Here is a 144,179-nt window from a genome sequence, read left to right on the forward strand (position 1 = left end):
GATTCTTTTCAACATTAGGCAGTATTTATGCTAGGTAATATTTCCAGCTATGAAATATGACATTTTCTTCCACCTCTCCTTTCTTATCCTGTCAGATATTTATGTGCCATATTTTAATTTTATATTGTCAAGGTTTTTAACATTTACATTCAACTTGTTATTGTAATCCCACTGCTGTTCAAGCTAAGGCCCATATTTAAATTGAGCCTACCTTTTCTGACAATTCTTAGAAAGAATTTTATCATCAAGGAAGTTTCTTTTTTTTTCTTTTGTAATCCAGGAAGGTTCATGAGTCCTTGCATGCTTATCATTCTGTGGCATTTATACAAAACCAACATCTTGGCTAGGTATAGAATTGTTCCAACATATGTATGTGTGTGTGTTTGTGTGTGTGTGTGTGTGTGTGTGTGTGTGTGTGTATATATATATATATATTTTTTTTTTTTTTTTAATCTCAGAACTCCGTGATGACAATGAGAAAACTCTGAGACTAGATCACGTTTTAAGTTAAACTGCTCTTTCTGTTTGTATGTCTACTGGGTTGATCTCCCACCCTTACACCCTGGAAATTTTTGTCTTCCTTTATTTGTGGAGATTTTTTTCTGTTTTATCTTTGAATATATTTCCATTTCTAAGTGTTCTGTACCTCAGATATACTATTTGATACTTTGATCTCCTCTAGCTTCCATATCTATCAGCTCTCTAATTATATTTTCTTTTGTGACATCCTCAAGCTTAAATATGTCACTGACATGAGATTTTTCGGTTTTGAAATGCTATTAGTACTATACATTCTATTTTTTGCCGCCGTTTTAAATGTAGTTTCTATTTATGCAATAGTGTATTTTTTCCTTAACCTTCTTCCTGAGCTTTGTCAGTACCCCTTCTATCTCCTAATATTGTCCTGCTATCTCTTTTAATTACTTTTATCTCAATTTTTTTTCAAAATATTTCCTTGTCTCTCTAATTCCTTGAGGTATAAAGAGTATTTGGCTAGAATTTTCTTCTATTTCCTAGGAAGTTTATGTTTTTCTAAAATGTACCTTTATCTGCCCTTTAATATAAATTAGGTATCTTTCATCTCTTTGTTTTTGTAGCATTTGTGCCAAGTTTCTATTTTGATCCCTTCTGCTTATCATTCAGAACAGTATGGGAATGGGCAGTTGTTTGACCTGCATTAACTGGCTTGTCATTTCTGCACTTTTTTTCACCAGATCTGCTCTGTCCTCTGTCGTGGGGAGATCTTTCTGCAGCAGATCACTCAGCTAAGTCTATGTGACTTGCAGGGAAGCACCTCATCAGGAAGGCCTTTTATCTGATGATTTAGTGTTTCTCTTTGGTCAGCAGTACATGCCCAGCAATCATGTTCATTTTTCTCAGGATCCTTCACACGCTTACTCCTTATTGTTCCAACTAAAAAAAAATAATTACATGGATCTATCAGGACTCTTACTTACTTTGAGAGGAATCTATACTCTGCTTAAGGCTCAGAGAGATGAATACTGGCTTTCAATATGTTCCTTCTATTTGATCCAAGTCCTACTATACTTGATGGATGATTACAATTCATAGACTGTAATTGGGAATTTTAGTCATTTCCAAGTTTTAATACAAGTAAGATATTATATTTCCAAATTTAAGTTTTTGTGTTCATTAGGTTTCTGGCAAGGGGTAGCAGTAGGAATTAGAATAAACATGTCTTTACCCCAGCATATTTTCAGGAAATCCTCTTTCCCTTTTAAACAGTTTGACAGCAGTCTGTTTTAGGGAATTTATTCTCACACATGTCAATCACAAAGCTTTTACTGAATTAAATTCAAAAAATAATAGTATAAGCTACATTGATGTTTACTATCTATATTATATATCTATATTCCTGGTTGTGAGGATGTTCTAAATGTTTCCAACACTTAAAAAATTAACTTTTTTTGGTATAAAAGTAATGCTGACATTTTAGAAACATACATATATTGTAAAAAATAGAATTTAAACCACCTATAATTTCACTACCCTATAACCAGTATATTTAATTCATTATAAGATGGACATTTTCTCACATTGTAACTTTTCTGAAATGGCATTTGCCTTACAACTGGTGGCATATTATAATTTCATTAGCAGTTTATTTTATATCTTACTGGTATATGAAATAATGCTGAATAATATTGCTGATGCCATCTTAGATTTGATGAAATTTATTTTCTTCCAGTTATATGTATTATTTCAAATCAAAATTGGGATCATATTTATGTAAGTTTGTGGCCAACTTTAAATGAAATGAAACAATTTGAGCTCCTTGTAGGATCAAATAAAGCAGTATCATAATCCTTTAAAAATATTACATAATTTCATAACTGTGTGATCTAAACAACTACATAATTTAAAATAAAGAGGAGAATGGCATCTGTTTCAAAATCCAAAGGTCACTTAACTTCTCTAAGTCTCAGTTTTACTTATCTATAAAATGAACCTACTAATAATACCTACCACCTAGAGAAGCCCGTGCTTCTTCAATGAAGTGTTTACTTCAATGGGGCACATGTTAAATACTCAATAAATGTGAATCGTCGGGCTTCCCTGGTGGCGCAGTGGTTGAAAGTCTGCCTGCTAATGCAGGGGACACGGGTTCGAGCCCTGGTCTGGGAAGATCCCACATGCTGTGGAGTAACTAGGCCCTTGAGCCACAACTACTGAGCCTGCTCATCCGGAGCCTGTGCTCTGCAGCAAGAGAGGCCGTGATAGTGAGAGGCCCATGCACCGTGATGAAGAGTGACCCCCGCTTGCCACAACTAGAGAAAGCCCTCGCACAGAAATGAAGACCCAACACAGCAAAAATAAATAAATTAATTAATTAATGTGAATCATCTGCATTTGTGTTACTAGTATCATTAGTGATAATCCTTCAGAGAATGGAACCTTTGCACTTAGCCTCAATAGAATGATTCCATTCTATTAACTTGACTTGCTTACTTCATGCCAGATACTAACTAGGCACTGGAAATACAACCCCAACTCTTATACAGGACCCTCTATGGACCAATTTACTTTCAGAATCTCATTCATTTCTTTTGGTTAAATAGATCAGTTTCCTCTGAGCATTCACTGCTGTTCACTGACCGCAGGCCAAATCTGTTTCATGCACATTATACTCACATATAATACTTGCCATGCTCCTCACACACCCTTTGTGCCCTATTTCTGCAACTCTCTTACAATTCCTTCTTCATCTGTAGTGCTCCTCCCCTTTCCTATCTCCAGAGGCCCAAATCTCTCCTAACCCAAAGAATATTTAGAATTAAGGAAGAGCCTCCTTATCATTTGATTTCTGTTCAAATGAAAAAAGAGGCACAAGAACTAGAAAACAAACTAGTTCACCCAAGATATTGGGCAATGCCATTCGCGTGCAACTCTGCTTGCATGCTCCCCGAATCCAGCCACTCTGATGTCATTGCTACTTCTTCCATACGCCCTAGAGCATTATTTGCAATATTTCTTATCATATTCTGCATCATAGTATTTGTGTGCATGTCCTCTTTGGCCTAGATTGTGAGGTCCTTGAGGGTAGAAATGGTATGTTATTCATCCTTGTCCCTATAGCATCTGGCACATGGCACATGCTTAAATAAGTGGCTTTTGAATTGAATTACTTCAGTCACCTGACTCATAAGACCATTATCAGGGTTACTTATCCCTTGAAGTAAATCACTCCATCCACTTATTTGAAAAAACAATTAACATCTGACATTTTCATATATATATATGTGTGTGTATGAATAATATGTTTTCTAAGACTTTCAACAAAAATAGCCACCTCTTTGTGCTCTTTTCCAGGTCTCATCCTCAGAGGCAAACCCTTGCAACTCCTTTAGCTGTTCTTCTCTTCCTCATGTTTCTAAAGCATGTATGCAGGGCTCTTGCCTATCTTTTCCATGTTATTAAGTGGAAGATGAGCACTGATCTTTTTACATGTCTTCCCTTTCCCGCACACATATTTTGCCCCTCTCCAAAATTCCAATATAGTTCACCTTAATTTCTCCTCGGGCTCTTTACCCTCTTGTTCCAATCTGGACTGTCATTCTTGACAGTTTCACAGTTGCCATCCTGGGGAATCTCACTTGATCACTATTTTGACTATTCCTTTTAGTCCTCTCCTGTGTTGGTTTCCATGTTTCCAGGATCTCAACTATTTGTATTTTTGGTTTGTTCTTTACCTTGGTGCATCATATCTTCAGCAGTTTTCCAAGAAACTCCCTACAAAAAATAATACTTACTTTGGGAAGGAAAGTGATTACAAGTTTGACTTAGAATAGAATCCTAGGTTAGATATGACTATCCCTTAGAAATTTGAAGGCATCACATGCCTTAAGAGATTCTGATAGATTATGTGAGAGGTGAAAGATTGCTTGTCTGTGGATTGTAGGATACAAAGTCAGGTAAGATAACTGGAGAGATAACACTATAGGGGAGTGGTGAGGGGACAGGGCTGAACTAAAAGCCAGGCAGATTTTCCATAGCATCATTGATTCAAATATGAAAGAACATGGTAGGAAAGCCTGCTGAGAGCAAAGGGATTGGAAGTAGAGACTGTTACATGGAGCCAGAAAACATGTCCTGGGGCAAAGAAAAATACAAACTATTTCCAGCCACTTTCGACTTGGTGCCAGCAGCAGGCTGAGAGGGAACCTCTTCAGGGGCTGACCAAAATCTTGACACCTGGACCCTCTCCCACCCCAATTTCATTTTCTTAGATGAGATTAGCTCAGCTCTCGTGAATTCATATATGACCCTGAAACATAAAATGCATTCACACCAGGGAGCAAAGCTACTCATGTTTCCTTACAATTGAGGATCTTTCCAGTCCAGCAACTAAGGCCAAGAACAAAATGGCTCAAGTGCCGTTTCAAATCATGCTGCTGAAGAGGGCCCTTTAGTTCTATATCATTAGGCAGCTGCTGACTCTGAAATGGGAAGGTTAGGGATGTTGGCCAGGCCAGCAGGAACCTCACTGGCTACTGAGAAGCTTGAACAGCAACCAAATGCAGAATTCTATGAGGATACAAAATTCCATTTGAATCAATACCAATAAATGATGCACAGTGATACCTATCTTCCATTATGTACTTGCCCTGTGCCACTGGAAATCTCTTCAGCCTTGGTATTAATGCACTACTTGGTCTTTTGTGGTAGTTGTGAACCTTCAGGATCATTCCCTAAATGGTACCTTAATGTGCCTTTTCCGTTCATGGTGCAACAAAGTTTTCTACTCATAGATACCAGATAATATTAACAGGTGGAGCCCATCACTGATTGCTTCTAAGTAAAGTATGCTTAGATCTCTTGCCCCTTCCAAAACAGACGGGGTACATATCTGCTCCAAGAAAGGAAAACTCTTGTCACATGCAAATCCCTCACTTAAAGCTTTTTGCTTAGAAATAATACTTATCTGATCTTTGGATATTTGTGATGCTAAAAAAGCACTGGAGAAAGAAATCTCAAATAAGGTAAAGGAAAATCTGGAGGAGGGTTATAAAAGGGATGAGAACACTCTCCTGCCACCCAACTCCCCCATTGCTGAAAAGCTTACAGGGTTTTCCTTCAGGGCTTGATTCACAAAGTGTGGTCCACTTGACAGCATTAGCAGATCACCAGGGATCTTACTAGAAATTCAGGATCTCAAGCCCCATCCCTCCTCAAACAAAATCTTCATGTTTAACAAGATCCCTAAGTGATTTGTATAAATATTAAAACTTGAGAAGCACTGCATTGCATCATAAGAGGAGGCATAGGTTGTCAATAAGTTTCATTACTGGTGTTGCTTTTGATCATTGGAATGAGGCGGTATCTGCTAGGTTTTTCCACTATAAAATTATTTATTTTCCCTTTGTAATTAATAAGCATTTTATACTGAGATACTTTGAAACTACACAAACATCTTATTTCTCTTCATATTTTGCCCCTTAACTTTAACATCCATTGATGATACTTGGCTGCAACAATTATTACTATGGTACTAACCAAATGGTGACTTTTAAACTTTTATTCTTGAACGGTTTTAGAATACACATATACCCCAACCCTAGTTTCCCTATTACTAACAGCTTATAGTAATATATTTTTGTAATTAATGAGTCAATATTGATCCATTGTTATCAACTTAAGTGCATAGTTTATTCATATTTTCTCAGTTCTACCTACCATCCTTTCTTATTCCAGAATCCCATCCAGGATACCAGATTACGTTTAGTTACCATACCTCCTTAGACTCCCCTTGCTTTGACAGTTTCTCAGACATTTATTTCCACTATGACTTCCTAATTTATTAATTGGAATTCAACTTAAAGAACTGTCCTTTCTCCACCACTTATTTAATTGTTTATGTTTGTATGGGCTCATGGATATTATTTTAGTCTACATATTTTAAGCCATTGCCATTATTATCTTTCTTTACACAAACTGTCTCAAATGTGTTTGGAATTCCTTCAGGTTGACTCCTTGAGATGAAACCATCCGTTTTTGAGCACTTCTTAATTTCTGGCATCAAAAGATGTTTCAGGCTCATCATGTACTTTCCTGACCCCAGCCCTAAGTCAGACATTGCTCTGAGGGGTATGGATCCTCTAATTGGTGAGTGGTGTTAGAAACCAAGATCTGGGGGATAGGTGTTCTTTTTGCTACTGGGGTGTCATTACCTCTAGGCTCTCTCAGTGGCAGAGGTAGAAAATATATGAATGTATTCCAAACCATACATACATATATACCTATATCTATTTCTATGTAGATTAAAAATCTTGAGTTTACACTCAAATATAACTGAGTTTATAATCAGATATCTCTGATTCCACTCCAATAGCACAGGGTTCTCTTTAGCCTTCCCTTTTTTACTTATTTGCAAGTTCTTTCTCTGGCAAAAAACTTGGATTTCATTATCATATCATTGTATTCACTTACTTATTCAATCCTAGAATACAAATAAAGAAGTTGCAGAATTGCTAATCCATATCTCTGTAAACAACAAATTTCCTAACTAAAGCACAAGAATTGTATGTAATTCTTTCTAATCTTCAGCCTTACAGTATCCAGTTGAAATAGTGCTTTCCAAGGTTACTTAGCTTTTTTCTTCCCCATCCTCTTTATTGTGGTTATGTGGTTCATTTGTAATGCAGTTAGATTCACTTATCATTGCTTATATTCCTTCTTGAGTTCTAGGGTATGAGAGTGTTTTGACTACTGAAGATTCCCACCTTCAACAAATGGCTAAAATTCGAGCAGGTAATATTCCCGCATTCCTTGATATTATAGAGTATTTGACAGGGAGTGAGGAATATTTAAACCTCTTTGATCAGCATATGATTATTAATATTTTAAAATTCCTATCTCAATACAATCCAAAGAAGCAAGTATGATCTAGTCCAGAAAAGAAAGGCATTCCTAAGTTAGGCTTCCTCTAAAACAATGGTGTGCCTCTCTCAGTAATTTAATGGAATTTCTAATCTGAATGTGTTCATCCAAATAAAACTTGGGGATGAAGAGAGGAGGAAGTGACAAGTCAATAAGCCATCAATGAGAAAACATATTAGACACATTGAAATAAGACTGCAGAGTCAAAAGGAGTGTTAGAAAGTTCACAAGGCAGCCAAGGCACAAATAAGTAAAAAATAATTTATAAGAGTAAAATATACATCCTTTGGTCTGGATATCTAAAAGTCACTGTAACAGTCTGCATTATTTTAGTGGACCCAAGGCAGAGTTGCAGGGTCCTAAGCCTTATCAAAATATTAATAGAGAGTTATCTCCCTTTCCCCTCAAAGGAAGTTGAAAACCTTCTTGAATTTGGGGCCCAAAAGATAATGAGCCGAGCCTGAATGTTACCCTTTTGAGTCTTTTCCAATGTCTCTTTGGATGAGAGGCACCCTGGGGAGTGCCTCTTTTCTGTGTTCTTTCCTACTTGTCTCTAAATTCCAATAAATCTCTCCCCTACAGGTAAAAATTATGGTACATGATCTCTCTCACGTTCCTTACCCCAGTGTACTCAATGGTTAACAGCATTCCAAAATTTTAGTGGCTTAACAGAAGATATTTTTTATCTCACTCACATCGTCCTCAATGGTTGTGTAGCTCCATTAGGTGGCTTTTCTTTGAGTGATGACTCAGGTGCTTTCCATCTCATGCATCACCTCTCTCTGTCCTTGGAGGCTTCTCTACTCAGGGACTAAAGGGGAAAAGCAAACGGAATATTACAGAAGAGGGATTAATGGACCAGATCCAGAAGTGGTACATATCACTTCTGCCCATATTCCACTGACAGAACCCAGTCACACAGGAATGCCCAACTGTAGAGAGGATGGGAAACAAGTGCAGCTGAGTGCCCATAGGAGAGGAACAATGTTTTGATAAACAACCAGACTGTTTCTATTGTAGGTAGTAAACGCCCATCTAATTGATTGCTATCTTTGCTTAAACTCATTTGATTTACTATTTTATCACTTACAACCAAAGGTACAGACTAAGACTGGTCTTAGGTATAGTAATATAAGTTTGGACAAGGTTAAGTCCTAAATTCCCCAGGTGATCACTCAGGTAATTACAGTATAGATTTCATTATTCATTTTTGTTGTAAAAAAATAAGAAAAAAGACTCAGACTATAAAGTAAGACATGAAAGAGGTGGTAAACATACTTTCAAAAAGGTCATAATGTCCAGCAGAATGTTAAGAAACTGTCATTTTGTTAAGAGTTAAACTTTTTCTCTAAGCACTGGCATGCAGTGTTGTCTTATGGAGTGACTGATTTCTTTAACACTTTCTAGCAAGGTCTAAACTTAGGCGTTCAGAGACTTTATAAACTCTTCCAAGTTATTCTCCAGAAGTATCCTCATAGACCAATGGTTCTTAGGTTTGGTCATGCAACAAAATAAAATGGATATCCAGGTCAAACCCCAGAAATCATCAATCACTGATCTAGATTAGGGCCTATATATCTGTGTTTATTTAATGTTACAGGTGATTCTGGTTCACAGCTAATTTGGAGATCCACTGCCATAGGGTGTAGAAATAGAAGTGACTCTTAGTAACATCTGTATATTTCCTATAGTTTCCCAAGTTAAATTTGAAATTTAAATAATTACAATATTGGTTTATAAGAACCATATAGAAGATACCCCAAAATATCTATAAAGATAATTTCCATAAGATAGATGGTAGGCACTATTAATTTAGAGATGTCCCTGGCTGTCCTGGGCTGTGCAGGCTTTGTAGGACAAGCTTATTTGACCTGGAGGCTGGTAAATATGTAGAATTTGATGTGAAAAGGGCAGGAGAGACCATTCCAGACAGATGGAAGCAGCAAGAAAAAGTCATGGTTGGGAAAGCACCAGGCAGAATCAAGAGATAATAAGCAGGTCCAGTGTGGCTGGAGCAGAAACAATGAAGGAAAAATAAAAAGGCAGCATAACTGAATGTTAAGCTGTGCCCTGTGAGCTCAAAGTGCTATGGAAATTCCAAAAAGAGAGTCATTTGGTTAGAACGGCCAAGAAGACTTCATGAAGAAAGTAGAACTTGAGCTGGGTCATGAAGGACAAGTAGGATTCTGCTAACAGACAGAAAAGGGAGAAAAATTATTTTTATTTTGATGTTTCTGTAACCCAGCAGACAAAATGAAGTACTACATGACTGACTATCTTATTCTTCATGTAGATGTACTAGGGTCTTATGTATACAGTTTAACACGATTGTAAATGTTTATTAGTTGTTTATCTGTTTAAATGTCTGTATATCACATAGGGCTTGAGTCCATTTTTAGGAAATTAATGTCATAATATTTTTAAAACTAATATTAGGAAAAAACACAAATAAAAACAGGAATTAAAGAAAGGGAGGGGTTGAATACAAATATATAAACATATAATCAAATATATATGCTATATGAATATATAAGCAAATATATATAATATATATCATATTTTGGCATATATATATATATATATATATATATATATATATATACACACACATATCTATATGTCAGCCAAAATTTTCTCAGAACTTCCTGGAAATTAAAGCAAAAACAGAGACATGATCCATTACACGATTCTCAATATCCATGAAAATATCCAAAAGTTATACTAATATTTCATGGGGAGGAAAATTTAGCCTCCACCCAGCAGTAGGGGAAATAAATCAACTGCATTTTAAATATTGAACAACGTTCAATGAAGTTTTTTTTTTTTTTTTTTTTTTTGCTGTACGCGGGCCTCTCACTGTTGTGGCCTCTCCCGTTGCGGAGCACAGGCTCCGGACGCACAGGCTCAGCGGCCATGGCTCACGGGCCCAGCCGCTCCGCGGCATATGGGATCCTCCCAGACCGGGGCACGAACCCGTATCCCCTGCATCGGCAGGCGGACTCTCAACCACTGCGCCACCAGGGAGGCCCTCAATGAAGTTTTATATGTGGTCTTTAGTGGAGCCAGAGAAGATAAGCAAATCTCAGAAGCTGCCCAGTGGGTAGAACCATTACAGCCTCCCTGGTGAACTTCATGACACATGCATTGCTCACCCACGAAGAGCCAAAGCAAACGTGATTGTCATAAGATTTTCCTTACTGCAGGCCCTAAAACTCTGGAGGAACCAGGATCATCAGAAAGGAATGTTTCTGATGTGCCTATACAAAGTTGGTTCAGCTGCTTTGATTTAATTAACAACCAGTCAATTCAATCAATGAACTATTTGATTCCTTGGAAAACATTCCATCAAAATTAAAAAGTAATACGTAAACATTCCATCAAAAGTAATATGTAAATGAAAGAGCCCACTAATATAGATTTCTATCTACTCAGATGGATATGTAGACTATGTGAACCATGCAAAGACATAGTTTTTTTTTTTCTTTTTTGAAGTACAGTTCTGCGTATTCCTGGGAAGTGGCTAATTATCTGATGATAATAACTTGTGTATGCATAATGTTTTCAGAACTTATTCACAAGTATAACCATCTTGTGAGGCTGTGTTTTTACCTATGAAACAGGAGGTTCAATAACATGACCAAAGTCTAACAACTAGTTATTAATAGGAGGAAGTATGGTGTTATATGAAGAACTGTGGAGTCAGGTAAACAAGGCTTTGTTGTCCAAATCTTGCATGTAGTTGGGTGGTTTGATATCATCTTCCTAGTTCCAAATTCTTGACTCTACACTTCAACTTTGGCCTCCAACTTTGACTTCTCCAGGTTTAGTGTTCATTTTCATTCTCCTTTGAAATTTGGTACTTGGCTCTATTCTTACTCTTTTTGACTGAGACAAGTCCCCTGGTCTCAGCATCTTTTGGTCCTGAGTGAGAACCCTTGTCTGGCTCCAGTAATAAAGAACAAAGTCCTTAGGTTGGCCCTTGGCTGGACCAGCCCCAACTATCCCCAAAGCATCTTTACACAACACAGGCAACTCCCACAGGCAGTAAGGACTAAAACAGGACTGATAGCAAATGGTACGGAAGGCTTAGACAGCAGAGGATTAAGCTCCATCTATGTAATATACGTTGATACATACCAAAACCAACACAGGTCCCCAACTCTGGGGTAACAATGTGTTTACATGGGTTTCAACTGAGATTCTATGAGTATAATGTATCATCAGCAAGTATAAATGCAAAATCCTCTCCACTTCTGTTTACTTTCTCAAATTATTAACAAACAAATTATTTTCCACCAGAGGGAGGTACATATTTAAAATTATGTTATCAATTGCACTGTATAAATAGAACCATGTGGAATTCAGTCTCTTATTCCAGGACTGCAGTCCTATCTCCGCCCCCTACCCTCATCCATTGACAAGATCAGATTTAGGGTATCTTTAATTCAAGTGCTATCAATGAATAAATAGACTGAGTGATGCTGGATGGTAGCAGAGACAATTAAAACAAAGTTACTTGGTGTCCTATTTATCTGTCATATTGGCTGATTTATAAGCTTCCCACAAGAAGTAATTTAATGGCTCTTTAATAGAAGAAGGCTTGAGAAAATACCAGCATATGGTATTGTGGGTAATGACCCAGGCTATAATGATTTAAGAAATGACTTGTCTTATCTATTTACCTGTACTCAAAAGGCTGAACTTGCATATATGCACACACATGCACACACATTGTCTTCTGATGGACTAGGCTGCCTAAAAGCCTTTTAGTAGAGAGAATGTAAACACAATTACATAATTAAAATATATAAGACTCAAGAAAGGAGCAAAACTGGAGAAAACAACAACAACAATAATAACTGATGCTGCAGATGATACAATCCAAACAGAAACTACTTAGTACTTCCATTCTAACTTGCCATGGCTTTCCATTAAAAGATATATGGCATCTTCCTAGAGTACATGCCTTTTAACCACTCCCAGCAAGTTTCAAAGAGATCCTGAGTTATCTACTGCCAAAAAAGGATGAATAGAAATGGCTTATTTCTTCCAAAGAGCCCTTTGGCATCCATACACAACAGAGCCAACTCTCACACACAGTGAGGACTAGCCCAGGACTCATACCAAATGGTATCTCTTCTACTGATTAATTTCTCGTGGTCCCTATTGTCTCAATTACAGATCCTGCAGCTACAGCCATATCCAAAGTAGCTCCCTCTGAACTTATAGGAGTAAAAGTATATTTGGAAACTTTCCTTAGAGAAAATAACCAGGTCCAGTGCAGTGGTATCCTATCTACTGGTTCATTTTAAGCATTGGTAATATAGGAGGGCCAGAAGCTTGGCTGTAAGCCAGGGGGTCAGTCAGGAGCAGGACGCTGGGACATAAGAGGAAAGTCTACAGTGACTGGCTCCCTTGGCCGTTCTGGACAATGGGGTCCAAGAACGTCAAGGACCTGTTCTCTCTTATCCCTTGGCCAGAGCTGATTTAGTTTTGAGCACTGCTTACGACTGGTCTTTATGGGTAGAAATGGCAGCATATTATTTCAGGGAAATTGAACTTGCCCTTGCCCCCTGCTCCTGGTGCTGCAGACAGTACTACTTGCCTCTGGCCATGATGAGACGATCCGTGAGGTCATTTCTGGGCAAGGTTTCCATGGAACAGAGACAGAGTCCATTGGGGTTAATACGTGAGAGAAATGTCAGGGCCCTGTTTCCTAAGAGAGCTGGAAAAGACATTATTAGGTGCTGAGAAGAATAGCCTGTGGGCTTTTAAAATCAAATCAAAAAGGGAAGGCAAAATGAGAGTTTTCCCAGGAAAACTTGACTTGGACATACTTTCTGCGGGTGGAGTAGCAGACACCATCCCTGACCTTGCTGACCAGTTTTGGATGAAATTAGGAAGCAAACAAAGCTAGTCATCAGGCCCCTGCTGAGCACCCTCAGCCTCTATACTCCCCTGGTCTCCTCTGTGACTCATTCTAGGTTTGCCCTCCCTGCGGGCATCCCAACCTGCAAAAATTAACAAGCTGGTTTTCTAAGCTGTCCAGTATAGTAGCAGTGAGCCACATGTGTCTATAGAGCATTTGAAATGTAGTTAGCCTGAATTGAAGTATGCTATAAAGTATAAAACACAAAACAGATTTCAAAGATTTAATACAGAAAAAGAATGTAAAATATCACCCTGGTGTTTTTATATTGATTACATGTTGAAATGAAAATGTTTTGGATATATTAGGTTAAATAAAATATATTAATAAAATAAAACTTTCCCTTTGCTCTTTTTTAAAATGTGGTTATTATAAATTTTAAGGTTACATTTGTGGCTTTCATTTGTGGCTTACGTTTTATTTCTTTTGGAGCACACTGTTCTCTATCCTCAGGGCTTTTCTTTCTAATATGATAAATTTACCGTTGACAATGACAAGAGTGAGCTTTCTCAAATAACATGTTTGATTTTAACAGGAGGTAGTAGAGACAGGTATGTGAGGGAACAGTTAATTCCCTTGTCCTGGAATGTACTTCCATCTTCTTTATCCTGGCAAACTCTTATTCATCCATCAGAATCTAGATCAAATGTCTCTGCCACCAGGAAGCTTCCTCTAACTCTCCCAGGCAGAGATAGTCCCTTGTGTACTGTCTCAGCACTCCATGCAAATCTCTACCAGAGCACTCTAAATCACTACAATGTACCTTAATTGAAATGTCTTCCCTTCTAAGCCGTGAACTCCTTCAAAGTAAGGACGGAGTCTTATTAGTTTTAATAGTAATAATAATTCTGTAAGAGTCATTCTAAAAGTGTTTCCTGATACCTTAATTTATTCACTTATAAATTTATTCATTCATCCTGAAATCAAGCCTTCTGAGCCATTCAACCAGCAGCAGGGGTCTGCCCACATCCCTTGTCCTTCAAATAGCCCATAATTATGGACCTTGTAGTGAGTCTTCCCCTCATGAATTGCCATCCTAGTTACTTGCAATGAATTCACTTAGAAATAGCTATCTCAGTGATGATTGAACAGAGTTTTAACCATGTCCCTTGACTGCCTATGTAAGTGTCCTGGGTTTATCTCCTTGTACATGTTTTATGTAATCCAGTCCAGGCCAGTTTTATGCCCCGCTCTTGCACTGTTCCCTACTCTCTTTCTTTCTAGCGCTGTTGTTCTCAGTGTTCTATTGTAAACTATCTTGTTACCTCACCCCTGTGAATAGTCTCCTGCTTCCAAATGCAATGTTTATTATGTTGCTTGGGTGTTGACTCTCCTCAAAGCCAGTGGAATATGGGATTCATTAGGAAGATGATGGAACTATGCTCCAAAGATTTAATGATTTAGCAAGGATTCTATCCTTTCCTCTTTTCTGACAACTGCCAATCTGAGGGCTGGCAAAGTCACCTTTCTAACACATCCAAACCAGGCTGTCAGTTTGGCCCTGCCTGTGGCTTTGTTAGGCCTCGTCACATAGAGAGATGTCCTGTGTGTAGTAAAAGGAGTCAGGACTTTGTTTAACTGGTTGGAAGTGTTTCCCACCTGCATAAACACCCCATGGAATATCCAGGAGTAGGCCTTGCTCCTGCAGCCAGCTGCCCTCTTTCTAATGGTTGGGGTGTGAGCCCCCTATACCACTTGGCTTTTGAAAAAGCAGGCCAGCCTTTGTAAAGGGCGGCCTCAAAAGAGGAGGCAGCCTCACAGTTCTTGTGAAAGAGACATAGTCAAAATTCTATTTTTAATTATCATTGAGATAGTGACAACAAACAAGATTGCCAAGTGATGGTAATCATTTGTTAGTGAAAACAAATCAAAGGTCACTTTGAAAGTGTTAAACTTTGGGTCTTGAGAAGGTCGTGACAAGACATTTAAAGGAAAGAGGAAATCTAACGGAGGCATACCTCTTCATGTTTAAATATGAGATTACACAATTGTGGACATTTAGTTCTCAGTTTCCTTGCCTAGTTTCTACTTTTCAGGTCCATTGGGATAGTTTAGAGATAAAAATTTGGTCTGCCTGGAACACTCCCAGCCCTCCCACTTTGACTGAATAACATCTACCGCTGCTTCCCTTCTCGGCTTGGACGCCACTCCTACTGCAAAGTCTTTTCTGATCTCCCAGGATGGAGAGAGAAGTTCACCACTGTGTGCCCAGTGCTCAGCACAGTGTACAATCCAGGTAGGTACTCAAGAAATGTTTGTTTGTTGAGTGAAGAAATGAATGCTAGCAGGGGTGTAGGTAAAAAAAAAAAATGCAGACTTACAGATCAAGTTCTACCTCTGCCATTTATCCAAGAAGTTAACTTTTCTGAGATTTGTGTGCTCATCAGTAAAAAATACAGATATAATAGTATCTACTTCATAGAGCTTTCTGAGAACAAGTAAGCCTATGTGGTAAAAGCATTTTGTAAAATGAAATGCCTTATAAAACTTGAAGCTATAACTCCCTTGTTCCTTTTACCTACATATTTGCTGTGAGGGTTTTATGCAACATTTTGGAATGTGAGCCAAAATTATTTGGGTTGCAGGTTGGAGACAGCCTGTCAACCATATTCTCCGCTAAGTGTAATTCCACAGTGGACTGCATAAAATCCATGGCTGATATGCAGAGATTCTCTTCTGGGCAATCCAGGCAGTACAGCCCAGGTGTCCCTAGAAATCAGAGCAATGGAAGAGGAGGCACTGGATAAGAGAGATGGTTTCATGCCTTTCATAACCTGTGACTGTCCACAGTGAGGATCAACTGAGTTTTGAGACCAGAGGTCAGTGAGATAGCTCAGGCATACTGTTCACCTGTCTAATGTTATAATAGCTTTGACAAATGATTGGGTTGAGAATGAAGCTAAATTTATTATCTTGCCTTCCCTGGGAGCAGTTTCTTGCAAAGTCAGGAACATTCTTTGAGTAATGTATGATCAGTAGGGTAAAAGAAATGTATACAGAAACTTTGCTCACTGGCCTCTTAATTCAGTATAGCATCTAGAATAAACTAAGAAGGGGAGACTAACTTCTCATGCCCCAGCAAACTTATACGAGAGATAAATGGTCAACATGACCAAATCCAGTAGAGCCAACCATCGAATCTCAAGAATAAAGGGTTAAGTTCTCCCAGGTATAGTTGACATAACAGTCCTTGTGATATTTGTTACAAGGAATAGACACCTAGCTAGCTTATACATGAGAAATTTTACAGGTAGCTGAGAGATGAGAAAGAGCAGGGCCACACAAGTATAATAACTGGAACTGGGAAGTCCAGGAATGGGGCACCTCATTTGTTTCTCTTGGACATCATGGGCATCTGCCTTTTGGCCTCTCTCTGTCTCCTCTTTATCTTGATTGGCCTCCTTTGGTTGCATATGGTCCAACATAACATCTTAGGAAATCCACCATCACTAATTTTTAACACCTAGGAACATTGGCTCAGGTGCCTCTCCTTTGATCCTGTCAGGTATGACCATTAAATTCAGGGCTACGTGATAAAAGAAGGCAGTAGGGCTCAGTGTAAAGGAAGAGTTTTAAAAAAGGGGGATGAAGACAGAGATGCAAGTCATTTAAGTGGCTAAATCTACTCTTCAAGAGCAGTTTGGGGCTTATGAATGGTGCCAAGGATGCATGGATTAAGGAAGAAAATGAGGGAAATGGTCTTTATTTAAGAACCAGGCCAATAAAGCATAAAACCAGGGTAGACCAAAGTGTGATACATCTCCTCCCTTTTCTTGTGTTTTCCCTCAATAGGAAATAGTGATTTCAGCCTTCTGTGAGTCATAAAGGGAAAAGAAAACTCTTCAAGGGGGTGTCTGTGATTTAGAAAAAAATGCCTTATAAAAAATCTGTGCCTGATTTTCCCCTTACCAGCCAGTACACTCAGCATATTAGCACCAGTAACCAAAATATTAATATATTCCTAGATTGTAAATGTCTTTCAGTTGCCTTGTGCTTGCCTTGTGCCAGTTAGATTGTGTAAGTCACTGCAAAAGTACAAATGAATAACCCATACCATGGCCCACTCGCCTTCTTTTCCACATCTGCCTCCATCTTTCACCACAAAGAGCCTTAGCCACATGGAGTGAACACCCACCTCAATCCACATTCCTCCTCCAAAACAATTATTCCTTGGCAACTTTGGGGTCAAGAGAAAAAGAACAACAGTGTAGTTCACTCTTGGGAGGACAGACTGGGGAAGAGGACTGAGTAAGCGCTGAGCACTGCCTTCAGCATCTCAGGTTCCCAGAGCAGTACAGAAGTGAGGAGAGGTCTAGTGTAGGGAGCGCACCTTATTTGAGAGGTTGACCCTATAAAGTGCTGAGCCAAGGTCAGAGACCTTAGTTGCCACGGTCCAAGAGCAGTGCTGGCTGGCCAAGAATGTCAGAAATCACCTAGGCATGCTTTGACCCAGGTGAAGTCTTTGACATTGAGTCTAGAATTATGCCTCTAAACTCAAAGCAGGGAAGGAAGCAGGAGCTCCTATGGGTCATTAGCCACAGGGAGCTGAGAGTGTCTGGATTTCTTTTTTTCTTTTTTTTTTTTTGCGGTACGCAGGCCTCTCACTGTTGTGGCCTCTCCCGTTGCGGAGCACAGGCTCTGGACGCACAGGCTCAGCGGCCATGGCTCACGGGCCCAGCTGCTCCGCGGCATGTGGGATCTTCCCGGACCGGGGCACGAACCCGTGTCCCCTGCATCGGCAGGCGGACTCTCAACCACTGCGCCACCAGGGAAGCCCCGAGTGTCTGGATTTCTGCTCATGTGCTGTCAAGGAAGGGAAGGATCGTTCAATGAGACCATCACAGCTCCAAAAGAGTATTTTAGGTGGAGTGCAGCCATTATTCCATAAAATCTCAAAGATATGATGTCTCTTCAACAACAGAGATTTAACATATTTGAAATCAAATTCAACACTCTTTTTCCTCTTCCTTCTTCCCTTCACTATCCTATCCCTGCTAAGAGCAGCATTGTTCTCCCAATAACTTTGACTCTATATCTCTTCAGTTTCTCTCTTTCCTGAACTCTCTAACAATGAATGCTGTCATCAAGTCCCCTTGACCTTCCTCTCTATTAGATCAAATGTCTCTCCTCTTTCCTATCCCTGCTTCAGAGATGTAGTTCTGGCCCTTATTACTTCCTGTCTAGACCATAACAATAAATTCCGGTCATTTTTCCACTTGAATCCAATCTAAACAATAAGAAGATTTCTGTCTTAATCTTCTCAAAATACAAATCTGTTCACATTAATTCCCTTCTTAAAAAGCTTCAGTGGCTCCCCATTGGCCAAGAACTTTTCCAAACCCCTTAACCTGGTATCCAAGTCCTCCAAACACAGCTCCAGCCAAGCTCTTGACAGCATTTGTTTGCTTTTTTGTTACTATAAAAATAATCCCAGGTAATTGCAGAAAATCTATGCAAAAAATATGAAAAATGATATAAATTTGAATCCTAATTTCACCATTCAAATGTATTTTGGTCTATCTACAGATGTCCTTATTTACAAAAGTGAAAACATTTTTTCTTTTTCATTTGATAGAATACCAGTAGCATTTTTTTATACTTGAAAATAATTTTTAATTGTTAAAATACCATATGCTGCACTGGCTCAAAAATAGAAATTCTTACGTATCATCTGTAGCAGCTTGCATACTACCTTTCACAAAGCAGATGATCAATATATACTAGATGCATTAAAATTATATCAAATTAAGCTTAAATGAGGTGCTTAGATCTTGTATTCTGAGTAGGGATTTAAAATGATAATTTATGATATAGATATTGGGTCAAAGAGAGGAAACAGTGACAGATTGCATAAAGGGTATGAAGGTGCAGTAATCATTTCTAGCATTTTCAAGGTTTACAGGCTAAAAACTAGGAATAATGTTGATTTGTTAAAATAAGAAAGTAGCAATGTTTGATGGGAAAAGCAGTTTGTCGAATAAGATAACTTCCACATTGAACACCTTGAGCTGTAACAGCTGATAAAATACTCAAGTTGCTACTTCATATTTAAAAATGCCTAAAGGAAATAGAAAGCAGATGCGAGTTTCGGTCTAAAGATATAGATTTGGGATTCACTGTCATTAGCATAGAATTTATGATAATAATGATTAAAATGGATAACATTCCATAGAAATGAATAGCATCAAGTTCTGCTTTCAGCAATAGGATCAGCTACATACTCCAGAAAAACCTTCTACTACAAACCCTGAGAAATTCTGGATAAAATAAAACAAACAGACTTTAAGCCATAGATGAGCAACAGAAGAGTAAGAGAAATTCGCAGGTTTAAAAAAAGAAGCCTAAAAGCCTGAAACTGAGTGTAAGCAAGTGTTAAAGTCACAGATTGCCTATGGGCATCTCCTGACAGCAGAAATCTAGATGGCCAAGACCAAGAAAGGTGAGAAGACTTCAGTCTGGGTCACAGTAATAAGTCAAATCTGAGACTTCTACAGAAAGTTGGGTTACTTGAAGGGATATTCACTCAATAAAAATGTGCACCCACTGGGAAAGAGAGCAACAGAGGAACCAGTTTGCCTTAGGTCTCGGTAGAAAGGAAAAATGAGTCTCCATTGGAAATTCATAATGACAAGCCTGCCCTCACATGGGGTAGGGACTTGAACACATGTTACCTTTGTATTCTAGTAAACTGCAAGCAAAATTAAAATTTATAAGGGCTTCTAGGTTATTAGTGGCCCAGGACACCTGACAGAAGGAAACACAAATCCTGTCTAGAAAAACAATTCCCTTAACCTAGATTCCTCAGAAACACCATAAATTTATATCAGCAAAAAGGAAGAATATAAAGTAAAATTATCAAAAACACAAGTAAACAATGCACTAACAACAAGTCAGAGAAAAACAGCCCATGGTCTTCAAATGTTGGAATAATCAGGTACAAATTATCTTAAAATATGCTTTAAAAGTTTTGAGGGTAAAGAGAGAATTAAAAATAAGAATATAGAACATGGTACTTTCAAGAAATACCAAGGAACATTTGGAAAAGGACTCAAAAGAACTTTCATACATTAGTAACATGAATTTTGAACTTCAAAACTCAGTGGATTGGTTAAACAACAGATTAGACACAATTGTAGAGAGAACTGAAGAACTCATAAGACAGATCTGAAAAATTCAAAAGAAAGAAAAAATGCAGCACCTTTGAAAGTTAAAAAAAGTTTAAAAGCCTTGGAGAATAGAATAAGAACACACATACACCTATTTGGAATTAACAGAGGAAAAAATAAAGAAATGAGGGAGAATTGATATTCAAAGAATTGATGGCTTTGAATTTTTTTGACTCCCTGAAAGACATGCATCTTCAATTCAGGAAGCACAATAATACTAATAAGAGTAAATACCAGGAAATTTCCATTTTAGTACATGATAGTAAAATTTCAAAACCCTATCGTCAAAGAGAAAATCTAAAATGTAGCCAGAGGAAGGGAAAAGTGCATAAAAATTGGTAACAGACTGTTCACAGACTCTTGGCAGCAATACTGGAAACACCAGTAGAATAATATCTCCAAAAGGTTATGTATAATTATATCCCTGCCTGAAGAACAAGAGTGAAAAAGGATATTTTTTAATAAAAAGAAAATAAAGATAAAAAGTCTACTACTAATGCACCATCACTAAAAAGTTTTAAAGAATGAACTTTAGGAGAAAAGAAACTCATTTCATGAGGTAGACCTGATAGTCAAGAAGGATTGGCAAGCAAATGAATTGGTAAATATGCAAGTAAATATAAATGAATATCTGTGTATTAAATGATAGTAATTTGAAATAAATAGAACTAAAATATTGCACCAAAATAACATTTCAGAATATGTGTGAGACATTTATTGAGAAAATTACAAAATTTCTTTGAAAAACAGTAAAGAATACCTAAACCAATGGAAAGATATATCATGTTCATGTATAGAAAGATGCAATACCACATAAATGTCAATTATCCCCAAAAATAATTAGAAATGTAACAAACTTTTAATTGAAGTGCTTGCTAAAAATGTTCTTTCTTGGAACTTGGAAAATTGATTCTAAAATTTATATCAAAGAGCAAAGTGCCAAAAATAACCAAGATGCTCCTCAGAAAGACAAGTATGTATGAGGAAAGTAGGGGAAGGAATTTATAATAACAAAGCCTTTTATGAAACTATAGTATTAGTTTTGAATCATATGAAATGGACATTTTTATAGGGCAAAAACTAATATTGCTAACTTCTCATAGTTCAATATAATAATAAAAAAGATATAATAAAGTATTGGTTTAGAGAACAATAAATAGATGAGGAAAATTCAGAATACAGAACTTTGGAATGGGCCCATGCATATCTGGAAACTTGTCAGAACTGGCATTATAGACCACTGGAAGAAAAAATATATAAAGATGCTGTAATAATTAATTATCTGTTAGGAAAGTAAAGTCAAATTAGATTTCTTACCTAATATCATAGACAAAATTAGCTCCAGGTAGATAATCACATACTTATGAAAAGCAAATATTTAAAATGCTAGAAGAAAACATAGGAGAATGTCTTTACAAATATATTTTCTCCTTCTTCTACCGTAAAAAAATTTTCAGATGGGCACATGGTGTCCAAAATAAAGATATTTTCTAACCTTCTTTGCAGGTAGGGTCATCTTGTGACAAAAGTTCTGGCCAATGGGATATAAGTGGAAATGTCCATAAAACAGTTTCTAAGAATCTCCTTAAAAGATAGCTGATACACCCATATTTACCCCCCTTTTTTTCTCTTCCTTTTTGCCCTTCTACCTGGGATATGGGTATATGAGAACAATAAGGCATCATGAGGGTGGAGCAGAAAGCTAGAAGAAGACTAGATCTCTCAGGACTTCATGGAACAGAGCTTCCTTACCTTCTGCAGATTGCCTACCTCAGGATTTTTGCATGAGAGAGAAAAATAAGCTTCTGTTTTGTTTAAGTCATTATTATTTTAGGTCTCTGCTCCTAACGCACAGGCAGACCTAATGCTAACTAGTGCAATTTTCAATGACATGTCCTCTCTCCTTATTTCAGAAAGTCTACAAGAGAAAAACAGGATAGGAATAATCCTATAGGAACATCCACTTTTAATAGACTAAATGGGAAGAGAGAAGAATAAAAAAGAGAGAAGCTGTAAGAGTTAGAAGGGCCACATGCTGTGAAATACAGAGAGTGAGGATGGAAAAAAAATTACCTGTGGACTTGTCTAGATTAGAAGGAGGTCACTGGTGACTTTAGAGGACTCCAAAGAATGTTTCCCAAAGAATGACTAAGAAGTCAGTGAAGCAACACAACACTCAAGGGATTATTGACACTTGCACGTTACTTGGAGGCCTTCCAGCTCCACACAAAACCAGCATACAAACACGTTTGGTGTTTCTGGGCTACAGGTGTAACTAGATGTACCTGAATCATCAAGAAACAGAAATAGCCCTTACCCTGGATAATTTCTTAATGTCTTTTCCATAATTATGACACACCCAGTAGGAACATGCCTGGTCTACTCTATCTGGTCACAATTGAATTGATAATTCAATAGGGATCCAACCTACCTCTCGTCTTCACTAAACGAAGGGATTCTTTTTTCTCTGTTGTTTAGAAGGTAACCATTTTATGCCATGGGATGAACTACATAGATTACTACCAATAATGTATTATAGATATCCATAGAAGTGTCAACCTGTAACAGAAAATGACAAATATTCTGAAGGTGCAACTAAAATGTGGGCCTGATAACACTCACCATCTGTATGGAAGCCCTGAGCACCAGAACAATGGAAGAAGTGCATGCAGGCCAGAACTTAGAACTTAACAAAATATGAGTAGGCACTTCCCGGTTATACCCAAGGGAGATGCTTTTCAGAAATGTGCACAAACTGAGAATACATAGGCCAAAAGAAATTTTTCCATAAGAAATAGTAGTAAAGAATAAATTTAGGGGATTTCAGTCATTACAACATATAGCCTCTACTTATACATTCTTCAAGTATAATAGGGAGCACACTTAAATGGGTAGAGTAAGTAGTGGAATTGACCAAAAAAAAAAAATTGTGTTGGGTTTGATGAAGGAAAGTGTAGCCATTACAAAAGCAAGGGAGGTTTGTCTCTATAGGGTGATGACTGTTGGAAATGGGGGATTATAGTCCCCTAGTACCATCAGAGGGTGGAAATTCCTAAACTTTCCCTTAGGATTTTCTTCACTTTAAAGAAATTTTCCTATGCCAGACATTTACAATGCACCCCTCCCAGTAGAATTTGGTAGAGCATCTAAACCTCAAACAATTAAGGTAGCAAGGGCAACCTATAAGGTATAGATAAATAGAAACACAAAAAGCAATGAAAACTTGGTGGCTGAAGTAGGAACACCTGATGAATAAACATCCTGCAGCATTTATTGAGGAGGCCACCTCCTACAGGAGTGGCCTATGAGGACACCTAGGCCTGTGGTCTGTACACATGTTAATAAATTGCCTAAACTGCCTCACATGTGTTGTCTAAAATATATGAATCAAGATTTTTTGCCTCAATTACCTAGACTAAATCAACAACACAATCCACTCCATCCCATCCCATATCCATAATCATGGCAGTAGGCTAAAGTTCTTATTTTTTTTGGAAGGAGAGGAGAAATAAGAAGGGGACAGCAAAGCCAGGAGAGGAAACAACTCCCTTTTCTAACTTTTTTTTGTCCGCGCTGCGTGACATGCGGGATCCTAGTTCCCCGACCAGGGAGGGAACCCCAGCCCCCTGCAGTGGAAGCGTGGAGTCCCAACCACTGGAACGCCAGGGACATCCCCAAACTCCCTTTTATGAAGCAGGACTGGGAATGGGTGGGTTCCTTGATCCCTAGCATTCTTTCAGTCCACTCTCCCTGGTTTGGGCCAGTTTAAGTGGCTACCATTTATCAAGAGGTACCTGAAACCTCTGCCACTACTCTAGAAGACCTAGGCAACTGCAAGACCCAGAATTGTCCCCCCCCCCCGGATATTTAAGCTACATTGTACAAGTGTCAGTTTGGGCTCCAAGGAGATCAGGGCTCTAGCCAGTCTTGGTTCCTGAAGGTAGAACCATGAATTCCCAAAGTCTAGATGTGCAGACTCACCCAGGACAGCTCATTAATTTCATAATAACAGACCCTGCATTTTCCTGATTAAGTTTTCAATTTTTTTCACTAGTGTATGTTGGGAATTTATTCTACTCTAGCAGATCTTCCTCTCATCTCTTGCATAAATCTAGGCCACATCTTGACCAAGATGACTAAACCACAGTGAATCCTCACCGCTGTGAAAACTGGGAAAGAAAACTGGGAAAGGATTGTGAATGCCTCTGCAAAATGCCCCAATGCAACACATTATTATACTAAGGAATTTTATTACAAATTTTCCTGGAATATATTTCAGGGCTCAATGCTGGCTGGAAGACGCCCTTATTTTTAAAACACCCTTTTCTATGTTTCTTTTTCTCCAGTTCCTTCTACAAGTCCTTCTAGATGGAGTTAAATGGCAAAACTTCAAGGTTTTACAGTTCAGTGTATTTGAAGATTATACATTAGATACTATGATGTTTAGATTTTTCATTTACCAGCCAGACTATAAACACTTACAGTATGGGAAACCATATTTTATACCATTTGTATATATACCCACCGAAGGTAGGTTTTGATGTTTTGATGACTAGAGTTTCATTTATGACAACAGGTGCCCAAACATTCATTGGTGATTTTATTGTTGGTTATTAACTGTCTGCTCACCCAAAAGAGGAAGAAATACAAAACGTATCTCCTATCCTCAGTTCTCTCAATTTTTATGAATTGGATTGAATTCTCCCCTCTAAAAATGATCGACGTATTTTAGTGTCTTTATGACTGCTTTGGCCTTCTTAGTCCCAACTAATAGACACTCTGTAAATACATACTGACTGATTAAATGGGAGACATTCATCTTCTTCTCCATCTAAATCTTGCCCATCCTCCTAGGTCAATTCAAGTCCTTTTAAACTCCACAAAGTCTCCCCTGATAGCTCTACCCTTTCTCTGAACTTGTTTTTAACGTTGTACATATCCGATCACTTATTGAGGTGCCCCTCATTTTTAGGGAAGTTAAAAATAGTAGCCATTGAATTAATTTCTGATACCTTGCATATTCTCAGCATTTCTTGCTGTCCTTCTGGTAGCAGACACTACTCCCTTGACAACAGAGTGAGCATGTAACACAAGCTGGTCCAGCTCAAGTCTTTCCCTCGAGATAGGTTCAAACTCTACCTGAGCCACCTGATAGTTAGAATAAGTGAGGAGCTTCCCCCAGCCAGGTTACCCAGCATAAGGAGAAGCTGGCCTGAAAGAAAAAGCTGACACCCAAAAAAGAGAAGAGACAAAAGACCTAGCAAGCACTGAAGATTTCTAAGTCACTGGATTTTGCTGTCCCTGAGGTAAGTTTCATCCCAACTATTTGCAAGGTTTGGTTATATCAGCCAATATATTCACTTTTTTTGTAGACTAACATCAGTTTGTCACTTGCAGGTTTTTTTTTTTGTTTTTTTGCGGTACTTGGGCCTCTCACTGTTGTGGCCTCTCCCGTTGTGGAGCACAGGCTCTGGACGCGCAGGCTCAGCGGCCATGGCTCACGGGCCCAGCTGCTCCGCGGCATGTGGGATCCTCCCAGACCAGGGCACGAACCCGTGTCCCCTGCATCGGCAGACGGACTCCCAACCACTGCACCACCAAGGAAGCCCTTGTCACTTGCAGTTTTGACAAATCCATGACAGGTGCCTTGAGGGAGTCACATCTTTGTGAGTTTAGTTTTACTGCTTTTGTACATCCCATTGCACCTAGCACAAGGTGCACCCTGCAAGGAATAGAAACTCAGTCAATAGTTGTCAAAGTAATGATTCTTTAAATTTCCATTAAAATTCTGGAATATTACATGACACTACAAATATTAATTAAATTACTATGTGTAGGAAATCATGAGCAAAAGTCTCAGATACTAATACTTTGATTAAGTCACCTGTTTTGGGGAACAAAATGCACATATTTAACCATGTTGCAAATATATTCCTTGTCATTAACAGGCCACTGCCTTCACAAACCATTCTTATCCTTTATATCTTTGCATAGTGGAAAGTGCTTGATATAAATGTTTTCAGATGTTGATTTTTTTTATCACACACTATTGTACTACCAATCATGTAACAAATTATACACACACACATATATATACACACAAACACACACATATATATACAAACACACACACACATACATACATACATACAGTGTGTGTTATATGTACTGCTTTAACCAACTTCCTGGAAAGTTTATTTATTGCACTTAGAAAACTTGGGATATAAGTGTAACAAAGTAAAAGTTTGCTCCACAGTCTCTTTAACAGCCCCCTTTCCATTAATTCTGTGTGCAACTTGTTCATGAATATGGAAAGTATCTGAAGATTTTCTTTTAACTTGTCTTGATTTCCTTGAAGACTCTGGCGCACAGCATGAGATTAAAATAACCTGGCATTGCTGGTGATTTTGCCCACAAATACCAAGGAATAAATATTAGAATGATGGATTCCCTTTCCCTTGTCAACCATGAACATGTTCCAGCCAGGGGCAAGGTCTAGAGAGTAAGTTAAAAATAAACAAACAGAACCAAAAAGTAACTTTATTCTTTTTATTCAAAGTTTATTAAAATACAAGAACAAATTTAAAAGCACATGTACCACTCAGCACCAATATAATAACTGATTTCTACTGATAATCTCCAAAGCATTTCTGTTTCTGCAGCTAAGAAGCAGAAATATACACACACACATTCTCACCACATTTACCCAGTACTCATAGCATCATGCCCCGAATATTCTCCTTGCTAGGGAGGCAAAGATGGGCAGAGGTAAACGAATGTGACTATATCCAACCACTAACTGAGTCGATGACTCTTTCGTCAGTAGTTATCATTTGCACACTAGTAACCTCTGCACATCCCAGTCTGCCTGTTTGGGCGCCCGATTACTTGGGCTGGTGATAGAGTCTGGTGATAATGTGACGCAAATTTAAACAAAACTGGCCAACGTTCCCTACCCAATATCTTTTCATTGCTTTGGTTATAAAGTACTGGATACGTATGTCTTCACATCTTCCAATCTTAACACACACAAAAACCGCACCGACCAGTGACGTGGTCTGGAGAAGTCTTGAAAGAATTTTATTTCTTTGCCACTCCCTTCTGTGGGCTTCTTTATGTGTTCACCTATTTGCTTTTTTGGGGGAAAAGGGGAGTTTTGTGCCAAAACAGTGACTTCATTAAACATCTCCTGGGTCTTCAAAGTCTCTGCAGCAAATACTAAATGAACTCCCTGGAGTTCTAGTGCAGCTGCCCAACATGGGCAGAGAGCCCCAACTTGCATGAGCAGTATTGTTTGGAGATCTGTACACATTTGCTTTCTATTGGTTCAGACTCACCTTGGAACAGAACTGGATCTTAAGTCTGGGACCTTGCTTCTAGTGCTATCCAGAACATAAGGCATTAGGAAGTGGCCCAATGTTTTGCTAAAGTCACTCAATGACACTCATCAGCCCTCCTCCAAAGGTAAGAAGTTTCTTTTCAAATCTTCCAGGATCAGTAGACCAAGCCCTCAGGGCCTACTTCTTCCCAGTTAGCAACTTCCTGAATCTCCAAGTCCCTGTCCCCCTTCTTTCATAGGGGACCTCAGGACACTACCAAGACAGTGTGGGTCACCAAGCAGAGGTTGGTAACTATGCCCCATCTGGACTTACACAGGAAGACTGGGTTTAGCTTCTATTATTAAGATAAAGGAAGAAGTACAGAGGAGGTTGTAATATAACTGAAAACATTTTAGCTCTGATTTTTGGCAGTATCATTTTTTAAAAAAACTCCTGGAATTAAAAAACTTATTGTTAATCTCCACTGCTCAGAGACATAACATTGGGTATATTCTGAAAAGCTCTAAATGCTGGTAAAGGTTTGTATTAATTCTCCAGTGGGACAGAAGTTAGTGTCTACATTTTCCGTTTTGCAATGGCCATGTGATTCTAATTAAGCTTATCTTCCAACTATCAGTAAGAAATTAGGCAGAATAAATGTCCATGTTTATCCTCTTATGATTTACAGAACGGGAAGTCCTGCACATCAGTGCGTTCTTCTTGCTGCGGACATAGCCCATAGTGCATGCTGAGGGTACCTTGTATCCAGCTGGGAGTTTTCCAAAAGGCGTAGACATTGCCTTTAACCTACCTCTCTGGTATTTTATGCATCAAGGCAGCACCCATGCATGACCTCACCATATTTCATAATTTTTATTCAAGAGCCCAAAAAGTGAAATACACTCAGGCAAAATGAAAGACAGCAGGCCTTTCTCCTCTCCTTGATCACAGAATCAGCATTTCCTGGTTAATGGTAGGAGAACTTAACTAAATCAACAGACCATTTCAAAGTTGATGTTACCAAAAATCAGGGGTACATTCTATAAACAAGGTGAAGACAAAGGACCAGAGATCGAAAGTCATATGAGTTAAATGACTGTAACTTTAGCTATACAAAGCAAGAACAGCATGACTAACCTGCTTCTAAAGAGGTCAGTTACATTTTCATATCTGTATCAAACACTTCTACCCCACCGTGCAGACAGTTCAGTCATGCCCATTCAAGAAAGTCATCCTTCATTCCACTAACGTTTTCTCTAAGCAATAAAATAAAGTAAGTTTTGAATAGTTCCAAGACATAAGTCTTTCAAACACTAAATGTCTGAGTAAATCCAGATGCTACAATAATACCTAAAATTGCTTGGAAACTATTTCTATAATGGACAAGCTAATCCAGTTTAAAAGACTAAACTGGTAGCTCCATGTAAACATAGCCTATGGGATGGGGGGCAAATGTTTAAGTATTAAAAAGAAGAAATCATATATATATATATATATATATATATATATATATATATATATGTTTATATATATATAAGCTTATAATGTATAAGTTTATATATATATATATATATATATATATATATATATATATATATATATAACTTATAAATTTTGCCTTGTGAGAATAGGAAATACAATTCTTCAAAGAAACATACCTTATCAAAGATAGGATAGGTAGGGTGGGTATTGACAATCTAATAATTTCTCTGAACATACCAGCTAAACATTGATTCTCCTCTATCTCAAATAATGAATTCTTGTTAAGTTCATAAAAGATACACCACAGGAAATCATAAAAGTTCATGATGAGATAAATAAGTTACATAATTATAGGCTTATCCTAACTCTGAGAACACCAAGCCATTCTACATATTGTAGGATTCCTGAGCTTTGTCAATTTACTTTCTCTTCTGGCCCCCGAAAGCCTTTCTTCCAGTAACTCTTCTATGTTCCATTGAACATATCTTTGTCCCTGATAGTCAGCCTATGCCTCTGTATGTTTACTTCCGCTGCTTCACTTCTCCATTGCCCTATCCTCAGGGAGAAGAACTGCACACACACAACCTTCTCTTTCTTTAAAAATATATCACAGCTGGGTAGTTTTCCCATCATCCTTTTCCCCAGACAACTAGCACTGCCTGCCTTAGTCAAATCTCATCCCCCCACCAGCATCTCTAACATCCTGTTCCCTTATTGTACATGTAGAACAAAGGGGAATTTTAAGGACAACAGTGTGAGTGGGCTGCCACCAATTCTTCGTTTTTCTTCTCCTGGGTACCACATAAATCTCAACACCATTTTGAAGATAAAAATCAATGGGGTCCACCGATAAGCCTTGAGTTACAGAGTTTAACTATTGAGGACTCAGAAATAATCTATTCTCAATGTGATTTTCCAGAAATTCATTAGATAATGTCACATTTTCAAAATTTGTTTCTTTGTGGGCACATTTTGTAGAATTTAGAACAGTGGGAAACTTAAATGTTGCAGTTAAAAATAATCAGTTAAAATGGTGCTTTAGTATCTAAACAATAAACTATGTAGTGATATGACTATTACATTGCTCCATTTAAAAAAAATAGACTTTTGGTTCTTATACACTCAGTTCCCACTTTTTTCTCATTTCAGGCAACTAGTTCAGGAAGATATTTTCAATTTTAGATATCTTTTTCTATTAGTTTTATTTTATGGTTCAATTATTAATGGAATGGTCATAGGAACCTTTGATTGTACATATAAATATAGCCATATACTGTGATTTTATAACATCCTCAAATTTACAATAAAAAAATTAAGATACAAAATTGGTTGGTCTATTCTTTTGGAGGTTAGGATATTAGTTATTACTTATATTAGTTATGAGTAAAACTATAGTATCTTCATTTTAAAGAGAAATATGGTATATATTAAAATAGCATTATAAAAATGTACTGTAGAGGCCTTAGACTACTATACCTCAGCTAAGAGGAACAAAGGAAAACCCAAGTCCAAATTCAAATATTAATGGAAATTCCACCTTACCAAATTCCATGGTACTGAGAATTGCCTTATAGCAAAGCCTCCAAAATCATTGATGGGAATTGTCTCAAACTTTCTCTTCTTCCATTTTGCTCCTGAAGAAACCTTGTTTGTTTTCACCTATCATTCATTATAGTTCACCTACTTTGGGATAAAAACAGTGCTGCAGCTGAATGGCCAGGGAACCAACATCCCACAGCAGCTGAGAATGTGTATATATAAAATATATACTGCTGAGCTCAGCATTCAGAGAGCACTGCCATAGAGACTGAGACCAAGAAGGAGTGGGACCAGAGCAAAATCGTAGGGATGGAGAAGGATAGACCAGCACCACTGGACCCACTGGTTTTACCTTTCATCAGCATCATGGGGTATAATTCACCTACTGAAAATATACACACCACAAACATGTTTCAAAAAGTAATACAAATATTAAAGCATCTCTTCCCTCTCAATCTCTCCTTCTCCTCAATCTAGGAGTATATGATAAATACATTGATTTCATACATATATTCTTGATGTTATTTTAGTGGAGTTTCTTCTTTTTCTAGCTTTGTGTATGTTTCCATGTTTCTGTGACTAACAAATTAGTCCCACTCTCTACAGTTGCAAGGTGAAGCACTGTGAAGTCTCCTAATCTTTCTGCCACCTCCTTTTCCTAGCTTGTCAATTCGATTTTCTTCTAGCACTTTCCCCACCTGCCTAGGAAGTAACCATCAGATATCAGATGATCATTCAAACCCTCCAGGTAGGGACCATTCTTGGTATCTGCAAATATAGCTGCGAGTTCTGGGATATTTATACTGGCATAGAGCACCACATGGCTAGAAACTAGAATATCAGAGACTACTCTGACATGTTAAACACCAAGGTCCTAACCACATGGCCTGGGCTTGAAGATTCATTATAAGTAAACATTTGGGAATTATCCAGTTGGGCTCTATCCATGCTGAAGAAAGCCTAAGCAATACCCCGTATACTAACAAGGATGGTAGAGTTATTCAGGTAAGTCTTTTCTTCAGGTCCCAAGGCATGCATCAGAGGTATCACTTCTTTTTCAGGGCAGAAAGGAACACATGCTGAAACAAGGTTTCTTCCTCTCCATCTTGGGATCTTTTCATTCAGGGCTTTTCACCAGGAAGAGAAGTAATGGGGCTACTATTTAGCCAAAAGCCATTTAAGTGGTGAAAGTAGTATCGAGATGTTAGAGGTTTATGTTCTTCTGACATGTAAATTCCTGTCTTTCAGTGAGACAATAGGACTCAGTTGAAATAGTGGATTCAGTTCTTAGTTTCCTTGTCTTTACATAATTTAAAAAGAAAAATCTCTATTACAATCATACCTTTAACCAGCTAATCTAGCTTTCATCTCTTGCTGAAATTCTTCTCCAGCCAACGCCGGACTTCTTGAAGGTTGTAGTAGAAGGGGCCCTTTCCTCCCAGATAAGCAATTTTCTGTCTCTGCACAATACACACACGTTCAAAGGCTACCCCATAAGCGACATTGGCATTATTGTCCATGCGGTCAGCCACAACTTGGCACTGGGGTGGCAAGGAGAAACGCTCCATTAGCTGGTGGGCCGCTGCACATCGGTCTTCCTGGTTCCGGTGCTTCTTCACCTCAAAAGACAAAGAAGAATCCCCAGGCACCGCCCAACCATCTGAAGGATGAGCCTCATCAATGTAGACCAACAGGAAGTCAGCCACTGATGAGAACTCTTCCACCAGTTTGCTGAAGGCTGGCAGCTGGTTAGTAAAAGGAGGTCAAGTGGCTGAGCCGAAGTTGACCACCAGTGGGCGCTCAGGGCTGGCAAAGTCAAGAAGGTGGCACTCAGCTCCATCAACTGTTTTCTCATGGGCACCATTTCCACTGCTGTCATCTCCTTCAGGATTGGAGACATGCACCACACTGGAGTTGGGAGCATCTTCACCCAGTTTCACCTGGTGGTGAAAAAAAGAAAGAGGGAGAGAATACCACATTGAACACATTGTCACTTTAATTCACTCTGTGTAGAAACAACTGGCTCTAATACAATGTGGTATTTCCTTCAGAGGATATGGTAAACATATATTGATTTGAGTAAAGAGCCATTGTGGCAGGTAATATAATGAATGGCCCTAAAGAGAATAAAAGTCTTTTTCATTCTGTATAGTCACTAAAGGTAATTATTTTCATGATTGAAGGTGCTGCAGTTAACTCTCTTCATAATTAAGTTGAGACTGGTATTCTTTACTATCCTTATTTTGTGTCAGTGCTTAGCACACAATATACAACAAATGATTAATTGCCTTCATTTTTGTGGGGTTTTTTTTTTGTTTTTTGGCCGCGCCCTGCAGCATGCGGGATCTTAGTTCCCCAACCAGGGATCGAACTCATGCCCCCTGCAATGGAAGCGCGGAGGCTTAACCACTGGACCACCGGGGAAGTCCTTGCCTTCATTTTAAAAGTAAAAAGTGAATGGTCCACTTTAAAATAAATTATCAGAATTGTGGAACATAGCACCTCTTTCTGTATTCTCACTTCTGAATTCTAAAGTACTCAGAAAAGACCTTTATCTTCTTGCCTGATACTAAGTCATTTAAGCTCAACCAATGGACAAGGGTACCAGTGGGCTCTATTCCTGCCCAGAACTAGAAAACCGGGGGTCCACCATTTATAAGAAGAGCTACTCCCACTTAATTTCTTCAGTACTTCAGCTTTCCCATCTGTAAAATGGTGATAACAACGCCTATTTTCCTCATGCGGTTATAGGAGGATGACATAGGAAAAGAGCTTTGTACACTAGAAATCATCGTGGGTGTGTAGTTTGCCATTATAGATGCCGCCCAAAAATGTGAAACAGAATACTATTTTCCTGACCAATTCTATGTTTTAAAAAATATATATTGTTAGAAGTGATTTGAGCTCTCCTCAAAGACTTCCCAAAGACTTCTATGGCTACTGCATACTTTGGGGTTCTTTTGACTAGAACCTCGCCATTTCCATTAAACAAACAAATGAGTGAACAAAAACATAAAATTTTACTTTCTGCAGAATTCTACTTTTAATTTCTCATATTACATGTGTTTTTTGTTTGTTTCACTTTTTTAATCTAAGAAGTCACAAACCATTTACTTTTCTACCACACATTTTATTATCAAGTTCCTCTGAATTATAAAATACTGGCAGAAGAGGTATAGAGGAAAATTGTTCCAGGTACCCTCTTTGCATGTAGTTTAAACTGTTGAACACAGACTGAAAGTTTGCTGGTCTTTGAATCTGTAAACTGATAATAAAAAGCAGGCAACATAAAAGAGCCAATTACTTCAGTTTGAATTAATACAATTGGATCTTCCCCTAGAATGGTTTAATCAAAGCCAGTAACATTGGGGACAACTTACAACATTATAGTTGATTTTTATACACTATCCTTAATATTATAAAACACTTCCAACTGGATCGATTTTTTCCCCTCATATAAATGCCACCACATATAACATTACTGTTAATTGAAGTCACTTAGAAGTGAATTGCTAAAAACTCAACAATCCAAACTGATAAAAAAAAAAAAAAAGCACTCAAGGGCTTTTATTCAGAAGCTTCTATCTGATGTTAATGCAGAACTCATTTTAACTGCAGAGGAAGAAGTAAAGAAGCCCTTTCTCTCCCTTGTGAAAAATCCTAGCAGGGCAGGTTTGAAACAAGTACTGTTAGTTTTCTAAAAGAAATCCTAGAATAACAAATTTCTTTCTTAGAAAAGGAAGCTGTTGGTGTGGTTTAAATAAGTACATTTGTTTTCAGTCACTATCAGGAAGAAAGTTATTTTATTTCTATTTTCTTGGTTAATTTGCAAGTGACACTAGGTGAAGAAACCGAATAAGCCACTTTTAGCTGGACTGTTTTATATGAGCTACACTTGTCTCTGAGGTTTTAAAATATACTTAAAATTTAAAGATATATACATTTTAAAGGTATTATAAACTTTTTAATCTATGGGTTCTTTTTGTACTTCTTTGTAGATTTAGGTAATAGGTAGCGTCACCATCACCTTCTCATTAGATCTTTCCCAGGTAAAATAGCAATAATGATTCTAGGACGGCTGCTTTTAACAATATCGTTGTGCCGTGTTTCGCAACACACTGTGATATAAAGATCTGAACGCATTCAGATCAGTCTGAATCCATTAGCAGTTGTAGCAACTCTCATTAAGTGAGCAACCCATACACAGGAGAAAAATCATCTCTGGATTACAGACTTGGAGGTTCTTGGTAGGTAAGAACATCCACCTTCATTTTTTGGAGTCATTTTTAAGAACTCTGAGCAACTGTGCAGCCTTGTTAAATGGGCCTCTGTCGCCCCTGACTCTCACCCAAGCTGAACTGTTGATCCTTGCATTATTCCTGATTATTCAACTGAGTAATCTAATCTGACTTCAGCCACAGGTGACACTCTTGTTACCTGTAATTAATTTTCTTGGAAAGGTAAAGCACCTTCTCCTTCTTCTTAGTGACAATGTATCATTCAGCCACATAATTCTTTTCAAAATACAAACAGACTAGTTCAACTTAGAAAACTTAGAACAAGTACAACCTCTTAACTTTAAAATCAAAAGTGAGGAAAGTTACCAAATACATAATGCTCTTTGGTATTTGGGGGAGGGGGTGGTGGGAGGTGTTGGTATTTTGTTAAGCTGGGGGAAAATTTATACATACACTTAAAAATTTTTTATTACATAAATTATTGTTATTATTAATTGTTGTTATAATCCTAGGTAGAGGTCAGTGAAGAATTTTATGCTTAATAATAACCTTAACCTGCACTGAACACAATCACATTTGGGTGATGGATGAGCTAACTGAGGCAGCTTATTTAGAAGAGTGAATCCTGTATCCCACTGTAGAGTACCGTCACGATCAACACCTAATGCTGTTGATCTGTTCTTGCTTATCTCAGCTGGTCAGTGCGTAAAATGAAAGTAACCAATCCTCTTCATTTTGTTGAGCAGCCGTAGGACTTGATTGCAGATTAGAATGTCATAAACAGAGTTATCCTTTTAATGAGCGTGACTAGGTAAGAGAAAATGCACAGGTAAGAACAGTGCTATTAATAAAACTACAAGGGAAAAACACACACCCATTTTTGGGAAGTCCAGATGTGAGTAGACCAGTAGTCTGCTTTTATAAGTGTCATAGACTAATCATAAAATTTGTCCATCTTTGTTAAAAACCACTGATAGAGGACAATTTAGCAACGATAAAGAAAAAATACTTTAACAATTAAAAAAGTGAAAGTCTGTCTTAAACTGAAAAAAAAATCTTTTAGAAGGACGTTATTGTTCATTTCTCGTCTTCCTATTTGGTCACCATGAAAATTAAATACGTACTGTGACCAAAGTTACAAACGGAGAGTTTCTTGGTTTGCTTGGCTTTTCACCCCGTTGAGATGGAATGGGAGAATCCCCATTGTCTTCAATGATGGAAGATCTTTGCTTTCCTCAGGAGCAAATCATTCCTTGACAAAAAGCCAGAATGATGAAGAAAATAAAGTTGGTCCCATAATAACATTTCGGCTGCAGGAAAGAAGCTCGACAAAAACAGGTTATCCCCGGTACTCCCCAACTTTGTTTTAATTTCCCACAGTGGCACAGAAAGTCTCCTGGCCACAAGTTACCTATCATCTTAATTTCTCCTTCTTAGAGGGTTTGTGTTTGGTTTTTGTCCTTAATGAGACATATTTGCCAAAGAGGCATTCAAAAGGCATTTTTTACTCTTGCGGAAGAGTAATTAGGTCGGTACCTCTTTCCCTGCCAGCATTAGCCGCTCTAAAGAGAACCCTGCCCAGTATTTAATGCCCAAACACAAGCATCATTTCCACTAATTGGTCTTGAAGTTCCGATGTTCCCAAAGGGTCTCTTTATTTTGCAAGGATCAGAAAGGACATACGTAAAATGTAATATCGTCATCACTGACTTTTCTCTCTCTCATCTGCACTATTACCGTTGTCCTTTCTTATGTTTTTATAATCAACATGAACTCAACACCAACAAGGGAGGAAAATAAAGGGTTTGTATTTTTACAACAGAAGACATCTCTGGGCCAAGCTCAAATGTTGTGATAGCCATATTTATAAATATGAACAAGAATGTAAATATAGGGCATGTATTTGATTCCCTTGATGATGGGATTCCTTTTGCTGACAGTTTTCAGTGCATGGGGAAAAGGATAATGCTGCTTTAGCATGTGGACTGTGAAATGCAGGGCAAGGGGAAAAAAAAAGAAAGAACCATTCATCAAGTAGAAGCTGGAAATAGAGCATATACTACTAACCTTGTTTTTTTTTCTTTTCCGCAGCCTGAGAAAGGCTTCTGGACAAAATATCACCTAATCTCATGATAGAAAGCAAAGCAGATGATAAAAATGGGGGCAGGTATGTGGCAGAATTATTTTTACACATCCTTTTTGCTGTCCAAAGCCCTGGAATGGCGTTATTAACCATCAGGAAATTTCAAATTCTTTGACATAATGACCAGCCTCCATCAATGTCCTTACAAATGTGGCCAAACAATTATTAAGCAGCATTTTAACCATTTATATTCAAATTGGCCAAATAAATCAGTGTTGAAGGATAAGCTACCTACTCTTTCCTCTGAGTTCAATTCCCTGTTAGCTATTCTCTTGTTGATTTGTAACTTGAAAAATATAGCTCTAAGCTCTATCATTTCCCAGTGTTTTATCCAAGTGATGGACAAGCTCTGGCTGTAGCCTTCTTTGTGTTCTTTTGGGAATGTTTCTTTCTTAAAAGAGCCATTTTCCATTGTAGAAAGGAGTGTCAAAAGGCTGAGGTGAATGAAGAGGAGGAGGAGAATGTTAAAGAGACCCTTTCAAAACCAAAATTATATGTTCAAATGAATACGTTTTCTGTGCCACAGCAATATTGACCATGTAGAAGCTAAACTGCTTGTCAGCATCTATACTGTGTGTTTACTTTTACACTTCATTTAGGTGGGAGCCAGGCTCCCAGACAGAGTAGTTTGTTTACTGGTTGTATTTTTGAGTCTTTGAGCACCAGCACAAGGATGCAGTGTTAGGTGCAATGACACTGACTAGGGAAAACTTAAATAATAAACATCTGTTATACACCTCAATCTCTCACAAAATTCAGTAGATTTTCTTTTTCATCCAAATCTTGCATGGACCTTCCTCTAACCAAACCCAAATTGTCTTTAAAGGCTTCCCTATAAAGTTAATTTTAAATCCCATTCAACATTTTAATGAAGAAGTGTTTTTTGTTTTATTTTGTTCTAATTTGTTTTCATTTCTTTGTTGCCTCTCATAGGAGCCAAACACAGGCACAGCACTTTTACTGCACTTTCTCTAAACAGCTTCCCAAGTATCTGCCATTCAACAAGCGGGAGAATTAGAAATGACATGCCTCATTGTATGGCGTGTGCACCCTCCTCACTCTGGAAAACTCCGCTTCTGGGGGTGGTAGCCTCGAAATAATGCAAGTCAGGATTGTGAAGCACTGTGATGCCGTCTCAAACAGAGACTCCTCCAGTGTGTCTCTAGACAGGGCTACACCCAAAGGCAGTGGCACAGCTGACAGTAGCATTTGGGGAAGTGATTTAATCTGTTTCACAGATTCTGAGTGGCCCTCAAGTGCCACCACAGCCACGAACGCCCTTGCTACACTTGGAGACAGAAGGAGATCTAAACTCAGTGCAAGCTGTGTTCACCATGCTTCCATCCATCACACACCCAGTCCAGCCTTATCTCTGGATATATGGGTTCTTGTGTTGCTTCTTCTCCTGGCAGCTATTATATAAGTCATAAAAGCAAACATAATAATGTCAGTCATGAACTTGGTCACTAATCAAATCAGCAGACAGAAACAATACAGGAGAAGAATACACAAACCATGTGCAAAAAGGAAAACAAATCACTCATCCTTCTCAGCCTCTTAGAGTAGGGATAACGAAATATTGCGACACAATGAAACACTATACATTGGTGAAAAAATAAACAAATGATCAAGTTTATTAGAGGCATTTGTTTCCTTTTCCCTTTTTATTTCAACAAGCTGCTTAATAGGAGAAACGACCTCACTTAGTATTTGTGGGTAACATCACAACCCCCATATTTTATGTGAGAATATACATACATACAGGTAAAATTCTCCAAAGCAGTGACTTTTCTTTTATAGGCAGAAGTCACTTGTCTTTGAAAAAAGTAAGAGTTTAATATGCTGAGACCAAATAACTGACATTGCCATGTTATCTCCTAAGACCTATGAAATACAGGTATAGATGAGGGAACTTCCTAATTCATAACATGCCTGACATACTTGTGTGTGCACACCCCACCCTCCTCCAAATTCTCTACCCCCAGAACAAAATGTGAACATTTCACATTCAGCGTATACATTTGTGGAAATGAAATGATCATCTCAATATTTCCTTCCCACATCTCCCATTCACCCCATGTACATAATATAAAGTGAGTTTTTACTGTTAGAACCTTGAGCATCGTTTTGAACTATTACAAAGAAATTTTCACTTACTAAGAAGAGCTCTTACTATTTTCCTGTCTTTAGGACAACAAATGCCAACCTTCTGCAGGTTGCTCTCAATAACAAAGACATGTACTGTAGGAAAACTTCCCTAATCCACCATGAGTATTTTCTTCTTGAACACTTATTTGATTTTCCATGGAAGGATCCTACTCTGGATCTCTTGCTACTAGAAATTACTTATTTTCCATTCCTGGTGCATAGATTTTTTTTTAAATTTTTATTTTAAATTGGAGTATAGTTGATTAACAATATTGTGCTAGTTTCAGGTGTACAGCAAAATGATTCCGTTACACAAATACGTGTATCTATCCTTTTTCAAATTCTTTTCCCATTTAGGTTATTACAGAGTGTTGAGCAGAGTTCCCTGTGCTGTCCTGTAGGTCCTTGTTGGTTATCTGTTTTAAATATAGCAGTGTGTACATGTCAATCCCAAACTCCCAATCTAACACTTCCCGCCCACCCTACTCCCCTGGTAAGCATAAGTTCCTTCTCTAGACTTATTTTTCTAGTATTTATTTATGGAGGACTCATTCTCCTTCCCCCTCTTATTCTGAGTTTTCCGGCTCTGTTTCTGAGGTACTGCCTGCCTACAGTACACCACTTCACTAGCTCCCATATTCCTCTCAAACTCCTTTCCTGGCATCTCGGACAAGGTCTCTCAATACTGTTAGGGAAAACCAAGAATGTCTGCTTTGATACTAGCTTTTGCCAGATGAGTCAATTCTTCCTAAGCCCAGGGACATTCAGGAGTCCCACGGGCACAGCGGGAGAGAGCAAACTGACAAAGGACCAGTGCCCTTTCCTCTTTGCCCCTTAAGAAGATCTGAGCTGAGGATGCTCCACCATCTCCAAACAGCATGCTTCACTTAGAAACAAAGATCACTCTGGTTTTGAAAGGGCAGCCCCTGGGACGCAGCTTCTGCAGCTAAGTGAGGTGACTGCTCCAGTGTTCCAGGCACGAGTTATAAGAGCTTTGAGATTGCCATGAACTGTAGATTTATCTGCTCTTTCTAAGACAACTTACTTAACTTTTGAGAAACAAAGCAAATGTGGTTTCTCTAACAAAGTCTGGATTTTTGACAGTTCTCAGATCTTTCTTCTTCAAACAGGTATCTAGTAACTCCAGACTCAGTGCCTAATAACTGCTTCAAAAGTTCTAATCCAAATCAAGGTAGAGGATGATGGTGCACACAGGCTTGCTCTCATTAACTCTTACTTCTACCAGAAACGAAGCAGTCACTGTGCTAAATGATACCTGCTGTTATTACTTTGTTAAATCTTGCCAGCTCCCTGAGAGTTTGGGTGGTGTTTTCTTTTTTTCTTGCTTTTTAATGCCTACCCATTGAACTGTCTTTCCTAATGCACCTCACATAGCCTTTCATCAAGCAAAAAATGCCAGTTCATGACAAGAGCAGAATAAAGGCAGCGGTCTGCCCTCCCCCAACACTTCCTGACTTTTCTCAAAGTTATTCTACAGACACCAATACCTTCCACTCCAAAGTCACAGCAAGCCATTAACGACCCTCCTTAGGAAGACTCCTTCCTCAGGTCACACAGAGTCACTGTGACTTAATACCTGTCATCCCCAGATCTACTGTGTGTGACAGGTGTAGAGAGTAGACACAGGAGCGCCCTTGAGCATAACCGCTAGGCCCCCAAATAGGGCTGCGCCGTTCTCACCCCAGTGCTCCTGCTGGCCCCCGGCGCCCCACATCCCAGCCCCTACCCCAGCCGCCCTGCGGAGAAGCCCCTCTCGGCGCAGCTCACCTGTTTGTAGGCATCGAGAAGGAAGCTCTTCCAGATGCAGCGCATCCCCTCTGAGGTCAGCATGCGCCTCCACTCCCCGCGAGTGGACTTGGAGCGGCTCAGCAACAGCACCACGTGCTTGAGGAGAACGACCGAGTCATAGAGCGCCAGGAAGAGGCAGTTGGAGAAAAAAACTGGCAGAATCTGCAGTGTGATCAGCAAGTCTACGCTGAGGATGCCCATCTTCTCTGCCTCCTGGGTCAGTTGCCTTGTGCGCTCTGGTTCCCCTTCACCCTCTTATTTAAAAGGGGGGTGGTGATTGAGGGGGTGGGGGAGGGGAGGGGGGAGGGTGGGGGTGGGGGGAGAGGGAGAAAAATTAAATTAAAAGGAAGCCCAAGTTGTCTCCTTTTTCAAAGAAGCAGAAATGGCAAGACCAAGTCCAGTCTCTCCAGCCCAGCAGCTGGAGTGTGCCCATCAATTCATTCAATTCGGAGCTGCTGCTTTTTTTTTTTTTTTTTCAGGATTTAAGATGTTAAAAAAAAAAAAAAAACTGGCGTACCCGTCCCTAATCCAGTTACCCCTCTCAGAGTCGGTTAAAGACAGGCAGTTCTACTTTCATTTCCAAGCACCTATGAGACTGTGGCAGAGATTGCAAAATTTTCTTTAGCTTTTCATTGTCTCTATGTTCAGAAACGTAGCCTGTTTCTTTCTAGAAGTGCCAGAGTTTTTAAAATGTGCTTTAAGGGTAGTTTTTTCCCTTCTTTACTCCGTTTACACACACTTTCTGTTCTCCTTCTCCCAGCCTGTCTCACTCTCTCCCTTCCTCAGGAGCGACTGACTTCTCTCTTTTTCCTCACTCCCTCTGGCTTTTCCTTCGTACTATCTGTCTGTGGTGCAAAGTGCCTCTCTCTGCAGCCCAGTGAGTCTCCCTGAAGCCTTTTATACATTCCCTGGCTAATTGCTGCAATAGAGAAATGAAAGCCTAATCTTGGTAAAGATCTTGACGTCATTGAGAAAGAGGGCTTTACTTTGGCCAGGACTGCAGTGAATAGAAAAGCAAAACTCGGCAACTTTTTTTTTTTTTTTTTTTTTTTTTAGGAGGTGGGGTGGGGGGCAGACGGACAGTGGAATTTTGCTTTGTGATTTAAAGAGAGAGAAAAATATTAATACCTTTGAGGGTTTTCAGGCAATGCTCCCAAACTTTAGGGAAAGTTACTTAATACAATGTGTAGATTGACAGGGAAACTCTCTCTCCTCTGATTATTATTATTGTTATTATTTATTTATAAGGGGTTTGGGAAAGAAAGGATCCTGCAAGGCAAGTAGAAAATAGGAAGATTAATCATAGATGGTCTCTGTTCTATTTCTTGGAAGATGTGAATGCTTACCTTCCATCTTTACGCCTATATACTATGACTGTCTCCCTTCAGATCTGTGACCTCAGCTCTTTAAATATTTTTGAGTCATAACCTTATTTAAGAAAATCCAAAGTGAATTGTGAGGTGGAAAACTTTTAAACTCTTTGAGTACCACCACAGCACTTTTCTAAAGCTTCTTGTTGAAAATTAGTACAAGTTTTCTTTTTAGTTTTACTGAAGCTTCCAATGCAAAAAAAAAAAAAAAAGAAAATCTTCTAGACATGAAAGTAGCTGGGTGCCCAGACCTTCTTTTAGTGCCATTTTGCCTATATGGAGATTAAATAAAATTTTTATTAAGTGGCATTAAGCAGAAATATATTCTTTATAAGAGAACTCTTTAATTTCTGCAATTGCCCTGCTTCTGTTAACCTAGCTCCTAAGAGACGTGACACTTCAAGGAACCTTCTTTTTGCTTGAAAAAAAAAATTAATTAAATTTGTAGGTGGTTAAGAGCAGACTTTGAATTGGCTCAAGAGTCACACTGACCATTGCTCAGTGGCTTGCCTCTCCCACTAGTCTCCAAAACTGACAGGTCCTTAGGCAGACAATGCTTTGGCAGAATGCCATGACCCCCATCTCATTCTAGTTTTCCTTCCTCACTTACCTAACAGATCACCTCTAGGAATTATGTTTTCTTGGAAGAAGGAGTGGTGAGTACAGACATTGAGGTGGAGATATAGAATGTAAATTGAAAATGAATTAGCCGACTTCTTCATGTTCACGGAGCTCCCATTAAGCATGAGTTAAGCAGTGGGTGCAAATACATGGACAGTACATTTCTATGTTTTGTCCCTGTGGTTAAAACCTGCAAGATCAGAGAACTAATTTAAAAGCCTAGAGTAGGGGTCATTAATTGGTGGGCCCATGGGCCAAATTCTGCATGCATATGCATTTTATTTGCTTGGCACAGTGCTTTCTGCCTTTAATAAAATAATTGAGTGAGAGTGCCTTTCGGTTCCGAGAGACCAGAGTTTCCTGTCTGCTTTGTTCGTTGCTATCTCTCAGCAGTTAGAACCATGCCTGGCACGTAGTGAGTGCAAGGAAGGTGTCCTGAATGGATAAATGGGCCAGGCATGCATTGCTCCACACTAGGGGCGCCATTCACATACCATATGTTGTGACCATGACTGGGGTACCCCAGAATTGTGTGCATCCTGGTGGACTTGGGTGGGGCCCTCCCCATTGACACAACCCTCACCATTCCCTATTGTCCTAAAAACCTGATTCCTTCATTTTTATCATCAGTTTAGCCCATGACAAGTTTTGGATTTGCATCCCACGGACTAAATTTTTAGAGAAGACTTCAAAGCCTAGAAAAATGAACATAAGCCACATAGAAAAATATTTTTCCTATGACTAGCATACATTGTTAGCAAAGGATATTATTTGTATACGTAATATATATTTACTCCATTCATTCTCACAATCTTCTCCTTGTGGGAAAAAAAAAGGGACAAAAAAGGGAGGTGGCAACATGGTATTTTAACTGGTATAGATGGGAAAGCTACGGTGCCAGACAGAGTGCCAGCCAACAATGACAGAAGAAGGTGTGGACTCAGGAAATGACACTTCCACTCACCGCCCAAGCCTTAAAATCTCACCCCTTCTCAGACATTCATTTTGCCCTGTTTGAATTAAACCAGTGCTCCTTTAAGGTAGAGATTTCTTGGCAGCTATAAACCAATTCTCCCTCACTTGTCACTTGCTTTCAATGAGAGGCGTATGTTTGGAAATGGCAAGACAAGGAGGAGGATTGGTAGAGAATCAGAAAAAAATGCCTTCTTTTTAAATGCAAAGTTCAAGGCACGTGCAGACTACAAATGGTTATAAATCAAAATTTTTTTCTTTTTACAAAGTCAGAAGTGTTTGAGAGGGTTTTTTTTTTCAAAAAAAAAAGAAGAACAAATTGGCAGATAGCCAATCTGATTGTGACATTTCTCAGATTTCTTCTGTCATTTTCTTTAAATGAATGAATAAATAAATCACAAAACCGAGAGCCTTTCTTTTACTTGTTAGACAGTCTGTCCAATCTAGAAATTACATTTCTCCAAAGCTATTTCTCTTTTTATACATGGTTCACAACTGCTTGTTCACAACTGCTTGTTCTAATTAATAATATTTAGCACTTTGATCTTCAAGTAATTTTATATCAATTAAGTAACAAAAACAACCCATAAAGTGACAGAGTATGATTTGTCCCATCATGTAAATGAGAGAAAGTAGATCATCAAGGTTGTAAAGTCAGAGCTGGTGTTGGGATATTTTCCCCAACTCTAAACCTCGATGCTTTTCCTATATGACTATTTTATTGGTCCTGGTCGTAACCTCAGAGAATGAAAACCCTTGCCCAAAGGATATCTGGTATTTCACATTTGTTTAATATTGCCCCAATTCAAGCTCCTGGTTCCATCTGAAAGGCTTGGATATCTTCTTGGTCATGTAAGTGTTCTCAGCAATCAACACTGTAATGAGTTAAATGCAAACCAATGTGTGGTATGTTAGTTGAATTTCCCCATACAATGCTGTACACAGGTTTTAAGTTCCAAAGAGAGGTAGCCTAGAGAAAAATGCTTTAGGCTTTTTAATAAGAACAGAACCAATGTAAAACTTTAATTTTTTTCCCTTTTCATAGTTTGAGAGCAGCAGGTCCTACCATAGTGTCCTTCCGTTTGGAAAAACAAGCATATGAGTGATAAGGCTTCCTTTGGTCCACTTTTTGACTCTTAAATTGAGATTAAGAAAATGAAGTTGGATAACCTGAAAGCACACCTGGAGATTTCAAGGATGGAAGCTACCACTACTCTTGCCTTATTGTTATCTGAAGGCAGCAAAGGGCATTCAAGAACACTATGGAATTCATGCTGTGGATTTTCAAGTGGTCTTAGTTTCATAAAATTTTATTCCTTCCAATTCAAGTGATTTTCTAAATATAATTTTTAAATGGAGATTAAATTTTACTTTAATAAAAACTTGTCTAATAAATATATTATAAATCCAGTAATGTCTGGTCAGGACAGGTGCATTGATTCTGGATTTGGGAATATGACTGCCATACATATAACCTCCTACCCCCCAAAATAGTGCACCTCTTACCAGAGAAGGAAATCACAAACTGCACAACCTCCCATCTCTAGTGACCCCTGACTGTGCTGAGAGTGAGTTATAATGAAGGGTTCACACCACAACTACTGAATCACTCAAAATTCCCTGTGGGCCCATCCATTCTACAAACACAGCCATGTTCCCTGCCCTGTGATGAAAGGAGAAGCTCAATGGATAAAATAGACAACCTCAGAGTAAACTCTGACACACCTTGAGCAAAGCAACTTAGGACTGGGGTCGGGAAGGCGGACGCTCTGGGAGGTATGAGAATTCTATCCCAACAGCCCAGCCATGTCTTAGGTCCCTTTGCAAGCCCTGGCAGAGAGCGCAGTCTGAGGTGTTAATGCATTCTTCCCTCAGGAACTGCAGCTGCTCTTTTTTCTTCCAGGCCACCTACTGGCAAAACAGAGAAGGAAAAGAAAAAGGAAAACACAGGAGGAGGGGAAAGCAGAAATGGAGAGAAGGAAGATGAGGAGGGTGGAGAGGAGAAAGAGGAATGTAGAAAAAAGGAGAAAATTCGATGAATTGCCTGCAGAGGCTGCCAGCCAGAGAGCCAATTAACGCCAATTGTGGCAATGCTTTCTGTGAGGAAGACAGCTGTCCAGAAACTGGATGGATGCCAGCACCTCGTTTCACAGTGGCCAGTGTACAGCTGTTAGGAGACAACAGCTTTCATTTGCTATTGACCTGATCTAGGTCTAAAGTGATGGCCAGTCCCCAACTCACTTGGTCAAACCTCTTTAGGTGCTATGAGGCTCTCTGAGTGTTAGTTTTGAGACTAGTTTATTAACCTCTAGAGACAGCAGGGTTGGATGGAGGGTAGTGGAATAGATGAGAAGAACACTCTGTAAAGTTATACATGGTGAATTCCTTCAGGACACAAAGCCCTCAGAAGGAACAAATTGAACTCACCCTCTCTTTTCCAAAAATTTGACTCAACATCCTCATTCTCCCTAAATCCTTGACCCAATGCAATAGACCAAAAGAAACAAGGGAACATAATCAAAATCAGTCATCATTTTTGGAACAACTTTTCCTCTACTTTGTTTCATTCCACAGCTCATAGGAAACCACCAGATGATATTAAGTTTTAAAATAAAGTAGGTCATACTTTATAAATGGTTTTATAGTAGCTTTTAAAAAAATCCCTTATATATCACCACACTCATACGCTGAGTACATGAACACAGAGCATGACAAAATGTATTAACATACATGCCAGTTCATGCCATTCCAGAAGTAATAATGTAGCTTGTTCCCACTGAGAGCAAAGGATGCCACACCACCTCTCTTAAGAATCAGTAGATACTAATGCACAGAGGAAATATTCTATTCCAAGCTCAGTGGAGATGGAGAAGCTAATAGAATTAACTGTAGCATGAAAAATCCATGTTTGATATGGGGGTAAGATACCTTCAATGAGGATGACTGTACAATGAGATATGTTACCAAGGGAAGTTATGGAAATGTTATCAGTGGACCTATTCTCAAGGTAGAGAGGGAAGCCCATAAGATAATCTCTCAAAAGCTTTCAAGCCTCTGGTGCTATTAAGATACTAGTTAAGAATAAGTTAATATATAACACATACATAAAACCGTCCAACTGGGCTAATGGCAGAATACCATAATCATAAATTATTGCTCCATGTCCATTTTAATTTTGAAAACTAATTTTTTGTACAATTAAGTGAATCCTTATGCTTTTCTAAGGGAGTAGATGAGATGAGAAGACATCTCCTTAGATGTCTTCTAATGAGAAAATATAAGACATGAAATTCAAATCTATTTTTAAAATTCAGCCTCATTTATTAGATGGACCCTGGTATCTTTTATCAAGATACAACTACTTAGCTAAATGATTATTTTAAAAATAGTTGTATACAAATTCCTGAATAGTCTTATTTTGTTTTCTGAGGGGAATTTTCTATCATGTTTTGAGGACTCAACATCTGCCTTCCCAAAATAGAAACAATACTCTTTATGATTGTTGTATTAGTAACGAGCTAAATGATACACAAATCTAAGACCTCAGATTCCTCAGAGCATAATCTCTTTTGCTTCCTGGTAAATGTTAAATAACACCAGCTTACTCAGAAAATTGGCATTCACCTCCTATCAAGAGATGTCTTGTTCTGACAATCATCAGACTCAAACTATTTCTGGGGCCATACAGGTCCATATGACCAAAAGCAAACCTCTGAACTGATTTCTCTACCTATAAAATGGAGCTAAAGATGGCTTCCCACATTTATCTCAGGTTGGTGGCTGAGATAGTCATAACATACTCATGCTTTTAAGAGACTTAGTCTTTTTTAAAAAATGCTCAAAATAAAAAGCAATCTTGGATGATGTTTATTCAGCCCTGCCAATGTCAATAGATTCCCTCTAATAAAAACTTCTTTGGATAAAAAAAAGTTCCTGGCAGGTCAGATCTGATTTTAGTATTAATTACCAACCTGCTCTACCTGAATTTAAGGAAACTTTGGTTACTTAGTGGAAAACAGGAAAGACTACCTGTAATTGGGGATGTTAGAAATGGGCAAATTTTGCCTAAAGAATGATAATAATCGACCTGAATCTTTGCCCAAACTCAAAGCTGAACTGAACCTGCTCGAGAGCCATCTAGAAAAGCATGAACTTAACGATAAATTATTCACCACGTCACACTCCTGCACCTTCCATGATTCTAGGGAGAATAGAAAGAAAAGCTACCCAAATACTTCTGATCCTAGAAAACAATTGTTCTCCTAAGTTTCCTGGACCAGAATTGGATAGATAAACGTTCAATAACAAAGGAGGAAAACCACTGACATTTTAGTGGATAATGTGCTTGTCAAATTGAAGGCTTAACAAAAGTCAATGGCTGCCAATATGTGTGGTACTATTTTGTTTTATTCATCCTACATAGAAACACGTCCCTACTATCCAGAACTGTGGTCTCAAAAGAGCTATCAAAGCTATTTGTTTTTTTGTGTGACAAAAGGACTCTTCCAGAAGGAATTAGTAGGCTTTGCATGTTGGGAGGAGACAGGAGGCAAAGCAAAAAGATGGAAGACAGAGCTGGATTTAGGAGAATAAATGTAATAAATATTGGGGGGGGGCAGTGCATAATCAATAGCATTTGATTCCTTGATCACAACAGATGCTAAATATTGGGAAAAATAGAGAAACATAAAGAATATAGAGGTTCAAGGAAAGGATGTGAAATTGGAAGTCAGTGGGCAAAATACTTTGTTTTTCTATATGCAGCCCCCAGCGAAAGGATATGGGAAATGGGAGAAAGGGGATAGGAAAAAGTCAAAGACATTTGCTTACCTTGTGCAATTAGCTCAAGTTCACTCAAATGATTAGCCACGATGACATTTATTCAGTTAGCCATCCTCTTAAAACAAACGTTTACTGAAACCTACAAAGAGCTAGTCATTGTGCTGGGCATTGAAAAGGATCCCTGGGTCGCAATCAAATTCAGAGTCCAGTAGGGGGAGACAGATATGTAAACCAAAGACGGCAACTCAACATTCTAGGGGCTATAATAGAATTGCAGCATACTGTATGGTATAAAGGAAAAATTAGCCAATTCTATGTGGGATAAGAGTCAAGGAAGAGTTCATGAAGAATATACACAGGCCCCACTAAATATAGTTCTGCAAAATCTAATTTAGAGATGTGGCCTTTGTTAATGGAACAAGCTTTAAACAATGTTTTCATATACATCCATGTTTGTAATATTTTATCATTAATCTCTACTACAGGGACTTACATAGTATTTTTTGACTCTGAAACATAAGTTGTTTAGGAATCAATAACCTTCTCTTGGTAAACAATAAAGCTGTTATAGCTATACATAATGAAAAAAGTTTGCTTAGAACTTTGTTTTGACAGATCCTATCAGTAACAAAAAGAAACAGGGACCTGCGTATATCCTTTGATTTTCAATTGACAGGAAGTTACTTCGTACAACTTCAATCTTAACATCTTAATGTTATGGATATACCATGGAAGCTGGGAAGCACTTCTTGGTGGTGCTGTTCACATCTAGTTAAAGAATACCTCAGTGACAGGGATAGCAGTGACCAGAATAATTCCAGTTCTCCATGATCACACTTACATGATTTCAAGGCATTCAGTTCATTTTTAGGTTCTCCAAGTACCTCACCAGGGAAGCTAATAAAGCACACTAAGCTTCCAAATTAGTGACTATTGAACAATGTAGGCTTTAAACTGCTACAGGGAAAAATGGGTCCAGTAACTCAGAATGACTTTAATCCAAATTTTCAGTCTTTCTGTTCTTTTCGGTCTATAGCTTAGAGTACCTCTCTTGATTCTTTATTTGTGATTTTTATTACCTTTGACCTCTCATGACAAATCACCCTGACAGTGTACAGAAAGCAGGGTTAGAAACATTGAGGATGTTTACTTGCTGGGAAAATTTATGAGCTAGTTCAACAATGATGTGGAAATCAAGATTTTATGGAAATAGGATATATTTGTGAAATGCAGAACCTGTGGTATAGGTGCACAATGAGCATTCTTATTTCCATATTTAGAGTATAAACACCTGCTGGGAAATAGTTAAATCCTGGGATTTGAAAACAGTGTTTATTATGGGAAAATTCAAACACATGCAAATGTAGAGTGATAAGAATAAGGAACTCTCATGTACCCATCAGCCAGCTTCAACAAATATGAACTCATGACCAATCTTGTTTCATTTCCACCCACTTTCCTGCTTCCCATGTAATTATGAAGGACGTTCCAGTCAAGATTTTTGATTCTCCCAAAACAACTACAATGTTTTTTTGACTACAGAAAGCATCATATAAATTAGCTAGCTAACTGGTATTCTCTTGTCTCTATCTTTTTAATCACTGACACATCTGTCAAGCCACTAAGGAAGAAATGGAAAATAGACATTCCTCCCCATTATTTCTGAGCTTAAATCCAATCTTTCATCTGAGTACTCTTGTGCTACAGTGATGGGTGTTGTAAAAAAAAATGCATACATACATTGATAATAAAACGATAACATTTTTCATAAGTTATTGAACCACAGTCATTTCCTTTTTTCATTCATTTTTGATTGTATGCAGTACACATGCTGACTCAGAGTGAGACTGCATTTTACGTTACAAGGTGGTCTCAGTTTACTCATTTGCATCCACCCCCAAATGCAAGGTATGACATGAAATTGCCTATTAGGTCATAAGAATCTGACAATTCTGACAGAACAAAAGCTTATGATAAGAATTCATGGAGGTGATCAATGACAAGCTAATGTGTTTCTTGACATGAAATTTCTAATAGTGAAACTTCATTGATACAAGAAAATAAAAAAATAATATAAAAACAAACATCACATGAATATAAAATTTAACTTCTTTGTGAAACCCATAATAATAGGTCTGTATGCCTAATTCCCTAAAGTTATTCTTCCTTGAATCATCAAACATTCCCTAAACAGAATAATCTCTTCCATTAGAGATCTGGCATCTTCTCAGCTACTTAGAATTCCAGAACAACCCCCAGCCCCAAAAGTGATGAATAGATGCTTTGTAGGGTTTTATGGAAAATATAATACCTTTCTATTTTATACCATATAATACCATATTATTGATCACTAAGAAGAAGATGGAGGGGACGAGGGGAGAAGGACATGCATCTATTTGAGTCTCTGTATTTTCTCCTACAGGAAGTATAAAATTTTACCTGATGCTATTCCAGAATAGTGTATTTGCATATGCATGTACATTAAATTTTGTAGGTGTGCTTTGCTATATTGGAAAACATATTCAAATAATAAATCTCAATAAATGAAAATGAGTTTCTTTTCCTACAGTACATAAAAATGCCAGGGTAATCTGCTTTCCATGCTCAGACACCAAAGAGCTAAACATTGAGTGATATCCAACTTTATGAGACACATAAAAATGAAATAAAAATGAGTAAGAAGATAAACATTAAAGAGATAAACACTGTCAAACAGAAATGATTACAAAGTTTGTAACAATCTGCATTTTTCATTGTTTTCTATTTACCTAGTTTCCTCACTATGCATTTCTTTTGCTCATTTCCCTTCTTTTAATAATGTATGTTCCCATAATCACTGATACTAAAGAAAAGGATGTGAAACAGGACTTAGTTTATATTTATCTGGAGAAATATAAGTAACTTGAAAATACAAAATTTTCCCTATATACTTGAATGTTTCATCTAGCCACTTTCATTTAATAGCGCTGGAAAATTGAGCTCCTTTTTAACAGGGGTAGTTTGCTTTGTACTATATGAAACCACCATATTCAACATTTCTTGACCTACAAAAACAGCAATTTCATATTGTTTAACCTAATAGTATTTCAAATAGCAAAAAGTCTACAGATTGCCATTTCTCTTGAGCTACATATGGTATTTATTGGTGAAATGCACAGAAAAAAATGAAAGTATTGTTTCCATTGGTGTACCCTTGACATTATTGAAATTTTATTTTTTAAATCATAACATATTAATAATAAAAAACAAATTAATATTGTTTTTTAGTCTGGTGAGTCAATGATTCTGTCATTGGCCTAATGTAGCCCCTGGAAGAAATTACACCCTACCAATTAGTGTGTTCAGTAGACATAGCAGTTCCTTCTTCAAAATTATGACACCTAAAATGTATGTGAGAACACAGAATGTCACTATTTATAAGACCTAGTAAAACCTTTGACTAGAAAAGGTTTTGTAGACAATATGTTGCTTTGTTATTAACAAATTAGATGTGCTTATTATTCTATAGTAATAATGGGGTGTGGTGTGGGGAAGGACAGTCTAAAGTTTTGGAAGTAGAAAAGTCAACCTGAATGAAGACTGATGTTAAAAAGTCAAGTTACATAACGATGGTACTCAGTTTAGCAAGAAGGGGTTTCTGTTACAAGCTAATTTTACGTATGTCCATAAAAAGTTGAAAAGGTAACTCAGATATTTTAAGTATAGAATAATTTCTTCTCTGATCATATAGTTCATGTCTGCTACTCCGAAGGTATTAGTATTAATGGGAACTTTTGTAAGACTTGATTTCTGAGTTACCATCTCAATTTGGGGGTTAACTTAGTCTGTCCCTATTGTAGACAAAGTTCAATAAGCTCCACAAAGCAGACCAAATACATTCTTTAGACACCAAGTCACTACTTTACTTCTATGACGTACCTTCATTAAATTTGTCAAACAAAATAAAGTAACAGTAAAGAAATGTGGATTATATAATAGACTACCAAGTAAGTACCCAATTATCATCTCACTTAATCCTTCTTTTATGATAATGATGATATCAACACAAACAGCACCAACAAGTAATGACAGCTGACACGTATTGAGACTTCATATGTACTACTCACTCTTCTAAATGCTTTAATTGTATTAAGTCATTTAATCTTTATAACAATCTTACTGGCCTAAATACCATTATTAGGCTCACTTTGTAAGTGAGAAAACCAAGGCTCAGGGGAGGGGTAAAGCAAATTGCCAAAGGTCACAGTCTCTGAATTACAAAACCCTAATGCTAGAAGGGCTCATGAAGCACTCCATCAGTTTATCCCTCAATTTGTGTGGTAGACTAAAAAAAAAAGAAATAAACCCAAAAACCAACCAAACAAAAACCTCCCCCACAAATGATATTAAGTCCTAATCCCTGGAACTCATAAATGTTAACTTATTTGGATAAAAGGTCTTTGCAGATGTGATTATGTTGAGGATTTTGAGATGAGAGATGGAGAAATTATCCTGGAATATCCAGGTGGGCCCTAAGTGCCATCTCATGCACCCTTTTAAAACAGAGGCAGAGGGAGATTTCACACACGAAAAGGTAATGAGAAAACAGAGCAAAAATAGATTTGAAGATGCCAGCCTTACAGATTAGAATGATGTGGTCACAAGCCAAGGGATGTTGACTACAAGAGGAAAAGAAAGGATTCTTCTCTAGAGCCTCCAGAGGGAGCATAACCCTACCCACACATTGATTTTGACCCAGTGATACTGATTTCATACTCTGGCCTCCAGAACTGTGAGAAAATAAATTTCTATTGGTTAAAGCCAATTAATTTGTGGTAATCCATTATGGCAACTGTAGAGAACTAATACAGGCTGAAATTAGAATGGTTATACTGTTGAACATAAGTTAAATGTTCCTGTTTTTAAAAACTCTAAAGAGATTTAAACTTTTTCCTTCAGTAACACACTGCAACATTGGACCATCTCACTCTTGGAAATAATTATTTCTAATTTATAAATCATCTACTTCCTTTTGCTCTGCCTTCTATAGGAAGAGATAATAGTTTATTTTTGTCCTTTATGATAGTCCTCCATACTCTAAGTGACTTCACATCACTGTTAAATTTCATAGGATAAATAATTCTCATTTATTTAGTCTCTTTATTACAGGACCAATTTCTGGTGTTAGGATTATCTTTCTAGTTTTCCTCTGAAGTCCCACTATAGTTGCAAAACTCAGAAATGGTTCCAGATTTCCAATAAACTAGATTTTTTTCAAGATCTAAGCATAATGAAGAGAGCTATGGAATGGGGTGCGTGTAGCTGTGTGATTTTCAGAATTAATAATGGATCTTCAACTTATAAATACTTACATTAATTTAGTCAAAATTCCTCTAACATTAACAGTGATTATTTATTCTACAGGCATTTCTATCAATTCCACAAATTGCTTCTAGTCATCCAAACAGACTGTCAAAAAATTGTTAGATAATACCATCTGTGATTTCTATACTGAGAATTTAATCTATAAGGTAGTATAACAAATTGAAACAACATATATTTACTTAGTGATGGTAGACAAGATTTTTGCATAACAGAAAATACAGGGGACATCATGACCTCTAGTCAATTTATGAAAATTATAAAATTACAGATACACTTACTTGTCCTAAGCTCTGGAAGGCTTTACACCAACCTGACTGATTACTCTAAAACCACATCTAGATTACTCTGTGATAGGATGGCCAACACAGGTGAAGCTATCTGCACATCTACCAGATGCTAGTCGCACCACCTCACCTGAGCCCCCAATCAAAAATCTCTCCAATACTGTCAAACGTTCCCTGAGGAACAGAATCAATTCTCATTGAAAATACTGATTTAGAGCAAGCATAAATAATAATGAATATAACCAATTGCTGAAATGGGATAATTTAAGAAACAAAGAGTGGAGCTAATGCCTCTTTTACATTGGTCTTGATTTAAAGGAAATCATAAAAGTCGTAAGGCAGGCCAACAAGGACCCCCTGGAACACAAAAGATAGACTTCTTTAAAAGAACAGTTGAGAGTTCATTTATTTTTTAAATTTTTTTGAGTTTATTTTTTAATCAGACAATTTTGTGACTGATCTCTAGCCTCCAAAACAGCTTGCTCCTGTTCCATATCTCTTCGACATGTCTTAATTTAGTTTTCTGAGAATGAGGATTTTAAAGCCAATCCTTGATTGACATGGATTACACTGACATTCAGGGCAGGTGTGCATCCAGAGCAGTTCTATTCATATATGTATCTAGAGCACACAAAGGCAATGTTCCTGTGTTAGATATTAACAGTTTCATTAACTTAAGTGGCCAACAGGCCTATTTTTAATTCCCTGGGTGATTTAAAAGTGGAGGTAAGGAGAAAAGGATTTAGTAAAAGGCCAACTGAGATGCTTTCCCCCTGTTTCACCCCCAAATGGGATCTCTGTTCTTTCTACAGCAGAAAAAATAAAACTAAGTGATATTAGTCAAAAGACTCCCAATAGCAATAAGGTAGCATCATCTTTAAGAGAAATAGAAACTTATAGAGCAGATTTTCAGCCCTTTACTTTCCAAATAATAGAATAAATATGTAAGCACATAGAATCTTAAATTCATCAATAAAAGATTCTTGTAAATGTTTGTAGAAATGACACCATCTGAGTTGCTAGAACTCTAAGAAGCTTCTACTTGCACTGTGATTTCTCTCTCTTTTTTTTTTTTTTTGCGATATGCGGGCCTCTCACTGCTGTGGCCTCTCCCGCCGCGGAGCACAGGCTCCGGACACGCAGGCTCCATGGCCATGGCTCGTGGGCCCAGCCGCTCCGCAGCATGTGGGATCTTCCCGGACCGGGGCACGAACCCGCGTCCCCTGCATCGGCAGGCGGACCCCCAACCACTGTGCCACCAGGGAAGCCCGTGATTTCTCTTTAAATCATGTAATTTTAAAAAAATAAATTTCTTTCATTATTTATTTTTTGACTGCGTTGGGTTTTCATTGATGCACGCGGGCTTTCTCTAATTGCGGTGAGTGGGGGCTACTCTTCGTTGCGGTGTGTGGGCTTCTCATTGTGGTGGCTTCTCTCGTTACAGAGCACTGGCTCTAGGTGCGCAGGCTTCAGTAGTTGTGGCACATGGGCTCAGTAGCTGTGGCTCACGGGATCTAGAGCACAGGCTCAGTAGTTGTGGCACATAGGCTTAGTTGCTCCACGGCATGTGGGATTTTCCCAGACCAGGGCTTGAACCCGTGTCCCCTGCACTGGCAGGCGAATTCTTAACCACTGTGCCACCAGGGAAATCCCAAATCATGTAATTTAAAAAAAAGTAATAGCAGGGGTTACATGATACTCTCTACACATCTATTCTATTTGCATTAGGGTCAAAAAATTTCAACTCTGCTTTCAGAATTAAATAATCCTCACAACCCAAAAGATAGTCTATTACAGCCTTCCTCCTATTACCAGGTGAGGGTGAAGCTTAATAGCTGGCTTTCATTTCTAATACCTTCAGCCAGCAATACATTTCTGCCCATCCTACAAAAATAATGCATGTACAAACAAATATGGGCATGTGTTTATTGTTATTATTTTTAATCAGGCATCATTTGTGAGAGTATATAGGCAACGTTGTTGGAACCTTCCTGTTCCTGGCATCACAGCCACTCCCTTCCAAGGAAAAGGACACAAGCCCTGCCCCAATTCTTGTACCAGCAAGTCAAGGGCTTCTGCTGAGGATCTCTTCCACAGTCATGCAAAAATGAGTACAAGCTCTGTAGACTGAAAGTAGATGGGGCCAGTTCTTGTTGCATTCCTGCCCCTCCTTCTGATTAAGTGTTTTGCTCTTTTGATTGAGGAAGTTTCAGTGGGTGAGGAAGTTACCCTTGAATTGTCATCCCTTAGGAGGAAGCTGACAGTGTTAATAGTTCAAGCATGGGTTGATTGATGAGATTGTCACAGCCTGAGAGGCTGACAATCTTTGTCACTGTCAGGATCAGTTAAGAAGTTTCACCTGCCAAATGTAGGTCTTCCTCCCCTTCCTCCTATACTGCCCAAAAAAGAGACAGGAGCACTACTGTTACTAAAAATAGAAGTCTCATGTGATTTGAGTTTTGTTGACTTTGTAGATCCAAGGACTTTGGCTCACAAATTGGAAGAATTCTCCACCAATTTTTCTTAGTCGATAATGTTGCATAAGGGAGAATACAGGGGTAAATCAGGTTTTATGAGGCCTGAAGTTTCTATAACTTGGGAAGGCCCTCTTTAAAAAAAAATACGTAGTTACAAATACAAAAAATTGGGTACAAAAATGAGTAGCTATTCAGAATGTTGAAAAGACATCACAACAAATTACAAATTTTAAAAGGCTGAGAAATACCACAAACATCACAAAATTCAGAAAAATAGCATGGTATTCTTTACTAATTAACTACCTGATACATTTCTTACATTTTGTGACTATTTTTTTTATCACCTCTTCATAATACATCAATACTATCATACATTTTTCTATAAAGAATAAAAGATAATAGTCTTTTCTGTAAATCTCCAAATAGGAATAAAATTTCTTCTTATTATTGATTGTTCAGAAAATTTTCTTTCAGCTTTACAACCCATTAAGGTTAATGTAAAGTTTTAGGAGGAATGTCAAATTTTCTATTATATGAGAGTTGTAAGACTAGAATTTCCAGTGATGAGTTTTTGATTTTATACATTTCCAACCTTATTTTTCCTTCAAAACCACATCCTCTAGTCCTGTGGTCCTCTACCTTGTTGTCATAGTATCAGTTGATTTGTCATGGAGGGCAGCATTCTTAGGAGCAATCCCACATCAGGAAAGCTAGCAATAACTTAGTGATGCACAGGTGACTGCAAGTAACATAAACAGGTCCCATTAAACCTGAATTAAATTCATTACTACTAAAAATGTCTGCTACTGTCCAACACCACCAAACATAAGAAGTATAAAAGAATAAAAGTCAGGATGTAAAGAGACAGTTGTTTTAATCAATTGTGGTTAAAATACCTCCCTTGTGTAAATTTTGCAAAAATATATCACTATGTAAACACACTGCAAGTGAAGGGCCTGAGGCTTAGCTTCATTAACATACCATAATGTAAATAGAACTGTAAAGGCTGTACCCTCTGTCCACACATTCTCATCTCTCCCTTGCTTTTCCTCACATACTTTGCAACCGCTTATACCACAAAATGACTGGCAAGAAAGTTATTTATATAGCTTCCATCAAGTAAATTTGTAATGCTAGAATGATATATTAATTATAAAAGGAAGATACCATGAGGACCTAACCACACATTTATCAAACACACAGGATCTCAGGAATAGGGAAAAACAAAGATATAGACACAAAGTAGTTGAAGAAATAAGTACACAAAGACAACTTCATTCTGTATACATTTATTTAACTACAGGTATTATGTACGTGTCGCTCCAAGTATTGTACTCTATGTTAGAGATAAAAATATGATGACAATTTGGACCTTGCCCTCTGAGGGGTCCTCATCATGTGTGAAAGATATTCCTACTTAAAAATGCATGAAATCATGAAAAAAAAAACCTACAAGAAAAGATAGGTAAATATCTCTTTTGGAGGATGAACAGTTAAAGCAAATAATGGAAGAAAACACAAAGGAAAATATATAAATTTAAGTATATTACACTTAAATACAACTCTGCTTACAAACTACTGTCAACCAAATTAATATCAACCAACATATTTATTGCAAAAGGAGACTAAATATAACTTCTCTATAGAGTTATTTAAATTAATTGAGAAAATTTCTATCAATCCAGTAGAAAAATAGGCAATAGAGATGAATAGACAACGTAAGAAAAAAATGTGACCAAAAAAATATGAACATATATTTAAAAGAAATAGTAATGAAAGAAATATAAATTAAATCAATTCATGATATTATTTTTCACTTATAAAATTACAAGTGTTTTTTAAGACAGAAATTAATCCTAGTGAGGGTATGTTAAGATAGCAACTCTGATATATTGTTAATAACAATGTCAATTGGTATAAATATTGTAGTAGATTGAATCATGGACCCAAAGATATCTAGGTCAGAAATGCACAATTGTTTCTATTTTCAAAACTATCCTAAGAAATAATCAAAGACAAATACCATATGATATAACTTATATGTGGAATCTAAAATATGACACAAATGAACTTATCTAGGAAACAGAAACAAACTCACAGACATAGAGAACAGACTTGTGGTTGTCAAGGGGTAGGGGGTTAGGGGAGGGAAGGACTGGGAGTTTGGGATCAACAGATGCAAACTACTATATATATACGTATATAATGCATGTCTTTTCCCTTGTCAGGTAGACAGGGTGACAAGCAGACCATTTTGAAGTAATTAGGAATTGAGCTGGGTGAGAGTTGGGTTGCCACTTTAAACAAAGGTGTGAGCTATTCTGTGTTCCTAATAAACCTCTCCACCTTGCAGAACTTTGACTTCTAAGTGTTGAGACACAGAAATAGTGTTTACTGAGTATTTTAGCCCAGTCTCCTTACTGTACAACCTTAGACAAGAATCCTGTGGAGAAAAATGCTGGGGAATAAACAGCTATGCATTTAAGACTCATCCAGTTTCCAAGTAGCTATGCCATCACTCTGTTAAAAGCTCCTGATTTCTTTTTCCCTCAGCAATGTCTGCCTGTCTGTTTTGAAACCTCAGCCTATGATCAGACTTGATAAAAGCCCCCAGAGAGAAAGATGTTTGCCAAATTTGCCCATCTAGAAGGTCTCTTCAATCTCTGGAAACTGATTCCTCTAGACCACTACACAATTATCTAATGACTTTTATATATAATTTATATATAATATATAGTTTTTAATTCATTCGGATTTTTCTAGTTGTTCAGAAGAAGCAATGTTCTGCCAGTACCTTATATATCTTAAAGGAAAGTAGAAGTTCTATAGCTATAAAATAATTTAGTTCAATTAAATTTTTTTCCATTTAGGAAACTCCATACATAGATGACTTTATAGATAAATTATACTAAATATTTAAGGAAGCAGTAATGCCAATCTTAAAAAAAACTCTTCAAAGAATAATAATAATAATAAAAAAAACACTCTCCAACTCATTTTTTGGAGGCAGCATAACCTTAATATCAAACCTTACAAGAAAGGTAACTTATGACCCACTCTGTAATAATTATAATTGCAAAATAAAAAATATGTATAAATGAACTATTTGCAAACACCAAAAGAATAATACCTCCCAACCAATTGTGTTTATTTCAGCAATGTGAGGTTTATCATTTGAAAACTTATCAATATAACTTCCTACATTAATTGAAAAAGGAATAAAATCATATGACTACCTCATATATGAAATGAGAAAATATATGCAAAGAAAATATTTAATAAAATTCAACAACAATGCATAATAAAAGCTCATTGTAAACTAGGAATAGAAGAAAAAAAACTTCTTTAATCTGATAAAAAGTTATTTTAAAAAATTATAGCAGGGGCTTCCCTGGTGGCTCAGTGGTTGAGAGTCCACCTGCCAATGCAGGGGACACGGGTTCGTGTCCCAGTCTGGGGAGATCCCACATGCCGCGGAGCAGCTAGGCCCGTGAGCCATGGCCACTGAGCCTGCGCATCCGGAGCCTGTGCTCCGTGGCGGGAGAGGCCACAGCAGTGAGAGGCCCGTGTACCGCAAAAAAAATAATAATAATAAAAAAAATTACAGCAAACACCCTACATAATAGTGACATATTGAAAACTTTCTCTCTGCTATCAGTAACAAAAGAAGGCTTCCCACTGTCACCAATTTTATAAAGATGTATGAGAAGTAACAAAGAAGAAAAAAACTGATAGGACTGTGTACATAGAAAATCAAAAAGAACCTACAGATTGAGTACAAAGTCAGTATATAAAAATCAGTGGTATTTTTCTAATCATCAAGGAATAGAAAATGAAAGTTTATGTGATACCATCTACAATGCATTCAGATACATTACATTTCTAGGAAGTAACCTAAGGAAATATGTAAAGCATTTCCACATAGAAAAATAGGAAACATTATGGAAAAAAATAAGCAGTATCCAAATGAGGAGCCACCAAATATTTCTGTAAAGGATCTGATAATAAATATTTTAGCCTTTACATTCTAGATGGTCTCTGTCACAACTACCCAACTCTACACTGTAATGCCAATTCAGAAATAGATAATAGGTGAACAAATGGGTGCGGCTGTGTGCCAATAAAACTTTATTTTCAAAAACAGGCAGAGGACTGTATTTAGTCCATGGGTTGTAGTTCACTACTTCCTGATTTAAATAATCAGAGGAATAAATATATTAATATTTAATGAAAATATAATAAAGATATGTATTCTCCTTAAACTGATCTTTACATTTAAATCTCTCACAGTCAAAATTCAGGAAGTTGAGTTTTGTCGTCATTGCTGTTGTTGTTGTTATTTTGTTGTGGGTTTTTGGTAGACATTGGCAAACTAATTCTAAAATAAAGTAAAAACTTAAAGGGCAAAAGTTTGCCAAGACACTCTTGAAGAACAGAATTAAACTACTTTAACAGATGTTGAGACATTTTAAAACTCCAGTAATTAAGAGAGCATGGTATTGCAAACAAGGTATATGCCTAGATCAACAGAATGTAATAGATAGTCCATTAACACCCTTACATATAAATAAAATTGGTTCATGACAAAGGTGGCAATGCAAAACACTGGAGGAACGATGGTCATTCCAATCAATTATTCTGGGTCTAGATATTGTAAAAGAAAATATTCCTCATATTATATAGAAAAATCAATAAGTGTACTGTAGATCCAAATGTGAAAGATAAAACAATGAAGCTTCCAGAAGAAACCATTGGGAGAATATCTTCAGTACTTCGAGGTAAAGAAATTTCTTAACTAGGACACATAAGGCACTAATGCTAAACAAAAAGACATTAGAATTAAGAAATTCTATTAAAGGATACTTTAAGGGAGCAAAAATGTAAGTCACTGATTGGGAGAAGATATTGTAGAGACTTAGTACACAAAAGAAGGCATCAGAATGAAAAAATGCTCAACGTTATGACACATCAGGAAAATGTAAACCAAAACCACAAGAAGATATATCAGCATATACCAGCTGGGGTGGCTAAAATAAGACTGGTAATACTAAGTGTTGCTGAGAATGTGGGACACACAAAAGCCTCATACATTGCTGGTGGGTTCTAAAAGTTGAATATATATATATGTCCTATTAACCAATTCCATTTTAAGGCATATTTGAAAGAGAAATGTACACATACAAAAGAATGTTCATAACAGCACTATTTGTGATAATCTCATACTGGAAACAACTCAAATGCTAATCAACACTAGAGTGAATAAATAATTGTGGCATATTCATTCAATGGACTCTTGCACAATAATGAAAATGAATAAACCACTGTCCCACATATAATGTGGGTATATATCACAAACATAACATGGAACAAAATAATTTGCCAGCCACAAAAGAATACATATTATTTCACTTAAATAGATGTTTAACAAACAAGTAAAACAAACTATAATATTCTAAGTCAGAATAGAAATGTTTGAAGATGGGGAGAAGATAGCCATAGAAAGAGCATAGGAGGGTCATCTAGGGGTTTGCAATAATCTGTATCCTAACATGGGTGATAGTTACATAGATATTTACTTTTGTGACTATTATTTTAGCTATACATATTCACATTACGTTAAAACTTTTGCTTATTCAGGTAAGTGAATAGTGTTTATGTTTCTCTAATGCACAGAACAAAGACTAGAAGAATAAACTCCAATATAACAATGCTCATTTCTGGATGCTGAGGTTATAGATTATTTATTTTAATTTTTATTTGGATCATCACACTATTAATTTTCCTCCTTTTTATTTTTTTTAATTTTATTTTTTATGTTTTTTCTTTATAACAAAGTGAATCAGCTATACATATACATATATCCCCATATATCCTCCCTCTTACATCTCCCTCCCACCCTCCCTATCCCACCCCTCTAGGTGGTCACAAAGCACTGAGCTGATCTCCCTCTGCTATGCAGCAGCTTCCCACTAGCTATCTATTTTGGTAGTATACATAAGTCCATGCCACTCTTTCACTTCGTCACAACTTACCTTTCCCCCTCCCCATGTCCTTGGGTCCATTCTCTACATCTGTGTCTTTATTCCTGTCCTCCCCCTAGGTTTCTTCATAACCATTTTATTTTCTTTACATTCCATATATATGTGTTAGCATATGGTATTTGTTTCTCTCTTTCTGACTTACTTGACTCTGAATGACAGACTCTAAGTCCATCCACCTGACCGCAAATAACTCAATTTTGTTTCTTTTTATGGCTGAGTAACATTCCATTGTATATATGTGCCACATCTTCTTTATCCATTCATCTGTTGATGGACACTTAGGTTGCTTCCATGTCCTGGCTATTTTAAGTGGAGCTGCAATGAACACTGTGGTATATGACTCTTTTTGAAATATGGTTTTCTCAGAGTATATGCCCAGTAGTGGGATTGCTGGGTCATACGGTACTTCTATTTTTAGTTTTTTAAGGAACGTCCATACATGGCTGTATCAATTTACATTCCCACCAGCAGTGCAAGGGGGTTCCATTTTCTCCACAACCTCTCCAGCAGTTATTGTTTGTAGAATTTTTGGTGATGGCCATTCTGACTGGTGTGAGGTGATACCTCATTGTAGTTTTGATTTGCATTTCGCTAATGATTAGTAATGTTGAGCATTCTTTCATATGTTTCCTGACAATCTGTCCATCTTCTTTGGAGAAATATCTATTTAGGTCTTCTGCCCATTTTTGGATTGAGTTGTTTCTCTTTTTGATATTGAGCTCCATGAGCTGGTTGGAAATTTTGGAGATATATCCTTTGTCAGTTGCTTCATTTGCAATTATTTTCTCCCATTCTGAGGGTTGTCTTTTGGTCTTGTTTATGGTTTCCTTTGCTGTGCAAAAGCTTTGAATTTCATTAGGTCCCATTTGTTTATTTTTGTTTTTATTTCCATTTCTCTAGGAGGTGGGTCAAAAAGGATCTTGCTGTGATTTATGTCATAGAGTGTTCTGCCTATGTTTTCCTCTAAGAGTTTGATAGTGTCTGGCCTTACCTTTAGGTCATTAATCCATCTTGAGCTTATTTTTGTGTATGCTGTTAAGGAGTGTTCTAATTTCATTCTTTTACATGTAGCTGTCCAGTTTTCCCAGCACCACTTACTGAAGAGGCTATCTTTTCTGCATTGTATATTTGTGCCTCCTTTATCGAAAATAAGGTGACCATATGTGCATGGGTTTATCTCTGGGCTTTCTAACCCGTTCCATTAATCTATATTTCTGTTCTTGTGCCAGTACCATACTGTTTTGATTACTGTAGCTTTGTACTATAGTCTGAAGTCTGGGAGCCTGATTCCTCCAGCTCCGTTTTCTTTCTCAAGATTGCTTTGGTTATTCAGGGTCTTTTGTGTTTCCATACAAATTGTGGATTTTTTGTTCTACTTATGTGAAAAATGCCATTGGTATTTGATAGGGATTGCATTGAATCTGTAGGTTGCTTTGGGTAGTAGAGTCATTTTCACAATGTTGATTTTTCCCATCCAAGAACATGGTATATCTCTCTATCAGTCTGTATCATCTTTAATTTTTTTCATCAGTGTCTTATAGATTTCTGCATACAGGTCTTTTGTCTCCTTAGGTAGGTTTACTCTCAGGTATTTTATTCTTTTTCTTGCAATGGTAAATGGGAGTGTTTCCTTAATTTCTCTTTCAGATTTTTTATCATTAGTGTATAGGAATGCAAGAGATTTCTGTACATTAATTTTATATCCTGCTACTTTACCCAATTCATTGATTAGCTCCAGTAGTTTTCTGGTAGAGTCTTTAGGATTCTCTGTATATAGTACCATGTCATCTGCAAACAGTGACAGCTTTACTTCTTTTCTGATTTGGATTCCTTTTATTTATTTTTCTTCTCTGATTGCTGTGGCTAAAACTTCTAAAACTATGTTGAATAATAGTGGTGAGAATGGGCAACCTTGTATTGTTCCTGATCTTAGTGGAAATGGTTTCAGTTTTTCATTATTTAGAACAATGTTGGCTGTGGGCTTGTCATATATGGCCTCTATTATGTTGAGGTAAGTTCCCTCTATGCCTACTTTCTGGAAGGTTTTTATCATAAATGGGTGTTGAATTTTGTCAAAAGCTTTTTCTGCATCTATTGAGAAAATCATATGTTTTTTATCCTTCAATTTGTTAATATGATTTATCACATTGATTGATTTTCATATATTGAAGAATCCTTGCATCCCTAGGATAAATCCCACTTGATCATGATGTGTCATCTTTTTAATGTGTTGCTGGATTCTGTTTGCCAGTATTTTATTGAGCATTTTTGCATCTATTTTCATCAGTGATATTGGCCTGTAGCTTTCTTTCTTCGTGACATCTTTGTCTGGTTTTGGTATCAGTGTGATGATGGCCTCGTAGAATGAGTTTGGGAGTGTTCCTGTTTCTGGTATCTTTTGGAAGAGTTTGAGAAGGATAGGTGTTAGCTCTTCTCTAAATGTTTGATAGAATTCGCCTGTGAAGCCATCTGGTCCTGGGCTTTTGTTTGTTGGAAGATTTTGAATCACAGTCTCAATTTTAGTGCTTGTGATTGGTCTGTTTATATTTTCTATTTCTTCCGGGTTCAGTCTCAGAAGGTTGTGCTTTTCTAAGAATTTGTCCATTTCTTCCAGGTTGTCCATTTTATTGGCATAGAGTTGCTTGTAGTAATCTCTCACGATCCTTTGTATTTCTGCAGTGTCAGTTGTTACTTCTCCCTTTTCATTTCTAATTCTATTGATTTGAGTCTTCTCCCTTTTTTTCTTGATGAGTCTGGCTAATGGTTTATCAGTTTTGTTTATCTTCTCAAAGAACCAGCTTTTAGTCTTATTGGTCTTTGCTGTCAGTTCCTTCATTACTTTTTCATTTATTTCTGATCTGATCTTTATGATTTCTTTCCTTCTGCTGACTTTGGGGCTTTTTTGTTCTTCTTTCTCTAATTGCTTTAGGTGCAAGGTTAGCTTGTTTATTTGAGATGTTTCTTGTTTCTCGAGGTAGGATTGTATTGCTTTAAACTTCCCTCTTAGAACTGCTTTTGCTTCATCCTATAGGTTTTGGGTAGTCGTGTTTTTATTGTCATTTGTTTATAGGTATTTTTTGATTTCCTCTTTGATTTCTTCAGTAATCTCTTTATTATTAAGTAGTGTATTCTTTAGCCACCATGTGTTTGTATTTTTTGCAATTTTTTTCCTGTAATAGATATCTAGTCTCATAGCATTGTGGTCAGAAAAGATATTTGATATGATTTCAATTTTCTTAAATTTAACAAGGCTTGATTTGTGACCCAAGATATGATCTGTCCTGGAGAATGTTCCATGAGCACTTGAGAAGGAAGTGTATTCTGTTTTTTTGTGTGTGGAATGTCCTCTAATATCAATTAAACCCATCTTGTTTAATGTATCATTTAAAGCTTGTGTTTCCTTATTTATTTTCATTTTGGATGATCTGTTCATTCGTGATAGTGGGGTGTTAAAGTCCCCTACTATTATTGTGTTACTGTCGATTGCCCCTTTTATGGCTGTTAGCATTTGCCTTATGTACTGTGGTGCTCCTATGTTGGGTGCATAAATATTTACAATTGTTACATCTTCTTCTTGGATTGATCCCTTCATCATTATGTAAGGTCCTTCTTTGTCTCTTGTAATAGTCTTTATTTTAAAGTCTATTTTGTCTGATATGAGAATTGCTACTCCAGCTTTCTTCTGATTTCCATTTGCATGGAATATCTTTTTTTTTTTTTTTTTTTTTTTTTTGCATTACGCGGGCGCTCACTGTTGTGGCCTCTCCCATTGCGGAGCACAGGCTCCAGACACGCAGGCTCAGCAGCCATGGCTCATGGGCCCAGCCGCTCCACGGCAAGTGGGATCTTCCCGGACTGGGGCATGAACCCATGTCCCCTGCATCGGCAGGCAGACTCTCAACCACTGCGCCACCAGGGAAGCCCTTCATGGAATATCTTTATCCATCCCCTCACTTTCAGTCTGTATGTGTCCCTAGGTCTGAAGTGGGTCTTTTGTAGACAGCATATATAAGGGTCTTGTTTTTGTTTACAGTCAGCCAGTCTATGCCTTGGTGGGCACATTTAATCCATTTATGTTTAAGGTAATTTTCGATATGCATATTCCTTTTACCATTTTCTTAATTGTTTTGGGTTTACTATTGTAGGTCTTTTCCTTCTCTTGTATTTCCTGCCTAGAAAAGTTCCTTTAGCATTTGTTGTAAAGCTGGTTTGGTGGTGCTGAATTCTCTTAGCTTTTCCTTGTCTGTAAAGGTTTTAATTTCTCTGTTGAATCTGAATGAGATCCTTGTTGGGTAAAGTCATCTTGGTTGTACGTTTTTCCCTTTCATCACTTTAAATATGTCTTGCAACACCCTTCTGGCTTGCAGAGTTTCTGCTGAAAGATCAGCTGTTAACCTTATGGGGATTCCTTTGTATGTTATTTGTTGTTTTTCCCTTGCTGCATTTCATATTTTTTCTTTGTACTTAATTTTTGATATTTTGATTAATATGTGTCTTGGCGTGTTTCTCCTCGGATCTATCCTGTATGGAACTCTCTGAGCTTCCTGGACTTGATTGACTATTTCCTTTCTCACATTAGGGAAGTTTCCAACTATAATCTCTTCAAATATTTTCTCAGTCCTTTTCTTTTTCTCTTCTTCTTCTGGAACCCCTATAATTCGAATGCTGGTGTGTTTAATGTTGTCCCAGAGGTCTCTAAGACTGTCCTCAATTCTTTTCATTCTTTTTTCTTTATTTTCCTCTGCAGTAGTTATTTCCACTATTTTATCTTCCAGGTCACTTATCTGTTCTTCTGCCTCAGTTACTCTGCTATTGATTGTTTCTAGAGAATTTTTAATTTCATTTATTTTATTGTTCATCACTATTGGTTTGCTCTTTAGTTCTTCTAGGTCCTTGTTAAAAGTTTCTTGCATTTTCTCCATTCTATTTCCAAGGTTTTGGATCATCTTTACTATCATTACTCTAAATTCTTTTTCAGGTAGATGGCCTATTTCCTCTTCATTTGTTTGGTCTGGTGGGTTTTTACCTCCCTCCTTCACCTGTTGTGTATTTCTCTGTTTTCTCATTTTGCTTAATTTACTGTGTTTGGGGTCTCCTGTTCACAGACTGCAGGTTCATAGTTCCCATTTTTTTGTGTGTGTCTGCCCCCAGTGGCTAAGGTTTGTTCAGTGGGTTGTGTAGGCTTCCTGGTGTAGGGGACTAGTGCCTGTGTTCTGGTGGGTGAGGCTGGATCTTGTCTTTCTGGTGGGCAGGATCGCATCTGGTGGTGTGTTTTGGGGTGTCTGTGACATTATTATGATTTTAGGCAGCCTCTCTGCTAATGGGTGGCATTGTATTCCTGTCTTGCTAGTTGTTTGGCATAGGGTGTCCAGCACTGTAGCTTGCTGATTGTTGAGTAGAGCTGGGTCTTAGAGTTGAGATGGAGATCTGTGGGAGAACTTTTGCCATTTGATATTATTTGGAGCCGGGAGGTCTGTGGTGGACCAATGTCCTGAACTCGGCTCTCCCACCTCAGAGGCACAGGCCTGACACCCAGCCGGAGCACCAAGACCCCGTCAGCCACACAGCTTTTTCAGTGTCGAGGTTCACTGCAAGGACACCACAACCCAACCCACTCCCAGGGGCAAGTGGCCAGCCCAGTGATCTTCGAGCTCCAATGGGGCCAACAACCAGGAACCAGGCTGACTGGCATCCTCTCTTCTACTTTTTAATTATTATTTTGCTGTTCTATCTCTTTAATGTCAATGCTTATAATGCTGTCTGATTAATTTTGAAACTTCTTCTTTAAGGCTAATAATTTCCCTCTAACACTGCTTCAAATACATAAAAAACTTTTGACAGGATATTTATTATTATTAAATGCTCAGTATTTTCTAAATTTATCATTTATTCTTTGATCCATGAATATATTTAGTAACATATATTCTAATTTTCAATCCTTTTTTCTATTTTAGAGGGTTAATAATCTCTAAGTTAATGGCACTGTGATCAGATGATATGTCATTTATGCTGTCAATCCTTTGAAATTTGTTGTGGCTAATTTTATGGTAGAGCACAGGGTCAGTTTTTATATATGTTTCATATGTGCTTGAAAAGAATGCTTGTTATCCAGTTGATGGGGGCAATGTTCCATATAGGTAAATTAGAATATGCTGTCTGATTTTGCTGTTTAAATCTTCTATACACATAGATATAAAAGTATCTTAGTTAGCTTCTGTTATCAGAGACTAAGAGATATATCACCAACATTGATGGTGTTTTGTGAACATTTCTCGCAATTTTGTCAATCTTCAATTTAAATTTCTGAGGTAATGATGTACATACAAATTGAGAATGTTTAACTTTTTTTTTTTTTTTTTTTTGCTGTACGCGGGCCTCTCACTGTCACAGCCTCTCCCGCTGCGGAGCACAGGCTCCGGATGCGCAGGCTCAGCGGCCACGGCCCACGGACCCAGCCGCTCTGCGGCATGTGGGATCTTCCCGGACCGGGGCATGAACCCGTGTCCCCTGCCTCGGCAGGCAGACTCCCAACCACTGTGCCACCAGGGAAGCCTGAGAATGTTTAACTTTTTGATGAACTTAGCCTTTCATCATTTTCAGTGCTTCTCAAAATCACAAGTAATTATTTTGCCTTCGTGTTTACTTTCCATGATATTGATATTAATATATATAATATATATTAATATTGATATAGCAGCTTCCTCTTGGTTAGTATTTGACTTGAAGCCCAGGGAGGTTGCATGACAAGCCCAAGTTCACACAGATAATTCACAGAAGTAGAACTTGGACCCACACTTCCTGACTCCCACTCCAGGACTCTTGCTAAGTGTCCTAGTAGAATGACCAGGATGTGGTAGAGAGAGCAGACGAGAGCCAGAATGGAATGAATGATAAGAGCCATGGAGCAATGGGGAATAGCAGGTAGAGCTATAAAGGATCACTGGGGGACAAATAAAGGCAGGCACAGAGTTTGAATTTTTTGACAAGGATGTCATGACAAAACAAGATTTAAGGAAGCCTATAATTTTAGCAGTATACAGGAGAGAGAGGTGGGGGGAGGAAATAAGACTGTTTAGGAAGAGTCTGAGACTCTTTGAGACTGTCTTTGTCCTCCACATCCCACAGAATGTAATAAGAGCTTGAATCAAGACCACTGGAATGAAGAGGAAAAGGTAGATTCAAGAGCCACTGTATGAAGGAAATGACACACTGAAATGACTTAATGGATTTTGGAGATGAAGGGAATTGTAGAGTCAAAGATACTACCTCATTTATATCTGTAGTACCCTGACAGCTTTATTATTTCTTAGGTTGGAAACCACATAGTTGAGAAACAGTAGTTGGCCTAGAGGAGGAGAGAAAATAATGAGTTTTCTCTCCGTGCTGTATGTCTGGTATTTCTAGTACACAGCTGGAAATATAGGATTTAGAGCAGATGCAGATATGAAGATTTTTTGATGATGATTATGATGAAGGGGACTACTCACATAGAAATGATAGTCAAATCTTTGGATTAGGCTCTGTTTCTTTTTTTTTTTTTTTTTCCGGTATGCGGGCCTCTCACTGTTGTAGCCTCTCTCGTTGCGGAGCACAGGCTCCGGACGTGCAGGCTCAGCGGCCATGACTCATGGGCCCAGCCGCTCTGTGGCATGTGGGATCTTTCTGGACCAGGGCACGAACACATGTCCCTTGCATCAGCAGGGGGACTCTCAACCACTGCACCACCAGGGAAGCCCCTAGGCTCTGTTTCTTAAGCATATCTGTTTCTTAAATACCAAGTATCATTTACTGCCAAAATTTTTAAATTAAAAATTGCTGTAATTTATTACTATCATCTTTTAAAAATTGATATCAAGGATAATGGCTTCATGAATAAACTTCTGGACAACCCAGAAAGCGTTCTGGTACAACCACTGTACTCCAGGTCACTTTTGAGCATGACTGTATTAAAAAGTAAGGTTTACTGCTGCAGACCTTTAAAATTTCTTGTAGATCTCCCCTTAAAGTATTGACAAAGCTCAACCCTATTTAATTCACAACCATTAAGATCAAAGCATTCAGTGGTACATCTGTTTATGTAATTATCAGTAATGCCAGAAAACAGCTTTATGAATTTGGTCACAATGAACTCTGAGGGAATAAGCAGCTGGAAAGGCTATGAGAGCTTTCTCCCCAGAAGTAAAAAAAAAAAAAAAAAAAAAAAAAAAAAAACTGTACTCAACCCGGTGAATTTTTTTTCATTGAGTTTGGTTTTGTTTTTTGTTTTTCCAACTGGATATAATAAAAATGTCTGAGATTTTGCTACATAATATGATCTTTCGGAAGGGTCAACATTAATTTTTTAGGTCAGTTCAGCAGGCTTGAGTTCAACTCTGGAAGTGGGTAAGTTCCAACAGGATTCTAACAAATCCACCCAGAAGAGCCAGAATGTGTCCATAGATTATTTATGTCGACTTCCTTCACTGGTAGAACAGGGAAGCCCTGAAGGAATCATGTAGTTGTCGGAGCATCAGTTAAGATACTTAGAGGCTCTGGGGCTTCCCTGGTGGTGCAGTGGTTGAGAGTCCGCCTGCCGATGCAGGGGACACGGGTTCGTGGCCTGGTCCGGGAAGATCCCACATGCCGCGGAGTGGCTGGGCCTGTGAGTCATGGCCGCTGAGCCTGTGCGTCTGGAGCCTGTGCTCCACAACGGGAGAGGCCACAATAGTGAGAGGCCCGAGTACCACAAAAAAAAAAAAAAAAAAAAAAAACTTAAGAGGCTCTGAAATCAAATTCAAATCCCCAAAAGGCCCACTTAGTCCTCACACTACAAGGTACATTCATGGAGTATAATGTTGTCTGCTATAGGAGGCTTTAGGATGAGACTTTTATATCAATACAATGCAAACAGAACTTTGGTCTTAAAGATCCCACGGTATTTTTGATATCAGGAGAGGCTTGCCTTAGTGTGCTCAGCCAAAATTTCTGGGACTCAGCTGAAATTTTGGAGTCATTGAGAACTTGGCTATATATATATCTAATCTCAGATTAATAATAAAAGACATTTTTAAATTTAAAATCTCAAACTGTCTTACATATCTAGAGTAAATAAAGTGCTCTAAAAAATGTCTCTCTACATTAGAATGAGAAGAATCTATGTTGGCCAAATTTTCACCTTCCAACTGCATATAGAACCATGAAGCAGTTCTAAAAATTTCCAAAGATTCAGGTAAATATACAGTTCTCTAAAGCTTTTTGGAAAAAGAGATTTTCTTTTGTTTGTTTCACCAAGAAACCTGCTACCTGTCTGTATTCATCTTAAAGTACCATATCCTGCCTCTCTCCCCTCTTTTTCACTGGAGGATGAATGGGACATGAATGAGATCAACTGAAGTTCTTTAAAGTCAATCATTCTATCTGTCTATTTATCTGTCTCACTCTCAATCTCTCTCTCTCTGAACTTTCACGTGTAGCTACTCCTGCCCCTTAGGTCAGCATTCCTTACACTCTCTTTCAGATAAATCCTAAGGATCCTTTAGCACTCAGCTGAGCCATCACTTCCTTCAGAAACCTCTAGAAATTCTAATTGTCTTTCTCTCACTTTAAGCTTCTCCTCTCTTTTGACCAGATTTGAACCTTCCCACCTTCCACAGTAACTTTTGCTTCTTTCTGTCATAACACTTATCTATATGTCTCCTCCTCCAGCAAGAGTTCCTAAAATCTAGACTGCCTTATCTGTACCTAATTTGTAGTCTAATTTTGTTAAATATTTGTTAATAAGTGTGTAATGGAGGGCTGATAAACTACTTTTTCGCTCATTGGCAGAGATACAAAGCAAATGTGCATCTTTTCTTTTGAAGTTGTTAACAAATTACATTCATTCATTAATCCATTGAAAATATTTATTGTAAAACTCATATGTCTGGCACTTTAGGCACAGAAGACAGAGTGATAAACAAGCCAAAAAGTGTCTCTCTTCTCTAGAGCTTATATTCTAGTGGGGGAGATATACAATAAAGCAAAGCAAAGCAAAAAAAAAGAAAAAAAGTAAATCTACAATATGATGTCAGTTAGTGTTATATGCTATGAAGAAAAGTCATTCAGAGCCAGGTATAGAAAGTGAATGTTTGTGTGTGGTGGGACGGGGGCAGGAGTGGGGCTCAAGGGAGCCTTTTCTGACCTGAATAATGTGAGTGAGTGAATGAGAGCAAACGTGGAAGGAAGAGCGTTCCAGTTAGGGGAACAGCAAATGCAGATTCTGACATGTAAGCATGTTTGATGTACATGGAGAACAGCAAGGAGGCAGTGTGGCTAGAGCAGAGAGAATGAGGGCAGAGTGGTAAGAGAAGGATGTAAAGGTGGGCAGAATTCTGACCATTCAGAGGCTTGGAGGCTCTTAATCGTCTTTGCATGGGATGCATATAATGCAAATGTGAAGGGGGTCCCTTGGAGGGCTTTGATAAGGGACATGACAGTCTGATTTATGTTTTAGAGGGAGCACTCCAGCTGCTAGGTAAAAACAGAATGTAGGAGGACACAGACAATTGTTAGGAAGTTCTTAATCTGGGCCAAAGATGATGGTGGCTTTACCTAAGGTGGTAATAACGGAGGTGGTGGGAAGTAATCAGATTTCAGGTCAGTTTTGAATGCAGAGCCAATAGGATTTAGCGCTTATTATTGTGAAGCTGTGTTTTAAGTTTATTACAAAGTAAATAAGGATCAGGTTAATCTCATGATTAATCATAACGCTAACAACACATACACATGCATAAACACGCACACACCAAACAGATAGAGCTAATGACACAAAATACATGAAACCCTTTGTTTGGCCTGATCTGAGGCTATAGACACTATTTTTAGATTCTATGGGTGACTTAGAATTCACCTGACAACCACTGAGTAATTGCTCCAAGTGAGCTCACTAGTCTACAACTGCAGTTTGTCAGCATTCACTTCACAAATGCATTGCCCTGAGTACAAATATTAGTGTGCCCGTGAGGAGTTACTTCTACTCCTCTGCCATCACAAAACCCTGGTTTGGGGTCCACCCAGAAAGGCTAGGCTATCCCAAGCTCCACTTCAGAGATATAATAAAAAAGGAGAGGTTTGGAGTTTGAATCTTATTTATTTATTTATTTATTTGTTTGTTTGTTTGTTTTGTGGTACACGGGCCTTTCACTGTTGTGGCCTCTCCCGCTGCGGAGCACAGGCTCCGGACGCGCAGGCTCAGCGGCCATGGCTCACGGGCCCAGCCGCTCCGCGGCATGTGGGATCTTCCCGGACCGGGGCACGAACCCGTGTCCCCCGCATCGGCAGGCGGACTCTCAACCACTGCGCCACCAGGGAAGCCCCTGGAGTTTGAATCTTGACTTTGCCACTTAACTGACTGAGTAACCTTAAATGACTTACTTAACCTCTCTCTGAAACTTAGTTTACTCATGTATGAAATGTAGATAGTCAACAAACTTGGAGAGATGTTTGAAATTCTTCCTCGTCCTGCTTCCTGTGCTTCTGGACCTCATTCAGAGTCTTGTCTGGAAAAGTATAGCATCAAGGTAAAACTGGTGAAACCACCAACAGGAACATCCATGGCATATTCAACATTCACAGCCATGTCCAATGTCAGAATTTGTCTCTGCTCCAAAGACCTTTAGCTTGGAACAATTCCCGTCTAGAGTGACATCCCTAGGACTGCTTGCTGTCTCTGTAACAGAATCCAAAGACAGCTTCCAGTCTCAAGTTTCCATGAAAATCCTTGGCACTCTTGAGGGTAATAATACTGTCAGCACAGCAATCCACAAATAGAGATGATAATAATGTCTCAGAAAGGAGGCATCGAACTGAGACTTTTTCAAGATTTGGCAAGTCAGTCTCTTTATGCTGCCCTTTTGGTCACTGAAGAGCTAAGGCCACTTTAGTTTCATTAATTTTAGAGCAGTGTTTTAGGATAAAGGCTAAAATTGCTCCAGTGGGAGAGAGGGAAAGAAAGAGCAGACAAGAGCCAAGGGTTGAGAGTTGAGCAATGTGTCAATACAAACAATGGAAATCATCAGCAGACACTGAGGGCAAATTACTTTTACATATAGAAATTACGCCACAATAAAAGAGACTGATAGATGCTTACACAGCTGTGGTTATTAGGGCGACATAATAGCGTTTGTTCAAAGCAAATATTGAAGTAGCAGCAGGCTCAATATGACAGGCTTTCAGACCTTACCAACAATGGAGAAGAGACAAATACCAAATAAGGCAATAAAATCATCAGGGAAAAAAGAATAAAGACTGAGCCCTGGATTAATGTGATGAAGTGGGAGTGATGTGAGGAGGGTTTTAACAAGGCTACTTTTCTGGTGTGTGAGGTTAATTCTAGATATCTAACAGGTTAACACAATTTTCAATTTTACAACCTGTGCGTAATTAGAGTGGTGTTTGTGAGTTACTCGTTTTGTTTGTAATTGAAATTTGCAGTTTGGACTGTGCAATGATTGATATCAGAAGGGAGATGGAACATGCAAAGAGTTGGCATTTTGTCCTCCAGAAGGAAACGTCCCGTAGATAAAATAACCTAAAAACTTCTTTCCCAGCAGCGCATTAGAATGTGTAATTTGGATAAAATGTGTTATTGGAAATTGTGGTAAAGAATGAACTAAAATAAGTGTGTATCTTTTCTGTTGACGTTATCTTTTAACACGGTGCCTCAATTGAAACTAGGCTCTCTTCTCAAGAAATAATATGTTTTCTTCCCTTTCCCGGACACATTTTACCTGAACAATAGCATTTGGTTTTGATAAATATACCCTTTGATGTCCTAAGAGAGATGATCACTACCTTTATTTACTTCTTGTCTCAACCTGAAATGTGGCTCTGGAAATACTAATTGTTAAAGATGCCAAGGAGAGGAACAACTTTACCTATTATATGAAATTGAATATTATATGTGATTTTTAGTCATTTTTATAAATTTATAGCAAAAAGCAGACTCTATAGCCACTGTTAAAAAGTTATTAGCATTATCAGCCAACCAACTCTAATTCAAGGAATACTGTAACTCATTGACCATAATCTGCTGATTATCTCTTCTGTAAACTGTATTTCAGGCCCTTTAACTACTTAAAATTTTCTTCTTTCTTCTGAGCCTGAGAGCCCACTTCTTATGGAGGAGCTAACTGTGAGTTTGTAAAGCTTAAAAACTTCACAGTTTCATTTGCTTCTTTTTGTTCAACTGAAAGAGGCCTTGAGGAAGTTTGACTGACATTTATAATTATATTTGGAGATTAAAATAATGTAGGGTTTTGAAAGGTTTAAAATTTATCCACCATATTGGACCTCACATGATTATGGCTTCCTTCATATCATTTTAGTCAGGTATTGAAATCCATTTGATGTGAATGTAATAGTCATTTTAATGGATATTGTTAATGGATATTGTTCCTTGTTTTCAGTGTAATAGATAAAGGGGATTTTAATTAAATTCATTGTGTGAGTACTTATTGGGGGTAAAAAGTTTCACAGAATTATTATTTTTTCTGGCATGACATGTAAAGCACATTGTAAAAGACAGGGAAGGGAGCAATATCAGAGTGCAGCTGGCATTAGAATCAGGCCAGTTTCATCTCCCCCATAGATGGTGGGGCAGGCTTCAAATAACACTAAAAAGTGTGCCTTGAGACTATAGTGTCCATAAGGGACCAGCACAATGTAACAACATTGCTTGCTTTCTTCAAAACTGGTGGAACTCTTAAAGGTGAGAGTTTGGGTTTCCCCAAAAGCCTCAATAGAGAGCCCAATCCTAGGTCCCATAGCAGTCCGCTAGAAATATGGTAAGAAATGGCAAGAGCTTTTGTCCCAGTAGTTCCAATTCCTGTGACAGCTCAGAAAATCATAAGAACCGCTTCTCCCTGGGGGTTTTAGGACACTCCGGGTTACAAACCCTGACCAAGGGGCTCCAAAAGTCATTGGTCTGGTCACAAAGGAACTATGACATCAGAGAGGGTAGCATTCAGGGAATGAAAAGTCCAACAAGAACCACTGAGATGGTGAGTTTATTTTGGTAGAAAGGAAAAGCCTGAATTACTTATTCTGTAGAATTTTTACAACATGGTATTGATTGACCATGTCTCTCTGGGTCACTAAGCCCAGAAACTCTGCCCTTAGCCTGCTACTCACAAAAATTTGTCATAAATTCCTTAGTGTTGTTAGACTGCTTTCATACAGCACAATGATTAAGTGTAAAAATATAGTGGAAGCTTCCACTGGGGAAAAAAATAGTTATATGCAGTTCCAACCATTTCCAAACAATCTCTGCAATGAATAAACCCGCTATACTCCTATCTTATCTTTGAAACTTTGAGTTAGGATGCTAAAATTAACTTACACAATAGGTATATTTATACACTTACACACACATAATACGAATATGTTAATAGTTTTCTCTGGGCAGAGGAATTATGTGTGACTTTCTTTTCCTTTCATGTGACAATATTACAATGGTAATGAATATATATTACTTTTAAAATCTGCACAAATGCCTTGAAAAATTGAAAAAGTAAGTAACATATAAAAAGGTATCTTTCTTTCTCTCTCTCCAAACAAACCCAGTTCCTTCCACACTCAGTGTTTATCCTAACAATCTCTCCAAGATTTAGAAATAGTTGGCGTGGAGAGGAATGTATAAAATCTAACTACATCACACTTCTTAATTTTCCCAAATTAAGTGGAAGGAGTAGTTTTAATACACATTCTTTGGGGAGAAAAGGGGACACCCACTTCTTTTAAATTGGAGTATAATTGCTTTGCAGTGTTGTGTTAGTTTCTGCTGTACAGAGAAGTGAATCAGTTATAGGTATACCTATATCCCCTCCCTCTTGGACTTCTCTCCCCCCCCATCCCACCCATCTAGGTCATCACAGAGCACCGAGCTGAGCTCCCCATGTTATACAGTAGGTTCCCACTAGCTATCTATTTTACACATGGTAATGTATTTATGTCAAACCTAATTTCCCAATTCATCTCACCCTCCCCTTCTCAAGCTGTGTCCATACGTCTGTTCTCTACGTCTGCATTTCTATTCCTGCCCTGCAAATATGTTCATCTGTACCATTTTTCTAGATTCCACGTATATGCATTAATAGACAATATTTGTTTTTCTCTTTCTGACTTACTTCACTCGTATGACAGACTCTAGGTCCATCCTCGTCTCTACAAGTTACCCAATTTCGTTCCTTTTTATGGCTGAGTAATATTCCATTGTATATATGCACCACATCTTCTTTATCCATTCATCTGTATACCCACTTTTAACATGAACTCCCTGATACCACTCTCTCTTTCATGATTAAAATTCTCAGGGGTACTTCTTGCCTCAACCTCCTTGCCAAACACTTCTCAGTATTTACCATGTGCTTCTACCTCCCACCCACCAATTCCTTAAAACTCATCTCCCAAAAGTCACCAATGACCTCCTATTAACCCAATTAAAATATGCTTCTCACTCTTCCTCTTTGACCCTTCTGCTATATTTGACAATTTTGACTTGCTCCTCCTTCTTCAGAAATCAAAGGCAAACTGAATTTATTACTCTTGCCCTTCTCTAATTCCAATGTCTATTCTTATCTTCTCTAATTTCAATGGCTATTCTTCTTTAATTTCAATGGCTATTCTTTCTTTGTTTTCATCACCCATTTTAAGTTTTATCTTGGCTCTGTTTTCTCCTCCCACTTCCCATGTGAAAGCCATTTCCAAGTCTGTTTTCAATCTTCATGCCACTTTATTTCAGCAAACATTGCTTTAAAACATGCTACAGATTTGACATTGTGCTAGGCACTGGGCATGGACTGAAAACAGAGTGATATACAAAGGAGAAAGTGGCAGATTTGTTTGAAGAGGGTATGGAATAACCTCCCCTGGGAAGAGGTAGGTCTCATAGGTTATAATAAAGATGCTAAACTTCTTAGACTTCATCTCATGAACAAAGGGAAACTGAGGAATTTTAAGCCAGGAAGTAATACATATTTGCATTTTAGAAAAATTGTTAAAAGGAGTGAAAGAAATTAAAGAAGATACTCAACTAGAGATGAGGAGACTTACTGGGACATGATTCTTGTTGGCTAGGTGAGAACTGATGAACTAATGCAGTGTCAATGAGGATGGAGAAGAGTGAAGGAAGTTAAGAAGAGTCGGGATTAAAGAGAGAAAATCTATAGGATTTGATGTTGATTCCATATAGGAGGGACAGAAAGTGAGAAAGAATGGAATCCCAGGATTCTGATTTGGGTTTCCGAATGGATGATGCTGATGCTATATCTTACAGATAGGCAATATAGGAAGAGGTTGGTAGGGGAGACAGGGGGTTGAATTTTAGACACATTGAGATTGAGATATCTCAGGGAAATCCAGGGAGTGTTGGCTAGATGGATCTGGAGCTAATGCTCTGAAATGGAATATAGATTTGACACTCATAAGTATAAAAGAGATAGTCCAATCCTATGATTATAACAGGAAAATAGATGAGACACTCAGGGATAAAGAACAGAATAAGGAGAAAATAACACTAAGTCAGAGTCCACGAAGTAATGGCACCCAAGTGTAAGAAGAAAAAATTAGCAAAGGAAAAAGAAATGATTGCTAATTCTATAAACCCACCTGCATTTGTGGTGATATTCTGTTTTCCTTCTTTCTACTACTGAGGTGTCCCACTAAAAATTTCTACCCTCCCAAGCAAGCTTGCAAATAACTCCAAAATCTGTGTCACTGACTCAACTTCTTCTAAACTCCTTAACAAGAGTCTATTTTACCCAGACTTTTCTACCATAACTCTCTTACATAGCCCCTGAGTTTTATCCAGTCAAGACAATCCCTTTTCTTCAAACTTTGCATTCACTGTTCTGCCTCTCTGCCTTTATTGCTCCTTCTTCCTGGAATTCCCACATCCCCCATACCTAGCATCTCCACCAGCCATTGTTCATCATCCTTACCCATGACTTATGAGAAGCTAAAAAGAGCCCAAACTGGAGTCACTACCATCAAAGGGAAGAGGACAAAAAAAATACTAATATTTATTTGGGATCGACTAATGTGTTAAAACTATGCTAGACAGGGAGTATGTGAGTGCTTGTGAATAAATATCATTTAATCTTCACAGCAACCTTAGAAAGTCCCTTTTGTAGATGAAGACACTGAGGCTCATTCATCACTTACTGAATGTTTATCAAATGTCTATTATTGCCAGGCACTGTGCTAGATGCTAGATAAACAATAGGGAACCAAACAGAGTCTCTAGTTGCTCCTACAAAGAGCTAACAATAGTGGGAGAGACAAATATTAAAATATATTTGTGTAAATAAATGTTTAATGGCAAATTGGAGTAAGGGCCATAAAGTGAAAGGATGGGAAACTAATTCAGGGAAGGGGGTCTCTTTGCTAAGGTAGGCTCATTTAAGCTAAGACCTACAGGGAGTAGCCAGATGAAAGGAGTGGAAATAATGTTTCAAGCAAAGGGAAGAGCCTATTTGAAGTGTAAGGAAATTATGAAAGGCCAATGAGGCCACAGAGATGTGAGTAAACTGGAAAGAAGTGCTCTGTGAGACTTACAAAGTAGGCAAGAACAAGATTTTGCATGTCCTTATAGACCATGTTTAAAAATTTAGATTTTTCTCACCAAGGAATTAGAAGAGATTGAAGGATTTTAAGCAGCAGAGTTACACAAGACCAATGTTTACAACAAATCAGAAAAACTAAATAAAGTCATGACAATAATAAATGGTAGAGCAGAAGATTAAACACTGGGTCTGATGCCTAACATTTGCAGAAAGTTTGTAATCTCAGTCCAAGCCTATTAGCATAATCTGAAAGGCATGGTCACCCCTGGCCTGGCTTGGGTGGTCTAATTCAGATACTGATGCCTTTTTTTTGGCCACACCACATGGCATGTGGGATCATAGTCCCTGACCAGGGATCGAACCCACACTCCACACCCCCTGCATTGGAAGCATGGCGTCTTAACCACTGGACTGCCAGGGAAGTCCTCTGATGCCTTTTTTTTTTTTTAATTTGAAGACTCAGCTGACAATCTCCTGAGTAACATAAACTTTCTCTTTTCCATATGGAACCATAGGGCTGTCTTTCAAGTGATGCATGCTTTTTATATCCACCTGTAGCAAAGGTAACCTGGTCTGCCTTTTAACTCAGCATCATCCCCTAGAATGACAACTGTGGTTCAGTAAGGTGTTTGGGGTGGTGCTGCTGCTGTGAAAATCAGGCACATCAGTATGAAGGCTTCCTAGAAAGACATCTAACTAACCAAAGGCAGCATCGGGTGGTAGAACCTGATTGCCTAGTTTCCAAATCTGGCTTCACCATGTTAACTGTATGACCCTGGGCTAGGGACTCTGAGCCTATTTTCTCATCTATAAAATGGGGATGTGATAATAATAATAACAATAACTAATTCATAGAGTTGTGAGGATTAAATGAACTAATATATATAAAGCACTTGCAACATTACCTAGCACTAAATGTTATATAAGTGATGTCTATTATTATGCATAATAATAATTATAAAGGCATTTGAAATTTAGGGTGTTTCTAAGAAAAAAATTGCATTTATCCATTTGTAACCATTTTTTATAAATAGACTGGCCTTTTAAGGTGAAGAACCCAAAGAAAAGAGACGTTATTTCACATCCCTACGGTAACATGTGAAGTTTGTGCTTGTCAGATGCTTCATGACCACTTTTGTGCTTCTGTCCCAACATGAGAAGTAGGAAAGCTCAGACAAGTGGACTGTGTTCCCATCTGGAGTCTAGTAGAAGGTACACCCTCAAAGCACCACCTCTGAAAAACACTGGCAGACTGGCAGGATCTGAAATCCACTCAACAACCTTTTAAGACTTTCTGGTGCTTATCAAATCAACAACCATTAATAAGGTACAGAAACAAGCCTAGAGACCATGTCAGATTGAACACTTCACCAGGGTGACAACTCCTAAGAGATTCTAAACTAGTTTCTAGACAAGTTACCTGAAATACAATTAGCCTCCCCACCTGATCCCTGCAATAGAGAATGCAGAGCATTCTCTAAGTAGGGAGAGGGCTTCCCTAATCCTATTACTACATTGAAGAAATGCAAGGCTCTAAAACCACTGGTTACTTAAATGGAATGAGTCCTCAGGTTTATTGCTGCCATGTTTTGCCAAATGTTGAGATCTAGCTCAGGTGTCCAAATTGACCTCTTCCTAGAGGAAAGAAAGAGGGACCTTGAAAATGTTTCCAAAACTAGGAAGAAAAAAGTGTAGAAGAGGGAAAAGTTGGATAAAATCAGGGTAAACTTAATTGTGGGGGAGAGGCACTGGCAAGGAATGAAGGGCAAAATATAATGAGTAACTGAGCACAGTTTTCACATATTATAGTTGAAAATTGATTTAAAGAGCATCAAGAAGAAAAGATGCTAGGGAAGAAGACAGGTAATTTCCCTTCCAACCTGACTCCATTGTCTACCTGAGGACGAAACTAAAATCTTCTATGATTCGTCTACCAGATAATCATCATTAACTTTTTGGCATGTATGCTATTATATTCTTCATAGATATATTTATATAAACTTAAGTTAAATTGGAATTATACTTTACACATTGTTTTGTAAACTAACCTTTCATTTAATAAACACTTACCTAAATTATTACTCTTCTAAATTATGATCTTTAATGGCTGCTTAGAATCTTCTCTTATGGCTAAATTCTAAATTATTCAATCAATAATCCATTGTAGGCCATTTCAATTGTTTGCAATTATAGTAATGTTGCAATAATCATCCTTATATCAGATTATTTCTTTAGACTAAGTGGAAAGAGAATTATTAGGTTGAAGGCTATAAACATTTTTAAGGCACGTGTGATATTTATTGTTAACTTGTACCCATTAAGGTTGTACTATTTGCCTTTCCACCAGCAGTATATGTCTAAATTGATTAAAAAACAAAATATAAGCAAAGCTAAATAACAGTTTCTACTTCCAAATAAGAGGAGGACAGGAACTATAAAGTTATAATAATTAAAAGAAGCAAGCATAGCTTTACTTAAATTAGTGAGCAAATAAAACTGATATATTTATCACAGATTCATTCTAATGTTCTTCTAAACCATTTAAAAAAAAATCTCATTTACCTCTTTAAAAACACAGTAGAGGATAACTCAGACAGGCTTTGGAGTAAGAGAGAAGTGGGCTCAAGTCCTAGTTCTCCAGTTGAAAACCCTGGTGAATTATTGAACTCCGTGAGGTTAAATTTATTCACATATAAAATGAGGATAAGCATGCCTCTCAGGATTGTTGGAAAGACCACACAAGATGACGAGTGAAAGTTGCTTAGGACAGTGCTTGATTCTTAGGAGGTCTTCTCTCCTAGAGAATCTTCCATCAACTTTATTATTTTTTTTCATTAATTTTTATTGGAGTATGGTTGCTTTACAATGTTGTGTTAGCCTCCACTGCACAACAAAATGAATCAGCCATACACATAGAGATATCCCCTCCCTTTTGGACTTCCCTCCCATTTAGGTTACCACAGTGCATTAGGTAGAGTTCCCTGTGCTATACAGTATGGTCCCATCAGTTGTCTATTTTATACATAGCACCAATAATGTTCCATCAACTTTAAACATGTTCTGTTCAAGGTATTTTTTTAACATAATGGGAATATGCTCGTATGTTGCTGAAATGAATCTAAAAACTGTTGTGCCCATTCTTCTTTTGTTAATTTTTTTTCATCAGGAAATATTAAGAAATAAGCCATAAATCCTGACATAAATATTTTAGAGAAAGCTTTATTTGTTCAATGTTTTAAAAGTTAAAATTACCAAACTGAGAAAAGCAGGATCTGCCCTTCAAATACCAACTATGTTGGTTAAACCCTTGTTCCTCCTTCTCCATGGTTATGCAGGCCTTTTCCTTAAGGCGTCCACCCATTAAAAGAGCCATTTTTAGTCTCTTTGTCCCCATTGTTTTCTTATATTTTTCAGATCTTCTCTCATGATTAATCTTTCCCATAAACTCCATGCATCCTGATTGCTTCTTTTTTGCTCCATTTTGTGATTTAAATTCTATCAGGCAGTAGGGTTGGGAGGCCAAAAAGCTTATAATGTGAGACATTGAAGGATAAAGTGGTAGAGACTTGTCTAATACACTGATGAATAGCTAACGTAATTGACTCAAACATATGAACAAAAGAAAGTCATAAGAACTAAAAATGCGTGGGCATTGAACTATGTCATAAACAGGGGAGATTAGCCCAATGAGTCACAGAACCATGCTGTCTGAATATTAGAATATGGATTGAGAAGAAAATAGATTAATTTTTACCTTTTGCTCCAGAACCTTCCATTTTTTTCATTGTGATAAATTAAGCTTTCACATTTTTAAAATCCTAAGTGTGAGTGTATGTGTTGACTAATGCCATCTTGTCTGCAGTTACTGTTCACTGCAGTTACCCTTGGGAATCAGCATCCCATTCAAGAAAGCTACAAATTGATCAGATGTTCAAATTGGCCTCTGTAATGGCACAAGATGAGCGCATTTCAAGGGAGGATACTGCTGAGCTCTTTGTCCTTTAGTTTTATATAAAATTAAGGAATTTTTAAAAAGAAATTATGATGTGTTGCCATGTACTAAATGTTTGTGCCCCACTCTAAAACATTTGTATGTTGAAGTCTAACCCCCAATGTGATGTTTTGGGCAGTGGGGACTTCGGGAGATAATTAGGTCATGGGGGTGGAGTCATGATGGGACTGATGCCCTTACAAGTACGTGAAGAGCACAAAGCAAGAAGACAGCCATCTATGAAAGAGGAAGCAGGCTCTCACCAGACACTGAATCCCTTGGCTTCTTCATCTTGGACTTCCCAGTCTGTAGAACTGTGAGAAATAAACATTTGTTGTTTAAGCCACCTAGTCTATGATATTTTTGTTGTAGCAGCCTAAACTGATTAAGAAAGTTGTCAATGTTGATGAAGTTTGCCACAGTACATCAATAAAGAAAAGAAAAAAAAATAATAGGATAAGGGATTTATCTGATGTGATTATTAGGGATAAAGGCAGGTAACAACATTTTCCCAATGAAGTCTATTTCAGTTTGTCATATAAATCAGATCATACACTTTCCAAACCTCTCAAAGGTTTTGAAGGCAAAGGAGGCAGTCACACAAAACCCTGGACCCAGTACTGGGTCTCTATGTTACCAACACATCCAGATACTCTGCAAAAACCCTACTGGTCCCACACTTAAATGGCTAATTTTTTTTTCAACTCTCAGCAATAATTTAATGCCAGGATTTATTCAAGATATAATTTATATAAATGGTTAAAGTCAAGATAATATTCGCTTAGATATTCACTCATGCTAAATGTTTAATCTTGAAGAGAAAACACAAATCTCATATCTGTGCATGGAAGATACCACTGAAGGCCTAAGAGCCATTACTCTCTTGTTTGCTAAGAGAATCCTGATTTTATTCTTGTGTAGGAGAAGAAATGTGTTCAGAGAAGGTAAGAACTTCCTTAGATCATTATTGTTCTAAATCAATCATGGTAATTCCATTCCTTTTTGCCACTCATTTTGTAGGAGTGGACATCTAAGCTAGTTCTAGCCAATGTGACATAAGAATTCAGCTCTGAAGGGAGCTTCTGAAACATATTTTCAGACCTGATAAAAAGAGATGCCAAAAGAGAAACTCTTATCATGTATTTAGATGCTGCTACATGAGGCCATGTTACCTTGAGCTGCAAAAGCTAACATATGAACACAACAGGAAAGACCTAAGGACAAAAGCCATCACACTAAGGGTGGAAAGATGGAAAGGTAAAACACTTCAGTGAAGACATCCTTATAATACTGAATGAATCCTGAAATTCACCACATTAAGACTTCTTGTTTACTGATATAACACATGCTTTTTGTAATTTAAGCTACTTATAAAAAAAATATATTTATTTATTTATTTTTGGCTGTGTCGGGTCTTTGTTGGGGCATGTGGGATCTTCACTGAGGCCTGCGGTATCTTTCGTTGTGGCACATGGGCTTCTCTCTAGTTGTGGTGTGGGGGTTTTCTCTTCTCTAGTTGTGGTGCATGGGTTCCAGAGCATGTGGGCTCTGTAGTTTGGAGCACTCAGGCTCTCTAGTTGAGGCACGTGAGCTCAGAAGTTATGCCACGTGGGCTTAGTTGCCCCAAGGCATGTGGGATCTTAGTTCCCTGACCAGGATTGAACCCGTGTCTCCTGCACTGGAAGGTGGATTCTTTACCACTGGACCACGAGGGAAGTCCCTAAGCTACTTTTAATTAAATATGCTGTTACTTGCAGCTGAATTTATCATAAGTGTTATAACTAGTTAGGTATAAGACATCACTTCCAGGAAGGGTCATAAACCCCACATCTACTTTGCCTTTAGCTTACTCTTTTTCTATATTACTGTATCTTTCCATCTGGAAATACTTTCCTCTCTTTCTCCCCTGAACTACTGGCTCAATATCTCCTCCTCTGTAATGCTGTCCTACATTCCCCTGCAAGAATGGAATTACTCCATTATCAGTGTTTCTATATAATTTAGTCATTATCAGCATTATTGCTATTATCATACAATTATAAACATTGTATCATGCAATTATAAACATTATATGTGTACTCTGTGCCAGACATGCTAAATGCTTTATATGTTTTACATGTATTATATCTTGTGGTAGATTATATTATTTGTTCCTAAATATTTATTGGCTTCTCACTCGTCCCATGCTCCTAGATGGCAGAGTATTCTTCCCTATCTATTTGGGGCTTGGCCATGTACCTTGATTTGGCCAATGAAATCTGGGTAAACCAGATGTACCATATGTCTGAGCAGAAGCTTTACATGCCTACATATAGTCTGGCTCTGGCTCTCTTACTCTTGTCTTCACCACAGGAACAGGATGTTCAAACATGCACCCTTAACATGACTTCCAGAATGAGAAGACATGTGGAACTCAACAGAGACCAATCAAGCCCAGCAAAACAACAGATAATCTGCAGCACTCACGTAACAAGAGAAAGAAGCACAAGTTGGTTTTAGCAAGCCACTGAAATATGGGGCAAAAGCTAATACAGTACCATTTAATCTAAAACTCATAACAGTATGAAGTAACTACTACATTATTATTATCCCATTTAACAGTAGAGGAGACCAACTCTAGTTACAGGACTTAGATTCTTCCCCCCTATAATATAATGCACATCTGTTTCTCTTCCACTGGACAACTCTTTAAGGATAAGAACTATATATTTTTTTAATCTTTCTTTCCCCAATACCTAGCACGTTGTCTACTCAATTAATTATGCTGTTGTAAAGAGGAAGTTATGATTCTAATACATCCCCATTATTAGCACATCTTCATGACTCTTACATTTTATATACCTTGATACCAGTTGTTTGCTATTCACTATTTACTCTCCATTGTCCTTTGATTTTTAAATACAAAATGGATCCTTTGCATTTTTATTTAAATAAATGAAATAATCTGTACGGCAGTCCTACATCTTAATCTCTTTAGAGCACACACCATGAAAACAAAAATCTCAAAAACTTATCTGGATAAAAAGTCACTTATCTATTATATAATAAAATATATTTTTAGAAAATTGCTAGTCTACTTGTTACGTAGGTTTGTGAGAAGAGATATTGAACAAAAGAAGACACTGTGTACATTGTTTTTTAAAAAATTAACAATACTCACCAAGTAACGTTTGGCCAAATTTCTGGGCACCTCGTGGACGAGTCAAGTTGACACATAAAATTACCCATCACACACGATTCCTTCATTTAACAAATATGTGCTCAATGTGTTAAGTGTCTACTCCATGCTTTAAATCTGTCAACAACTCTGTAGTAACTAAAATTTCACCTTTCAACAAAGAATTTTGATCTTAGAAATTATGTTATCCAACTGAGTCATTTATACAGGTAAGAAAATTAAGGCCCAGAGATACCATGTTGCTTGCTCCAAGCAACATAATTTTACTGGTAAAGGTTGAGGTAATACTAGATCCAAGGTCAAAAGCAAATGTTCTTTCATTATACTGCACAATTCTACTTCTCCTCTATATTAGATTGTGAATCCCAATCCCAGAAGGAAAAAAATTAATAGATACAAATACATACATAAGCCTTGTGGAGTGTTTATCTTGTTACAGATACATACATATAAGCATTTATGAATACAGGGAGAGATAAAAGCTTTATGATAGCTTCCAAGCAAGAGTCAAACACATTTTAGATATAAAAAACAAGATCCTCATAGATAAAAATGCATCCTTTCTAGTTTTTTATACATTAGAGAGAAATATAATAAAACACCCAATTTCTACTCCTGAATGAAGCATTTCAGAAGTTTAATTTTTCTTGCTAACATCCAAGTAACTCAATGATGTTCATCTAAAAAGGAGGGCAAAAGGTATTAAATTCATCAGCATATAAATGACTTTTCTAGAATGTAAAGATGGATCACAGTAAAAGACATCCATGGTTTCAAATGTTATTACTTAGCAAAGAAAAATAAAGTCATTTTTCACACTATCTTTTACAAACTATTTCACCAAACTGTTCTTGATATTATCATTTTCTGTTTCATGATTTCCCCCAGAGAAACTAACTATAAAATAATGTTTGTAACTAAATATTCTTCAGAATCTTAACACATTTCTTCTCTCATTGTTTCCCTAAACAATCCTGTTAGCAAAAAAAAAATCATTGGTAATTGACCCACACCAACAGAATACAAGTGCCACCAGCTCAGAGTGAGTTTCAAAATGGCTGTTATCCTGTTTCCATTCTACAGGAAACATGATATAATCATGAAGAGAGATTACACTAGGAACAAATGCCACCAAATGCTTATATACTCTAGTTGCTTTAATTTTAGTACCTAGATAGTTCTGGACTATCATTTTATGATCTCTTGTGAACTGTTAATGAAAGTATATGACCAGTCAAAAATTTCTCATAAATTGACCAAAGTTCAATTTTTTTTAATTAATTTATTTTTGGTTGTGTTGGGTCTTCGTTTCTGTGCGAGGGCTTTCTCTAGTTGCAGAGAGAGGGGGCCACTCTTCATCGCAGTGCGCGGGCCTCTCACTATCATGGCCTCTCTTGTTGCAGAGCACAGGCTCCAGACGCGCAGGCTCAGTAGTTGTGGCTCACGGGCCTAGATGCTCCGCGGCATGTGGGATCCTCCCAGACCAGGGCTTGAACCCGTGTCCCCTGCATTGGCAGGCAGATTCTCAACCACTGCGCCACCAGAGAAGCCCCCAAAGTTCAATTATTTATTTATTCATTCATCAATTTACTCAACACATCTATTGTTAGGCTAACAAGGATCAGATGCTAAGCCTGGTACAATCAGATATTTTGGAAGCCAAATTCATAAAACTTATTAGATATGAGTGTAGAAAGAGCAATTATATGAATCAGTTATGGCTCTTACCTTTAAGGAGGAGGGCACAGTATGTGGGAGACTTAAGCAAATAGAGTCCAGGTATATCAAAATAATCTACGGAAGCAAGGTGAGAGGACAGCTAGCTACCTGACAAAGTTTCAAATGTCTACTCAAAGGAGGTGACATCTTTATCCAGCAATGAAGAGGGATGAGGTTACTACTGAGAGTGTGCAAAGTATTAAAGTGTCTAGAGATATAAAATAACAATATAGTTTTTGTTGAATACTCAATTCTTATGTTCAAAAAGAAAGTAGTGTGTGTGTATTAAAGATGGGGCTGGAAAAGTGGGTTGGGGCTAATCTATATGCTGTGATGATATATTTAAATATATTCCTTCACCAGTGGGGTTAACACTGAAAAATTTTACACTGTAATGTGACAAGATCAATAATGAGCTCTCAAAAACAGTAGAAGGAGGAATTAAAGGGAGACCTGAGTCAATGATAATAGGTGAATATTATAATAACCCAGGAAAGAAATGATGAGCATCTGAAGTAAACAATGGAGATGAAAAAGTGGGATTCAGAGGTACAATTGATCCTAAGTACTCACAAGGTCTGCATCTGCAAATACTCCTACTCACTAAAATTTTTTGTAACCCCTAAATCAATACTCATGTCCTTTTTTCATTCACAGACATGCAGAGAGATGTGAAAATTTGAGTGGCCCACTGTGCATATTCCCAGCTGAGGTCCAACAAGGTGATGCTCTGCTTTCCTGTTTCAGTTTTTATACTGAAAACAAGTGTCATTTTTATGGTCCATTTAGTGCCACATTTTTCACATCTTTTTTCTTTTTTTCTTTTCTTTTTTTTTTTTTTTGGTGATTTCACCGTTTAAATGGCCCCCAAGCATAGTGCTATTTAGTGTTCCTATAAGCAAGAAGGTTGTGAGGTGACTTATGGAGAAAATATGTATGTTAGATAACTTCAATCGGGCATGAATTATAGTGCTATTTGTTGACTGTGAGTTCAATGTCAATGAATCAACAATATATCTTAATAAAGGTGTCTTTAAACAAAAACACATGAAACAAAATTATGCATTAATCAGTTAACAAAAATATTGTGATCAGAGAGGCTCACAGGTATCTAATCATGTATTTCTTCTATGAGCAATGGTTCAGTATTTGCTAATTCATCGTCAAAGTGACTTTATAGAATGTAACTACAGTGAAGAGTGAAAATAAACTTTATTTTAGAATTTATAGGATTCAGTGGCTGGCTGGATGTGGGGAAGAAAGAAGAAGTCAAGAATAAACATTATTCTTTTTGCCTGAGTATCTGAGAAGATGGTGATGCTATCACCTGAAATAGGGAGACAAGAGATGGTCCAAATTGTAAGAATTAGCATTGACTTAAATTTTGAATAGGTTGAACTCAAATATGTTCAATCTAAGGGACACACAGATAGATTTTTAAAGCTTTTGGGCATAAAGGTACGTGCCTCAAGAGTGAGGTCAGAGCTGATGATATAGACAAGAAAGTCAGCAGTATGGAGAGAAGGGTTGTAGTCAAAAAGTAAATGGGATCACAGAAGGAAAGACACATAGTAAGAAGAGAAGTGGGGTTGAGGAAGACCAATTCTCCCTGTAAGAGTAAGCAGAAAAAGTCAGAAAGAGAGCCTAAGAATAAGCAATAATTTAGGAGGAGAGCCAAGAGAAAGGGAGAAACAGAGGGCAAGGAAAGAGTTTCACAAAAAGGAGTAGGCTATGAGGACCAATCCTCTAGGAGAGTCAAATGGGAAGGAGACTAGGAAGAGACCACTGTATCTTTGGTGACATTAGTGAGAGGAACTTCAGGGAAATGGTAGGGGAGAAGCCAGACTACAATGGGAGAAGGAGGAGGTAAGGAGGCTGGCCCACCAGCAAGGAAGAAGAGACAATTTGTGTTTTCAAAGAGTTTGGCAGTAAAGGAAATAAGAAAGACTAGGTAACTTCCTGTAAATAAAGAAGAGAGGGGCTTCCCTAGTGGCGCAGTGGTTGAGAGTCCTTCTGCCGATGCAGGGGACGCGGGTTCGTGCCCCGGTCTGGGAAGATCCCACATGCTGCGGGGTGGCTGGGCCCGTGAGCCATGGCCGCTGAGCCTGCACATCCAGAGCCTGTGCTCCGCAACAGGAGAGGCCACAACAGTGAGAGGCCCGCGTACTGCAAAAAAAAAAAAAAAAAAAAAAAAGAGGAGTTCATGAGGTTCACCTTCTCTGATCATCTGGAAGTTTTATGTAAAATAAATGTATTCCTTTAGCAATTATGTCTAGAAAACTGGATTTAAATTAAAATTTCAATTCTAATTTTTTACTTGCTACAATTTACCTGAAGCTAAAATTGCTGTTCATCACTCATTCATTCAAGAAAATTTTACTGGGACCTACCATGTGTCTGGCATTATTCTAGACACTGGGGATGTAGCAGTGAATGGAATGGACAAAAGTTTCTGTCACCATGGAGATTATATTCTAGCATGCCTTATGTGTCAGGAAGAGAAATGACATTATCCAAGTCTAATACAAGCCAATGGATGATATATGGAAGTCAGAAATTTAACAGAAAATGATATACAAAATAAAGAAAGGGTCTTCTAGAACCATGTTAGGGATGGGAATGAAGTTCCCCAAAATCACAATAAACAATGACAGGAATGACCTTACTATAACAACAAATGAAAATAACAATTGGAGAACACTTCTGGCAGTTTTGTGGGAAATGGGAAATGAAATGGCTGGGAACGTTGGAACTCTACTTGCTCATTTGAAAACTATAATTTTTCAACCAGCACACAAGCCTTTTGAAGTAGCAACTAAGTATTATATTCCTTTGGCAAACCCCCAATAACCCTAGGATAGAGATGAATCCATCTAATTAAATACCTCAAGGGCATCCTTATATGCCCCTCAAGGAGAGCTAAATAAGAAGTCTCATGATGGTTCTTGTTTAAAATCAGAGAGATTCAGCCATCCTAGAGTGTATGGCCCTGGGGCTGAATTCTAGTGTGTATATGAAAATGTGCCTTCAACCTTTAAACTGCTTGCCCCTTGAGTGATAGCTGAGGATAGACACAAGACTGACAGAACTGTTAATGGATTTTGTAACATGATTGAATATCTAGAAACACATTGCAAATAGTATAATGCTGTTTGGCAGTTATAGCAATACATAATGATGGATTTGTAGAACTTATATGCACATGTTATTGACCTATACAAATAATTTGACATGCAAATAATCATTTTTTGTTTGGATGCATGTAATTTTAATCCTGGGAATCCCTAAAGATCAAAGTGCTACTAAAACACTTTACTAGTTAATTCATAATCTACTCATTTTGAACTTGTGATCAGAGAAAGGCTAAAAAAATGAGAAATTGTATATTAATCAAATCACTAAAATACATGGTACTGCATAAGTTCATGTTTGACTAGAAAATATACATTTTACTGAGTACCTTATTTTTATCAATCCTTAAACAATTAATGTATTATGCATTCTTATTCATTCACTTTTTAGGAATTTAGCAAATTCCTAAATGACCTCTGAAATACTGTAGCTACCAATTGTGTAGTACATACTTGGAATATATAAAACTAATTTTTTTATAGAACTCAAACATAATACTTATCTGACTGTCTCTCAATTAATCTGAATAAGTATAATTTAATGTCATTTCTGTTTAGCTTCCAGTTAAAAGGACCCAATTTTTCTACATATCCTGTATAGCACTAGATAAATAATTAAATTTTACTAGTCAGTATCAGTAATTTTACCCATTTGAGATTTCAAAGTGTTTTGATTTTCCTTCTCCATAAAAACAGGCCATCCAATTTACTTACATCAGTAAAATGGTTGTCAAAATATTTCAAAAGCATTAAGCTAGATTTTTAACTTCGCAGACAACTGTTAATTTATTCATACCAGGACACTGGAATCTTGATGCTAACAGTTGTCTTTTGAAGTTTGCGCCAGAAAACCAAAGTGGAACCCAGACCAAAAATCCATGTTTTATTTATGAATATATCATGTGAAATACGAATTTAGATGTAAGGTAAAAAAATAAAGGGAATTAAAAAAAAATCTGAGTATCAACCTAACCAAAAGCAGAGAGACATAGATATGTGTAATAGAGGCAATTGAGAAGTTATTTGGAAGATGCTATGAATTGATATGGCTACACACCTACAAGAATAGGTAAAATGAACAGACAGGAAAATAAAATTGGTAAGACTAGCGAGGACACAGAGCAAGCACAACTCACACTGCTGATGGTGTGTAAACTGATACCACTTTGGAAAACTGCTTGACAGTATCTATCTAGTTGAATATATGTATACCCTATGGCTTAGCAATTCTACTCCCAGGTATGAACTCAAAAGAAATGCATCCACATGTTCACCAAAAAAAAAAATAAAATGCACAATGCATTACAATATTCATAGAAGCACACTTCACAATTGCTCAAAACAGGATACTCCTCAAATATCCATCAACAGTAGGGTGGATATATAAGTTACAGAATATTCACACAATGAAATAGTACATAGCAATGAGAATGAACAATCTACAACTACAGACAGAAGTAGAAATGACTCTTACAAACAAAATGGGATGTATTATTCAATTTTTATCCAGTTTAAAAAAAACAGGAAAATCTAATCTATAGTTTTAGAGGACATGACAGTGGTTACTTATGGCAAGTGGATAGTGGATAAAAAGTTACATGGGAGGTTTCTGGTATTTCTATTTCTTGATTTGAGTGTTCATTATAAAAGTGAGCTCAGTTTATGAAAATCCACCAAGCTATATAATTATGTTTTGTGCACTTTACTAAAACTTAAACTATTTTTAGAGCACTTTTAGGTTCATAGAAAAATTGAGGGGAACGTACAGTGATTTCTCATACATCTGCTAATTCCACATATGCATAGCTTCCCCCATTATCAACATCCTCCATCAGAGTAGTACATTGATTACAATTGATCAACCTACACGTCATTTCATCCAAAGTCCATATTTTACATTAGCGTTCATATCCTGTGGATTTTGACAAATGTATAATGTCAAGTATTATGCAATGTATGTCACCATTACAATATCTACAAAATAGTGTCACTGCCCTAAAAATCCTCTGTGCTCCACCTGTTCATCTCTCCCTCCTCTCAACCCTTGATAACCACTGATCTTTTTACTGTCTCCATAATTCTGGCCTTTCTAGAATGTCATATAGTTAAAATCATATAGTATGTAGCCTTTTCAGATTGGTTTCTTTCATTTAGTAATATGCATTTAGATTGTCTTCATGTTTTTTCATGGCTTGGTAGCTTATTTCTTTTTACCACTGAGTAATATTTCATTGTCTGGATGTACCACAGTTTATTTATCCATCCACCTACTGAAGGACATCTCAGTTGCTTCCAAATATTGGCAATTATGAATAAAACTGCTATAAACATCTATGAGCAGGTTTTTGTGTGGCTGTAAGTTTCAACTCCTCTGAGTAAATACCAAGGAGTATGATAGCTGGATCATATGGTAAAAGTATCTTTAGTTCTGTAAGAATAGGCAAACTGTCTTCCAAAGTGACTGTACCAATTCACATACCCACCAGCAATGGACGAGAGTTCCCATCCAGCTTTTGATGTTGTCTGAATTCTGTATTTTGGACATTCTAATAGGTGTATAGTGATATTTCATTTTTGTTCTAATTTGCATGTCCCTAATGACATATGATGTGGAGCAGATTCTCAAAGGCTATTTTCTATCTGTTTATTTTTTAGTGAGACACCTGTTCAAGTATCCATTTTTAAATCAAGTTATTCATCTTCTACTGTTGAGTTTTAAAGGTTCTTTGTGTATTCTGGATAACAGTCCTTTATCAGATATGTTTTTGCAAATATTTTCTCCCAGGCTGTGGCTTGTCTTCACAAGCTCTTGAATCTGTGTACTTTCTACTGTTTATATTATATAATTTATTTTGTATTTAGCAGTTTGCCTTTGTTATTGAGCCATATATACATAATATAAAATATAAGATTTTAACCATTTTTAAGTGTATAGTTCAGCTAGCAGCATTAAGTACAGTCACACTGTTGTGTAACCTTCACGACTCTCTATCTCTAGAAATTTTTCATCATTGCAAACTGAAACTCTACACCCATTAAACAATAACTCCTCACTCCCCTTCCTCCAGCCCCTTGTAACCACTATTCTACTCTCTGTCTCTATGAATTTGACTATTCTAGGTATTCTAGGTATAAGTGGCATCATCCCATATTTGTCCTTTTGTATCTGACTTACTTCATTAGTATAACATTTTCAAGGTTCATCCATGTTGTAGCAAGTGTCAGAATTTCATCCCTTTATAAGGCTGAATGATATTTCATTATATGTCATCATTTTTAAATGTCACATAAATGCTCATTACATCAAAGCCATCAGGCCAAACATCCTTGGCCAGTTAGCTGATAACTTGTTCATAACAGGATCAAACTGGCCAGAATAAATAAATGATGTGCATGATCACCTCCATAATATTAGTTAAGAGAACTTAGAGTGTTCTTTATGCCCTCAAATGTCTTCCTACCACACATCCTATGTTATTTAAAATTCTATACAGGCTATTTCTAAACTCCAATATTCCTTAAAAAGACTAACTTATTAAGACAAGACCATCTTAAAATGGTTTAAATTCCCTGTGTTATTTCTGATGGGAGACTTTGAGGGGAAGGGAAAGGAAATATTTCTTTTGCTTCTAGTATATTGTGACACTGTGTCATTTAATGCTCATACCAGATCCATAAAATAGGACTGATAATCCTCTTCTTGAATATGAGGAAATAGAGATTCACACAGATTCAGCAACTGGGACCAGATGAACAACTTGCACGTGGGAAACTGGATTTCATTTTCAGGTCTCAAGCTTTCTTACTATACCATGCTGCCTACCAGGAAGTGATGTAATTCATGAAAGAAGGAAAAGAAAGAGAATACCAAAGAATAACTCTATCAACTACATAATTTTGTCCAAAGCTAGCCTAGGTTGTCAGTTCAACTGATGTATTTCACTAGAAGCTGTTCTTAATCAAGAAATGACTGATGTGAAACACATCAGATCTAATTTAAATATTTGGTCCATACTGAACTTTCCCAACTAAAACTAAAGACTTACCAGGAAAAATTAAAATGCTTGATTGCCTTATTTAAGGACGTCCTCTGCCTCTAGCTGTTATGTCCACAGTGGGCTCTATAAATTTTTCTTTTTTCCTAAGGATAGAGAAAAAAATGCCAAGCTTACATTTTGTAAATCATTTCCATGTTTAAAATCCTTGTTCTTAGGAATTTCTTCCTGAGACATTAACAAAATTATTCTTGCTGGTCTTTAAGAATATTTGTCAGAGTATATGGAGACTAACTGGTCACTATCTTTCAAATACTAAGAGAGTTTCAATGAGCTTTCATTCCCCAGGGAATTCTAATGTCTTTCATCCTATTTCCTAAAATAATCAGAATTTTCTTAGATGTTAATAAGAAATGTCAAGACTGAGAAAGCAACAATTCATCTGAGGCTATTTAGTATCAGCTATGATCCATAATTGGCAAGTACGTCTGCTAATATTCAGCATAAATATGAAAGCATTTTTATTAGCTTAGTGCACACTAAACTGAAATAAACTAAACTGATATTTATTAAAACATGGGAAGACAGTGCTATATTACAGAGATTTTAAAACACATCTTACTCTAGTGCTTTAATTTTATAGACTGAATTATAGAGAGAGATACAGCTAGAGGCAGAAAGAGGTAGACATAAACACAGATATAGAAACAGAGATGGGACTCCCTCTTGTGAGAGAACCAGAATTACGAGTAACTGCTGAACAATCATCGAGAGGAAGACACTGGAACTCACCAATAAAGATACCCCACATCCAAAGACAAAGGAGAAGCTGCAGGGAGATGCTAGGAGAGGCACAATCACAATAAAATCAAATCCCATAACCCCTGGGTGGGCGATTCACAAACTGGAGAACAGTTATACCACAGAAGTCCACCTACTGGAGTGAAGGTTCTGAGCCCATCAGGCTTCCCAACCTGGGGGTCTGGCAATGGGAGGAGGAATTCCTAGAGAATCAGACTTTGAAGACCAGCGGGATTTGATTGCAGGACTTCAACAGGACTGGGGGAAACAGAGACTCCACTCTTAGAGGGCACACACAAAGTAGTGTGCACATCAGAACCCAGGGGGAAGGAGCAGTGACTCCATAGGACACCAAAACAGACCTACCTGCTAGTGTTGGAGGGTCTCCTGCAGAGGCAGGGGGTGGCTGTGGCTCACCGGAGGGACAAGGACACAGGCAGCAGAAGTTCTGGGAAGTACTCCTTGGCATAAGCCTTCCCAGAGGCCACCATTAGCTCCAAGAAAGAGCCTGTAGCCTCCAGTTGTGGGTTGCCTCAGGGCAAACAACCAACAGGGAAGGAACTCAGCCCCACCCATCAGCAGACACGTGGATTAAAGATTTACTGAGCTCTGCCCACCAGAGCAACAGCCAGCTCTACCCACCGCCAGTCCCTCCCATCAGGAAGCTTGCACAAGTGTCTTAGATAGCCTCATCCACCAGAGGGCAGACAGCAGAAGCAAGAAGAACTACAATTCTGCAGCCTGTGGAACAAAAACCACATTCACAGAAAGATAGACAAAATGAAAAGGCAGAGGACTTTTTACCAGATGAAGGAACAAGATAAAACCCCAGAAAAATAACTAAAAGAAGAGGAGATAGGCAACCTTCCAGAAAAAGAATTCAGAATACTGGTAGTGAAGATGATCCAGGACCTCGGGAAAAGAATGGAGGCAAAATCGAGAAGATGCAAGAAATGTTTAACAAAGACCTAGAAGAATTAAAGAACAAAGACCTAGAAGAATTAAAGAACAAAGAAACAGAGATAAACAATACAGTAACTGAAATGAAAAATACACTGGAAGGAATCAATAGCAGAAAAACCGAGGCAGAAGAATGGATAAGTGACCTGGAAGACAGAATGGTGGAATTCACTGCCATGTAACAGAATAAAGAAAAAAGAATGAAAAGAAATGAAGACAGTCTAAGAGACCTCTGGGACAACATTAAACGCAACATTTGCATTATAGGGGTCCCAGAAGGAGAAGAGAGAGAGAAAGGACCCGAGAAAATATTTGAAGAGATTATAGTTGAAAACTTCCCTAACATGGGAAAGGAAATAGCCACCCAAGTCCAGGAAGCACAGAGTCCCAGGCAGGATAAATCCAAGGAGAAATACTCCGAGACACACAGTAATCAAATTGACAAAAATTAAAGACAAAGAAAAATTATTAAAAGCAATAAGGGAAAAATGACAAATAACACACAAGGGAACTCCCATAAGGTTAACAGTTGATTTCTCAGCAGAAACTCTATAAGCCAGAAGGGAGTGGCACGAAATATTTAAAGTGATGAAAGGGAAGAACCTACAACCAAGATTACTCTACCCAGCAAGGATCTCATTCAGATTTGATGGAGAAATCAAGAGCTTTTACAGACAAGCAAAAGCCAAGAAAATTCAGCACCACAAAACTGGATCTACAACACATGCTAAAGGAACTTCTCTAAGTGGGAGACACAAGAGAAGAAAAGGACCTACAAAAAATAACTCCAAATAATTAAGAAAATGGTCATCAAGAAAAAGAGGGAGAGGACTCAACTCAATAAAATTAGAAATGAAAATGAAGAAGTTACAACAGACACCACGGAAGTACAAAGCATCACAAGAGACTACTTACTACAAGCAACTCTATGCCAATAAAGTGGACAACCTGGAAAAAATGGACAAATTCTTAGAAAGGTATAACCTTCCAAGACTGAACCAGGAAGAAATAGAAAATATGAACAGACCAATCACAGGTAATGAAATTGAAACTGTGATTAAAAATCTTACAACAAACAAAAGTCCAGGACCAGATGGCTTCACAGGTGAATTCTATAAAATATTTAGAGAAGAGTTAACACACATCCTTCTCAAACTCTTCCAAAACATTGCAGAGGAAGGAACACTCCCAAACTCATTCTATGAGGCCAACATCAACCTGGTAACAAAACCAGACAAAGATACTACAAAAAAAAGACAATTACAGACCAGTATCATTGATGAATATAGATGCAAAAATCCTCAACAAAATACTAGCAAACAGAATCCAACAACACATGAAAAAGATCATACACCATGATCAAGTGGGATTTATCCCAGGGATGCAAGTATTCTTCAATATATGCAAATCAATCAATGTGACACACCATATTAACAAATTGAAGAATAAAAACCATATGATCATCTCAACAGATGCAGAAAAAACTTTCAACAAAATTCAACACCCATTTATGATAAAAACTCCAGAAAGTGGGCATAGACGGAACCTACCTCAACATAATAAAGGCCATATACGACAAACCCACAGCAAACATCATTCTCAGTGTTGAAAAACTAAAGGCATTTCCTCTAAGATCAGGAACAAAGCAAGGTTGCCCACTCTCACCACTATTATTCAACATAGTTTTGGAAGTTCTAGCCATGGCAATCAGACAAGAAAAGGAAATAAGAGGAATCCAAATCGGAAAAGAAGAAGTAAAACTGTCATTGTTTGCAGATGACATGATACTATACATAGAGAATCCTAAAGATGCCATCAGAAAACTATTAGAGCTAATCAATGAATTTAGTAAAGTTGCAGGATAGAAAATTAATGCACAGAAATCTCTCACATTCCTATACACTAACAATGAAAGATCAGAAAGAGAAATTAAGGAAACAATCCCATTCACCACTGAAACAAAAGGAATAAAATACTTAGGAATAAACTTACCTAAGGAAGTAAAAGACCTGAACTCAGAAAACTATAAGACACTGATGAAAGAAATCAAAGGTGACACAAACAGATGGAGTGATATACCATCTTCCTGGATTGGAAGAACCAATACTGTGAAAATGACTATACTACCCAAAACAATCTACAGATTCAACATAATCCCTATCAAACTACCAATGGCATTTTTCACAGAACTAGAACCAAAAATCTTAAAATTTGTATGGAGACACAAAAGACCCCAAATAGCCAAACAATCTTGGGGGAAGAAAACGGAGCTGGACGAATCAGACGTCCTGACTTCAGACTATACTACAAAGCTACTGTAAACAAGACAACATGGTACGGGCACAAAAACAGAAATATGGATCAGTGGAACAGGACAGAAAGCCCAGAGATAAATCCACGCACCTATGGTCAACTAATTTAGGACAAAGGAGGCAAGGATATACAATGGAGAAAAGACAGTCTCTTCAGTAAGTGGTGCTGGGAAAACTGGACAGCTACATGTAACAGAATGAAATTAGAACACTCCCTAACACTATACACAAAAATAAACTCAAAATGGATTGAGAATGTAAATGTAAGACCAGACACTATAAAATTCTGAGAGAAAAACATAGGAAGAACACTCTTTGACATAAATCACAGCGAGATCTTTTTTGACTCACCTCCCAAAGTAATGGAAATAAAAACAAAAATAAACAAATGGGACCTAATGAAACTTAAAAGCTTTTTCACAGCGAAGGAAACTATCAACAAGAGGAAAAGACATCCCTCAGAATGGAAGAAAATATTTGCAAGTGAATCAACAGACAAAGGATTAATCTCCAAAATACATAAACAGCTCATGCAGCTCAATATTAAAAAAACAAACAACCCAATCAAAAAATGGGCAGAAAACCTAAGTAGACATTTCTCCAAAGAAGACATACAGAAGATGTGCCAAGAGGCACATGATGGGCTGCTCAACATCACTAATCATTAGAGAAATGCAAATCAAAATTACAATGAGATATCATCTCACACTGGTCAGAATGGGCATCATCAGAAAATCCACAACCAACAAGTGCTGGAGAGGGTGTGGAGAAAAGGGAACCCTCTTGCATTGTTGGTGGGAATGTAAATTGATACAGCCACTATGGAGAACAGTATGGAGGTTCCTTAAAAAACTAGAAATAGAATTACCGTATGACCCAGCAATCCCACTCCTGGGCGTATACCCAGAGAAAACCATAATTCAAAAAGACGCATGCACCCCAATGTTCATTGCAGCACTATTTACAATAGCTAGGTCATGGTAGCAATCTAAATGTCCATTGACAGACGAATGGATAAAGAAGACGTGGCGCATATATACAATGGAATATTACTCAGCCATAAAAAAAGGAAGGAAATTGGGTCATTTGTAGAGATATGGATGCACCTAGAGACTGTCATACAGAGTGAAGAAAGTCAGAGAAAAACAAATATCATATATTAATGCATCAATGTGGAATCTATAAAAATGGTACAGATGAACTGGTTTGCAAGGCAGAAATAGAGACACATATGTAGAGAACAAACATATGGATATCAAGGGGGGATTGTGGGGGTGGGATGGGATGAACTGAGAGATTGGGATTGACATATATACACTAATATGTATAAAATAGATAATTAATAAGAATCTGCTGTATAAAACAATAAAATTCTAAAAAATAAAAATAAAACAATAAAATAAAATGGTGCTTGAAGTAAAAAAAAAAAGAATATGGGAGTACAAGAAACTGGATGTATTCAGACTATTTCTAGAGAAAATATGAAGCACAGCTGTTAAAATTGTTATAAATAACAATCATCAAAAATATCCATATGCCACTTTGTTTATTGCATTTTGGAAGTTACCTCAATTTTTAAACAATTTTATTGATATATAATTTATATACCATAAAGTTTATTTATTTTAAGTATACAATTCAATGGATTTTAGTATATTTACAGAGTTGTACAACGATCATCATGATCTTATTTTGGAACAGTTTCATCACTCCACAAAGAAACTTAATGCCCCTTAGCAGTCACTCCCATCCCCTCCCTTACCCCTTCTCCCATCCATAGGCAACAACTAATCTACTTTCTGCCTCTGTAGATTAGCTTATTCTGAGCATTTCATATAAACAGAATCATACCACATGTGATCTTTTGTAACTGATTCTTTTACTTAGCATACTGTTTTTGAGGTTCATTGACGTTACAGCAAGTAGCAGTAATTCATTCCTTTTTATTATAGAATAATATTCTATAGTATGGCTATGCCACATTTTGTTTTTCCATTTACCAGTTGGTAGGTATTTGGGATGTTTCCACTTTTTTGGCTACTAATAAATAATGCTGCTATAAACATCTGTATACACATTTCTGTGTGAACATGTGTTTTCATTTCGGTTGGTTAGGTATCTAGGAGTGGAATTGTTGAGTCTATGGTAACTCCATGCCTAACGTTTTGAGGAACTGCTAAATAGTTTTCCAGAGTAGTTGTAACTTTTATAATCCCACCAGCAATGTATGAGAGTTCCAGTTTCTCACATCTTCACTAATAATTGTTATTTTCTCTCTTTTTTATCATAGTCATTCAGTGGGCATAAAGTGGTATCTCATTGTGGTTCTGATTTGCATTTTCCTAATATCTAATAATTTTGAGCATCTTTTCATATGCTTATTCAACATTCCTATAGCTTTGGAGAACTGCCTGTTCCAATCCTTTGTCCATTTTTTTAATTAGGTTGTTTGTCTCATTGAGTAGTAAGCATTCTTTATATATTCTAGATTCAAGAATCAGCTACATGACTTGCAAATATTTTCTCTCATTCTGTGGGTTGTCTTTTCACTTTCTTCATGCTCTCCTTTGAAGCACAAAAGTCTTTAATTTTCATGAAGTACAACTTACCAATCTTTGCTTTTATTAATTATGCTTTTGATGTAATTCCTAAGAAATCATCACCTCACCCAGGGTCACAGAGAGTTAATACTGTTTTCTTCTAAGAGCTTTTTAGTTTTAATTCTTACATTAAGTCTAAATCTACCTTGAGTTCATTTTTTTGTATAATATTAGGTAGAAATCTAAATCCATTCTTACGCATATGAATATTTAGTTATCCCAACACCTTCTGTTGAAAAAACGATTCTTTCTTCTATTGAATTGACTTGGCCCTTTGTCAGAAGTCAATTGACCAAAAATACTAGAGTTTATTTCTAGATTCTTAATTCTATTCCATTGATCTATATGTTTATTCTTGTGCCAGTACCACATTGTCTTGATTACTATAGTTTGTAGTAGGTTTTGGAATGGGGAAGTGTGAGTCTTCCAACTTTGTTCTTCTTTTTCAAGACTGTTTTGTCTAGTCTGATCCTCTGACATTTCCATGTGAATTTTAGGATCAGTTTGTCAATTTCTCCAAAAAAGCTAGCTGGGATTTTGATAGGGACATACATTGAATCTATAAGAGGTTAACTCTTTAATACCTTTCATTAGGAACAAACTCTCATGATTAATTATGTAAAAAAAATGACTAATTGTTTCAAATTTGATGAAAAGTTAAAAATACAGTCACACTTTATAATCAGTTGTCAGCCATAACAAACACATGCTAGGTAGTAAGCAATCAATTGTGAAACATAGGGAGGATACAAGGAAATATACTGGGATTTCTAAAAATGTATTTATGGGCACAAAACTTAAGGCCTACAAAAATATTAAAGAACTAAAACAATCTATTTGTTCCAAAATACAAAAACTAAAAAATTTAAATTCACAGATGTTCAATTTAATGTCTATAAATGTAATTTTATGTCAACTAGCCAATTTCAGCTTAACTCTTGAAATGGTTATATATCAATATAACAACGTTTAACTCACAAGAATATACAAGTTAATATATGACAAACCAAAATCATAAAATTAATTTAAAAAAATGTTATAGCAGAGGGCTTCCCTGGTGGTGCAGTGGTTAAGAATCCACCTGCCATTGCAGGGAACACGGGTTCGAACCCTGGTCCGGGAAGATCCCACATGCCACGGAGCAACTAAGCCCGTGCACCACGACTACTGAGCCTGCGCTCTAGAGCCCATGAGCCACAACTGAAGCCTACATGCCTAGAGCCCGTGCTCCACAGCAGGAGAAGCCACCAAAATGAGAAGCCCACACACCACAACAAAGACCCAACACAGCCAAATATTTTAAAAAAGATAAATTAAAAAAAATATTATAGCAAAGGTTTTCTTTATTTGATTAAAAAAGAAGACTGATAGTGTTTGCAATAATTCTAATTCTAATACATCAAAAATTCTTTAAGGTAAGATCTGAAAAAATCAGAAAACCTATTGTCATTAAACGTCTTTAAAAAGCCATGGAATCAACTGTAAAGGAATCACATAAATTCTCAACTCTGCAGAATGAAAATCTTCTATTTGCTTCTTTGAAATGTAAACAAATTGCATAGTATCTTTATTGTGGTCTGTTACTCTACAGTATAGAAATCAAGCAATATTAGATCATACAATAGTCTAAGAAAAACCACTTCTCTCTTTGACCTAGTTTCAAAAGCATTTTCCCTTGGCTTTGAAGATGAATAAAAATGCTTGTAAAAGTACTGGATCAGTCCATCCACCCTTAGTAATGGATTCTATTAATTATCATCTGGTCCCTGTTAATTTTTAAGTTCTACTTGGAAAAAAATGCTTTATCGTATAAACCTTTTAATTTCTCTTTTATTTACCAAATGATTGTATACTGGTTGCTCAGGGGATCTCTAGTTATATTTAGCCTTTGATTATCCCTCTTAATAGGAACAGAAACTTTGAAGATATTCCCACAGCTAAACAAGTATCATGAATCGAGAAACTTGAAAGTAACTTCCCTTGTAACCCCCTTAGTTATTCCAAAAATGCTGAATGCTGGAGTGACCATTTTCTTCAATGAAGACATTTCTACAGAACAGCCATTATTATCCATTGTGCTTCTCAAGCACCACTATGTTTGTTATGTAAGCAAGATTTATAGAAGCAAGGTAAAAATTTTGCCCAGCAACAGCTAAAGGAAAAATGTTATTCATAATCTTCAGTTCTATTAAGATAAAAATATTGGCAAAGAGATTGTGGTTATTTCCTTTTCAAACTGGTTGTCACTTCCTAGTTCCAGATGCACTAGAAATTTGAAGCTCACTGGGGAGGATGAGTGATTTCACGTTCTGTGTCTAATAAATGGCTCAGTAGTCCTCCCTTTAGCAGTTGAACTATACTTTAAGTTAATGTGCTAACTGAATAATAAAAATCTAAAGAGTACATTTGCAAATTGAGCATATTCCTATTGCCATTTTTTGATGCATATAATTGGTTTTGGAAATGTTCAGTTTACCAGGATCAAAAAGGTTGTGCCTAAAGAAACTGGCAAATTGTTTATTCTCTTGGTAGTTTAATAATGATAATTTTAAAAAATTGAGTTTCACACACAGGCAGTCAATACTACCTACTATTATGAATATCTGAATCTTATATAAACTTTACCAGATTATTCACAATTATAATGAAAAATGAGAATATCTGAAGACTTCTTTGACTATTACACTTTTTTATGAAAGAGAAGAAACAAACATTTATCAAAGTGCATCTTTCTTTTGGTATATTATAGAACTAACCATGTTCTACAAAATATTTAGCCAGAGGACTACTAATTCATTAAAATCAAGAAAAAAAAATTATCATTAACTTAAATAGACAGTGCTGATTTCCACTGGATTCTTTCAACCTGTTGCTTTTCCATCACTGTTCCCTTTCTTTGTCCATGAGGAGAGGGTTTATGGATGAGAACACCTAAGTTTTAGAGAAGTTACATAAGTTGATTGAGGTCACACTGCAAATAATGACAGAATCTTGATACAACTAAAAATGAATCTTTTTTCATTATATCATTATTCTATGCATCTCTCTTCAGCCAGTAGCGATTATTGCTACTATCATTACCACCATCACTCTGATTTTGCCTCCTCTCCCTTGAACTATACATCTAAGCCCTCACATCAAAGTAGTATGCATGTTCTAGGGCAATTTAAGGTAGAATTGGGAGTCCTGGTGTTGAGAGCCTAACTTGAAGGTGACTTAAAATCTGGGTATAAAAAAGCTACAAATGAGAAAGCCTGTTCTTCATAAAAGAAGCCTCTGAGAACAACGGATGTCACAGTGAAATGACAGAGAAAAGCAAAGAGTGACTCAGATGTTCTCAAATGCACCAGCTCTTTACTACCTTGTGTTAGAGGTACTAGAGGTACGTCTGTTTTATAGTTCTTCTAAAGAATGCATCTACACCAAAGTATTCATGAGTGGTGAAGATTTTACTGAAGATTTTGTAGGGAAGATGGAGAAAGAGATTTAAATTGTATATTCCTCCAAAACCTTCAAAGGCACCCATTAGAGACTTTTTTTCTTTTCCAAATCACTACCAGCATTTCTCTTCCTCTTCTCTTTCACCACATGCTGCCCCACCTTGTTGAATCTTTTCCTTCCCCAGTTTTCTCAGGATCATCAAATACTTTTCCCCTTTAGAATGCTGAAAATTTCAACTCTGCCTCAGGAACTACCCCCTCACTGTATCCCAAACCCCATGACACTCAGAAAAATAAAGGCCTTCTAATTTACGTCACCCATTCTCCATAGCAGGCAACAAGAAAGTATAGTATTTTTTTTAAAAAAAGAAGCTTGGCTGTCCAGAATCACCATCCATGAAAATTATGTGAACTAATGCCATTCCCTATGTTGCACTATGCCTGCCTCCATGTTAATTCTGTCTGTCTTCGCCTTGGTCTGACTCTCACCTTCATTTTTACTGCAAATCTTGAACCTGTTTGATGTTGCCCAAAAATTGGAATGCACCCTGCTTCCAAAGATTTTATAAGTAACAATTAACACAGCCCCATTTATTTAGCATTTTCTAATAAGCATTTCCACATTTGTCAGTGTGGTGAGCACTTTACAAATAATTACATTTAAACCTCCCAACAAGTCTACTAAATCGTTATCACTTCTCACATCTGTCCCTTGCCCTTCCCCTTATCATGAAAAAAGACTTTCTTCTTGGTGCTCACATGTTGGTGGGGAAGAGACAGTGTGCTCACTAAGCAGCCAGGAACCAGCTGCTGAACAGCAGGGGATAGGTAGGTAACAATTATTCAGTACTGACCTTGATTTCACATCTAAATGGTTTAATGAGACAAAGAAATTATGCCATATTTAAATTTAATTCACTGAGTTTATGTAGTGAGTAATAATTTCTCACATGGTGTCGACTGCGTGATCTTCCATAATCTTCATAGCAACCCTGAGGAAAAAATATTATTATGACCCAATTTTCACAGACCAGGAAAGGCGACTCATAGATGTTGAGCAACCTATACAAAAATCTGCTAGCAGATGGCAGATGTGACAGCTGTCTTTTTCTCTCTCCAGACTTTATGTACTGATACTTTGAAAAATATCATGAATATATATACATAACTATATGTATATGCATATAGTATGCATATACTAGTATGTGTGTTTAAATGTCTGTCTCACAAGGAAATGGCAACTGGCTTATAAGGCTGAATTATTTAATATGGAAACTAATAACAGCTTAACAGTGGCCCCTCTAAAAAAAGGTAAAAGTTCAAGTTCGGTGAATTGATTCAGAAATTTATAAACCTAGAATTTAAAATCTACTTCAGTTTCATCATTTAAAGCTCATATGTTGCCATCTGTAACCTAGAGGTAGTTATTACAGAATTTTGTGTTATTTTCAAAGTTGTTTCAAAAGATAATTTTATTTTGATTTATGTATGGGCGGATATTGGGAGCGGGGGTACTGCAGTCTTTTTAGATCTGAAGGCCTCTAAAATTCTGAACTCAAAGCTGGCAGTATAGAATACTCCTTCAAGCCATGTAATATTGAAAGGAGAAAAATAGGGTGGTAGTTAGAAGAGAAAATGTAAGTAAAGAACCATCAGAATGGGTTGGAATACTGAAATCAAGACAACATAATACATTTATTACCAAGTGAATATGAACTGCAAAGCACAGATCATGTTTCAAATACAAAAGAACTTCTGAGAAATGAGATGGTGACAATCATAACAATAGTTTAACATTTCCTTAACACATACAATGTGCCAAGAACTTCATATGTATCATCTCACTTAATCAGCTCCATGAAGTATTATTATTCTCATTTGCATTTGGTAGATAAGAAACTAAGATGTGAGAAGTTATGAAAGAGACGGAAGTCACCCAGCTTGTGACTGGTTTTAGCCACAGTGTCCAAAGTGTGGCCACCAGCGGCATTCTCTCAGGCATGAGGGGAAGAGAGAGAGTGGGTGGAAGGATAAAACACGGAGCTGCCAATCCCTGCAAATTTACAAAACAGAGAAATTAGGGTAATTTCAAACTAAAAAGTTGAAAAAATTAGAGTCCTTTATGACAGCTCATACATTAAAAATGGAGGAAGTTCTGTAGCAATAGAGGCTTAATAAAAAGAACAAAATTGATCCTATGAAGTAGATAAAAAGTATAATTCAACAAATCTGTTTAAACTGGTTCCTCCTGTGGAGCAGCCATGTGATGGAGTTGGGAAAGGGAGGAGATTGGAAGGGAGGAGAGGAGAGGAGATGGTAAATAATGGCTGAAGAGAAACAAGAGACTCATCCTAAGAGTAATGCAAGGAATTCTCAATGAAAAGAGAACAAGAAAAAGTTTAGATGTCATGAGAATCTAAAACATTTGGGCAAGTATTAGAGTTAATTGTTTGAAGTAACGTTTGGAAAATGACTCCTTAGCTTATCTCCTCTTAGAAAGAACAGAGGAACATTAAGTAATTTGGTCACAATCATTACAAGAGAGGTTTACATAAAATGTCCTGTTTCTCAGGGCCTCACCTTAACCCTTGCTATTCATATCACTATTTTTGATTCCAGAATATTAAGAACTGTGCAATCATGAATAAATGGTAAACATGCTGTGGTGGGTTTGTTTTCCCTTACTCAGGGTTTTCTGTGGGGTGTAGATGGTAGGAGTTACACCATGCATAGTCAGTTGTATTCATTTCATCAGCTGATTATAGACATCCTTCCCAGGAAAGCTTCCTTCCCTGATATGCTCAATTCTATCACCAAACTCTGAGGCACAATGAAGGATTCATGAGGTCAATGATAGTATAGAGATGTGAAATGCAAAATGAAATCGTTTAGATTTGTTGCTCAATCATAATGTGTTTTCTATAATACCCGTGTGGCAAGCTGCACACTTGATCAAATACATACCTTTATAAGCTGTGGAACCTCATACTTTAGTTATCACTTCTGCAGATATGCAGAGTAATACCTCACCTAGGCAGAATGCTGATGAGAAGCAGAAGATAGTTATGCCTCTGAGTAGCTAGTGCACATTCACTCCCAAAGCTATACCTAAAACTTCAATAATTTATTTAGTAAAACGTTTATTGGGCTCTCACTCAGAACCATTTTACTTTTATTTTACATACAATTCTAAGAAATTTGGTATATCATGGGATTAATCTAAATCAAAGTCACAGGCTCTCCCATAAGTTCTCACCCATGCATTATTTGGTAAGGGGTTTAATCTTTCAAAGCCTCCCTTTCCCCACCTGTAAAATGGGGATAAAACATTTACATTTCATAGGATAGGTTTGAGGATATAATCAGCACATTCACATAAAGTATAAACACAAAGGAGGTACCTTAGTGTTTAAATACAGACATTTTTTTCATAGAACCTGATACCACATAGTGAACCAACTACCTTATCTGAAGCTCAATCAGAGAAATAGCAATCCCTTCCCAAGCCTAGGGGAAACTATTCTGGAATTCTTGAGAGACTGTACATTGATCTCTACAGTGGAAACTCCCTAGGAGATTTTCAAGGGTAATTTTAATTTATATAATTGTCTTTTTGTTGCTAGCATTAATATCTCCCTAAGAATTCAAAATGCATAGCAATCTGAACCTAATGCACACAGAGATAAATGGGCTTTCCTAACCTCATTGCCCTGCATTATTGTAGAATACAATAATCAGTGTTCTTAATAATTAAGTCATCAAGAAAGGGTTAAGTATCTGTTCCCTAATGCTCTGAAAAAGAAGACAGAGTAAATAGAGATGTTTAAAAAGATCACTATCTTAAAAAACTAGAACTTCTAAACAATGTTTCTAGGAAACTTATAGGTATAAATACTCAGCCAGTCAAGAAAAGTCATTCATGAAAAATGGAGCTAATCACAGTGCCCAAATATAGGACCACTGTCTTCCCATTCATGTATAAAGATGGTTTAATACTCACTCTCCAGTACTTGGACTCAAGACTACCAAGGTAAGGGTTTTTGGAAAAGAGTGAGTTACTTAGACATTTGCCCTGTCAGGACCTTTGGTTACGGTACTAAGTTGTTTATCTTCTTATTGACTTGTAGGAGCTCCTTAAATACTAAGGATATTGGCCTTCCTTCTGAATTATAAATAAATTTCCACAGTTTACTCTTTGTTTTATAGTTACTTTTTTGCTATTCAGAGGTCTTAAATTTTAGTATAATCAAATGTGACATAATTTCCTTTTATGATCCCTGAATTGCTGACATATGAAGAAAGCCTTTTTCTAATCCAAGTTCATTAAAATATTCTCCTATACTTTCTCCTATCCCCTCTATGGCTTAACTTTCACATTTAAGGCATTAATCCAATTATAGCATATGTGTGTGCATTATGCAAGGTAAACAATTTCCAATAAAACATCTTTTTTGAGAATATAAAGTTTATCCTCTTAATTCACGCTGGCAAAAGCATGGATTTTTACACTATGCCTCAGTAAAATAAAGTTCTAGATTTTTCATATGATTCTAAATTATCAAACCCCTCATATCTCTTAAAATAAGTAAACATTTTGGTGTTGTAACAGAAGGAAAAGGGAACTAACACTGACAGCATGCCTAAAATATGCCAAGCTCTCTCCTGGGCACACGATCTATGCCATTTCATTTAATCCTCACAAAGCTGAGATTCAAAGAAGATAATAATTTACCCCCAAAGTCACATAGCTGATAAAGTGGAACAATGACTGAAAACCAGTTTGTTCTGACTTCAAAACATATATTATTTCTGTGCAGAGACACAGAAATCTTACCTATGTCTAAGGAATGCATGATTGTAAAATTTAGTGGTTAATGTTATTTTTCCCCCAAATGCAAGGTAGCTCATTTAATGCTTTGGTAACAGTTATTATTGTATCTAAGTATAGAAACTGAGGGAAAATGGTAATAGACTTGGGCCTCATCCTGGGTAAGATGAGGGCTAGAAAAATGTATTATCCTCTTTTTTTCTAATTCTGTTTTCTGAATTTCTAGACTGAAAGTTAGTAAAGAGGTGACATGATAATCCATTAAAAATTCCAGGCAGTTGGGAAATTTTGTACTTCTAGGTATAGCTTCCTGCCTTCATACACTCATCCAGAATGTTTAGGACCTAGAAATAAATCACTTTATGAAATAAAATAACATAATCAGAGAATAAAGTCAATTCTGTTCATTGCCTTCATGTATAGCCCAACAGAAATATTTATGTTAATGTTATACATGATAATTTTACTGTTATTGCTATATCAATACAAAAAGTTTATAGCACTTTATTGCACAAAAAACATACATTATCACAGTTGACTTTGACAATCACCACATAAGAGGAAAGCAGGGCAGGCATTATTTCCCCTGTGAGACAAGGTAGCTGAAGTTGTCTATATCCCAAGGCAGAGAATGAATGAAATCAGTTTTTCCCACCATGCTGTACTAGAGAGAAAGGAAGGAAGGAAGGAAGGAAGGGAGGGAGGGAGGGAGGGAGGGAAGAAAAGAAAAAAAGGCAGATTTAATCTTAAAACGCAATGCAAATCTAATAAAATAGAATTTCATAATGTTTTAGTTTATTAACATCTGCTTTTAGATCTACCCTGTTATAAAAAGAGACGTTATCAACTCCGTCCCTAGAGTTATTTGAGAAATTAATAGGACAAAAATATCTGTCCTTAAGGATCGAAAAAATACCAGGTGGACCAGAAAGTCTGTTGAATTCCATTCTAAGCCAGTAATTAATATTCATAAAGAATTTACAACTACTTTCATATCTTCTTTGAGAAAGTTCAATTCCTCAAACATTGAGTAAACCTACTGTTCTGAGGGGATCTAAGGAAATACAGTAGTAAATGAGATGTCTATAAAAACCAATGTTAACTGTGACTGTCTCTGAGAGTGTAGGATTAAGGGAGTTATTTTGGCATATCTCTATCTCCAAATTTTTATGTAATTAGCATGCATTTGCTTTGGAGAGAGAGAGAGAGAGAGAGAGAGAGAGAGAGAGAAAGAAAGGGAAGGAAGGAAGGAAGGAAAGAAGGAAGGAAGGAAGGAAGGGAGGGAGGGAGGGAGGGAGGAAGGAAGGAAGGAAGGAAATGTGTGGGAAAGAATATAGTATGGTCTTATTTTCTTCTAGAATAGACCTCTCATGTTAAATCCCTTTAGAAATGCCATGCTAAAGGAGAGGGGAAGCTCACAGTGATTGATCAGTTACTATGTTCAGCTGTCTGCTTAGACGGTTATAAACACTAATCTTATTTATTTCTCACCACAACTTTGCAAAGAAAGTATTATTATCCTCATTTTGTAGATTTGGAGACTGACTCTTAGCGAGGTTATATGACTTGCCTTTGGTCACACAAGAAGGTTGCAGACCACAGGTACAGTATTCTTTTCACATTGTCATGACACCTTTCTTTTAATCCTGCAGGCAACAGGCTTGCCCCTTGCTGAGTCTGATTTATGACTAAAAGAGAAAATCACGTGAAGTCCCTAAAAGCTTTGTGTTTCTTTTTATTTGTAGCTCCCGAATACATCAAATATCAATTCCTATTGAATTATCCCTAGTCCCAATAAACTACTGTGCTAAATCCATTATATCTAATCAATTGGTTTGCTTGTTGACCAAATTTTCCCACTGGATAAAATGGAAAAATTGTTAACCCCTTGTTTTAAATTAATGTAGTTCAAACAATTGTCCTGAGTATTCCATAATTAATATTGACTACATATCTACTTCTACCCTGAAATTTTTATTTGTACATTTCAGGTTAGAAACAAAACATGAATTAACAGAAATGATTCAAGTTGAACCTAGAGAATTTTACTTAATGAAAGAAAACTTCTAGAATTATAAATTAGTAAAAGGAAAGAGTTTTTTAAGTCAATATTTAGTCAAAAAAGTTCAGATTGAGTTAATATTGATCATCAAGATGTTAAAGATTCCAATATCTGGAGAAAGACTAATATTTACAAAAAATAAGTAAAGTGATTAGATATTTATTAGAAATAAAATGACTTCTAGCCATCAGGAAAATGTTTTTTCATGGGAAGTCTTAGTGACCAGAATTAGGGACAAGAGTGACTTTTAGGGTGTCAATGAGGTTTTGTTTCTGGATCTCAGTACTGGTTACCTGATGAAGCTCTGTTTGCATATTTTCTGGTTGTACTAATATTTTATAGTTCAATAAATGTTTCTGAGAAATGAGGATTATGCTTCTAAGTGAGGACTAAAACATCCTAAATGGTTTTTAAATGACAGTTTTTATGTCTCTGCACTATAGACTTAAGAGAAAAAAAAGGGGGGGTAATGAAAAGAGCTTAGGTATAGTAGATATCTATTCTTTTGCAAAAGAAAAAGACAAAGAAAATATTTCTTAAAATCATTTCACTACGGGTAAAATTCAAAAGACAAATTCTTCTGAGTTCCTGTAATCTGTATGTATCTGACCTGGGATAAGAAGGAGTAACCTAAAGTTCTCATACACAACAGGCCCCCAATTAACTCCCCTTTCTTCTACACACATATGCACATACACATAAACACACACACACTCCAAACTATGTAAACCATCCCTGAAAATAAGTCTTTGTCTTATGAAGAATCACCTTTGAGTATGACTCACACTCTCACATTTCTAAGGTTTAACTATAGGATAACTTTCATTAGCCTCATGGCTGACAAGCCAAAAATGGGTTGTAAGGTTATTGCTGATCCATGAAATCCTTACTTTTAAAGTTGACTATTTTAACCCCCAATTCTGTTTAAAGCCTATTAGAAAATAATTAAAAATAGCAAATTTAGCTTCAACACAAGCTAGTAGTTCTCAAACTTTAGAATTCATACAGATCATGTGGAACACTTGTTGAAAACATAAACTTTCAAACTTTATGTCAGAGACACTGATTCAGTAGATCTGTAGGGGTAGTCCCAGGGATCTATGCTTTCCACAAGCATGCCAGGTAACTCTGAAGCAGATAATCAAACACCATACCTTGAGAAACAATGCCATTATTAGAAACTCAAATATGAACAAGTTCCAGCCAAACTCTGCATGGGATTCAAAGAGATCACAATCCAAGCAGTATGCATGGACCTGAATAACCAGATGGTTTTCATCCTGGAAATCTAACAATCAATGATTTGATTCCACATGAGAGTAAAGCAAGGAAAAAAGACATATCAGGACAGGGGATTTCACCATGTTCTCTTAGTGAGTTTTTACAAGATGTACCCTGGCTGAAGTTTTATACATTTGTAAACTTTTTTTCAATACTTTCACAAATTTTTGTCCTGTGAGACACAGTGGCTTAAGTGAGGAGAAGGATACAATTCAGTAAACTTTTATGACACCCTGACCCATGTTTGACTAAGACCTAACAAAGACTACGTAGCAGGCAAACACTCCATTTGGAGATAGGCCCCATCCACAGAAGTCATGATTCAACCTGTCACAAGTATACAAGCCTTATATCTGGATTGTCATGGGGTGTCAGTCACAGGGTGGCTTACTAATTTTCCTGAAACTCAGAGTCTCATGATGCCAGAAAAAGCAGCTACCTTGTTTACTCTTTTTCTTAGGCAATCTTTCTCTGCATTATCATTTTGATCATCAACGTGCTTGGGTTGGCAGGAGCCAAAGAAAATTCAAATGCAACCCAGAAACAACAGAAATGTGTCATCCTGGAACAGACATGTGGCCTGTCCAACCTAGGCACCTGCTTCTCATGATGAGTAATGCCAGATGTTTCAGGGAAAGACACAAGCCTTTATTACACATCTGCTTTATGCAATTGTGCAACAATACGTCACAAGGGAGTTTTCTTTTTCTGACCCTGGATTAGCCATCAGTTACAGCCTAATATTTCAAGACATTAGCCCTTGAACTCATCCCTGCATCCTTTACTGCACTCTCAAAAAATAAAAAGAAAGCAGAAAGAAAGAAAGAATATTTGCCCAGTATGTTCAACCATCAACTCTAGACCAAAGCAATTATACTTGTAGACAACCTTCTCTAGCTTCCATTAAGGAGATGACTAGACATTTGATATAAGAGCAATAAGTGTTGGTTATAGTAGGTAAATGAGAACTAGCTCTCATTTTCAAATAGCTTTGAAATGAAAATCACTTTCCTGGTAATGCTAAAAGTCAGTATTAGGAAAGCCTTACAAAATGTGAATAGCTAATGAACATAATTCAGGTAAAGCTACAAAAAAACTAGTAGCAATTGCGATAATTATAAACACTAACAAACGTTCCTGAATTATATACTCCTGAAAAAATTTAATAAGCAAAAAGCATAACCATAGCATGTTTATTCACTTTTTCACAGACGTTTATAGGGTGACTTCTCTGTTCTAATCACTGTGTTAAGTGCTAGGGAAACATTCATGGTCTTACCCTTACATAGTTCCATAGGGAAAATGGACAATTGTTAGGGAAAATAGATAAAATAATGATAAATTGAGATATATGTTCTAAAGGAAAACAGCATGGTTATAATATAGAAAAACTGGAGGAACTTGCTTAAAGTTGTCAGGTGAATTTTCCTTAAGATGTGATATTTAAACTGAAGTAAAAGAAAGAAAACTAATATCAGTCCAAAAGCAGGAGAGTAGTGTTCTGGGTAGAGGAAATAATGAGGGTAAATCTTGTGGGTAGAAGCTTGGTGTGTTTTAGGAACTTGAAAGGAAGTCAGTATACCTGGGAGTAGATAAGAATCAGATCTTGAATTAATTTATAGGTTATTGTAAGGAGTTTGGGCTTTGTTATAAGTGAGACGGGAAGACATTAAGGACCTAAAGTGGAGAAATGGTATGAATGTATATCAATTTTTAAAAGCTCATATGGGGAAGTCTGTTAGAACAGTGATTATCTAACTTTAAAGTATACACAAAGATTTGGGGATCTTGTCAAAATGCAGATTCTGATTCTCTAAAGTAGGGCATGAAATTCTGTATTTATAATAAGCTCCTGGGTGACGGTCTGCTCTGGAAGCTACTGGTTCTCAGACCACACTCTGAAGAGCAAAGGATGAGAAAACATTTACAGTAATTCAGATTCTTGCCTCTACCAAGATGGTGGCTTGAGCTGGGACAGAACATGTGGTAATGGAGGAAATGTGACCAATTTGAGAAATATTGGGGAGTTAGAACTAACAGATTCTCTATAGCATGCTTCTGAACACTACAGCAAAGTGCGTATTAAGAAGACCTCTGAAACCAAAATTTCTGAAAGTTAAAGGGGATCCTGAAGTTCTTGTCTCAACACTCAGAAGGACAGAAGGCAGAGGTAGAAACTTGCAGTGAGTAGGTTAGAACTTAGCTTGGGGGTGTGGTGAGGGTTAAAGGTGGTGTGGGTGGGATAGAGCTATTGCCTGGGGCTCAGCCTATTTGCCTGACAGCCAGAGAGTTATCAGCAGTAGTGAGAGCAGAAGACCACAGAAACACAGGAAAGGATGTTGAACCTCAAAGTCAGGGTTTTAAGTCTTAGTTCTGCCACATTTTAGCTCTGCATCTCTGAAAAAAAAAGTTTATTAGTCTATCTGTTTCCTCATTTAATAAAATATGATGTAATGAGATCATGCATATGAAAATATTTAGCATGGTGCCTACAGTAAGAAGGTATTAATAAATATCAATCGAATTACACTTATGCATCTTAATGGGGGACCATTTTTTGTTTCTTCCGAAGATGTAAAAATCATCCATGTAACTATAGAAGGGAGTGATTTCACATCCTGGAGTGTGTCGCCATGCAACCTATATTATTTCTGCTTCTGGTAAAGACGTTTTCTGACAATGAAGTTGGAAAGCCTTTTCTCACTTAGATGCAATAAAAGAGTATCCCCTTTAAATTCAACAATGGTCCATGCAGCAAATGCTCCAAAGTTAACTTACAATTAAATATAATGTTAGGTTAATACGGAAGTTACAGAGCTTATCTAGTCCCTTTGCCACACCTGAAAGGATACCTCAAAGGTAGCAGATTCCTATATTAATTAAACTCTTATGAAAAGAAGAGTTTGGCAAAACCAAGGTAGGCTATTTCAAGGTCTCATTAAAATAACCATCAGTATATTTTTCTTGATGATTTGATAACAGTCTTCTGCTGTTTGTTTGTTATATTATATGTGCTAAAAAAGAGACTGACTGGCTTTATCTTTCCTGGTTCAATTTAAAGTCATTCCTCTTTTCCATACTCTCAGAGGGAATGGAAACAGCTGGTCCCCACGCTCTGTTAACTTGGGTCTGGTGTGAAGTTAGGCCGGCTTCAATTAAGCCTCTTTTGTAATTAACAGCAAATATTTGCATACAAACAAAGTTCCAGAAGTCCCCCAAAATTCTTTTTCCAGAATGGGTAAAACATGACCCCTGTAAACATACTCTGCATCGTTAATTCATAGTGATTATAGTCTTCCCAGTGATACAAAGTCAAACTCAGCCTTTCAAAATTATAAATTCAAAACAGTGAGCTTCTTTATAATCTTTATAATCTTAAAAGTCATGGGTTTATAGCTTTCTCAAGATAGGGAAGAATTTATAGAGTATATTTCATATAGCCCTGTGAGTTTTACTTGTTGAACCCTATGCCTGAAATAAACAACCAGGATCTTCTCCCAAAACACATTGTATCTACCCCAGTCAAGGTAGATGTAGACTCTTGGTCTCAGTCACTCTCCCTCCCTCCCTTCCCCACCCTCAGAATAATTCTCAAATCCCAAAAGTAGGTCTCTGAAATTTCTCTAAGCAATCCACTCTGGTATAAAATAGGCAATCATTTTGGTCATTGTCATTGTGCACACTCTTTTAGGCAACACGTAGGACCATGTCCAAAATGTTACATGTAACCCTAGCCTTTTATAACAACTTCTCACAAACATTTCTGAGTAAGTCAAGTCCTCAAATTGCACAGAATCCCTCAAACTCAGAGGAAACATCCAGGCATTTTCCACCCCTGCAGAGATGATCACCGTCCTTTTCCTCACAGCCAGGCCACATGATCAGGGAACGGAATGTTCCAACCACACAAATTAAGCGAATCCTACAAACCAGTCGTTTCCTCCACCTGGACTCATGATAAATAATGTCAAGCATTTGGGTTTTGGAGATGAAAAATCTTTTAAAAGACATGAGTTAGGCATTTATCTTTCACCTGTACTTCTGCAATGGGCTTGATCATGCTCTCCCTGCTTCCAGTGCAGCCCACTTAAATCCCTCCTACACACCAACTCCAGAGGGAGACATCCAAGGTGTAAATTTGATCATGGCACTTGGGCAATTGGTGAACTAGAATTTAACACGTCAAACCCACTCATATTCTTGTCTGACTCCCTCACTAACCTGTAAAACCTTTAAAGCAGGGGACAATTCATATTTATCTCATTAATCCTACAAGCTAACACTAGGCATGACATATAACAGATACTCCATAAATGCTTGCCTAATGAGTAACTATTAGTGTTTCAGAATCACAGATTCCCCAAAATGGAGATCCAGAAAGTGAAGGAAACATACTAAATGACAAAGAAGCCAAACTATAGACCTTCTGTCACATCTTCTTATTCCCCAGAGCAGTTAGAATAATATCTGAAATAAATACTGTATATCACAAACTCCTACTGCATCCAGAGCTTCTGAGATCACCATCACACCCTAAATGACATGCAGAGAAATCATATTTCACACAAACATATTATTATTGAAACAAAGCAAAGCTGTGCTGTAGGTTTTAAGTAGAGGAATGGGATAATATTTTCTGAACACAGTTTCACTAAAATGGGCTTGAGTACATATCTTCCAGTAATGATATCCCAATACCCACATCTGTCTCCCTGTGCCCACCACACACACACACACACACACACACACACACACACACACACACACACTCACACACTGTTTTTGATACTGCAAATCTTACTCAGATACATGGGGGTAAATCTTATTCACCCTTAACAGCCATTCTTCCTCGACTCCCCCTAACTGCATTATAATCATAGTCATTACTGCCATAATGATAGTAATAATGCTTTGTGCTTCTACAGCACTTCTCAGATGATCTCAAAGCATGACTGCATCATGACTGTAAAAATTAAGAATGTTTGCCTCCTCTGGAGACAGTGTTTATAATAAGGACGGGAGCTTGACACCCACAAGTTAAAATTATGAGGAGGAGGCCTGCACAGATTTGTCTCTTTTATTTAGCTAGGAAAAGATGATTTTCTGACACAGGTCAAGACAAGTCTCCAGAGGGAGAAGAAGACCTATTTCTTATCCTATACTCACTGACCTTATTGAATACATTTTATACTGACAAGGGGGAAAAAGATTTTAATACTTCCATGGTTTAAATCCGCAAAGTGTCTTTCAAGTCAAGAAAACAAATTGACCAGCTGACCCATCTAATCTTGATCTCTAGCCTCGAGTCTCACGTTCTGTATGGCTCAAACTTCTCCTCCTCCTCATTTCATGTGATGCTTTCACAGCTCCCCAAATATTTCCCTGCAGGTACTATATGGTCATTATTACAATTATCTTCCCATAATTCCAGGGAATCAAGAGACTCTAGAAAACAGAAGGAACCTGATTCACCCCTCATGGAGGGGGGAAACCCATCTGTGAGAAGGGTCGTAAGTCATGAGGCTGAGGTATTTCTGCCCCACTCTAAATTAGAAATTTCCTTTACCCGCTCTTCTAGAATATATTCAATACTTAACCAAACACCTATGAAGTGCTAGGATAAGGCAAAGCACTAGAAACAATAATATGTAGAGATGTATTCTCTGCCCTTGAAGATTTCATACTCTTTGTAAACTAGAGATCATGAGAGGCTATAATTGGTCTCCTTGCTTCCAAGCTGTGACTGCCCCCAAGAAGTTCAGTCTATATGGCAGCAAAAAGATGAATTTAAAATACAACTACAATCATATTGTTCACCTGCTCAAAAATTCTTTGGTACTTCTCATCACACTTAGAATAATATCTAAATTCTAACCCTGACCTACACGGGTATCCCTCGTTCTTAACTCTAGTCCTGCTCTCTTCCCTGTGATCCTGCCTTCCTTTCTGCTTCTCTAAGAAACTAAGCTTGATCCCATCTCAAGGCTCTGGACATGCTGCTCACCTTCTTCCCCTACTCTCCCCCATACCAGCACTCATTTCATTCAGTTTTCTCCTCCAGTGTCTACTCTTTGACCAGTTCCTTTAAAATGACCAACCCAATCTGTGATAGTCCACATCTCTATCTTTCTCCACCATGTTTGTCTTTATCTGACATCATCATATATGTTTATCTGGTTAATTGATCACTGTTGATCTTCTCCACCAGAAGGTAATCATACAGGCAGGGGTTTTGTTGTGTTCATCACTGTAACCCAAGCACCTAGAATAATAGTCGGCAAATAGCATCTGGTCAATAAATATTTGTCAATAAATAGTAAAGAGGTTTCTATACCCACACTTCACCTAATAATATCACAGGATAACCTATTTGCTCTCAGTACAAATTCTAGGGATTCTTTAAGGTCCTGAAGATGGAAAAATGGAAAGGAATGAGTTTTTACCTGTTAAGTCTAGATATACTGATGTGGGCTGCAAGTAATATCTATGTGCCTGCGCCATTTTCTACTGCTCAGAACCTCAGGTCTTTCTCTCCTTTACACATAGGCGTTATAATTATGATTTTATGGCTGAAGATTGGCTGTCTAGTCACTAGGAAGCATCCTATTTCTCTGGCGTAGGCTTAAACTTGATGCATTCGCATATCCCAAGAAAGTTTCCCCATGGGAGCAATAACAGGAACTGAACTGTTTTCATAGAGCTTCATGTCTCTCTGGTTAGCCTCCAGGGGTCAAATGTTTGTGTCTTACTTCCTAACAGGGGATTTCAAACTATCAAAACAAGTTTGTGCAACCAAACAGCTACTTGGTGGAATTCACCAATAGTTTGGATGCATATCTACAAACATACACAATTCTCCTCTGTGCAAGATGTTAATGGGCAAAATGTAAGGGCACAAAAGCTCAAGCATACCAAAATGAACTCACGAATCCCGAGATATGCCAAATTGGTACTTTTGAAACTCTGGTAGGTTCAAATAAATCTTGGAACTTAAATGTCTCATTTATAATTGTCTCTAATTCTGTATGAAACTGCCTCCCCAACATGGATCACTCCCTCCTTCCCACCCCAGTACCTAATAAGGATACTGGTTCCCATTGCCAGCAGGCACCACTGTGCACACTCTGGTATGTGAGGAAAAAGGCTGATGGCACAGTCTTTACACATCTTTTCTGCTTTAATAATCACTTAACAGTTGGCTGGGTCTTGTCAGTTGACTATCATACTAATTCAGAAAATGTGGCTTCCAATCACACAGAACAAGACTTGTTCTCTCAGCAGTATTTCATGTCATCATCTGTTTTTCTAAAAAATAGGTAAAACACTGCATGTCTTACCAAAATGTTTAGTAAAAGTTGTGATGTTGGTTTTCTTTTAAAACTGTACTGGGCTGAGCTAAAAAGAATATCAAAAACTGCTTTTCCATTTTTGAAGCAAAAATGACTATAGAGCTATATAGCCACACAACCATCTGTTCACCCATCCATCTGTCCCTCAAACATGCACTGAACTTCTACTTCCAGTTCCCTGCTGGAACTGGAACTATAAGTATTAATAAGAGATGATTCTTGCCCTGTATCAATTATCTACCTTAAACCAGAGTTTCTGTCTTAAGCAATAGCTTTTAGGTTCAAACATACAGAGTCTGTATAACTTTACCCCATTAATTTCTCTCTTATGACTCTCTACCAAACCTTTAGTTAAATCCACACTACATATCTGTGATGTCAGGGTTCTCCTATTTCCTTGATTGATTATTCACAGCCAGTAATTTACAAAGTACTTTCACATATAACATTTTATTTAATCTTCACAACAACCTATGAGGTAGATGTCACAACAACCCTCATTTTGGAGAAGAAGAAGCAGAACTTAGGGAAGCTCTGCCACTTGCCTAAGGTCACACATGGTCTTAAGGGCAGAAATGGACATTTATGACTCCACATCACTGCACTGTGGCTTCCAGTTGTCTACACTAACATCTCCTTCTAGTCTTCTTTGGTTGCCCACTCAGTTAGCAAATATTAATATTGAGCATCACTTATGTGTAATATATTTTGCTAAGCAGGAGTATTCAATCCTTGCCAACTTGGTCAATTTCTTCAGTTCTGAAACTGATCAAGAGTTGTTCATCTCTGTATTCCTGAATCTAGAACTAGTCTCCTCTACAACTTCTAGGCAAATGCTATAAAATATCACATGGAGTCTGACCTCTCAAGTATATGCCCACCTCAGCCCCACAGAAAGGGTCAAAACTTTTTCCCATAACTCATATCAATTTTTAAATTCTCTCCTTATTTTACATGGTAGTTTTAAGTCATAACCCTTTTCCCAATGCCCCAAACCTAGAGAGAAAAGTGAGTGGATTAGAGGAGAAAGGGATAAGCAATGCTGCATTTCTTTGGCAGTATTTGAGAAGAACAGGTGGATGAGAAGCTAAACGCACTGGGGTGCATGACAAGTACAGGTGAGAGGCCATGAATGGAAGGCCATCTATATGATTCCACCAAAGCCCAGGTTACAGAGCTTTTCAAAATCCCAGGGAGATAATTCTGTAATTTCTACCACTTTTTAACCAAAGTCATTGCCTCATTACCTTCACCTCACATTTGTAGTCTGTTGAGCTACTTTAAACCTAGTTCAGAAAGATGACCCTTAAGATAGAAAATATGTAAAATTAAAAGCAGATGCTTCAATGTACTGGGGTCATATCTGGGTCTGGAAATGGAAACAGGGACAGCAGGTTTTTATATTCTCTTGAGCAAATCCTAGGATATTCTTTAAAATGAAGCAGTCAAAAAATGTAAATATTTCCGTTAGTCAAAGGATACCAAACCAATGTTTTCAAATCAGTGACTATGAGAACTCCTCCAAGTGGAAATATTTACAAGAAGACTGAAGCAATCATTGTTACCAAGAACTTTGGTGAGACGTGTGCACCCTTCTCTCTCATTTTCCAGACAGACATATTATAGCATGGAAAGGTAAAGAAAACAAGAAAGGAACTAAAGGGAACAGGAGCTGAGAGGAAAAGAGTAGGAAAGGTGAAAAGAAATGAGGAGAGAGGGTGGATGGTATAAAAAACAACAAGTTTTGAAATAACATGGGCATCAATTTAAATTCTGGCTTTTGCCATGTGTCTTTGCTCGTTGTCTCATCTATACAGTGGACATGATTATATTTACTTTGTAGAATAAATATGAAGATTAAATGAGATATTGAATGAAAAGAGGCAGCATGGTGTTTGACAAAGTGGACTCTCAATAGAGCGGTAGGAATAATTACTGTTATTTATTTTAGAGTAGAAGATTGAAGAAAGAGAAAAGGAGGGATGTTCTCATTGAATAAAATTCTCAAAATCTCTATTTGAAAAAATAATCTACCTGGATATTCCAGAATCTTTTAAAGTGACTATTAATTGAACTACTCTGATAATTCTATAACGTATGGGAAGAAAGGTGGAGCTGCCCGAAATAAAAACTAAAACAAATTTGAATGCACTGTGTGATTCTCAGTCCTGGATGTATATCAGAATCACTTATGGAGTTAAAAAAAAAAAAATCCCCAGGCCTCACCTCCACAAATTTGTTTTCAGTAGGTTTTGGGTAGGGCTCAGATGCCTGTATTTTTTTTTTAAGTTCAACAGGTATTCTAATGCCCAAACAAGGCTGAGAATTGCTTTTATAAACACTAAATAAAGTTGGGCATTCTGACATAGTAAGGCTCCATCTCTATCCTAAGTCAATGTAGAACATCAGTAGGGAAATGGAAATAAATATACATTCAACATAGCAACTTTCTTTATCAGATTAAAACCTGCAGTTACAAGATCTTTTATTTTCTGCATTTATTTATTCAAACTTCCTCTGTTTGTACTCATCTACAAAACCAAGCTGTGCTCTGTAAAAAAGATTATGGAAACACAATAAACCCTTTCTCTAGAATGTTTTGCAGGTTTTACCTAATCCTTCCTGAGTCTATATGATGACATTTACAATTTAATGACTTCTACTTCAACTGTGTGGAGAAACACTCCCCTGAGAATGGGGTGGTGACTGTATGTAGCACGTCATGTTCTCGGAAGCCAATGGGGGGGTAAAGTTATGTAACTTAGCACTTTGCTTCAGTTTGCTCTGCCACCTCCACCTGAACAAGCATTGACTGGTGTATGGAGACTTACTTCATTCGGAATGGGTCTCCAGAAAAGTAAAACGATCAAATAAGAGTTTCTTTGTGACAAGGCTAAATGGCTGATACAGTACCAAGTTCTGATAGAAGACCCTTCACTGTCTACTGATGCTTCTGAGTGCACTTTTCATTGAAGACTACAACTTTCTTTAAAATACCATCACTTCCACCACTGCAAATGGAAAATAAGTTAAAAACACAAAACTTTTGTTCTTACATCACAAAGTTAACCACTTTATAAAGCTTTGTCTGCAAAACACAAAAGAGCTTATAATGCATTTGTTTTTAACTACGAAACAGAAAAATTGTTCCAAATAAATTTTAACATGAAATGCCAGAAACTTGGGAAAATGTACTCAGTGGGCCAAGAAAACAAAAAGTGGATGGTAATGAGAGTCTTCCTTCTCTTTCGTCAGGTTTCACTTAGCTAAGGTCAGTCATGCAATTGCAGATAAACAAACAAAGGAACTTACATTTAAACATGGGACATTCCTAACAGGACTTCTCAGCACAGAGGAGAGGCCCTTTCAGCACCTCCCTGCCTCATGGAAGCACCAGCTGCTCCTCATCGCTTGGGGAGCAAGTTGTGAAGAATACTAGTGACTTATAATTAAAGTGAAGAAATTCCATTCAGATATAATCATAAAGGGAAATGACAGAGACACAAAAGCGATGAAGAAATTAAAAAAAAAAATTAAGCCTACTAAACCCTTGAAGGCCTGAATCGACCCCAGATTATAAGAAAAACAGATTGGCCTTTAAAAAAATATTATTTTGATAGGAAAGCCACATTAATTGAGATGAATTCTGAGAGAAGAAAGCCATGTTGGTAAGAAAAGGACAGATAGTGATTTTAAGAGCTTACCAATGTAGATAAGCTGGTGAAAAAGTAAAGGTAACAGCTCATCAATCCCCTAATTATTTACCTTCTTTAGGACACTGGGGGCTTTTATAGAAGTTTCCAACACCCTGAATATTTTATGTTTCTTATAAATGTTTAGATATGATTGAAGTTTCATTTGATCATTTCTTTTTATTCTATGAGTGGCTGTCCTGCATTAACTCTCGCTCTCTCATTCCCTCTGTCCCCACCTTCCCTCTCTGTCTCTGTTTCTTTCTCTCTCTCCCTCCCCATCTCTCTCTCTCTCTCTCTTCTTTGAATAAAGAGAAAAGTTCCAATGTCTTTTTCACTATGTTCTCAAGACATCTAAATAGAAACACACCTCCTGAAAGAGATTAATCTTTCATTAAAATAGTCCTTCACAGATTTTTGAACCTGAAAGGAAATTACAGAAACAGTCCAGCCCACGTGGGGGGCATTGTGATTCAGGCAGGGGTGCCATCTAAAATATTTTCATTGGCTGTGAGTTGAATTTGAATTGAATTGGTACAGTGTGGGTATATGGTGAAAGAGTGGCCTAAAGTGGAAAAGGAGAGAAAAAGTGAGTATCAAAGATACTTGCACCATTTGCTTGCAAATTTATCAAAGTATTGGCCTCCTGTAGGCAACAGAGACACCTGGGATGCTTCAGCTTCAAGTTTCATATTCCCAGACCTAAGTTACTGCCCCTAAATTAACTTGTATCACTAGCAGGTAACTTTATATCATAAACAACTAGTTCTATGGCTTGAACGCATAGGAACTAAAGCAATACATTTAATGTATATGTGTTAACAAATTTGTTTAACAGATTCCATCAGCTAAGACTTGAGAACAGCACGGTCATAAGGCTCACTATTTCAGAACCAGCATGAAATAATGAAAAGCACATGAATTGAAGAGCTACAGAGACCCCATTTAGACCCTGCTCCACCACAGACCATGTGACTTTGAAAATAACAATAACTAACATTTACTGAAAATTTATATTTGCCAGGCACCGTTCTGAGCACCTGACATGTATTAAGTGACACATTCTACATAACAGCTCCATGAATTAGACATTTCTTTTATTAATGCTGAAACAGAAATATAGAGTGGTCAAATGGCTTTTTAGTGAAGAAGTCAGTATTTGAACTCATGGTGTTAGCTCTTCAGCCATACTCTTAACCTCTATGCTGTAACATTCTTCAACATTAAACAATTTTTCTCTCTGAGTTTCAGTTTTCTAATTGACAAGAATAAAAGGCTTGTGATGAAGTCTAAATAATACATAAAATGGCTTTAGCTTTTAAACAGTGCTACCCTTAAGGAGACTTCTAATGCCTGTCACGATGCAGCAATGTAGACAACATTATCTTTCTACCCTAAACAACAAGAAAACTTGGAGGTGGGGATGTGAAACAGTGATATTCAAATATCTGACAACTGGCACCACAGGCCAGAGATCCCTGAGAGAAATGAAACAAATTAAGTGAGCCCTATAATAGCCCCAGTGTACTACCCTGAGAGTTTCTAGGCTTTGGTACAACAGAAAAAGGGAGCCCAAATAGAACCAGAGGTCTTTCTGAATTAAGGAGACAGAGTTTGTAATTCAAGGAGATGAAAGCAGATAGAATTAGTGAGGCAGAGTGTAGAGCAGGGAGTTGCACAGAGAAAGACTTCCAGAGATCTGAAGAGGGAGAGTCTTTGACATTCTGCCTGAGTATTGATGGGCATGTAGGTGACAGGAAGCTCTCCAAGGCCAGGGAAAGGAGATGGTGAACACTGTCTAAAGCTCACATAGGGCTGAGAATAGTTCTAATCCAACCAGACTGAGTGGAAAGGCCTCCTCATACATGGGGAATTAGGTAGAGTTCTCCATATGGCATTGCCTTAGAAGTGGGGCTAAATTAGTCTTAGACTAAAGACTGATTTTGGGTCTGTCCTAATGAAACTTAAAGGCAAGACTCAAAAGAATCAGACTGATTCCAAGTAATTTAACTGCAACCCAGAATAAGTCAAAGAGAATTTAAAGGATAAAACAAAATTCAACCCCCAAGTACATAAAATTCACAAGTTGGTGTCCTGTCAAAAATTACCAGGTGTGCATAAAGAGTAACAAACAAGATGAGTCCAAACAGACCCACAGCAAAACATATCATAATTAAAGTGGCAAAAGTTAAAGAGAGAATTCTAGAGGCAGCAAGAGGAAAACAGAGTCATATACAAGGGAACCCCCACAAGGCTATCAGATGATTTTTTCTGCAGAAACTTTGCAGGCCAGAAAAGAGTATCATGATATACTTAAAAAGGTGAAAGTGAAAACCCTGCAACCTAGGATACGCTACACAGCAAGATTGTCATTTAGAATTGAAGGGGAGATAAAGACCTTCTCAGACATACAAAACCTAAAACAGTTCATCAATACTAAGGCAACCCTAAAAGAAATGTTAAAGCGTCTTCTCTATGTGGAAAAGAAATGGCTATAAGAAGAAGTAAGGGGCTTCCGTGGTGGCACAGTGGTTGAGAATCCACCTGCCGATGCAGGGGACACGGGTTCGTGCCCTGGTCTGGGAAGATCCCACATGCCATGGAGCGGCTGGGCCCGTGAGCCATGGCCACTGAGCCTGCATGTCCGGAGCCTGTGCTCCACAATGGGAGAGGCCACAACAGTGAGATGCCTGCGTACCACAAAAAAAAAAAAAAAAAAAAAAAGAAGAAGAAGTATTTATAGGAAAGGATAAATCTCACTCAGAAAAGCAAATATATAGTAAAGGCTAAGGACCAACCACTTAAATAAGCTAGGACAAAGATTAAAAGACAAAAAAAATTTGTAAAATTAAGTAAAACTACAATAATCAGTAAAGGGATAAACATAAAGATGTAAAATATGATATCAAAAACATAAAGTGTGGGAGAATGAAGTAAAAAATATAGATCTTTTAGAATGTGTTTTAACTTAAAGGACTGCCTATTTAAAACAGATATAGTTATAGGTCAACATATATGAAGCCCATGGTAAGCACAAATCAAAAACTTACATTAGATACACATAGGAACACAAGCATGCTACTAAAGAAAATCATCAAACCACAAGGTAAGAGACTACAAGAAGAAATGAATAGGGAAGAACTACAAAAAAAAAAGGAAAACAAGTAATAAAATAGCCATAAGTACATACCTATCAATAATTACTTTAAATGCAATGGACTAAATGCCCCAATCAAAAGACATAGGGTTGCTGACTGGATTAAAAAAAAAAAAAAAGACCCATCTATATGCTGCTTACCAGAGAATCACTTCAGAAATAAACACACACAAACTGAAAGTGAGGGGATGGAAAAAGATAATTCATGCAAATGGAAATGACAAGAAAGTGGGAGTAGCAATACTCATATCAGGCAAAATTGATTTTAAAACAAAATCTATAATAAAAGACAAAGAAGTGCATTACATAATGATAAAAGGATAAAAACATGAAGAAGGTATTATACTCATTAACATATGTGCACCCAATACAGAAACACCTAAATATATAAAGAAAATATTAACAGACATAAAGGAGAAATTGACAATAATACAATAATAATAGGGGATTCCAACACTCCACTCACTTCAATAGACAGATCATCCAGACAGAAAATCAATAAGGCAACACTGGTCTTAAATGAAACAATAGACCAGATGGACTTAATAGATATCTTCAGGACATTACAACCCCAAACAGCATTCTTTTCAGGTGCACATTGATTATTCTCTGGGACAGATCATATGCTAGGCCAAAAAACAAGTCTCGACAAATTTAAGGAGACAGAAATTATGTCAAGCAATTTTTTCCCATCACAATAGTGTGAAACTACAAATGAATTACAGGAAAAAATGGTAAAAGTACAAACATATGGAGTCTAAACAGCATGCTACTAAAAAACCCGTGGGTCAATGAAGAAATCAGAGAAGAAATCAGAGAATACTTCAGGACAAATGAAAATGGAAACACAATTTTCCAAAATATATGGGTTGCAGCAAAAGCAGTTCTAAGGGGGAAGTTTATAGCAATACAAGCTTAGTTCAAGAAACAAGAAAAATCTCAAACAACCTAGCCTACTATTAGCAAAAGATGAATAAACAGTATAAGGAAGGAAATAATAAAGATAAGAGAGGAAATAAATAAAATACAGATTTTGTAAAAATAGAAAAAAAATCTAGAGTTGGTTCTTTGAAAAGATAAACAAAATTGATAAAATCTTAGCTGGGCTCATCAAGAAGAAGAGAGAGAGGACCCAAATAAATGAAATAAGAAAGGAAGGAAGAGAAATAATAACCAATACTGCAGAGATACAAAAAATCATAAGAGAATATTATAAACAATTACATGTCAACAAATTAGACAACCTAAAAGAAATGGACAAATTTCTAGAATCACACAATCTGCCAATACTGAATCAGGAAGAAATAGACAATCTGAACAGATGGACCACTAGTAATAAAGTTGACTTTGCAAATTAAATAACTCCCAGAAAACCAAAGTTCATAACCAGATGGTTCCACAGGAGAATTCTACCAAACAAATAAAAAAGAGCTAATACCTATCCTTATGAAACTATTCCAAGAAGTTGAAGAGTGTGGAACACTCCAAAATTCATCCTATGAGGCCACCATTAACCTGATATCAAATCAAAACAAGGACCCTACAAAACAAGAAATTATAAGCCTATATCTCTGATGAATATAGATGCAAAAATCCTCAACAAAATAGTAGCAAATCAAATTCAACAATATATAAAAAGGATCGTATACCACAATCAACTGGGACTTATTCCAGGGATGCAAAGATGGTTCAATACTCACAAATCAATCAATATGACACAACACATTAACAAAAGGAAGAATAAAAATCACATACTCCTCTCAAAAGATGCAGGAGAAACATTTGACAAAATTCAACATCCATTCATGGTTTAAAAAAAAAAACTTTCATCAAATTGATATAAAGGGAACATATCACAACTAAAGGCCATTTATGACAAATCCAGAACTAACACCATATTCAACTGTGAAAAGTTGAAAGCTTTCCTCCAAAATCAGGAACAAGGATGTCCACTCTTGCCACTTCTATTTAACATATTATTAGAAGTCCTAATCACAGCAATCAGATAAGAAAAAGAAATAAAATGCATCCAAATTGGAAGGAAAGAAGTAAAACTGTTGCTACTTGCAGATGACATGATACAATATGTAGAAAACCCTAAGGTCTCCAACAGAAAACTATTAGAACTAACAAATAAATTCAGTAAAGTTATAGGATATGATTACTATACAGAAATCTGTTGCTTTTCTATACAACAATAATGTACTATCAGAGAGAGAAATTAAGGAAACAATCCCATTTACAATCACATCAAAAAGAATAAAATACCTAGGAATAAACTGAACTAACAAGATAAAATACCTATACCCTGAATACTGATGACACAAACTGAAGATGATACAAAGAAATGGGAAGATATCCTGTGTTCTTGGATTGAATAATTAGTATGTTTAAAATGTCCATACTACCAAAAGCAATTTACAGATTTAATGCAATCCCTATCGAAATACCCATGATATTTTTCACAGAACTAGAACAAATAATTCTAAAATTTATATTGAACCACAAAAGACCTGTAATTTCCAAAGCAATCTTGAGTAAAAGGAACAAAGCTAGAGGTATCACTCTCCCTGACTTCAGACTATAGTACAAAGCTACAGTAATCAAAACAGCATGGTACTGGAACAAAAACAGACATATAGATCAATGAAACAGAATAGAGAGCCCAGAAATAAACCCATGCAGTTATGGTCAATTAATCTATGACAAAGGAGACAAGAATATACAATGGAGAAAAGACAATCTCTTCAGTAAGTGGTGCTGGGAACAATGGACAGTTACATGTAAAAGAATGAGATTAGAATATTTTCTCACACCACAGAGAAAAATAGACTAAAAATGGATTAAAGACCTAAATGTAAGACCTGAAACCATAAAACTCCAAGACAAGAACAGAGGTAAAACACTCTTTCACATAAACAGTAGCAATATATTTTTCAATCTGTCTCCTCAGGAAAAAGAAAAGCAAAAATAAACAAATGGTACCTAATTAAACCTAGAAGCTTATGAACAGCAAAGAAAACCATCAACGAGATGAAAATACAACCTACTGAAAATGAGAAAATATTCACAAATGACATGACTGATAAGGGGTTAAAATCCAAAAAATAAATAAACAAACAGCTCATATAACTCAATAGTCAAAAAAACAAAGAACCCAATTAAAAATGGGCAGACAACCCGAATAGACATTTTTCCAAAGAAGATATACAGAGAGCCAACAGGCACATGAAAAAATGCTCAACATCACTAATCAGAGAAATGCAAATCAAAAGCACAGATATCACCTCAGACCTATAAAAATGGGTCTCATCAAAAAGTCTACAAATAGGGTGGAGTCAAGATGGCAGATTAGGAGGACATGGAATTCGCATCTCCGCACAACTAGGGTACCTACTAGGCACCAGTGGGTGACCACAGACACCTAAGGGGATGGGGGGAACCCCCAGGGACCAGGTAGGATGTGGGGTGTGGGAGGGAGTGATGGGGGAGGAGAAGTGGAGGCGGAAGGGGACTGGTGCCCCTGAGGGGTGGCTGGGGGAGGGGAAGGTATCCCATGCCTGAAGGGGGAAATTGTGGGACCACTGGGAGAGCATAGGATCAAAAGGGAGCATGACTAGGTTACTCCTACCCATTTGGGCCCCCGGGAGCCTGCTGAGATCCTGGGCCTGATCCTCTGCCCACCAAGGCCCCCTCCAGCCACACAGGTCCTGAGAGAGTGGGAGGGAGGGAAGGGAGACCAAAAGTAAAGGCCAGACCTATGGGACCAGCAACCCTGGGGGAGGGGAGGAATTCCTACACACAGTGGGACCCACACACGGTTAGGGGTCCAGTGGGAATTGGGGAAATGGGGCGGGCAGGGGGGTGTGGAGGAATGGAAGGGAATGCGGCCAGAACTCTTCCTGTCCACTTAGGCACCGGGGAGCCTGTTCGGCTCCTGGGCCTAATCATCTGTCCTCAGAGCCTCCCTCCTGTAAGCAGAGCTCAAGCTCTGCCCCTACACCCCTACCCAGGGCCCTACTTCGACACTCGGAGACCCCTCTGAGACCCCCTCCAACTGAGCTGGGCCTACACCCCACTCACACACCCTCACCCAGGGCCTTACCTCCACACACTGGAGGCCCCCTATTGGACTTGCTGCCACTCCCCTACCGTGCAGCTCCTAAGCAGAGGCCCCACCTAGGCCCTGTCCCATCCTAAACCCAGCCCCTGCTTAAAATCCACCCCCCATAGGCAAGGCGCTTTTTAAATTATTTTTTTTCCTCTTTTAGATTGGGGTTCTGTTTTACTTTGCTGTTGATTCAATGTTGTTGATTCATTTATATTTTTATTTTTTCTAATAAATCTTTTATTTTTCTAATTTTATTTTATTCTTTATACTTTGCTATGGTGCTGCACTTTTTAGCTTGTTCCTCCCCCCACCTTTTTTTTCTTTATTCTGTTGTGGTTTTGTTTTACCTTGTTGCAGTTGTTACAATTATATTTTTATTTTTCCTAATATATTTTTTATCATTCTAATTTTATTTTGTTTTTTTATTCTTTGTTATTGTACTGCTCCTTTTTTTCTTTTTTTTTCTTTCTTTTTTTTTTTTTGCTGTGCCATGTGGCTTGAGGGATCTTGGTTCCCAGGCGGGATATCAGGCCTGAACTCCGGTGGTGGGATCTCCAAGGCCAAACCGCTGGACTCACAGAGAACCTCAGACCCCAGGGAATATAAAGCAGAGTGAGGCCTTCCAGAGATCCTCATCTTGGCACCAAGACCCAACTGCCAACTGCCTGCAAACTCCAGTGCTGAACGCCTCAGGCCAAACAACGAGTAAGACAGGAATACAGCCCCATCAAAAAAAAAAAAAAAAATGAAAGGACAAAAAAATATGTTACAGACAAAGGAGCAAGGTAAAAGCCCACAAGAACAAATAAATGAAGATGAAATAGGCAACCTACCTGAAAAAAAATTCAGAGTAACGAGAGTAAAGATGATCCAAAATCTCAGAAAGAGAATGGAAAAAATACAAAAAACATTTAACAAGGATTTAGAAGAACTAAAGAGCAAACAAACAGTGCGGAACAACACAATAAATGAAATTAAAAACACTCTAGAAGGAATCAATAGCAGAATAACTGAGGCAGAAGAACGGAAAAGTGACCTGGAAGATAAAATAGTGGAAATAACTACTGCAGAGCAGAATAAAGACAAAAGGATGAAAAGAATTGAGGACAGGAGATGTTGGGAAGATGGCGGAAGAGTAAGATGCAGACATCACCTTCCTCCCCACAGACACATCAGAAATTCATCTACACGTGGAACAGCTCCTACAGAACACCTACTGAACGCTGACAAAAGACCTCAGACACCCAAAAGGCAAGAAACTCCCCACATATCTGGGTAGGACAAAAGAAAAAAGAATAAACAGAGACAGAAGGATAGGGATGGGACCTGCACCAGTGGGAGGGAGCCGCGAAGGAGGAAAGGTTTCCACACACTAGAAGCCCCTTCGCGGGCGGAGACTGCGGGTGGTGGAGGGGGAAAGCTTCGGAGTAGCGGAGGAGAGCACAGCAACAGGGGTGTGGAGGGCAAAGCGGAGAGATTCCAGCACAGAGGATCGGTGCCCTCAGGCACACACCAGCCCGAGAGGCTTGTCTGCTCGGCCGCCGTGGTGGGCGGGGCTGGGAGCTGAGACTAGGGTATCGGGTTTCAGTCGGAGCGCAGGGAGAGGACTGGGGCTGGCGGCAGGAAGAAAGCCTGAAGGGGTTAGTGCACCACAGCTAGCCCGGAGGGAGTCCGGGGAAAAAGTCTGGAGCTGCCGAAGAGGCAAGAGACTTTTTCTTCCCTTTTGTTTCCTGGTGCGTGAGGAGAGGGCATTAAGAACGCTACTTAAAGAAGCTCCAGAGACGGGTGCGAGCCGCGGCTAAAGGCGCGGACTTCGGAGATGGGTGTGGGACGCTGGGGCTGCTGCCACCGCCATCACAAGGCCTGTGTGCGAGCGCAGGTCATTGTCTACCCCGCCTTCCGGGGAGCCTGTGCAGCTCGCCACTGCCTGGGTCCCGGGACACAGGGACGGCTTCCCCGGGAAAGCGCACGGAGTGCCTCGGGCTGGTGCAACGTCACGCCGGCCTCTGCCGCCGCAGGCCCGCCCCCCACTGCGTGCCCCTCCCTCCCCTCTGCCTGAGTGAGCCAGAACCCCCGAATCAGCGGCTCCTTTAAACCTGTCCTGTCTGAGCGAAGAAAGGACGCCCTCCAGCGACCTACACGCAGAGGCGGGGCCAGGTCCAAGGCTGAGACCCGGGAGCTGTGAGAGCAGAGAAGAGACAGGGAAATCTCTCTGTGCAGCCTCGGAGGCAGTGGATTAAAGCTCCACGGTCCGCTTGATGTGCCCTGCGTCTGTGGAGTGCATGAATGGACAGCGAATCATCCCAAATTGAGGCAGTGGACTTTGAGGACAAGATTTAAGACTTTATCCCCTTTTCCTCTTTTTACAACGAATTATCGCAAATTGAGGAGGTGGAATTTGAGAGCAAGATTTCGATTTTTCCCCCTGCTCTCTTTTTGTGAATGTGTATGTGTATGCTTCTATGTGAGATTTTCTCTGTATAGCTTTGCTTCCACCATATGTCCCAGGGTTCTATCTGTCCGTTTTTTTTAAAATAATTACTTTTTAATTTTAATAACGCTACTATATTTTATACTTTATTCTATTTTACTTTACCTGCTCTTTCTTTTTTCCTACCTTGCCTTCCTCCCTCCCTCCCTCCGCCCCTCCTTTCTTTCTTTCTTTCTTTCCTTCCTCCCTCCCTCCCTTCCTCCTGTCTTTCTTTCCTTCTCTCCTTTCTTCCTTTCTTTCCTCCCTCCCTCCCTTCTTCCTTTCACTCCTTCTTTTTCTTTCCTTCCTCCCTCCCTCCCTTCTTCCTTGCACTCTTTCTTTTTCTTTCCTTCCTCCCTCCCTCCCTCCTTTCTTTCTTTCTTCCTTCCTTCCTTTCATTCCTTGTTCCTTTCTTTCTTCTACTAATTCTTTCTTTCTACTTTTGCTCCCATTTATTCTGAGCCGGGAAGATGAAAGGCTCTTGGTGCTGCAGCCAGGAGTCACTCCTGTGCCTCTGAAGTGGGAGAGCCAACTTCAGGACACGGGTCCACAAGAGACCTCCAAGCTCCACATAATATCAAGCAGCGAAAATCTCCCAGAGATCTCCATCTCAACACTAGCACCCAGCTTCACTCAACGATCAGCAAGCTACAGTGCTGGACACCCTATGCCAAACAACTAGCAAGACAGGAACACAACACCACCCATTAGCAGAGAGGCTGCCTAAAATCATAATAAGGCCACAGGCACCCCAAAACACACCACCAGACGTGGATCTGTCCACCAGAAAGACAAGATCGAGCCTCAACCAGCAGAACACAGGCACTAGTCCCCCCAACCAGGAAGCCTACAAAACCTACTGAAACAACCTTAGCCACTGGGGACAGACACCAAAAACAACGGGAACTACGAATCTGCAGCCTGCAAAAAGGAGACCCCAAACACAGTAAGATAAGCAAAATGAGAAGACAGAAAAACACACAGCAGGTGAAGGAGCAAGATAAATACCTACCAGACCTAACAAATGAAGAGGTAATAGGCAGTCTACCTGAAAAAGAATTCAGAATAATGATAGTAAAGCTGATCCAAGATTCTATTTCCAAGATCCAAAATCTTGGAAATAGAATAGACAAAATGCAAGAAACAGTTAACAAGGACCTAGAAGAACTAAAGATGAATCAAGCATCGATTAAAAACACAATAAATGAAATGAAAAATACTCTAGATGAGATCAATAGCAGAATAACTAAGGCAGAAGAATGGATAAGTGAGGTGGAAGATAAAATAGTGGAAATAACTGATGCAGAGCAAAATAAAGAAAAAAGAATGAAAAGAACAGAGGACAGTCTCAGAGACCTCTGGGACAACATTAAACGCACCAACATTCGAATTATAGGGGTTCCAGAAGAAGAAGAGAAGAAGAAAGGGACTGAGAAAATATTTGAAGAGATTATAGTTGAAAACTTCCCTAATATGGGAAAGGAAATAGTCAATCAAGTCCAGGAGGCACAGAGAGTCCCATACAGAATAAATCCAAGGAGAAATACACCAAGACACATATTAATCAAACTGTCAAAAATTAAACACAAAGAAATCATATTAAAAGCAGCAAGGCAAAAACAACAAATAACACACAAGGGAATACCCATCAGGTTAACAGCTGATCTCTCAGCAGAAACTCTACAAGCCAGAAGGGAGTGGCAGGACATAATTAAAGTGATAAAGGAGAGAAACCTGCAACCAAGATTACTCTACCCAGCAAGGATCTCATTCAGATTTGATGGAGAAATTAAAACCTTTACAGACAAGCAAAAGCTGAGAGAGTTCAGCACCACCAAACCAGCTTTACAACAAATGCTAAAGGAACTTCTCTAGGCAAGAAACACAACAGAAGGAATATACCTACAATAACGAACCCAAAGCAATTAAGAAAATGGGAATAGGAACATACATATCAATAATTACCTTAAATGTAAATGGACTAAATGCTCCCACCAAAAGACACAGATTGGCTGAATGGATACAAAAACAAGACCCATATATATGCTGTCTACAAGAGACCCACTTCAGACCTAGAGACACATACAGATTGAAAGTAAGGGGATGGAAAAAGATATTCCATGCAAATGGAAACCAAAAGAAAGCTGGAGTAGCAATTCTTATATCAGACAAAATAGACTTTAAAATAAAGACTATTAGAAGAGACAAAGAAGGACACTACATAATGATCAAGGGATCGATCCAAGAAGAAGATATAACAATTGTAAATATTTATGCACCCAACATAGGAGCACCTCAATACATAAGGCAAATACTAACAGCCATAAAAGGGGAAATCGACAGTAACACACTCATAGTGGGGGACTTTAACACCCCACTTTCACCAATGGACAGATCATCCAAAATGAAAATAAATAAACACAAGCTTTAAATGAAACATTAAACAAGATGGACTTAATTGATATCTATAGGACATTCCATCCAAAAACAACAGAATACATATTTTTCTCATGTGCTCATGGAACATTCTCCAGGATAGATCATATCTTGGGTCACAAATCAAGCCTTGGTAAATATAAGAAAATTGAAATTGTATCAAGTATCTTTTCCAACCACAATGCTATGAGACTAGACATCAATTACAGGAAAAGATCTGTAAAAAATACAAACACATGGAGGCTAAACAATACACTACTCAATAACGAAGTGATCACTGAAGAAATCAAAGAGGAAATAAAAATATACCTAGAAACAAATGACAATGGAGACAGGACAACCCAAAACCTATGGGACGCAGCAAAAGCAGTTCTAAGAGGGAAGTTTATAGCAATAAAATCCCACCTTAAGAAACAGGAAACACCTCGAGTAAACAAACTGACCCTGCACCTAAAGCAATTAGAGAAAGAAGAACAAAAAACGCCCAAAGTTAGCAGAAGGAAAGAAATCATAAAGATCAGATCAGAAATAAATGAAAAAGAAATTAAGGAAACGATAGCAAAGATCAATAAAACTAAAAGCTAGTTCTTTGAGAAGATAAACAAAATTGACAAACCATTAGCCAGACTCATCAAGAAAAGAAGGGAGAAGACTCAAATCAATAGAATTTGAAATGAAAAAGGAGAAGTAACAACTGACACTGCAGAAATACAAAGGATCATGAGAGATTACTACAAGCAACTCTATGCCAATAAAATGGACAACCTGGAAGAAATGGACAAATTCTTAGAAATGCACAACCTGCCAAGACTGAATCAGGAAGAAATAGAAAATATGAATAGACCAATCACAAGCACTGAAATTGAAACTGTGATTAAAAATCTTCCAACAAACAAAAGCCCAGGACCAGATGGCTTCACAGGCGAATTCTATCAAACATTTAGAGAAGAGCTAACACCTATCCTTCTCAAACTCTTCCAAAATATAGCAGAGGGAGGAGCACTCCCAAACTCATTCTACGAGGCCACCCTCACCTTGATACCAAAACCAGGCAAGGATGTCACAAAGAAAGAAAACTACAGGCCAATATCACTGATGAACATAGATGCAAAAATCCTCAACAAAATACTAGCAAACAGAATCCAACAGCACATTAAAAGGATCATACACCATGATCAAGTGGGGTTTATTCGAGGAATGCAAGGATTCTTCAATATACGCAAATCAATCAATGTGATACACCATATTAACAATTTGAAGGAGAAAAACCATATGATCATCTCAATAGATGCAGAGAAAGCTTTCGACAAAATTCAACACCCATTTATGATAAAAACCCTCCAGAAAGTAGGCATAGAGGGAACTTTCCTCAACATAATAAAGACCATATATGACAAACCCACAGCCAACATCATCCTCAATGGTGAAAAACTGAAACCATTTCCACTAAGATCAGGAACAAGACAAGGCTGCCCACTCTCACCACTCTTATTCAACTTAGTTTTGGAAGTTTTAGTCACAGCAATCAGAGAAGAAAAGGAAATAAAAGGAATCCAAATTGGAAAAGAAGAAATAAAGCCGTCACTGTTTGCAGATGACATGATACTATACATAGAGAATCCTAAAGATGCTACAAGAAAACTACTAGAGCTAATCAATGAATTTGGTAAAGTAGCAGGATACGAAATTAATGCACAGAAATCTCTGGCATTCCCGTACACTAATGATGAAAAATCTGAAAATGAAATCAAGAAAACACTCCCATTTACCATTGCAACAAAAAGAATAAAATATCTAGGAATAAACCTACCTAAGGAGACAAAAGACCTGTATGCAGAAAATTATAAGACACTGATGAAAGAAATTAAAGATGATACAAATAGATGGAGAGATATACCATGCTCCTGGATTGGAAGAATCAATATTGGGAAAATGACTCTACTACCCAAAGCAATCTACAGGTTCAATGCAATCCCTATCAAACTACCACTGGCATTTTTCACAGAACTAGAACAAAAAACTTCAACATTTGTTTGGAAAAACAAAAGACCCCGAATAGCCAAAGCAATCTTGAGAACAAAAAACGAAGCTGGAGGAATCAGGCTCCCTGACTTCAGACTATACTACAAAGCTACAGTAATCAAGACAGTGTGGTACTGGCACAAAAACAGAAAGATAGATCAATGGAACAGGATAGAAAGCCCAGAGATAAACCCATGCACATATGGTCACCTTATCTTTGATAAAGGAGGCAGGAATGTACAGTGGAGAAAGGACAGCCTCTTCAACAAGTGGTGCTGGGAAAACTGGACAGGGACATGTAAAAGTATGAGATTAGATCATTCCCTGACACCATACACAAAAATAAGCTCAAAATGGATTAAAGACCTAAATGTAAGGCCAGAAACTATCAAACTCTTAGAGGAAAACATAGGCAGAATACTCTATGGCATAAATCACGGCCAGATCCTTTTGGACCCACCTCCTAGAGAAATGAAAATAAAAACAAAGATAAACAAATGGGACCTAATGAAACTTTAAAGCTTTTGCACAGCAAAGGTAACCATAAACAATACCAAAAGACAACCCTCAGAATGGGAGAAAATATTTGCAAATGAAGCAACTGACAAAGGATTAATCTCCAAAATTTATAAACAGCTCATGCAGCTCAATAGCAAAAAAACAAACAACCCAATCCAAAAATGGGCAGAAGACTTAAATAGGCATTTCTCCAAAGATGATATACAGACTGCCAACAAACACATGAAAGAATGCTCAACATCATTAATCATTAGAGAAATGCAAATCAAAACTACAATGAGATATCATCTCACACCAGTCAGAATGGCCATCATCAAGAAATCTAGAAACAATAAATGCTGGAGAGGGTGTGGAGAAAAGGGAACACTCTTGCACTGCTGGTGGGAATGTGAATTGGTACAGCCACTATGGAGAACAGTATGGAGGTTCCTTAAAAAACTAAAAATAGAACTACCATATGATCCAGCAATCCCCCTACTAGGCATATACCCTGAGAAAACCATAATTCAAAAAGAGACATGTACCAAAATGTTCTTTGCAGCTCTATTCACAATAGCCCGGAGCTGGAAACAACCTAAGTGTCCATCATTGGATGATGGATAAAGAAGATGTGGCACATATATACAATGGAATATTACTCAGCCATAAAAAGAAACGAAACTGAGCTATGTGTAATGAGGTGGATAGACCTAGAGTCTGTCATACAGAGTGAAGTAAGTCAGAAAGTGAAAGACAAATACCGTATGCTAACACATATATATGGAATTAAAAAAAAATGTCATGGAGAACCTAGGGGTAAAACGGGAATTAAGACACAGACCTACTTGAGAATGGACTTGAGGACATGGGGAGGGGAAGGGTAAGCTGTGACAAAGTGAAAGAGAGGCATGGACATATATACACTACCAAACGTAAGGTAGATATATAGTGGGAAGCAGCCGCAGAGCACAGGGAGATCAGCTCGGTGCTTTGTGACTGCCTGGAGGGGTGGGATGGGGAGGGTGGGAGGGAGGGAGATGCATGAGGGAAGGGATGTGGGAACAGATGTATATGTATGACTGATTCACTTTGTTATAAAGCAGAAACTAATAAAAAAAAAGATGTGGCACATATATATAATGGAATATTACTCAGCCATAAAAAGAAATGAAACTGAGCTATTTGTAATGAGGTGGATAGACCTAGAGTCTGTCATACAGAGTGAAGTAAGTCAGAAAGAGAAAGACAAACACCGTATGCTAACACATATATATGGAGTTTGAAGAAAGGGTGTCATGAAGAACCTAGGGGTAAAACGGGAATGGGGACGCAGACCTGCTTGGGAGTGGACTTGAGGATGTTGGGAGGGGGAGGGGTGGGCTGTGGCGAAGCGAGGGAGAGACATGGACATATATACACTACCAAACGTAGGTAGATAGATAGTGGGAGGCGGCCACAGAGCACAGGGAGATCAACTCGGTGCTTTGTGACTGCCTGGGGGTGTGGGATGTGGAGGGTGGGAGGGAGGGAGGCGCAGGAGGGAGGGGATGTGGGAACAGGTGTGTATGTATGGCTGATTCACTTTGTTGTAAAGCAGAAACTAATAAAAAATAAAATTGAGGACAGTCACAGAGACCTGTGGAACAACATTAAACATACCAGCATTCAAATTATAGGGGTCCCAGAAGAAGAAGAGAAAAAGAAATGGACTGAGAAAATATTTGAAAAGATTATAGTTGAAATCTTCCCTAATATGGGAAAGGAAATAGTGAACCAAGTGCAGGAAGGGCAGAGAGTCCCATACAGGATAAATCCAAGGAGAAACACGCCAAGACACATATTAATCAAACTATCAAAAATTAAATACAAAGAAAAAATATGAAAAGCAGCAAGGGAAAAACAACAAATAACATACAAGGGAATCCCCATAAGGTTAAGAGCTGATCTTTCAGCAGAAACTCTGCAAGACAGAAGAGAGTGGCAGGACATATTTAAAGTGATGAAAGGGAACAACCTACAACCAAGATTACTCTACCCAGCAAGGATCTCATTCAGATTTGATGGAGAAATTAAAACCTTTACAGACAAGGAAAAGCTAAGAGAATTCAGCACCACCAAACCAGCTTTACAACAAATGCTAAAGGAACTTCTCTAAGCAAGAAATACAAGGGAAGAAAAAGATGCACAAAAACAATCCAAAATCTATTAAGAAAATGGTAATAGGAACATACATATCAATAATCACCTTGAGTGTAGATGAATTAAATGCTACAACCAAAAGACATAGACTGGCTGAATGGATATGAAAACAAGACCCATATATATGCAGTCTACAAGAGACCCACTTCAGACCTAGGGACACATACAGGCTGAAAGTGAGGGAATGGAAAAAGATATTCCATGCAAATGGAAACCAAAAGAAAGCTGGAGTAGAAATATTCATATCAGATAAAATAGACTTTAAAATAAAGACCATTACAAAAGATAAGGAAGGACACTACATAATGATCAAGGAATCAATCCAAGAAGAAAACAACAATTATAAGTATTTATGCACCCAACATAGGAGCACCTCAATACATAAGGCAAATGCTAACAGCCATAAGAGGAGAAATCAACAGTAACACAATAATAGTGGGGACTGTAACACCCCACTTACACCAATACACAGATCATCCAGACAGAAAAAAAATAAGGAAACACAAGCTTTAAATGATACAATAGATCAAATACACTTTATTGATACTTAAAGGACATTTTGCCCAAAAGCGGAAGGATACACTTTCTTCTCAAGTACACATGGACTGTGCTCCAGAATAGATCACATCTTGGGTCACAAATCAAGCCTTGGAAAATTTGAGAAAACTGAAATTGTATCAAGCATCTTTTCCAACCATAACACTATGAGATTAAAAATCAATCACAGAAAAAAAAAAACAGAAAAAAACACAAATACATGGAGGCTAATCAGTGCACTGCTAAATAACCAAGAGATCACTGAAGGAATCAAAGAGGAAATCAAAAAATACCTGGAAACAAATGACAATGAAACCATAACGATCCGAAACCTATGGGATGCAGCAAAAGCATTTCTAAGAGGGAAGGTCATAGCAATTCAAGCTCACCTCAAGAAACAAGAAAAATCTCAAATAAACAATCTAACCTTACACCTAAAGCAACTAGAAAAAGAAGAACAAAGAAAACCCAAAGTTACTAGATGGAAAGAAATCATAAATATCAGAGCAGAAATCAATGAAATAGAAACAAAGAAAACAATAGCAAAGATGAATAAAACTAAAAGCTGGTTCTCTGAGAAGATAAACAAAATTGATAAACTTTTAGCCAGACTCATCAAGAAAAAGTGAGAGTGTTCAAATCAATAAAATTAGAAATGAAAAAGGAGAGATTACAACTGGCACCTCAGAAATACAAAGCATCGTAAGAGACTACTACAAGCAACTCTATGCCAATAAAATGGACAACCT

General features: G+C 37.6%; 1 protein-coding gene across 4 annotated transcripts; it reads right to left on the reverse strand.

Moving 5' to 3' along the window:
• Positions 1-29,434: 29,434 nt before the first annotated feature.
• On the reverse strand, positions 29,435-98,055 carry DIO2 (iodothyronine deiodinase 2). 4 transcript variants are annotated; one of them, XM_082616793.1, is made up of 5 exons: positions 97,843-98,054; positions 96,727-96,821; positions 84,916-84,966; positions 41,151-41,425; positions 29,435-32,773 (listed from the first exon to the last, which is right to left on the reverse strand). In XM_082616793.1, the coding sequence occupies exons 3-5, from the start codon at positions 84,941-84,943 to the stop codon at positions 32,198-32,200; spliced, it is 879 nt and encodes a 292-aa protein (XP_082472919.1). In that variant the 5' UTR covers positions 84,944-84,966; positions 96,727-96,821; positions 97,843-98,054; the 3' UTR covers positions 29,435-32,197. The 4 variants fall into 4 exon arrangements, with proteins under 4 accessions (XP_082472919.1, XP_082472920.1, XP_082472922.1 ...); XM_082616794.1 differs by lacking the exon at positions 84,916-84,966 and having other exon boundaries at positions 97,843-98,055; XM_082616796.1 differs by lacking the exons at positions 84,916-84,966; positions 96,727-96,821; positions 97,843-98,054 and adding an exon at positions 83,224-83,272.
• Positions 98,056-144,179: the final 46,124 nt, after the last annotated feature.

This window comes from Mesoplodon mirus, assembly GCF_964341445.2.
Source record: "Mesoplodon mirus genome assembly, chromosome: 4".
In the NCBI taxonomy this organism is placed as follows: Eukaryota; Metazoa; Chordata; class Mammalia; order Artiodactyla; family Ziphiidae; genus Mesoplodon; species Mesoplodon mirus.